At 37.5% G+C, this 144179-nt stretch overlaps 1 protein-coding gene across 1 annotated transcript; it reads left to right on the forward strand.

Annotated features, from left to right (window-relative positions):
• Nucleotides 1-5754: 5754 nt before the first annotated feature.
• On the forward strand, nt 5755-105254 carry WNT10A (Wnt family member 10A). Its single transcript, XM_053698150.1, has 4 exons — nt 5755-6215; nt 31748-32010; nt 66782-67155; nt 101495-105254. The coding sequence occupies exons 1-4, from the start codon at nt 6154-6156 to the stop codon at nt 101960-101962; spliced, it is 1167 nt and encodes a 388-aa protein (XP_053554125.1). The 5' UTR covers nt 5755-6153; the 3' UTR covers nt 101963-105254.
• The last annotated feature ends 38925 nt before the right edge of the window (nt 105255-144179 follow it).

Consider the following 144179-nt stretch of genomic DNA (forward strand, 5'->3'; position numbering starts at 1 on the left):
GAGTGGATCTTGCTATGGTAAGATAGACTTATAATAAACTATTTATTGAGTTTCCCATTTGTGTTACTTTGCACTATATATGATTGTGTGTCCGTGCTACAAGAAGCAAGATAAAAGCAAACAGAATTTTTTTTTTATTTTCTTATCCTGTGAAATATTCCAATGGCGATAAAAATATATTAACACTGATGGATTTAATATGTAACATGATGTGAGTTCATTTTAAACCATTTTCCACAAAGAAAAGCAAATTACGTCAATGAACGATTGTTAATTTTGTGATTACTTAATTATTTTTAAAAGCACTATTATTGGTTGCCATGAAGTTCAAACGTCAGCCAACCAGGAGCCAGAAACCCATATCATAAATAGTAATTATTCAGTCCCCTAATTTTGTACAGTTCCAGTGAGTAGTATCATGAGACCTCAAAACTGCTTTGTGTTTTCTATTATTTACGAAATTAGGATATTAAATTATAATTAACAAATTTGTATCTAAACCTCTGTAAACTATATGGACATTTTGCCATTTAATCAGACCAGTTTATTTTAACAACAAAAAACACTTGGACCTATGCTACTTATTTCAAGTTATTTGAGAGGATATTTTATAGTAGGACTTTTTCGTATTTCATTATATTTCTTTTTGTATAGGGTATACTTTAGATTTATTTCAAACTATAACATTTTAGTAGCTCTTATATGAACAGTTTCTTCTTATATGTTTCAGCAGTTATGTCCAGTACTACGCACATTATTTGAGATGAGGTCTCACTAGTGAGCTTGAAAGTGAGATAATCACGTGCTGCTAATTACCTCTTTCTATAGATCCAAACAGTCTTCTTGCCTTACCTGTTTTGCCACTGCACTACTCACCAAATGGCGGGTTATTTAAAATAATAATTTCTAATTCCCATTCCTATTTTATTACTGTCAGTAAAGTGCTACTGTGTCTATAATTAACAACTGTGTTTTTTCATCCTAAACACACTTTATGGTGATCGATTTTAGATCCCACTAATTTTGTCAATTCCTCTAGTTACTACTGATTTAATCTACCACTCCTGGAAAGTGAACTCGGTTACAAATGTTTCCAAAAAGACACATATTTCTTGCTGTTAACAACATTTTCTCTTTGAGTCAAGAATTTCAACTTTAAAGGGATAATCTAGTCAAAATTAAACTTTCATGATTCAGATAGTGCATGCAATTTTAAGCAACATTCTAATTTACTCCTACTATCAACTTTTCTTTGTTCTCTTGGTATCTTTATTTGAAAAAGTAAGAAAGTAAGCATAGGAGCTGGCCTATTTGTGGATCAGCATCTGGGTAGCACTTTCAGATTGGTGTCTAAATGTAGCCACCAATCAGCAAGCGCTATCCAGGTGCTGAACCAAAAATGGGCTGTCTCCTAAACTTACATTGAAATAAAGATACCAAGAAAACAAAGAAAAATTGATAACAGAAGTAAATTAGAAAGTTGCTTAAAATTGCCTGCTCTATCTGAATCATAAAAGTTTAATCTTGAATAGACTATTCCTTTAACTGCTCTAAGTTTGTTTGCTGTTTGTTAATGGGACACAAAACTCATTTTCATCTTTCATGATTCAGATAGAGCATACAATTTTAAACAACATTCTAATTTACTCCTATTATCAATTTTTCTTCGTTCTCTTGCTATCTTTATTTAAAAAGCAAGAATGTGATGCTTAAGAGCCGGCCCATTTTTGGTTGATAACCTGGGTTATGCTTGCTTATTGGTGGGTAAATGTAAGCTTCCAATAAGCAAGCCCTATTCATGGTGCTGAACCTTAAATAGGCTGGCTGCAAAGATTTACATTCCTGCTTTTAAAATAAAGATAGCAAGAGAACAAAGAAAATTTGATAATAGGAGTAAATTAGAAAGTTGCTTAAAATTGCTTGCTCTATCTGAATCATGAAAGAAAAAAATTGGGTTCAGTGTCCCTTTATTAGGCACTTCTATTTCTTTGTGCACAAAAAATACTGTAGTGTAATACAAAACAAAGATTCATACAAATAAATGCAAGATCATCTGGATGGGGTGTCTTCCAAACATTAAGAAGTTTTCAAGAAGAATGCACTGATACTCTTCCTGTTACTATTGTAAACCTCTGTGCACGTGGGCTTGCTATACAAATAAAGATATATACATGTATAGGTGAGAATGATGTTGTTATTAAAATAAAAAATGACTACATGTACCAGCATGCACTGGAATGTAGGATATAAAGCAGATGATGAAGAAGAGAGAGCAAGCAAAAGAAAGAGAAAGATAAAAGAAAAAAACCTGAAGTGAAAGGAGAACAAGCAATGGTATGAACAAGAGGACAGAGACAAGCAGGTCTCATATTGGATTCTACCACTTCTGCTAGCTTGTAAAAAATGATTTGGGGTTAACTATAACCACTGTCTTGATCTGACTTTAACTATGTGTTTATCTTCTTTGCAGGGGTTAAACATATAGTTATGTGAGATAAATAATACATTAAATACATTCTTAGACTTGCTTTATTAACAGTTTGACACTGTTAGTTGTTTATAGTTTCAGTGAGCCTTCATTGTATACACGCAAATAAACATTATGATATAAACCAATGCCTCTTGTTTCACCCATGTAGTTTGCTTGTTTTCTTTGATTAAAAAAACTATAAATCTATGTAACCTTGGATATGTGTGCACATGCAAAGATTATTTACAGCTTATATGCAAGTTGTTCACATTAATATAAAATAATAGTTTACTAACATATTGTGATTTTCATAACAATACTGTATACATATACTGACCATATATAATATATACTGTACATACACTGACCATATATAATATATACTGTACATATACTGTACATATACTGACCATATATAATATATACTGTACATACACTGACCATATATAATATATACTGTACATATACTGACCATATATAATATATACTGTACATATACTGACCATCTATAATATATATTGTCAGAACGATTCCTAGATTTAGATGCACAACTCTCAGCTTTGTTTTTTCACAATGCTGCAGACAGGTTAGGGGGAAATTACACTAAATTGGTCTTATGCACATGCTATGTTATTCTATAGCAAGACAACAAACGTGTATTTTAATTACAAGGGGGCATATTTATCAAGCTCTGTATGGACCTTAAAGCCCCGTGTTTCTGGCGAGCATACAGGCTCACCAGAAACACAAGTTAGGAAGCAGCGGTCTTCCATAACCTGTCTGCCTGCTCCGAGGCGGTGGACAGACATCGCCGAAAATCAACCCAATCCAATAGGATCGGGTTGATTGCCGCCCCCTACTAGCGCAAATCTGCAGGGGGCGGCATTGCACCAGCAGTTCACAAGAACTGCTGGTGCAATGATAAATGCAGACAGCGTATGCTGTCGGCATTTATCGATGTGCAGCGTACATGATCCGCAATATCGGATCATGTCCGCTCGCACATTAATAAATAGGCCCCAAGGTGTTTACTATGTCTTTAAAGTTGTCTTGCTATTGGATACTATGTCAAACAAATTTAAACATTTTTAAAATAAATTAACATCTTGTTTGCTGCAAATGTTTTTTGACAGCCAAACTCCACCTATCTGGACTTGAGTCTGCAGCTGACAAGGCTAGTAGTATAGAGATTACTATTTTTATTTTTTTATGTTAAAGCCATTTAGGAAAATATAAGTAGCAGGATTAGTCTTGAGAAGTTTGCAGAGTACCCTTTCCAGCTGAATTTTAAAAAAAATCACAATTTTCAGAGTTAGATGACATGAAAAGGGAGCTCTAACGACATCAAGGTTATGAAGAAGTCATTCTTCAGAGTTAGAAGGATCTGGACATAATGAAGGAACAACAATTTCCTGGTTGATATTTTCTGAAGAAACAACCTTTAGAAGAAAATCATACTTGGTACGAAGAAGGGCCTTATCTTTATAAAATCCCAGAAAAGGAGATTCACAAGATAAAGCAGACAATTTAGAAACCCTTCTAGCTGAGGAGATAGCTAAAAGTAAAAGTACCTTCTAGGACAAAAATGTGATATCTATACTGTGCATAGGCTCAAAAGGAGGACCTTGGAGAACCAAGATAAACTGAGTAGGGTTGGGAGGTGGGAGGGATTTAAAGCTCTTGGGTGGGTTCTTGGCCTCTTCCTAGTGGTGGGAATTATATCCCACATGTCAAGGTTTCCTTGTGGACTCTCATCATCTACAGTGCTTACAATTTGCATTTCAGTGCTTTCTGTGTTGTATTGCATTTTGCTTTCCACATCAAATAATGTAAAGAACGTTGCCTAACATGCTTATAGTGCTTTTAATGAAACATTTTGCTTTACGAATTCTCACTAGGGATCTTACAGTGCTGGTGGATAATACAGCTGCAGAATCAGCAAGCTTAAGTGAATATGGGCCACTGAGCCCTGGTTAATTTTTCATAAGATGTGTGTTTGCACGTTTATTATTATAGATACTAGTCTGACCTATTGTAAATTCCATACCATGGCACCATTCACATTAGACAGAGTCTTCAGCCTAGCTGAAGGTGTAGTGGGTTAAAATACATGTAATTGTATTAAAACACACTACACCATTAGCTAAACAAAATGCATACAGGATATGTGTAGTATGGGACATGCATTTTGCTTTACAAATAAAGCAATTAAATGTTAGATAATACCATATTGGACTTGAAAAAAAAAGGGCCCGGGAAGGGGGGGGGGGGGTTCGTAGTAGGCCAGGGATGGCGGGGGGGGGGAGCGCAGCGGCGGTCTGCTTCCTTGGTCCCGGGCGATGGCAAAGCCAGGTGATGCCATTTTAGACTTGAAGAAAAAAGGAGATAATAGATTGAATGTGCCTACTAGTTTTAGTAGCAATAATTCAGCAGATTTGAAGTTCAGTCTCTTTCTTAGTAAATACAAAGAAAAGGTAAGGTGCAAGTACAGCAACCACATCCAGACTCTCCAATGTGTGTGAATCTAAAACACTATTCCCTTAAAAGGGACACTGATGGAAAAATGGCATGCTTGAATTTGTTACAACATCATTTTTACATTACTAAACTTAGTTATTTGTTTACCCATGTGTTTAACCCATTTTTAATAGTTAAATTCCTGCTTGTATTGCAGCTCCTGATTAGAACATGGCTGTTGAGCCAATCAGGCAGTCACATATAGTTACCAATCACTGGCTGTGGTAAGTGGAATACATGATTGGCCTGGAATACAATTATACAGTATGTAACAGTCGGAAAGCATATTTAGGATACCTGTATGTTTAACAAACTAATGAAAGTGTTACATATGATCTTATACCATTATATTTAATGGATGCTGTCAATTAGGAGATAATCAGCTCCTGGTATTGTTTATCACATTACAGCTGCCCATGCTTGTCACAGACTTCCCATTACACTTAATGACAGAGTTGGATAATAAGTATTGCATGTAACAGTTACACACAGCAAGCAGACATATACTGCTGACCTTCAATTATCAGTACATCCAGCTACTCCACATGCACCAAGCTGTGTGCAAACATTTCCGACTAGTAACTCCCAAGAATACACGCGTGCTAACCCTGCACATAAGGCTACTGGCTTTGGTTTTGTACAGGTGATGTCAGAGAAGTGGAGGCTGGGTGTGTGTGACAGTGCAGAGAGGGTAATTTAAAGAGGAGGAGAGTAACTGGGGAAGTGAAGGAGGGAGGAACATGCAGTCTCAGAGCAGGAGAGGACAGGGTTGTGACAGCATATCCAGTAGTGAAGTCTCTTTGCCAAGTTATTGACAACAAGTTTTCAGGGTCCTGCTGCATTAGGCACACTGAAGGAAATGATGACAAGAACCACAGGGAAAGATGTGAGCAGAGGCTAAACTGCTGCACAGCCCAGAGGAATACAGTGAATGCTGCCCAGGACTTAGTCACCTTTTCTATATGCTTCTGTCACTATCCCTGGGACCTACAGAAAATAGACACACAGGAATTGTGGTTTTGGCTTCTCACCTGAAGAGGTTCCCCCATCTGTACCACATAAAGATGAGACACACTTATATAGAGTCATACATCAATGAAATCAGGCAGCAGGGGAGAGAAGGATAAAGGGTACAGGGAGAAACCCAGACTGACCTCAAGTGAAACATGGCAATGTGGCACCTAACCTGCGCCATCACCCTGGCTGGGCTCCTGCTATCCATCCAAAGGTAACATTCAATATAGTATAGTCCTATAGCTCCTTATTACTCTCACTCCTAACATTGCAAGTGGGCACTACTACTAGTATAGGGTGAAAGTACATAATAGTTATACATATATTATATGATCTGCTTCACTTTGTTAAATTAAATCTATTTGGAGTGGGTTTTCAAATAAAGCAAATTATGTTATACTATAAGGAGAGCAAAGCAAAGTGTCACAGGCATTTCTGACAGTCAAGTAGGTAATAGTTAATTTCCTCTTTAGTTTCCCACAATATTTGTTATATCACCTCACATAATTAAACTAAGGACCAACAGTACAAATGCATCTTAATTAGATCCCTGTATCTTGTGCTTAACAATCTATTTTCTCCATATGGCTGGTTAGTATTTGGAGCTCCCAATTAACCTGTACTTTGTATAAGAGAATTGTTTATTCTTCATACTTGTTAACAGTAACTAGAGAAGTGACATTTAGAATACATTGGCGCAGTATGCATGTGCAGCACCAATACACCCCAATACACAAATGCTATTATTACAGTTTAGAAAAAAATGTAACATAATGATTGATTTGTTTTAATTGTGTAAGATGCACAAGAATTCACAAATTAACTGAAATACCAACTAAAAACAGCACAATGTGAAAAATGTTTGGGGGAATTAAAAAAAAAATATATTTTTTTTTTTAATTAGATGTTTGAGATGCTGACCCATATGATTTCATAATTCTTTGTTTATATCTGGAAAAGTGGTACACAATGCAAATGCTACATAAAACCTAGCTGTAAACCCTAAGGGACACAAACGTGAGAAAATAAGAATGACATATTCTGACAGCTCATAGCAAAGTGATTTCTTGGAACATAAACATCAGAATAACTTTATTGTACAGTATTGTACAGTACAAATGTACTGTTGACTGTTAGTAGTAAGGTTTTCTTATATGATATATTAACAAGGTATGAAATATCCACTGGTCCTGGATGAGTTAGGAATTGAAGCAACTTTTAACCCTTACTAGTAAACTATAGTGATATTTTTGCACATGTCTTGTATGTTATACCATGTACAGTACCATAAACACATTCTACTTGTCAATGCCCTTCTAAAATCACATTTTGCAGAGCTGCATGCAATATACTAGAGTCTAATAAGTGATCTAGTATTATATCAATATTGTGTACTGTAGTTATGTCTAACCTGGCTACACAACTTTTATTATAAACATTATTTAATAACATAATTAAATGAAGCAATATGCATTAATACAAGGGCACAACAAACTAATGCCCTATCTAATTATTGATTTTTGTATAAATGTAAATACTCTCCTTGTATTTTTATCTGCCCAGCCCAAGATATTTATATGTACTGTACTTGTTGTACGCATTGCAAAACCAGGTAATGCAGAAGAGCTGGTCACACAGGGTACCGTGTCAATTGCACTGCGCTGTAAATCTGTCAACTCATAATGTAAACCACGTAGCTGGCAACAAAGAGAGAGGTCATAATTATATGAGTTCCTTCATCTTTGTCATACAATCTGTATTTATCTAAAGATTCCTTCTGTCATAATGCAGAGGTCCCAGATCTCAAGCATACACATGTACCCACTGGGTATGTATATAACTATAGCTTCTGCCAAGTATACAGAGCTATACAGGTCACAAATCAGCTAGGGAACTACATCATCATTCAATATAGGGAGAGAATACAGAAGAAGGCAGCAGTGACATGTGGCGACTCGCGAGCCTATCTTAGCTTAGCAGTGTGTAGAGAACCGAACAGAAACTGTCCTGTAATATCTATGTGATTTCTAATAGAACTATTGTAATGCTTAATGTACTTGGAAAACTCAGTTGTATAAATCTAATTTCAACCTGAAAACTGAAAAAAACAGGCTATAGCTAAAGAAAAGTATATAGTGAAAATTGTGACTAAAATTGCTCAAAATTAACATGCCTATAGTTTCACCAGGCGCACCCTTAAAGGGACATGACACTTAAACATTTTATTTCGTGATTCAGATAGAGAATGCTATTTTAAAAAAGTCTCCAATTTAATTATATTATCAATTTTGCTTCATTCTTTGTTATTCTTTGTTGAAGAGATATCTAGATAGGTTGCGTGCACATGTTTGGAGCACTACATGACAGGAAATAATGCAGCTATCTAGTGTTACTGCTAATGTATAACATTGTTGAAAAACTGCTGCCAAATGGTACTGCAGACACGTGCACACTCCTGAGCTTAGCTTCCTGCTTTCCAACCAAGGTTAAAAACAAAACACAGAAAAATTGATAATAGAAGTAAATTGAAAAGTTGTTTAACATTGTACGCCCTATCTGAATCATGAAAGAAAAATGTTGGGTTGTATGTCCCTTTAAAAGTTCCCACTAGCCCTGGTCTAGTAGGGTATTGTAGGGGATTAGTTTTTGTCTATATTTAAAGGGACAGTAAACACCTTCTAATTACAAGAGATTTCTGTTTTTTTTTTATATAAAATATCAGCCGAGTTAATAACCGAACTTGCCTTATTTAGAAGAGCCAATAGGGGCTTGACTCTACAAACAATGTTAGCCACAATTATTATGTTAGTATGTTAGCTACAAGCCTGCAGTGTGTATTTCAAGTTTAGAGAATTAGAAAATCCATACTTTTCAGAGCTAAATTACATAAAAAGGGGGCAAAATAAATGACACAAATATATTGCAAAATTGTTTAAAGGGACATGAAACCCAAACATTTTCATGATTCAGAGACAATATACATTTGTAAACAACTTTCCATTTTACTTCTATTATACATTTTGCTTCATTTTTTCTTGAAGGAGCAGCAATGCACTACTTGGAGCTAGCCAATCACAAGAGGCATAAATATGCAGCCACCAGCTAGCTATCAACTCCTGAGCCTACCTAGGTTTGCTTTTCAACAAAGGATACCATGACAAGGCAAACAAGTTAAAAGTAAATTGGAAAATGTTTAAAAATCGTATGTTCTATTTGAATGATGAAAGACATTTTTTTTTTCTTGTTTTACTCAAGGTGTTTACTTTCCCTTTAAAAGGGACACTCAAGTCAAAATTAAACTTTCATGATGCAATTTTAAACAACTTTTCCAATTTATTTCCATTAACAAAATGTGTGCAGTCTTTTTATATTTACACTATTTGAGTCGCCAGCTCCTACTGAGCATGTGCAAGAATTCACATAATATACATATATGCATTTGTGATTGGCTGATGGCTGTCACATGATACAGGAGGAGTGGGAATAGACAGAACTGACATTTGTCAGAAAAAAAATCTACTACTCATTTGAAGTTCAGACTAAGTGCTATTGCATTGTTGCATTGTCTAGTTATTGTGCATTTGTTGATTGTGCAAATCTACTGTATTTACTGGTCCTTTAACATTGAGTGGACTTTAAAGTGATATCCAAGCATCTCATTACCTAAATAATGATCTAACCCCTCCTGAACCACCATACAATCCCCTGAAATGACCTGTCCCTCAGACAGAAGCAGCAGCCATCAACAGCATCATAGCCCGAGATAGCCTCTGTATTGATAACAACACCTCACTCATCTCTTTCCCACTTTCCCCAAATACAGAACCAGCTGCTCCACCAATATACCTGACACTTTTTAAGAGTTTTATTATTATTATTATTATTGTACCAGAGCAATTCTACACAGATGTATGACATTCCTGATTTGGTATTAACCTTTTGCCATAATAAGGGAGAGTGTTAAAAAAACTTTACAGTCAAAATGGCACAAGAATTAGCGTGAGCATTAGAACAGTGTCTTTCAAAAAGCTGCCCTTAACCCAAATATACATGTTAGTATGGCAAATACTTGTAAACCCCTTCGCTGATGTAGAGCAATATATAATGCTTTGCTTTACAACGCACTGTAGCCCTATCTAGCAGCCATTGGGTGTTTCCCTAAACTTATACCCCTCAACTTGCAACATTTGGATCAGATGCATTTCAAGTCAGTGTCAACATTTTTTACTGTCACATACAGCCCATGGCTCCTAACATTGAAGATATTTCTACATCTAACTCCTTAAAAATCATTCCCTGAGTCCTCAGTATATAACATACATTTTTTATCCACTGTAATAGGACAACTTTTAACAACATAGAAAAGGTGACACTAAATGCTTTCTAAGTACTTGCTGTGCAGCAGTATAAAATAAAAGGGACATTAAATACCTTATAATTAGAAGATTTTTAAGTTGTGTGGCTAGAGAATAATAAGTCTAAATGTTTTTTAAAACAAATTAACATCCTTTTAACTGCAATAATTTTTCAATAGCCAAACTCCAGCCATCATGTCTTATTTAGAGGAGCCAATCAGGGCTTTAGTCTGCAGACAACAAGGCTAGCCATGATGATAAAGTTTGTATAAAGTATTATGTTTACAGCTGTGATCAGTTAAAACCAGTTAGTGAAAAGCATGTAGTAGGGTTAGCCTTGAAAAGTCAGCAAAGTGCTTTTAATGCTCTAAGTCAGTGCTTTCCAAACTGTGTGTCGGGACACACTAGTGTGTCGGCAGCAGTGTGTAGGTGTGTCCCTGCTTCAGCACAATTTTTTTTAAATTTATTTTTTTTTTTATTTATTTTTTTTGGTTTCTGACTTTCCGCCTGCCTGCTACGCATATCACATGGTTAACACATGATTGATACCTAGTGGGTCACAGATCATCTTAACCAATGGGCGCAGCTCAGTGGGAACTGAAACTATTCCCATTGGCGGCTTTGGCGGCACATTGGCTCCTGACTGCACGTGTAGTCTCCTTAATTGGCTTGTGACTGCATGTGTAGTCAGTGAGTGGGACAGCAGTGTGTTTGCAGCACGGGCAGTAGTCAGTAGGGCTCATAGAGCTCTGAGGGCGGCAGCTTAAATGCTGAGCTGAAGTCAGAGGGGTTTTTTGCCGCTAGCTCCCAGTAGAGCATTGCTGCGCCTGCTCTTGATATATGGATAGGAAGTGGAAGTTTAAAAATGCTTGATGATGAAATGCGAGTGTCTTTAGCTAATATTCCACCAAATATTCAGAAATTGTGTTCATCCCATCAACCTCATAAATCCCATTAAAATAGTAATAGTGTTATTAAACTTTTTTTAATTCTTGCACATACATACTGTTACTTGTAAATACATATTATTATTATATAATTTTTGTATGTGTCCGTATATTTTAAAACAAGTTAGTTTAACCTCCTTTTTGCTAGTACAACTGAATTAATTACAGTGTCGCGAAATGATGTAGGTCTAAAAAGTGTGTCACCAACATGAAAAGTTTGGAAAGCTCTGCTCTAAGTAGTAGAAATTGCCCGATTTCCAGAGCTAAATGACAAGTAAATGGGGCAAAATAAATAATGGAAATATATTGCAAAGTTATTTCATTATAACTAAACATTTTATTTAAAAATCTCAAGGTGTTAACTGTACTTTTAAAGGTTGCTGAATTTGACTGAAAGAAAAACAAGTTAGCTGTACTATTATAAGTATGTAGAATCAATATTCAAAATTGTGACAGCTCTATATGTCACTTAAAAAGCATCATTAGCTACTCCTCAGGACACCTTGTCTATTCTGATTAACAATACATTTGAATATCTAGGTTGCGTGCACTTAGTTTACCTCAAATGTTGTCAGTGTCCTGTGACATCACCAGTGACTCACTGAATATCTGCAGCCGACAAATGCACGTGCACACAGTATTTTATCTGCTGAGGGTCATAATCGTGTTATAGGTTATCCCTCTAGGAGTAACTTTAAACAGAAGCATTTTTTTGTTGTTGCATACTTGAAAAAGATTCTGTTGAGGACTTACAGCTAGAATATTCCTTCAGTCAGGAGGTAAGTTTTAAATGTAACTTTTCAAATGCAAATATCCATAAATTTGAATGGATTTGGGCAGTTTGGACATCACTAACAAGCCTTCAAGAAAATCTGTTCAGTAGTTCTTTTAATAAGTAGCAAATAAAAAAATAAAAAAGTAGATTTTTAAACGTCTCTGTGAGAGGTTTAATTTTTCAACAGTCAAAACAATTAAACATATTAATATAAAGTTCCTTATATATTTGTTCAATGCCTTGTACATCAGTACTCTAAATTTGCATAATGACATATCTTTTAAAATACGTGAAATTGAATTTTTAAAATGATTTGATTTTGTTTAAAGGGACACTAAACCCACATATATATTTTTTTTCTCCATGATTCAGATAGAGCATGCAATTTTAAGCTATTTTCAAATGTACTCCTATTATCAATTTTTCTTTGTTCTATTGCAATCTTTATTTAAAAAGCAGGAATGTGATGCATAGGAGCCGGCCCATTTTTGGTTGGGAACCTAAGTTATGCTTGCTTATTGGTGGGTAAATGTTAGCCTCCAATAAGCAAGCGCTATCCATGGTGCTGAACCTAAAATGGGCTGGCTGCTAAGATTTGCATACCTGCTTTTAAAATAAAGATAGCAAGAGAACGAAAAAAAATTGATAATAGGAGTAAATTAGAAAGTTGATTAAAATGTCATGCTCTATCTGAATCATGAAAGAAAACATTTGGGTTCAGTGTCCCTTTAAGTAATTTTACAGATTACCATAAATCATGCGCAAACAATTTAATAAATCGAAAGGGGACCTGTATGTTGCAACAAAATAGATCAAAAGTTTATTAGGCTTCAGTTTATATGAATAAAACGCCTTTAGAAATTCACTTTCAAATGTGTCCCCTTATGTAGTCCTGTAACGTTGTCAGATATTTCAGTGTGTACTAATATACAGAGAAGCCTATCACAATATTCAGTTTAAAGGGATATGAAAATCTTTCTTTCATGATTCAGATAGCGAATGTGATTTTAAACAACTTTCTAATTTCCTTCTATTATCAATTTTTCTTCATTCTCTTGGTATTTTTGTTGAAAAGAAGGGAGGTAATCTCAGGAGCGTGCACATATCGGGAGCACTATATTGCTGCAGTATTATTCGTTTGCAAGAGCACTAAATGGCAGCGCTATTTCCTGCTATGTAGTGCTCCAGACACCTAGGTATCTCTTCAACAAATAATACCATGTGAACAAAGCAAATTTTAAAGTAGAGGTAAATTGAAAACTAACATTGTATGTCTGAATCACAAGAACATTTGTGGGTTTCGTATCCCTTTAATAGCAAAATTGTCAGGTCATTTACTTACTTGATTCAGATAGAGCGCAAAATTGTAAACAACTTTCCCGTTCACTTCTAAACTATGCACTAGACACTAGAGGGCAGCACTATTTCCTGTCATGTAGTGCTCCAGGTGCATACCTAGGTATCTCTACAACACAGAATATATGGAAACTTTTTTTTAAATGATATGCTATGGGGTTAATTTATCAAGCTTGCCCTGAGGCTCGGCGAAAACAGAAGTTATGAAGCAGCGGTTTAAAGATGGCTGCTCCATAACCTGTCACACCTCCTGCTAGCGGCTGATTGGCCGCAAATCTGCAGGGGGCGGCATTGCACCAGCAGTTAACAAGAACTACTGGTGAAATGATAAATGCCGACAGCGGCATTTATCGATGTGCAGTGGACATGATACGCTACATTGTATCATGTCCGTCCGCACAATAATAAATAGACGCCTATGTCTGAATCATAAAATAATTGTTTGGGGTTTCTTATCCCTTTAAACACTTTACACCTTGCATTCAACCACAGAAGATGTATTAGTAAAAGGTTATACATAGGTATTTTATCTTTTTCTAAAACTTCTACATCTTAAGCTTAGAAGTTACTTTGAAGGTGCGTGCATTTCAAAGAATATTTTAATACATGGCCTGGCATAATATTTTCTATATGTATATATTACATTTTTTTATTAGTATTTAAAAGTAATAAATCCCAGACTGTTATTATACCACTAGTAGGTATTTTACAGGTGATGACAAAGTAGGATTTGACTCTAACAGTGTGAGATTACTTCTAGTGTGATCTGTAGAAGACACTTTATAAAACAGAGGGTCACATGGTCTCATAGTATAACATGACAGCTCTGCTCATTCCTGATATTATTCTGATGTAGTAACCCTGGGGGAGATTGCTTTACTTATGTGAGTCATAATAAGACATCACACAAAAGTTAAAGGGACATTGTGCAATAAAATTTATTTCCCCAAATTGTGTTTCCAGTCACTTGTTATACCAGTTGCAGAGCATTAAATGTTTGACAACTTGCTAAATTTACATGTATTTTTGTATTTGAAATAGCTGAATTTGCTCATTAAAACCACCACCCATATTTCTTAAAAACAAGACCGTTCACATGGGCTGAGCCTGCAGGAAGATCAGACCTCTTTAACGAATCGATCTTACACAATATACAAAGACCAATACCCAGTTGCTAAAAACAATACTATGGAGCCTATTTATCAATGTGTTCCCCAGAAACACAAGTTATGAAACACAAGTTATGAAGCAGCGGTCTAAAGACTGCTGCTCCATAACCTGCCTGCCTGCTCTGAGGCGGTGGACAGACATTGCCGGAATTCAACCCAATCCAATACGATTGGGTTGTTTGACACCCCCTGCTAGAGGCCAATTGGCCACAAGAACTGCTGGTGCAATGATAAATGCAGAGAGCGTATGCTGTCGGCATTTATCGATGTGCGGCGGACATGATTCGCAATATCGGATCATGTCCGCTTGCACATTAATAAATAGGCCCCTATGTAGCTAGTATATTCATTGGGAGCACAGTAGGGGGTGACAAATATTAGTATATTGTCACTTTAGACAAATTCCATCTTTTTGCAATTACACTTTATGGAAAAATCATGGCACCAGACTTTTATGTATAAAAAGTAAATTTAAACCTTGTTGTAGCACAAAAATACCAGAAAATAATAGATTGATAAAAAAAACATAATTTATGCTTACCTGATAAATTCCTTTCTTCTGTAGTGTGATCAGTCCACGGGTCATCATTACTTCTGGGATATTAACTGCTCCCCTACAGGAAGTGCAAGAGGATTCACCCAGCAGAGCTGCATATAGCTCCTCCCCTCTACGTCACTCCCAGTCATTCGACCAAGGACCAACGAGAAAGGAAAAGCCAAGGGTGAAGTGGTGACTGGAGTATAAATTAAAAAATATTTACCTGCCTTAAAAACAGGGCGGGCCGTGGACTGATCACACTACAGAAGAAAGGAATTTATCAGGTAAGCATAAATTATGTTTTCTTCTGTTAAGTGTGATCAGTCCACGGGTCATCATTACTTCTGGGATACCAATACCAAAGCAAAAGTACACGGATGACGGGAGGGATAGGCAGACTCTTTATACAGAAGGAACCACTGCCTGAAGAACCTTTCTCCCAAAAATAGCCTCCGATGAAGCAAAGGTGTCAAATTTGTAAAATTTGGAAAAAGTATGAAGCGAAGACCAAGTTGCAGCCTTGCAAATCTGTTCAACAGAGGCCTCATTCTTGAAGGCCCAAGTGGAAGCCACAGCTCTAGTAGAATGAGCTGTAATTCTTTCAGGGGGCTGCTGTCCATCAGTCTCATAAGCTAAACGAATTATGCTACGAAGCCAAAAAGAAAGAGAGGTAGCGGAAGCTTTTTGACCTCTCCTCTGCCCAGAGTAAATGACAAACAGAGAAGACGTTTGTCGGAATTCCTTAGTTGCCTGCAAGTAAAATTTTAGAGCCCGGACTACATCCAGGTTGTGCAGTAGACGTTCCTTCTTTGAAGAAGGATTTGGGCATAAAGAAGGAACAACAATCTCTTGATTGATATTCCTGTTAGTAACTACCTTAGGTAAGAACCCAGGTTTAGTACGCAGGACTACCTTATCCGAATGAAAAATCAAATAAGGAGAATCACAATGTAAGGCTGATAATTCAGAGACTCTTCGAGCCGAGGAAATAGCCATTAAAAATAGAACTTTCCAAGATAACAACTTTATATCAATGGAATGAAGGGGTTCAAACGAAACGCCCTGTAAAACATTAAGAACAAGGTTTAAACTCCATGGTGGAGCAACAGTTTTAAACACAGGCTTAATCCTGGCCAAAGCCTGACAAAAAGCCTGGACGTCAGGAACTTCTGACAGACGTTTGTGTAACAGAATGGACAGAGCTGAGATCTGTCCCTTTAATGAACTAGCAGATAAACCCTTTTCTAAACCTTCTTGTAGAAAAGACAATATCCTAGGAATCCTAACCTTACTCCAAGAGTAACCTTTGGATTCACACCAATGTAGGTATTTACGCCATATCTTATGGTAAATCTTTCTGGTAACAGGTTTCCTAGTCTGTATTAAGGTACTAATAACTGACTCAGAAAACCCACGTCTTGATAAAATTAAGCGTTCAATTTCCAAGCAGTCAGCTTCAGAGAAGTTAGATTTTGATGTTTGAAGGGACCCTGTATCAGAAGGTCCTGTTTCAGAGGTAGAGACCAAGGCGGACAGGATGACATGTCCACCAGGTCTGCATACCAAGTCCTGCGTGGCCACGCAGGTGCTATTAGAATCACTGATGCTCTCTCTTGTTTGATTCTGGCTATCAATCGAGGAAGCAACGGGAAGGGTGGAAACACGTAAGCCATCCTGAAGTCCCAAGGTGCTGTCAGAGCATCTATCAGGACTGCTCCTGGATCCCTGGATCTGGACCCGTAACGAGGAAGCTTGGCGTTCTGTCGAGACGCCATGAGATCTATCTCTGGTTTGCCCCAACGTCGAAGTATTTGGGCAAAGACCTCCGGATGAAGTTCCCACTCCCCCGGATGAAAAGTCTGACGACTTAAGAAATCCGCCTCCCAGTTCTCCACTCCCGGGATGTGGATTGCTGACAGGTGGCAAGAGTGAGACTCTGCCCAGCGAATTATCTTTGATACTTCCATCATAGCTAGGGAGCTTCTTGTCCCTCCCTGATGGTTGATGTAAGCTACAGTCGTGATGTTGTCCGACTGAAACCTGATGAACCCCCGAGTTGTCAACTGGGGCCAAGCCAGGAGGGCATTGAGAACTGCTCTCAATTCCAGAATGTTTATTGGCAGGAGACTCTCCTCCTGACTCCATAGTCCCTGAGCCTTCAGGGAATTCCAGACGGCACCCCAACCTAGAAGGCTGGCGTCTGTTGTTACAATTGTCCAGTCTGGTCTGCTGAATGGCATCCCCCTGGACAGGTGTGGCCGAGAAAGCCACCATAGAAGAGAATTTCTGGTCTCTTGATCCAGATTCAGAGAAGGGGATAAGTCTGAGTAATCCCCATTCCACTGACCTAACATGCACAGTTGCAGTGGTCTGAGGTGTAAGCGTGCAAAGGGTACTATGTCCATTGCCGCTACCATTAAGCCGATTACCTCCATACATTGAGCCACTGACGGGTGTTGAATGGAATGAAGAGTGCGGCAAGCACTTTGAAGTCTTGATAGCCTGTCCTCTGTCAGGTAAATCTTCATTTCTACAGAATCTATAAGAGTCCCCAGGAAGGGAACTCTTGTGAGTGGAACGAGTGAACTTTTCTTTTCGTTCACCTTCCATCCATGTGACCTTAGAAATGCCAGCACTAACTCTGTATGAGATTTGGCAGTTTGAAAGCTTGAAGCTTGTATCAGAATGTCGTCTAGGTATGGAGCTACCGAGATTCCCCGCGGTCTTAGTACCGCCAGAAGAGCACCCAGAACCTTTGTGAAGATTCTTGGCGCTGTAGCCAATCCGAATGGAAGAGCCACAAACTGGTAATGCCTGTCTAGGAAGGCAAACCTTAGGTACCGGTAATGATCTTTGTGAATCGGTATGTGCAGGTAAGCATCTTTTAAATCTACAGTGGTCATGTACTGACCCTCTTGGATCATAGGTAAAATTGTCCGAATAGTCTCCATCTTGAACGATGGAACTCTTAGGAATTTGTTTAGGATCTTTAAGTCCAGGATTGGTCTGAAAGTTCCCTCTTTTTTGGGAACCACAAACAGATTTGAGTAAAACCCCTGTCCCTGTTCCGATCGTGGAACTGGATGGATTACTCCCATTAACAAGAGCTCTTGTACGCAGCGTAGAAAAGCCTCTTTCTTTGTCTGGATTGTTGACAATCTTGACAGATGAAATCTCTCTCTTGGAGGAGAGTATTTGAAGTCCAGAAGGTATCCCTGAGATATTATCTCTAGCGCCCAGGGATCCTGAACATCTCTTGCCCAAGCCTGGGCGAAGAGAGAAAGTCTGCCCCCCACTAGATCCGATCCCGGATCGGGGGCCCTCAATTCATGCTGTTTTGGGGGCAGCAGCAGGTTTCCTAGTCTGCTTGCCCTTGTTCCAGGACTGGTTAGGTTTCCAGCCTTGTCTGTAGTGAGCAACAGCTCCTTCCTGTTTTGGTGCAGAGGAAGTTGATGCTGCTCCTGCTTTGAAATTACGAAAGGAACGAAAACTAGACTGTCTAGTCTTGGCTTTGGCTTTGTCCTGAGGCAGGGCATGGCCTTTACCTCCTGTAATGTCAGCGATAATCTCTTTCAACCCGGGCCCGAATAAGGTCTGCCCTTTGAAAGGTATATTAAGCAATTTAGACTTAGAAGTAACATCAGCTGACCAGGATTTTAGCCACAGCGCCCTGCGTGCCTGAATGGCGAATCCTGAATTCTTCGCCGTAAGTTTAGTAAGATGTACTACGGCCTCCGAAATGAATGAATTAGCTAGTTTAAGGACTCTAAGCCTGTCCGTAATGTCGTCCAGAGTAGCTGAACCAATGTTCTCTTCCAGAGACTCAATCCAGAATGCCGCTGCAGCCGTGATCGGCGCAATGCATGCAAGGGGTTGCAATATAAAACCTTGTTGAACAAACATTTTCTTAAGGTAACCCTCTAACTTTTTATCCATTGGATCTGAAAAAGCACAGCTATCCTCCACCGGGATAGTGGTACGCTTAGCTAAAGTAGAAACTGCTCCCTCCACCTTAGGGACCGTTTGCCATAAGTCCCTTGTGGTGGCGTCTATTGGAAACATTTTTCTAAATATCGGAGGGGGTGAGAACGGCACACCGGGTCTATCCCACTCCTTAGTAACAATTTCAGTAAGTCTCTTAGGTATAGGAAAAACCTCAGTACTCGTCGGTACCGCAAAATATTTATCCAACCTACACATTTTCTCTGGTATTGCAACTGTGTTACAATCATTCAGAGCCGCTAACACCTCCCCTAGTAATACACAGAGGTTTTCCAGTTTAAATTTAAAATTTGAAATATCTGAATCCAGTCTGTTTGGATCAGAACCGTCACCCACAGAATGAAGTTCTCCGTCCTCATGTTCTGCCACCTGTGACGCAGTGTCTGACATGGCCCTAATATTATCAGCGCACTCTGTTCTCACCCCAGAGTGATCACGCTTACCTTTTAGTTCTGGTAATTTAGCCAAAACTTCAGTCATAACAGTAGCCATATCCTGTAATGTGATTTGTAATGGCCGCCCAGCTGTACTCGGCGCTACAATATCACGCACCTCCCTCTGAGCGGGAGATGTAGGTACTGACACGTGAGGCGAGTTAGTCGGCATAACTCTCCCCTCGTTGTTTGGTGAAATTTGTTCAATTTGTACAGATTGATTTTTATTTAAAGTAGCATCAATACAGTTAGTACATAAATTTCTATTGGGCTCCACTTTGGCATTGCAACAAATGACACAGGTATCATCTTCTGAATCAGACATGTTTAACACACTAGCAAATAAACTTGCAACTTGGAAATACAATTCAAATAGAATAATATTAAAACGTACTGTGCCTTTAAGAAGCACAGAAGATCTATGACAGTTAAAAATTAATAAATTGAAACAGTTATAGCCTCAATCCTTGTAAACAACACAACTTTAGCAAAGGTTTAATCCCATTAGCAAAGATAACAATTTCTGAAAGCAGGAAACAAATTACAGAATAAAAGTTTTTATTTCAGTCAAACTATAATTCTCACAGCTCTGCTGAGAGAAATTACCTCCCTCAAAATAAGTTTTGAAGACCCCTGAGCTCTGTAGAGATGAACCAGATCATGCAGGGAATACAATGAGTTGCTGACTGAAATATTTGATGCATAGTAAAAGCGCCCCTCCCCCACACACACAGCAGTGAGGGAGAACAGAAACTGACAGAAAAAACAGATTTAAGCAACTGCCAAGTGGAAAAATGGTGCCCAAACATTTATTCACTCAGTACCTCAGCAAATGAAAACGATTTTACATTCCAGCAAAAACGTTAAACATAATCTCTAGTTATTAAACAGCTTTATGTCTTTCTTACAGTGTAATTCTAGTGAAGTACCATTCTCCCAGAATACTGAAGTGTAAAGTATACATACATGACATTATATCGGTATGGCAGGATTTTCTCATCAATTCCATTGTCAGAAAATAAAAACTGCTACATACCTCTATGCAGATTCATCTGCCCGCTGTCCCCTGATCTGAAGTTTACCTCACTCCTCAGATGGCCGAGAACAGCAATATGATCTTAACTACTCCGGCTAAAATCATAGCAAAACTCTGGTAGATTCTTCCTCAAACTCTGCCAGAGAGGTAATAACACACTCCGGTGCTATTTTAAAATAACAAACTTTTGATTGAAGATATAAAACTAAGTATAATCACCATAGTCCTCTCACACGACCTATCTAGTTGCTGGGTGCAAGAGAATGACTGGGAGTGACGTAGAAGGGAGGAGCTATATGCAGCTCTGCTGGGTGAATCCTCTTGCACTTCCTGTAGGGGAGCAGTTAATATCCCAGAAGTAATGATGACCCGTGGACTGATCACACTTAACAGAAGAAAAAAATATTTTTGATAACTGCAGTCTATTTTCATTAATTACACCCTATACTCAGGGGAGAGATACTCTGCTCAATTTGTAACATGCTGGACATTGTATGTGATGGCAGACATCCCAACCTGCAAAAACTCATTTCAGGGAGGTGGCTTCTCCCGCTACTGCGCCACCCCCCCTCCCCCCAGTTATATATTGGACACCTTGAAATCCTAAATAAGATAGAATTATCATTAAAGTAGCTTCCCACTAAAATCACATTAAAAAAAGTAGCTTTATTGCACAACCACATACAACAAACCTATTTCCCAGTGATCGTACGCTTGTTGAATGCTCAAATATTTTAGAATACAAAGTTTAATTACGTGCAGTAAATAAGGTAGTATTTGTGTTTTAGTTTATTAGAATCAGTGGGGGGTTTTGGTTACTGATTCATGCTTTGAGGGTTCAATAACGTCCCAGCAACTAAAGGCATTCCTTAAAGAAACACTTTTCCGGATTTTTGCCACATTGGATCATAGTACTTGGAGTTTCAGGGAGATTGCACTGCATTTGCTGGCATCAGGGAGCCGCTATTACAATCAGGGAGACTTGGGATGTCTGTGATGGGTTTGTAATGATATCAAGCATCATTTAAAGAGACATTAAAGTATTCTTTATAAATGCATAATATAAATACAATTAATAAACACTACTCTGAAAAGACCTGGATACTAAATAAATGTTTTAAAAATATTTAAAATTGTTATTTTGTTAACAGAATTTACATTTGTTTGTGGTCCAGGGACATACCCTTTTACTCCCTATGTAATGGACAATAGTGTTAAAATAAAATGCACTAATGAATTAGACAAATATGATGTTTGGGTGAATATGTTATATACAGGAGAAATAAATCCTGGTGAACCATGTAGAAAGGTCACTCTGATAGAAAAATACAAGCTCTATGTTAAGAGACATTCTTGTCTGTATAAAAAGTGTTTTAATTTGTGTGCATATGTGCCTTTGCATTTGTGCATGTGTTTGGGTCCCTTTAATTCACTCTAAACCACACACAAATTGCTACACTGCGAAGCATTCACATTTGATGAAAAGCATTGAAATACCCATTTCCCAGTTTTGCACAGCCAACATGGTTATATTACTATACTTTTAACCTCTGTGATTACTTTTTATCTAAGCCTCTTTTGATAGCCCCTTGATCATATGGCTATTTATTTATTATCTGCATTTTAGCCAATTAGTGCTGTGTCATGTACAACTCCACGTGCGTGAGCACAATGTTATCTATGTGGTACACATGAATTAGCAGTCTCGTGTTGTGAAAAACAAATAAAAAAGCATGCGATAAGAGGCTGTCTGTAGTGGCTTAAAAACAGGCAGAAATTTAGAGGTTTAAATGTTAAAAAGTATCTTACAATGTTGGTTGTGCAAAGCTGGAGAATGGGTAGTAAAGGCATTATCTATCTTTTTAAACAATAACAATTTTGGGGTTGACTGTCCCTTTAAGTGATAGCATTCTGATTCGGATAATATAATATATACCATGTACACAACATTTTTCATCAATCAGGTGGACAGGTTCGCAAGTAGTGAACCTGTCTGCCTGCAATCAGCACTTGTGAAGTTGCACCGCAGTAACATTGCACAAGAGCTTTCTTCTGCAATGCTGCCCCCTGCTCCTGTGCAAACCAATTACGCGAGAGCATGGCATGTCAGTCACCAAGAACAAACGAGTGTGATCTCACACCTTGCTTCCAGACAGGCAAAAGACCTTCTCCTTTAATGCAGGCTCTAGGATCCACCACAATAAGCCTCATATTAGCGCGGCCCGGGCTGCAGAAGAAGTGTCAGGATTAGCATGGCTCTCCAGAACGCTAGAGGTAAATAGTTTAACCCTTTAAGGCAATTTAAAGAAAACTAATAAATATGGACAACTTTTTCAGTATTTCTTCATTTCTTTAAATTTAGTTGGTGCATGCGTTCAAATACGAAACAAATATCTATTTTTTTGTTACAAATTTGCATTTGTAACAAAACGAATGCACATGTCTAATACATACTACCGTATTCTAAGGTATATTATATATAATATTTAGACAGGCAGAGTTTAGCGTAGAAGTGGATTATTCTTTTTTTAGGCAATGCTAGCAATATAGGGCTAGGTTACAAGTGGATCTCTAATTTATTGCGGGCCCATAAATGAGCAAATTCACTCATTTATGGGCGCGTAATACCCAGCCATTACAAGTTGCTGGTTATTGCTACCGCAAGCTCGCAGTAGCAATTAGAGCTCCGAAAATTAAACAGATCTCAGATCTCTATTTTCTAAATATCCCCCAATTGCCCCCAAATTTAAGTGTAGTTTTCTTTATTAAAAAATAAAAATAGTAGTATCTTATTTTTTAATAAAATAACTGCACAAAGCAGTGGTCTAAGGGGTACTGTGTGTTCTCTATAAATATATATGTATATGCTTATATACATATATATTTATGTGTTAATATGTGTATATACACATATAAACACATAAATATATATGTATATCAGTATATACATATATATTTAAATTTGCTGCCCATCGCTGCGTGACTTACCACCTTCGCTGCGCTAGGTTCTCATGCTATGTCTCACTGGAGGTTATGAAAGCGCACTCTCATGAGCGCAATTCTTCTGTGCAATATGAACGCAAGGTCGTGTTCGCATTGCCCCTAACTTGTACTACCAGAGCACAGTTGTATGCGCTGATATTACTGAGTGGAGCGCAAATATCACACTCGCATAAGCAATATTTTGCGCTACACTCGTAATCTGGCCCTTAGTGTGCATTTTTATTTTAGCAGAAGTTTGTTCTATATACAAATATATTTTTTATAGGTTCTCCTTGGCAAAGCCTATGTACATTTTTTTTGTTCAGAAAAACTATTTTGGTTATTTTACTTACATCTTAATTTATGTATTATCACAAACTATTAAGTCTTTAGAGTATTTTTTCTGAACTTTTTTTACATATGTAAGATGAAGCATTGCAGTTTAGCCCAGATTCACAGTTTATCTAGCCATGTTTTCTTAATAATAACAAGAGATGTCAACTGGTTTATCCAAGGTCACACTGAGAAAGTGTTGTATATGATCACATTGCCCACTTCAAAGGCAAGTCTCTGAACCACAAGCACTGCCCCCCTTTCATCATCCACACTTCATCTCCTCCACGTGCCACTGTTCACAATAGTAATTGACTTTGGAAATTTGAACTTGTGCCCCATCCTGAGAAGAAGGGGGAAACTAAACGTAAATAAAAGATGTCATAAATAAATTGTGGACAGGAAATGTATCAGAGTCTGGGCTTTGATCAGGAAACACAGGACGTAGAGGGATCACTGGCTATTTTTGGCTGTGTTCTTGTTTCATCTACAGGGATATGTTTTCCCTTTGATCTGTTGTCTATGGATAAAATAAAGCTAAATACAGTTCTTGGATGAAGGATCTCCCCACATATCCCTGTAAGGTGAGATCAAGGCTTATAATAATGTAGGATCTGCCCCATCTTCTCTACAGCCATAAAGTCATTATTTACTCTATAGTCTATAGTTTGTACCACACATTTACAGTGGGAAATGGCAAAATGTGATATTGAAGCAGAGGAGGTGAAAAGGATGCAAAGGTCAGTAAACAGGTGGAAATAGAGAGGGCTATAAACAGAAGAGAAGTGATAGCTGGTAATGGGAGGAAATATGATTTGACAAAAGATGGAAAAAGAAGAGAGATGTGGGGGGAGTAGACATGAAGGATTGAAGAGCTAGAAAGGATACTGTAAAGGTAGAGGGTGAGTAGGATAAAAGAAACACACAGGAACCAATTAAACAGAAGCTAAAGGATGAGGAGAGAGAACATAGAAGGAAGGAGGCACGTGAAAGGCACAGCAGGGATAAGTAACAGGGGAATGATGAGGGAAGAAAAAGAACAGAATGAAAAGTTGTAGAATTATTTTAGGAGGTAAATTCTATAGTAAAGAAAGAGAGGGGGAGGAGGTAAAACAAGGGTTTATTAAAGGGAAGAGAAAGATGCTATGGCAGAGGGGAAAGAGAGAAGGGAGATAAGAGGAGAGAGGAATCTTCTATTGAAATTTCCTCACAACAAAATAAAACAAATTTACACTTTTCAGACAAAAATGTATTTAACGACACCTAAGGCTGTGTATACCGAAGACAATAAATCAGCACAACATTAATAACATACAAGGTATTTACATGATACTAAAATCACCATAAGCTAGTTCAGCACAAGTTTCTCTAAGCGATGTACCTTTAGATTTGTAGCCATTGCCTTCCATGCATAAATGATCCATCTATACATTCTACACTTGGGCAATGCTTACCAGTGATGTGTTAGATGTTACATTAGTAAAACATAAAGTTTACAATGAAAACACAACAACATTGTATTGCTCATCATACATAGGGCATACCCAGAAAAATAAGGGGGGGGGGGGGTAAAATATAGGAAGAAGAAGAAATGAGATGATGAAACTGAGATGAAAGATAAAAAAGGGCAGAGATCATATGGTAAGAGTGGGAAGATAATAAATATATGAATAATTTTTCATTATTAAAACAGATTTTAAACAACTTTAAAATTTACTTATATTATCACATTTGATTAATTCTCTTTGTATCCTTTGTTAAAGTAATAGCAATGCACTAATGGGAGTTAGCTGAACACAAAGGCATTTATGTGCTGCTACCAATCGCAGCTATCTCTCAGTAATGCATTGCTGCTCCTGAGCTTAACTATGCATGCTTTCCAACAAGGGATACCAAGAGAATGACGCAAATAAGATAATAGAAGCAAACTCAAAACTCACTTTAAATTATGTCTGAATTCTCTCTGAATCATGAAATATTTTTTTAAGTATCATGTCTATTTAAATGGACATTAAACATAAAGTGTAAGCTACGTGATCATATATTTTAATATTTGAGATGAATAGTAATGAATAATGCAGCTTTGTTTTGTTTTGTGTGTTTTATTTTCACTTGTTCCCTGGCCCCACAAAAAAAAAGGACAATTGCTGACCAATCACAAACTAATAAACATATACGTGTTTTTAACATGAATTGTTGTTTGCACATGTGCAATAAAGAAGGAGATTGGGGTAGCACTGCCCTCTTCCTTTAAGGTAGTTTAGCACTGTTTTGGTTTAGTTAATTAATAATAATTTATTAAACAGGTATATATATATATATATATATATATATATATATATATATATATACAGTATATATTCCTTTCTAAACTACATGTAATAGTTATATTTATTTATTTATACACAATGATATTTGCACATAAACTACCTAGTATGCCCACTGCAAATAAAAAGTTATTTAATCTTCGTCACTGCCCCCTCCCAACTAGCTGTCTTCCTTACCTCTCCTATTTCTGTTTTCTCTCCCTAATTGCAAACAATTCTTTCCCTTTCATGACTGTTAATGCAAAATGTATAATCCACAAGCAAATTACTCAAAACACAAGGCGAGGGGAGGGAGACTCTAGTTCACGGAAAAGTAGATATTTGTATTAACAAAAGGCAGTAAAAATAAATACTGAATGCATATTGCAATAATCTTATGCTTTCAGTAATTAATTATTATTATTTTACATTACCACCTCAGCCAACTAGAGGTGGCACTGGGTAAACTTACAGCCTAACTGTAGTAAGTGATGATCCCTGGACACTGACTGGTTGATGAGGGGAACCTGACTGTGCTATATATAAAATACAAAAATATAAATCTAGCCCTGAATGGAAAATGCAGTACATAAAAGGACAATGGGAATGAGATCAATAACAGATGCCATTTACAACTGCCAATCCCACAGTAATCCACCTGACACCACATACAAAGCCACACATAATTGTTACATTTTATACACTAAAATCAACAGGTGTATTGTGTTACACACCAGGTGTAATCTCAAACAAGAAGATCCAAACTACACATTATCTATAAATCCTCTACCGCTAGAGCCATTTTTCAAAGAAAAAAAAAGACAAAATTAAATGGACAGTCTGCTCCAGAATTTTTATTGTTTAAAAAGATAGATAATCCCTTTATTACCCATTCCCCAGTTTTGCATAACCAGCACTGTTATAGTAATATATTTTTTTATCTCTGTGATTACCTAGTTTCTAAGCCTCTGCAGACTGCCCCTGTTCTGTAATAAGAGCAAATTCATCAGACTAGTGAATGGAAGTGACGTTCCATCAGCTATCCGATAACAAATCCATACCGCACATGCGCTCCTCACTGTAGTCGCATTCCAAAGTGACTAAGTCCCAACCTAAAGTTTGCTCTTCTGATAGAACACTGCGTGCACTAACAGCCATTGGACACTTGTTACTTCAGTTCATTTGACAGACATGCAGACAGATATCTAGATTTCAGCAAAGCATTTGACACCGTCCCACACAATAAACTAATTCACAAACTGTATCTCCTTGGTCTAGATTCAAAAATTGTGAACTGGGTGGAATGCTGGCTTAAGGACAGAAAACAAAGTGTCTTAGTAAATGGAGTTCATTCAGTAGAGGGGGCTGTTACTAGTGGTGTTCCTCAGGGGTCAGTTCTGGGGCCTGTTTTGTTTAACATATTTATCTGCGATATCAGCAAAGGGCTACAGGGGAAAGTATGTCTCTTTGCAGATGATACTAAAATTTGTAACAGAGTGGATGTTCCAGGGGGGGTAAACAAAATGAGAAGTGATATGCAACAATTGGAGGATTGGACAAACGACTGGGATCTAAAGTTTAACACAGCAAAGTGTAAAATAATGCATTTAGGGAAGAAAAATCCAAATGTTAATTACAGACTCAATGACACTTTACTGACTGTTACAGATGAGGAACAGGACTTGGGAATTATTATTTCAGATGATTTAAAACTTAGTAAACAATGTAGAAATGCAGCGAGTAAGGCTAGCAGAAATAGTAAGAAATAGTAAGGTTCTTATGCCACTTTATAGATCATTAGTTAGGCCTCATCTTGAGTATTGTGTGCAGTTCTGGAGGCCATATCTTCAGAAGGATATTAACAAACTTGAATCTGTGCAAAGGAGGGCTACCAAAATGGTACATGGTCTAAAAAATAAAACTTACCAGGATAGGCTCAATGACCTAAATATGTATAGCTTAGAGGAGAGAAGGGAACAAGGTGATATGATAGCAACTTTCAAGAACATTAAAGGGTTTAGTAAAACTGAGGCTGTGGGTATTTTACATAAAATGGAAAATTCAAGAACAAGGGGTCATGAGCTCAAGCTAAAGGGTAGTAGCTTCAGGAGTAATTTGAGGAAGCACTTCTTTACAGAAAGAGTGATTGATTTATGGAATAAACTTCCTCAAGAGGTAGTAGAAACAAACACTATGGGGACTTTAAAAATGCATGGGACAAGCATAAGGCTATCCTACGAACTAGATAAGTTTATACTGTTAGGTAAGGTTGGGCAGACTTGCTGGGCCTATGGCTCTTATCTGCCGTCAAAATCTATGTTTCTATGCATTTTAGCCAATAAGTGCTGACTCATAAATAACTCCACAGAAGTGAGCACAAATGTTATCTATATGAGGCACATGAACTAGCAGTGTCTAACTGTCAAAATGCACTGAGATAAGAGGGAGTTCAATGGCTTAGAAATTTGCATATGAGCCTACCTAGGTTTAGAATACCAAGCGAGCAAAGCAAATTTGATGATAAAAGTAAATTGGAAAGTTGTTTAAACTTGCCCCTGATCACATGACTTTTTATTTATTATCTATTGACTTGCATTTAGTACTGTGTTGTGCTAACTTTTAAATAACTCCTTGGGTGTTAACACAATGTTATCTATATGGCCCACATGAAATAGCAGTCTCCTCTTGTGAAAAGCTAATAAAAAAGCATGTGATTGAGAGGCTGTCTGTAGTGGCTTAGAAACAGGCAGAAATTTAGAGGTTTAAATGTTATACAGTATATTAATATAACAATGTTGGTTGTGCAAAGCTGGGGAATGGATAGTTAAGGTGTTGTCTATCTTTTTAAACAATAACAATTTTAGTGTAGACTGTCCCTTTAAAGTCTATAGGGATTTGTGTAGATAAATGATTTGATAAGCTTTTCTAAAGGATTGTGGTCAACGCCATCATTTGACCCCATTTCTTGCAAACCCAAAGAAGAAACAGTTCTGTTATGCCAGACAAATGAATGCTACAAAAGGTACTTGTCCACTTGATAAGCTTCCTAGAGATGACACCAATTGTGGCCAGTGACTATACCACAGCCGTCACTCCAGGCACCTGTGCAGTTCTACCTTGTGCCTCACAGAAAATCCTGCCAGGTCTAAAATAATCACAGAGACACATAATTATTTTAATGGTGTAGAAAATAGCTGTCGAGAGCTACGTACCTTGGGGCTCTTGTAAGATAAAAGCCAGAAATGTCTGCAAAATGTCAGGCAGTGGCAGGTAACACATTCCTGAATTCTAGCAGCATACAGGTAAAGCACAGGCCTCTGAAGTGGGAGACTTAAACATGTCTGCAGGACTTTGTTCATTTCTGCTGTTCTAACCACAGCTGCATTAAGCATTACCTATACCGTGCACTAATTCATAAATGTATAGTTTGTGTAGTTGTTATCCCATGAGCACTTGCGAGGAGAAAGCTAACGTTCTATGGGTCTGGGCTCTTTAGTTTGATGATTTCATTCCACTGTCAGTTACATTTTTAGTTCTGTTTAAAAGTTAATATTCTTTGTGAATCAACCGCATAAAACAATAAAATAAATGGTGAGTTTGTTTCACTATAGATTTTCATGAATTACTATTTAATCAAGGCTTCTGTTCTCGGATTTACATAGCAAATACTAATGTGAGTGTGGTGAAGCATGTCACCAAACACTGCACATATTCTTACAACCGCAGAAATATCTAATGGATAACATTATTTTAAAATGACTATTAAATACAGTAGAATTGCATAAAATATGCATAATAAAAAGACAATGCAAAAGCACTTTGTCATAAAAAATATACTACTCATTTAAAAGCCAGACTCATTTTAAAGTTAATTTTCCTTCCCCTGTATCACGTGACAGCCATCAGCCAATCACAAAATGCATATATGAATATACTATGAATTTTTGCACACGTTCAGTAGGTGCTAGTGCCTCAGAAAGCGTGCATATAAAAAGATTGTGCACATTTTGATAAAGAAAGTGAATGGGAAATGTGTTCACAATGTTGTGCTCTTCCTGAAGCAAGTAATTAAATTACCTGATCATTTTGCTATTAAACGGATATAAAACCCCAAAAATGTTCTTGTAATTCAGACAGAGCATACAATTTTAAAAAAAGTTTCCAATTTACTTATTATCACATTTGCTTTGTTCTCATGATATTCTGTGTTGAAGAATCGTGCTGCTTGTAATGCTCTTGCAAATGGATAATAATTTTGCAAAACTGCTGCCATATAGGGCTCCAGAAATGGCCAGGCTCCTAAGCTTATGTCCATGCTTTCCAACAAAAGATACCAAAAGAGCAAAGAAAATTTGATAATAGAAATAAATTGGGAAGTTGTTTAAAATTGCATGCTGTATCTGAATCATAAAAGAAAAGTTTGGGTTTCATATCCCATTAAGATTAACCCCTTTTTAAATTTCATGATTCAGATAGAGCATGCAATTTTAAGCAACTTTCTAACTTACTCCTATTATCAATTTTTCTTTGTTCTCTTGTTATCTTCATTTGAAAAAGCAGTAATGAAAGGTTAGGAGCCAGCCCATTTTTATTTCAGCACCTGGGTAGTGCTTGCTGATTGGTTTGCTACATTTAGCTACAAATCAGCAAGTGCTACCCAGGTGCTGAACAAAAAATGGGCTGGCTCTAAAGCTTACAGTACTGCTTTTTCAAATCAAGATAGCATGAGAACAAAGTAAAATTGATAACAGGAGTAAATTAGAAAGTTGTTTAAAATATCATGCTCTATCTGAATCATGAAAGAAAGAAAAAAATGGGTTTAGTATCCCTTTAAGATACTAGGGGAAGAATGCAGTTAAACATCCTGCAAGCAAGTGGCACCGCTGAAACTACTGGCTGAAAACCAATTAATGAAATGAGCCATTCAGGGTAACCAAACCTAATAATTTACATGTTTACATAAATTAGTTCCACCCATGATACTGTACTATAATGATTTGTAGTAGGGCAGAGGGAACATAGCACAACATAGAATTAAATTATATTGTTAGGCAGCAAGAGTTGTAAACTCAGGTAACGTCACTTCACAGTGTCACTAGGAAGGTATAACAAAGCCTGGGGTCATTCATAAAGAGCAACAACAATAAAACAAGGAGTAAATAACAATACTAAATGTTACTAAATGATCTAGTCTATTTCACACACACATATATATATATATGTGTATATATATATATATATATATATATATATTTATATATATCTTTAAAATAGCCTTATGCATATCCCAGAAACTCTTGAATCTTGAGTATATCTGCCAGCTATACTCAAGGTATATGTCAAATGTTCTGTAAACCTAGGACTTGCTCTATTTGCCACATCATACAGATTTAAGCTCTCTCTTCTTTTTATCCGATATACTCTCTTTGCCAGAAGACTTTTAAAATGTTAATTGTGTTATGTTGCAAATAAAGCTTCCCTTTTTTATTACTTATTCCACCTCTGTACTGTAGGACCCTGACTAATGAGATTCTAGGCTTGAAGATTCCACCGGAGCCTGTTCTTAACGCCAACACTGTTTGTCTGACGCTACCTGGACTAACCCGCCGTCAAATGGAAGTCTGCATGCGCCACCCAGACGTGGCAGCCTCAGCAATCCAGGGAATACAGATTGCCATCCACGAGTGTCTGTACCAGTTCCAAGATCATCGCTGGAATTGCTCCAGTCTTGAGACTCGGAATAAAATACCATATGAGAGTGCTGTTTTCAGCAGAGGTGAGTAGGATCAGAATAATTGTTTCACTCCAGTATCTCTAAAATAATAGATGTTTTTATAAAGTAATGGGTGCAACAGTAACTTTTATTGAATAATTTATATCTGACCATAATTGTCCTCAGCAGAAGAGAGAGATAAGGGGGAACTAGAAGGATCATTAAATACAGTAGGGTTGCATAACCAACAAATGCATAATAAAAAGACAATGCAAAAAAACGCTGAATTGAAGTCTGACTTGTTGGAAAGTCTGAATTTCAAATGAGTAGTAGGTTTCTTTCTGATCAATTTAAAAGTTAGTTACATTTTCTTTTCCCCTGAATAATCATGCATCATGCAGCCATCAGCTAATCACAAAATGCATATATGTATACACTGTGAACTCTTGCACGTGCTCAGTAGGAGCTTGCACCTCAGAAAGTGTGCATATAAAAATATTGGGCACACTTTGATAATAGAAGTGAATTGGAAAGTTGTTTAAAATTGTGTGCTCTATCTAAGTCATGAAAGTTTAATTTTGTCTTTAGTGTTCATTTAATACAAACACAAGGTCGTCCATTACTTTATAGAAACTAAAACTTTACACTTATATCGTCAATATTTAAACAACTAATAGAATAATATGTAGATTTATTTCATGTTTTTTATAATCATGATGCTAATCTTTGCTTTGTTTACATCAATTTAATTTTTAATATCCCGTTAATTCCTTTGCTTTCATAAACTGTTCACTCATTTTACTAAATCAGTTTAGTGAAAGGTCCTTAAAAGCTATTTTATTTATATCAAAGCATAAATTGTACATAAATCTCTATAAAAATAAAAATAGCCTAAATATAAATGTAACTTTTCTTAAAAAAACAACCAAACAAACAAACCAAATAAAAAAAAAACACATACATTTCCCTTCTTGTCACCTGACCTGCTGCATTCCTATCAAGTAGCCATAAAGATGGAATTTTGCTATTCACAAAGGCACACCCATTGTACAATAAATCGCCTCAGGATTTCAATTCTTCCCTGACATCACATCTGTAGCTGTACACCCCCTTTATCTTTCCATTCATGGTATTACTAGTTGTATACACCAGTGATTTTCAACCTTTTTTTTGCCGTGGCACACTTTTTTACATTAAAAAATCCTGCAGCACACCACCATCCCAAAATTTTACAAAATCACACATTGTAGCCTAATACAGTATATATATATATATATATATATATATATATATATATATATACACACACACACACATACTGTACTGTGCTGTCATGCCATGCCTCCTACAAACTATACGTGACATATTGACATTCATTCACAAACAATCATAATGATTGTCTGTGAATGAATGTCAATATGGAATGGCAGTAAATGATGCCTGCCTGTCTGCCTGATGAGCCTGTGACATCAAAACAAGCAAAATTTAAAAAATATGTCACAGTGTTGTCAGTCTGCCGCGGCACACCTGAGGATCTCTCACGGCACACTAGTGTGCCGCGGCACACTGGTTGAAAAACACTGGTATACACTATACAGCTACAGACTAGATTTTATAATTTAACACACTGTTAGGAAATAATACCTATAAATAGGATTCTGACCTGTTTAGCATCAATACAATGTTTTTAAGGAAATTTAAAGGGATACTAAACCCAATTTTTTTCTTTCAAGATTCAGATAGAGCATGCAATTGTAAGCATCTTTCTAATTTACTCCTATTATCAAATTTTCTTTGTTCTCTTGGTATCTTTATTTGAAAAAGCAAGAATGTAAGCACACAGCTCCCAGAGGCTGATTCTGCACAACCAAAAGAGTTCTTCACTTGCGTATGAATTTACACTTTGTTACTCCTGTGTTAAATGCCCGTTACTGATCAAGAAAACAAACGCTATTCAGTCTCTGAGCACTTACAAACCCTGTGCCCCAGTTCCACTTAGATCCAACACCTTTGCCTTATTTCGCTAAAACATGGCAAGTATCATTCTTGGCTCTTAAAACCTGTATGTTTTGCCAAAGTCAGCTGCTGCTTGTGGTTTTCATAGGCTAGTGCGAAGTGTCGCTGCGCCTGCGCCACCTCTAACACTTTCAAAACAACTGAACTAGATGCATTTTTGCAATATACGTCTAGCTGTACAATCCTTCTAGTAATTGTTAGCATAGCTTTAGTGCCAACTGTTCCTGTGCACATGACCTGGGTATTGTACAGCCATATGTTGCATGTACTACTTCCTGCTAATTCCCAGCATGCCTTACTTGATCATCCAAGCACACAACATATATTGCAAATAAACCAGGAGTCTAACAGTGCCTCTTCAGATGAGAACACTACCTATGAATGGAGCATATGGGAGTATGTGTGTTTGGAACACACAGAAGACTGAAGTATTTCAAACATATTTTAACATTTAACTGCTACAGTAAAGTATTAAACGTTCATGATTCAGATAGGACATGCAATTTTAAACACCTTTTTAATTTACTTTTATCATCAAATTTGGTTTGTTCTATTGGTACTCTTTGTTGAAGGCTAAACCTAGATAGGCTTATAGACTGATTTCTAAGCCCTTGAAGGTTGCCTCTTTTATTAGCTTTTCACAGCTAAACAGTGATAGTTCATGTGTGGCACATAGTTAACATTGTGCTTACTCCAGTGGAGTTATTTATGAGTCAGCACTAACTGACTGAAATTAAAGTTTGTAAAAAGCACTGTCTGTAGAGACTTATATACAAGGTAATTACACAGGTAAAAAGTGTATTAATATAATAGTGTTAGATATGAAAAACTGGGGAATGGGTATTAAAGGGATTATCTGTCTTTTTAAACAATACTTTTAACTATTCTTGTACTCTGTGACAGAGGTGGTGCACGTTCAAAAATCAGTGACATTGTTGTCTTCTTGACAAGCCGTATCATGCATTTCACTTTACTGTGCACAATACAGAGTGGGAACTGTACAATTATGCAGTGGCTGCATTTCTCTTTATTATTCATAGTTTTTTTTTTATATTTGTTATGTAACTTAAACTGTGAAAAGCAACAAAATTGTAACTCTTCTGGGGCGCGATCAAATATACAGCGCAGGTTTTGGCGCAAGCGTGGGAACCTGCGCCGTCTGTAATTTCACCTCGCACATCGGGGTATTGCATAAACCCCGCCGGCAGTTCATAAAGTGCCGTAAGTCTGATAAACTAGCGATGTCCAGAAATGAGCACAAATTTCTGGAGTCGCTAGTGACTTACGGCACTTTAGAAACTGCCGGCGGCTAAGAAAAGTAAATAAAATAACAAATCTACCGTAAAAGTCTAACACGCCTCATAAAAAATAAGTCCGACACGTAAAACCCCTATATCCGCAATCCCCCCTCTCATTACTAATATTAAATGTATTAACCCCTAGACTGCCAACCCCCACAACGCAATATGCCTATTTAAACTATTAACCCCTATATCTGCCATCAAACCCACACCGCAAGTAATAACTAAATTATTAACCCCTAAATTCGCCAACCCCAACATCGCAAACTACCTATTAAAAATATTAACCCCTAATCCGCCATTAACCCACAACGCAATAAACCTAATCAAGTATTAACCCCTAAACCGCCATAGCCCACAACGCAATAAACCTAACCCCTAACCTAACCCCCCTAACCTAACCCCCCCTAAATAAACTAAAATTAGCTAATTTACAAAATACTAAAGTTACCATTAAATATAAAAAAAATTACACTACTTCTAAAATACAAATAAACTAAGTATAAATTAAAGGGGCAGTCTAATCAAAATTCAGGAGTAGACTGTCCCTTTAAGCAAGAATTACAGAAAATAAAAAAACTAAGATTACAGAAAATAAAAAATAAAATTACAAAATTTTAAATAAATTACACCTAATCCCTATGAAAATAAAAAAGCCCCCCCCAAAATAAAAACACCCCCTAATCTAATCAACTACCAGTAGCCCTTAAAAGGACTTTTTGCAGGGTATTGCCCCAAGATAATCAGCTCTTTTACCTGTAAAAAAAAGTACAGTATTCCCCCCCAACATTACAACCCACCACCCACACACCCAACCCGACTCTAAAACCCACCCAATCCCCCCTTAAAAAAACCTAACACTACCCCCTTGAAGATCACCCTACCTTGAGCCGTCTTCACCCAGCCGGGCACAAGTGGACCTCCAGAGGGGCAGAAGTCTTCATCCGATCCGGCCAGAAGAGGACTTCCAGACCGGCAGAAGTCTTCATCCAGGCAGCATCTTCTATCTTCTTCCATCCGGAGAGGGTCCATCTTTAAGACATCCGACGCGGAGCATCCTCTTCCATCCGATGGCGACTGAAGAATGAAGGTTCCTTTAAGTGACGTCATCCAAGATGGCGTCCCTTCAATTCCGATTGGTTGATAGAATCCTATCAGCCAATCGGAATTAAGGTAGGAAAAATCCTATTGGCTGATCCAATCAGCCAATAGGATTGAGCTCGCATTCTATTGGCTGTTCCAATCAGCCAATAGAATGCAAGCTCAATTCTATTGGCTGATTGCATCAGCCAATAGGATTTTTCCTACCTTAATTCCGATTGGCTGATAGGATTCTATCAGCCAATCGGAATTGAAGGGACGCCATCTTGGATGACGTCACTTAAAGGAACCTTCATTCTTCAGTCGCCGTTGGATGGAATAGGATGCTTCGTGTTGGATGTCTTCAAGATGGACCCGCTCCGCTCTGGATGGAAGAAGATAGAAGATGCCGCCTGGATGAAGACTTCTGCCGGTCTGGAGGTCCTCTTCTGGCCGGATCGGATGAAGACTTCTGCCCCTCTGGAGGTCCACTTGTGCCCAGCTGGGTGAAGACGGCTCAAGGTAGGGTGATCTTCAAGGGGGTAGTGTTAGGTTTTTTTAAGGGGGGATTGGGTGGGTTTTAGAGTAGGGTTGGGTGTGTGGGTGGTGGGTTGTAATGTTGGGGGGGGAGTATTGTACTTTTTTTTACAGGTAAATGAGCTGATTTTGTTGGGGCAATACCCTGCAAAAAGTCCTTTTAAGGGCTACTGGTAGTTGATTAGATTAGGGGTTGTTTTTATTTTGGGGGGGCTTTTTATCTTCATAGGGATTAGGTGTAATTTATTTAAAATTTTGTAATTTTATTTTTTATTTTCTGTAATCTTAGTTTTTTTTATTTTCTGTAATTCTTGCTTAAAGGGACAGTCTACTCCTAAATTTTGATTAGACTGCCCCTTTAATTTATACTTAGTTTATTTGTATTTTAGAAGTAGAGTAAATTTTTTTATATTTAATGGTAACTTTAGTATTTTGTAAATTAGCTAATTTTAGTTTATTTAGGGGGGTTAGGTTAGGGGGAATTAGGTTAGGGGGGTTAGGTTAGGGCTTAGGTTTATTGCGTTGTGGGCTATGGTGGTTTAGGGGTTAATAGACTTTCTTAGTTATTGCGGTGGGGGATTGCGGTTGACAGGTAGATAGACATTGCGCATGCGTTAGGTGTTAGTTTATTTTTGCAGGCATTTTCGGGAGTTACGGTGCTCCCATACTCAGTGCAAGAGTAAGATTTCTCCATTTTCGCCATGTAAGGCCTTGCGCTGGATATTGGATATCGATTTACCATGGGGTCCCATGTTAGCTTATGGGAGTAATAATTGCGAGCGACGGGTGAAATATACGCGCATAACTTGTATGCTACGCCGTATATGTAATACCAAAATCGCATAAAATCTGGTGGCGGAGGATTTTGCGGGCGACGCTGCATATGTAATGGAGGCCCTGTTTTCTATTGGGCAAGTTAATCCAAAGTGCAAGGCACAGCTGTCAAAGAGACAACAACATCACTGGCCTGTGAACGTGCAATACTTCTACCCAGGATGCAACACAGAAAGATTAAAACTAGGTAGGCTCAGCAGCAATGTTATTTGTAGCTTTGTTTGCTGCTATAGATCACTAAAGATGCATGCACACTCCTGAGCTCTTATGAGCCTACCTAGTTTTACAATTCAATAAAAGGTACTAAGAGAACGAAGCAAATTTGATAATGGAAGTAAATTGGAAAGCTGTTTAAAACTGCAAGCTCTATCCAAATCATGAAAGTTTAATTTTGACTTTACTGTCCCTTTAACAGCTACATAAATAAAATATATACAAATGACAAACTAACAGTATTATACTGGAGATCTGTAGGACAGAGCTAGAAAACAGATTTACCAACCAAGCTGCACTGCTGCGTTACTAAAAGCCTGATGAGCAATGGCACTAATCGCAGCACCGAGGTGTGAAATAGGGCACCGTTTAGCTTTCACAGCCTCCCAACACTTAAGAGAAGACAGATATTTGTGTTTCTCTGCTAATGGCCTTTGATATCTCAGGGGAGAGTGATTCCCCTCACAACACTTTCATGCATCCTGCTGCATGCTGAGCGCAACAAATGTGTGCACAAGCGTCATCAGCTCTAATGTAAAGTGACAGGGCTTTCTCAAGATTTCATCCCTTTTTCCCACTTCTCGCCTTCTGCCCAGTCGTGCGTGTGTCTCTCTGTAAATTATTTGTAGCCCAGATATTTATATACACAGAAGAATGTAATTCCTTCACATTACATGTCTGAGATTGGTTTGTGATCACTGCTGGGGTGTTGGTAAGATGTAAGGACATGCTCCTCTATTGCCACATAATGGAAGTTTCCTTCGCTGAGGGATTCATGGGACTAAGGTTCTGCTCTCTGTGACCTTATAAAACCTCTCAAATTACATATTGATGGACCATAAGGCATAAATGATACATGCGCCTGACTACGTGCTCATCAGCAGGTGGGCAGAGGGATCCCCTTTGTAGCCCTCACAAAGAATCACACATTTACTGTCAGGCTTTGTAAACAATTTAATACACTGCAGAAGGTAACATTTATCATTGGGAACAAATTAAAGGGTATAAAAGATTACAGAACAGTGTCCCTTTAAGTAGGTTTATAACATCCCCTCTGTTATAGTTAAAGAGACATGAAAGTTGAAACCTAAACATTTTTTCATGATTCAGATATAGAATACATTTTTAAAACTTTCCAATATACTATTTTTATCAAATTTGCTTTGTTCTCATGTTATTTTTTTGTTGAAGAAATATCTAGATAGGTAGCGTCCACATGTCTGGAGCACTACATGACAAGAAATAGTGCTGCCATCTAGTGCTCTTGCTAATGTATAGCATTGTTGCCAAATTGCTGTCATATAGTGCTGGAGACAGGTGCATGCTCTTAAACTTACCTTCATGCTTTTTAACAAAGGATAACAAGAAAATAAAGGAAATAATGATAATAGAAATAAATTGGAAAGTTGTTTAAAATTGTGTCTTCGATCTAAATCATGAAAGGAAAATTTTAGGTTTTATGTCCATTTAAATGGACAGTGTACTGTAAAAGAATTATACCCTTTAATCTTTTCCCAATGACTCATTTTACCTTCTGTAGTGTATTAAATGGTTTACAAATAACTCCTTCACCTTTATTTTAGAATTTGAAATGGGTGTTTCAGCAGGTGGTATCCCTGCCTATACTGAAAATTCCAAAACACACACACACACACACATATATATATATGTCAGAAGTCATTGTGTAGTTCATTAACAAATCTAGACAGGCCCAGAGGCTTGTTTTCCCACAGAAAACCTCTGAATTACATTGTTTCCAATTCAGCAAAGGATTCTGGGAAAGATATGCAAATTAAGTACACAATGACACACCTTTTTACTTCAGTCTGCTTTTCAGCAGGTTCCCTTTATGCCAAAGTATCGCTGTTCACACAGCTTATAAACTTAGCTAGGGTTAGTGTAGTAATTCATAACCATCCCAGGACAGACTGTTTCGTGGTTATTGCCACTCATCAGCTGGGAGAAGGTTAGAATCACTGCTGGGTGAAGTTGATTCCAGGCAGAATACAACAACATTTTAAATTAGGGGGAGATAAAAGGCGAGTTTAAAATCCTCCACTACGCACAAAATATAGAAAAAATAACTCATTGTGTAGTTCATTAACAAATTTATATATATATATATATATATATATAAACAGAAGTCATGGTGCAGAATTTAAGATCACCGGCACAGGTTGCTTTATATTATTTATATAGATAAACAAATATATATATATATATATAAAAAAAACATGGAAGTCATGGTGCAGAGGTGATTGTAAAGTTTAATGAATTACTGGCCAGTATCTAAAAATAATCTTAAAAACAGGGTCACTTTAATTCATTAAACTTTACAACGGTTCTTTTTAAAAAGTATTTACAATTGCGCTATGGTAAACATACTGCTGATCCTCCGCCCACATCACCTACTGTATTAAGCATATCAATGATAAATCATGAGCCCGATGCCAAAGGGGACACGCAACGATTTGAGGAAGCCAAATTCGTCATCGATATGCTAAATACAGTAGGAGATGCGGGAAGATGATTGGCGGTCTGTTTACCATAACGCAATGGTAAATATTTTAAAATAAAAGCTTAATTTTAAAGTTTAATGAATTAAAGTGCCCCTGTTTTTAATATTAGTTTTAGATACTGGGCAGTAATTCATTAAAGGGACACTGAACCCAAATTTTTTCTTTCGTGATTCAGACAGAGCATGCCATTTTAAGCAACTTTTTAATTTATTCCTATTATGCATTTTTTCTCCGATCTCTTGCTATCTTTATTTGAAAAAGAAGGCATCTAAGCTTTTTTTTTTGGTTCAGACTCTAGACAGCACTTTTTTATTGGTGGATGAATTTATCCACCATACAGCAATAACAACCCAGGTTGTTGCATCTAAACTTACATTCTTGCATTTCAAATAAAGATACCAAGAGAATGAAGAAAATTTGATAATAGGAGTAAATTAGAAAGTTGCTTAAAATGTCATGCTCTATTTGAATCACAAAAGAAAACATTTGGGTTCTGTGTCCCTTTAAACTTTACAATCACTTTAACATCACTAGCACAGTGCACCCACCCACCCACCCACACACACACTAGCACTTCTGCAGAGGGTCTGACCATACTGATAAATATATAACAGGGAGGTGATAGTTCAAATCATTCTAAGATCATTATCTTTAAGGGACAGTCTACTACAGAATTTCTATCATTTAAAAAGATAGATAATCCCTTTATAACCTATTCCCTAGTTTTGCATAACCAACAGTTATATTAATATACTTTTTAACCTCTGTGATTACCTTGTATCTAAGTCTTTGCAGACTGCCTCCTTTTCTCGGTTCTTTTTAAAGACTTTTAACTAATCAGCGCTGACTCGTAAATAACTCCAAGGGAGTGAGCACAATGTTATCTATATGGCACATATAAACTAGTGCTTTCTAGCTATGAAAAACTGTCAAAAGATAAGAGGCGGCATTCAAGGGCTTAGGAATTAGCTTATGAGCCTACCTAGGTTTAGCTTTCAATAAAGAATACCAAGAGAACAATGCAAATTTGATGATAAAAGTAAATTGGAAAGTTTTTTTAAATTTCATGCCCTATCTGAATCATGAAAGTTTTATTTTGACTGTCCCTTTAGCATCACATATTTTTGTAATTGCCTTGAATTGATTTAAATGTGTGATAACTGCAAAATGTTTCTTAGGAACAAAAGCATAGTTTCTTACTTGTTTGCTTAAGCTTTACATTTTAATAGTGAGCAGATTATTATCCTTATTTTCCATTAATATTTTATTAATGTTATAAATTATATACATAATTTTTTATCAAATAGGTTATATATGAGTGTAACACTTTATTTTAATGTATTTATGTTGTCTTTGGTGCACTTTTTTTCTTCTTTTTTTTTTTTTAGCAATTACACTTTACGCTAGATCTTCACTCTTGCAAACCAGACGTGCGCTAAATTTGTTGCGCCCGAGTGAAAGCGTTTACTTTCAATTTGTAAAATTCAAGCAAGTTAGAGCGGGCACAATATTGCTTATCGTGACCCACACTAACAATAGCGCTCCACTTGTAATCTAGCCTTTGAAAAAGCTGTGGGCGAAATGCGCATCAGGCCTTTTTAACCACCCCCATGTGTCTCTCCACTGGGATTACTGTATATATGATGGTATATAGGTTAAACGCTATTATTATCAGTATTATCTCAGTCAGTGATATTGAATTTGAAGTGAGTGCTATTATTAGGTGCTTCTTTTTCTTTTCCCTCCAAATATTTATTTAATCTAGCCCATAGTTTTTCAGCATTGCTAGTGATAAAATTGCGAGCTCTAACAAATAAGAGTATGCCATTTTATCACAATAAAAGCCCTCTAAAAACACCTTTAATGTATCCTTTAATGCTTATTCCCTCCAGAGTAACTTCACTTCCTTGATTGGTAAACTATAGTGATGTTTTACCAAAATTCTAAAGAGAATTTCCAACAAGGAACTAGCATTATCCCCTAAAGTAACATAACATGAGTGTTTATTTTACAAGGGAGAGACTAATACCATTCTGTGCAAGGCATTCATGCTCCTCAGTACTATACTTGAGTACTTGTTTTAGAGAGCTATGATTACAATATATATAGCCTGCAGGAGAGACGGCAGAGGAGTGATAGGATTAAAATCTTCAAACAGATAACAATCACAAAGGAAGGGATCTATAGAAAATTAGGAATGCTAGAAGAAAAGGATATAAATTGAAGTTGAAAAGTAGAATTTTTAAATGTATACAAGTACTTTATAGAAATGGCAGTAAATACATTTAAAGGGACTTTCTAATGTACAGATTACTTGCACTAATGTGTTTCTTGTATTACTGATCCTGGCTAAATCTGGGCCAGATTACAAGTGCTATGTAGTATTAACATTGCAAGAGCATAATCCATACCAACTGAATTTTCCCCCTGGTATTACAAGTCCATAGTTAATATTTATCATGTGCGTGATAGTTTAGTGCAGAGCTTTCCAAACTCTGTGCCGTGACACAGTGTGTTGGCGGCAGTGGGCAGGTGTGTCCCTGCTTCAGCACAAATGTTTTTGAATTTAAAATTATTTTTACATTTTTTTTTGGTTTCCGACTTTCCGCCTGCCTGCTACGCATATCATGTGGTTGACACGTGATTGATACCTAGTGGGTCACAGATCATCTTAACCTATTGGCGCAGCTTAGCGGGAACTGAAACCATTGGCGGCACATTGGCTCCTGACTGCACATGTAGACTTCTCAATCAGCTCATGACTGCATGTGAAGTCAGTGAGTGGGACAGCAGTGTGTTTGCAGCACGGGCAGTAGTCAGTCAGACTCGCAGAGCTCTGAACGCAGCAGCTTAAACGCTGAGCTGAAGTCAGAAGTCAAAGTGTTGGGTTTTTTGCAGCTAGCTCCCAGTAGTGCATTCCTGCTCCTGCTCTTGATATACGGATAGGAAATTGAAGCTTAAAAATGCTTGATGATGAAATACGAGTGTCTTTATCTAATATTCCACTAAATATTCAGAAACTGTTCATCCCATCAACCTCATACATCCCATTAAAATAGTAAGTAGCTATTGGTGTTATTAAACTTTTTTTTTAATTCTTGCACATACTTATATACTGTTACTTGTAAATACATTTTGTTATTATATAATTTATGTATGTGTCCGTATCTCTTAAAACAAGTTAGTTTAATCTCCTGTTTGCTAGAACAACTGAATTACTGTGTCGCGAAATGATGTAGACCTAAAAAAGTGTGTCACCAACATGAAAAGTTTGGAAAGCTCTGGTTTAGTGAGTGATAGATTATACATGTCAGACAGCGCATGCGCTTCATTTCCTACAGATAATGAAATCTATGTTGGATAAGGCTCAAACGCAAAAAGCCAATGGAGTGCAAACATTTTGCTCAAGTAGTGGAGATTTTGGTTAAAGGGACATGAAACCCAAAGGGCTAGATTACAGCATGGGAGCACAAATCTCCCATGCTCTCGCATTGAGGCAAAAATGCGCCTTTTTGGGTACACCCAAAAACTACTTATATTACAAGTGAGTAGTAAATGCAGCCCCCAGGTCGTGAGCGCGTTGTGCATTGGTAAACACCGCAAACTCAGATCTCTGGTTAAATGAAAAAAAGTTGCACAAACCACCTCAAAATACTTTATAATGTACACTAACACTCATATTAAGAGTTTCGGAGAACATTTTTTATAACAAATTGCACAAAAAGATATAAGGGCGCAAAGTTAGGAGTTTTAAGGTGTTAAAAAAATGTGCTGAAAGTACTTTTACTTAGGGATTCTATGTGACATTAACAAAGAAATCATCTTAAACATTACATGTATATGAATATATACACATATTTATGTATTTATATGTCTATATATGTATAATCATACATATGAATATATACACATATTTATGTATTTATATGTCTATATATGTATAATCATAGATATGAATATATACATCAATATTTATGTATTTATATGTCTATATATGTATAATCATACATATGAATATATACATCTATATATGTATAACCATACATATGAATATATACACATATTTATGTATTTATATGTCTATATATGTATAATCATACATATGAATATATACACATATTTATGTATTTATATGTCTATATATGTATAATCATACATGTGAATATATACATCAATATTTATGTATTTATATGTCTATATATGTAAAATCATACATATGAATATATACATCTATATTTATGTATTTATATGTCTATATATGTATAATCATACATATGAATATATACACATGTTTATGTATTTATATGTCTATATATGTATAATCATACATATGAATATATACATCTATATTTATGTAATTTATATGTCTATATATGTATAATCATACATATGAATATATACATCTATATTTATGTAATTTATATGTCTATATATGTATAATCATACATATGAATATATACATCTATATTTATGTATTTATATGTCTATATATGTATAACCATACATATGAATATATACATCTATATTTATGTAATTTATATGTCTATATATGTATAATCATACATATGAATATATACATCTATATTTATGTAATTTATATGTCTATATATGTATAATCATACATATGAATATATACATCTATATTTATGTATTTATATGTCTATATATGTATAATCATACATATGAATATATACACATATTTATGTATTTATATGTCTATATATATATAATCATACATATGAATATATACATCTATATTTATGTAATTTTTGTCTATATATGTATAATCATACATATGAATATATACATCTATATTTATGTATTTATATGTCTATATATGTATAATCATACATATGAATATATACATCTATATTTATGTAATTTATATGTCTATATATGTATAATCATACATATGAATATATACATCTATATTTATGTATTTATATGTCTATATATGTATAACCATACATATGAATATATACATCTATATTTATGTAATTTATATGTCTATATATGTATAATCATACATATGAATATATACATCTATATTTATGTAATTTATGTCTATATATGTATAATCATACATATGAATATATACATCTATATTTATGTATTTATATGTCTATATATGTATAATCATACATATGAATATATACACATATTTATGTATTTATATGTCTATATATGTATAATCATACATATGAATATATACATCTATATTTATGTATTTATATGTCTATATATGTATAATCATACATATGGATATATACACATATTTATGTATTTATATGTCTATATATGTATAATCATACATATGAATATATACATCTATATTTATGTAATTTATATGTCTATATATGTATAATCATACATATGAATATATACATCTATATTTATGTAATTTATATGTCTATATATGTATAATCATACATATGAATATATACATCTATATTTATGTATTTATATGTCTATATATGTATAACCATACATATGAATATATACATCTATATTTATGTAATTTATATGTCTATATATGTATAATCATACATATGAATATATACATCTATATTTATGTAATTTATATGTCTATATATGTATAATCATACATATGAATATATACATCTATATTTATGTATTTATATGTCTATATATGTATAATCATACATATGAATATATACACATATTTATGTATTTATATGTCTATATATATATAATAATACATATGAATATATACATCTATATTTATGTAATTTGTGTCTATATATGTATAATCATGAATATGAATATATACATCTATATTTATGTATTTATATTTCTATATATGTATAATCATACATATGAATATATACATCAATATTTATGTAATTTATATGTCTATATATGTATAATCATACATATGAATATATACATCTATATTTATGTATTTATATGTCTATATATGTATAACCATACATATGAATATATACATCTATATTTATGTAATTTATATGTCTATATATGTATAATCATACATATGAATATATACATCTATATTTATGTAATTTATATGTCTATATATGTATAATCATACATATGAATATATACATCTATATTTATGTATTTATATGTCTATATATGTATAATCATACATATGAATATATACATCTATATTTATGTATTTATATGTCTATATATGTATAATCATACATATGAATATATACACATATTTATTTATTTAAATGTCTATATATATATAATCATACATATGAATATATACATCTATATTTATGTAATTTTTGTCTATATATGTATAATCATACATATGAATATATACATCTATATTTATGTATTTATATGTCTATATATGTATAATCATACATATGAATATATACATCTATATTTATGTATTTATATGTCTATATATGTATAATCATAAATATGAATATATACATCTATATTTATGTATTTATATGTCTATATATGCATAATTATACATATGAATATATACACATATGTATGTATTTATATGTCTATATATGTATAATCATACATATGAATATATACATCTATATTTATGTATTTATATGTCTATATATGTATAATCATACATATGAATATATACATCTTTATTTATGTATTTATATCTATGTATATATATGTATAATCATATATATGAATATATACACATATTTATGTATTTATATGTCTATATATGTATAATCATACATATGAATATATACATCTATATTTATGTATTTATATGTCTATATATGTATAATCATACATATGAATATATACATCTATATTTATGTATTTATATATCTACATATGTATAATCATACATATGAATATATACATCTATATTTATGTATTTATATGTCTATATATGTATAACCATACATATGAATATATACATCTATATTTATGTAATTTATATGTCTATATATGTATAATCATAAATATGAATATATACATCTATATTTATGTAATTTATATGTCTATATATGTATAATCATACACATGAATATATACATCTATATTTATGTATTTATATGTCTATATATGTATAATCATACATATGAATATATACATCTATATTTATGTATTTATATGTCTATATACGTATAATCATACATATGAATATATACACATATTTATGTATTTATATGTCTATATATATAATCATACATATGAATATATACATCTATATTTAAGTAATTTTTGTCTATATATGTATAATCATACATATGAATATATACATCTATATTTATGTATTTATATATCTATATATGTATAATCATACATATGAATATATACATCTATATTTATGTAATTTATATGTCTATATATGTATAATCATACATATGAATATATACATCTATATTTATGTATTTATATGTCTATATATGTATAACCATACATATGAATATATACATCTATATTTATGTAATTTATATGTCTATATATGTATAATCATACATATGAATATATACATCTATATTTATGTAATTTATATGTCTATATATGTATAATCATACATATGAATATATGCATCTATATTTATGTATTTATATGTCTATATATGTATAATCATACATATGAATATATACATCTTTATTTATGTATTTATATGTCTATATATGTATAATCATACATATGAATATATACACATATTTATGTATTTATGTCTATATATATATATAATCATACATATGAATATATACATCTATATTTATGTAATTTTTGTCTATATATGTATAATCATACATATGAATATACACATCTATATTTATGTATTTATATGTCTATATATGTATAATCATACATATGAATATATACATCTATATTTATGTATTTATATGTCTATATATGTATAATCATACATATGAATATATACATCTATATTTATGTATTTATATGTCTATATATGTATAATGATACATATGAATATATACACATATTTATGTATTTATATGTCTATATATGTATAATCATACATATGAATATATACACATATTTATGTATTTATATGTCTATATATGTATAATCATACATATGAATATATACATCTTTATTTATGTATTTATATCTATGTATATATATGTATAATCATACATATGAATATATACACATATTTATGTATTTATATTTCTTTATATGTATAATCATACATATGAATATATACATCTATATTTATGTATTTATATGTCTATATATGTATAATCATACATATGAATATATACATCTATATTTATGTATTTATATATCTACATATGCATAATCATACATATGAATATATACATCTATATTTATGTAATTTATATGTCTATATATGTATAATCATACATATGAATATATACATCTATATTTATGTATTTATATGTCTATATATGTATAATCATACATATGAATATATACATCTATATTTATGTATTTATTTGTCCATATATGTATAATCATACATATGATTATATATACATTTATATTTATGTATTTATATGTCTATATATGTATAATCATACATATGAATATATACACATATTTATGTATTTATATGTCTATATATGTATAATCATACATATGAATATATACATCTATATTTATGTATTTATATGTCTATATATGTATAATCATACATATGAATATATACATCTATATTTATGCGTTTATATGTCTATATATGTATAATCATACATATGTATATATACATCTATATTTATGCGTTTATATGTGTATATATGTATAATCATACATATGAATATATACATCTATATTTATGCGTTTATATGTGTATATATGTATAATCATACATATGAATATATACTGTACACATATTTATGTATTTATATGTCTGGTGCAACCCTACTATATATGTATAATCATACATATGAATATATACATCTATATTTATGCATTTATATGTGTATATATGTATAATCATACATATGAATATATACATCTATATTTATGCGTTTATATGTCTATATATGTATAATCATACATATGAATATATACATCTATATTTATGCGTTTATATGTGTATATATGTATAATCATACATATGAATATATACATCTATATTTATGCGTTTATATGTACAGGGAGTGCAGAATTATTAGGCAAGTTGTATTTTTGAGGATTAATTTTATTATTGAACAACAACCATGTTCTCAATGAACCCAAAAAACTCATTAATATCAAAGCTGAATATTTTTGGAAGTAGTTTTTAGTTTGTTTTTAGTTTTAGCTATTTTAGGGGGATATATGTGTGTGCAGGTGACTATTACTGTGCATAATTATTAGGCAACTTAACAAAAAACAAATATATACCCATTTCAATTATTTATTTTTACCAGTGAAACCAATATAACATCTCAACATTCACAAATATACATTTCTGACATTCAAAAACAAAACAAAAACAAATCAGTGACCAATATAGCCACCATTCTTTGCAAGGACACTCAAAAGCCTGCCATCCATGGTTTCTGTCAGTGTTTTGATCTGTTCACCATCAACATTGCGTGCAGCAACAACCACAGCCTCCCAGACACTGTTCAGAGAGGTGTACTGTTTTCCCTCCTTGTAAATCTCACATTTGATAATGGACCACAGGTTCTCAATGGGGTTCAGATCAGGTGAACAAGGAGGCCATGTCATTAGATTTTCTTCTTTTATACCCTTTCTTGCCAGCCACGCTGTGGAGTACTTGGACGCGTGTGATGGAGAATTGTCCTGCATGAAAATCATGTTTTTCTTGAAGGATGCAGACTTCTTCCTGTACCACTGCTTGAAGAAGGTGTCTTCCAGAAACTGGCAGTAGGACTGGGAGTTGAGCTTGACTCCATCCTCAACCCGGAAAGGCCCCACAAGCTCATCTTTGATGATACCAGCCCAAACCAGTACTCCACCTCCACCTTGCTGGCGTCTGAGTCGGACTGGAGCTCTCTACCCTTTACCAATCCAGCCACGGGCCCATCCATCTGGCCCATCAAGACTCACTCTCATTTCATCAGTCCATAAAACCTTAGAAAAATCAGTCTTGAGATATTTCTTGGCCCAGTCTTGATGTTTCAGCTTGTGTGTCTTGTTCAGTGGTGGTCGTCTTTCAGCCTTTCTTACCTTGGCCATGTCTCTGAGTATTGCACACCTTGTGCTTTTGGGCACTCCAGTGATGCTGAAATATGGCCAAACTGGTGGCAAGTGGCATCTTGGCAGCTGCACGCTTGACTTTTCTCAGTTCATGGGCAGTTATTTTGCGCCTTGGTTTTTCCACACGCTTCTTGCGACCCTGTTGACTATTTTGAATGAAACGCTTGATTGTTCGATGATCACGCTTCAGAAGCTTTGCAATTTTAAGAGTGCTGCATCCCTCTGCAAGATATCTCACTATTTTTGACTTTTCTGAGCCTGTCAAGTCCTTCTTTTGACCCATTTTTCCAAAGGAAAGGAAGTTGCCTAATAATTATGCACACCTGATATAGGGTGTTGATGTCATTAGACCACACCCCTTCTCATTACCGAGATGCACATCACCTAATATGCTTAATTGGTAGTAGGCTTTCGAGCCTATACAGCTTGGAGTAAGACAACATGCATAAAGAGGATGATGTGGTCAAAATACTCATTTGCCTAATAATTCTGCACTCCCTGTATATATATGTATAATCATACATATGAATATATACCTTACACATATTTATGTATTTATATGTCTGGTGCAACCCTACTATATATGTATAATCATACATATGAATATATACATCTATATTTATGCATTTATATGTGTATATATGTATAATCATACATATGAATATATACATCTATATTTATGCGTTTATATGTGTATATATGTATAATCATACTTATGAATATATACATCTATATTTAAGTGTTTGTATGTGTATATATACAGATATATTAATGTGTATCTGCTTTCCGGGTTGTGTGAGCTATGGCTGTTAGAGTGTCGGCATGAAAATGAGGCTCCATTGTTGTCTAGGGAAAATGCAATTCCGCGATCGCATTTCCCTTAGGGGTCTTAAATTACTGCTACAAGGTTGCAAAAATCCTACTTGCCATCCCTAATCTCACACTAATAAGCGCAAACAGAAACAACAAAACGGAGCAAAATATGTTGCTTGCGGAAGCACATATTTGTGTTTGAACTGTAATCTAGCCCTAAATGTTCCTTGCATTACTCAGAAAGAACAAACTATTTTGAACAACTTTTCAATCTACTTCTGTTAACACATTTGCTTTATTCCCTTGATATCCTTTGTTGAAGGAGCAACAAGGACTACTAGAAGCTAGCTGAACACATCTGGTGAGCCAATGACAAGAGGTATATATGTGCAGTTATCAGTCAGCAGCTAGCTCCCAGTAGTGCAAAGCTACTCATAAGCTTACCTAGATAGACGTTTCAACAAAGGATACTAAGAGAACAAAGCAAATTAGATGATAGAAGATAATTAGAAAGTTGATTAAAATTGCATGCTCTATCTGAATCATGAAGGTTTAATTTTGATTTTACTGTCCCTTAAAGTTCTTTGCTATACATCTTCCATATTTTTGAATGCACAACAGCAAAGCAATTACACTTAATACCTGTTTTTCCAAAGTTTTAAAAGAGAAAGTGGTATTTCATGTTGCATTCAAGTGAACAATGACGTAATATGAGTGCAATGAACATGCTACCACTGCTTCCTTTTAGAGTATAGGACGCACTATATAAGAATTGGATGAGTTAAAAATCTTTTGGTTAAACATTTTAAGCATTATTGTTTAGGCAAGGCCAAACGCAAAACAACTTGCCATGCATGATCAACAGCAAGCAGCTTGTAATCTAGCGCTATGTGTTTACCATTGCATTTAGTCTTTTATTGGGGTTAAAGTCATTCTCTTGTGATCATTGCATGTCCCAAGCACTACAGAACTAGTAATTGTCGGGTTGTGCCACAGCAACCCTTGATCGGTCATCAGCCTGGCTTCAAATAACATTAGAAATTCATAAATACCTGAGCCATGAAAAAGAATATCCTGGGAGGAACTATTACCTAAGGTTTTAGGTCAATAGATTAAAGGGACACTAAATCCAAATTTTTCTTTCATGATTCAGATAGAGCATGCAATTTTCAGCAACTTTCTAATTTACTCCTATTATCAAATTTCCTTCGTTCTTTTGGTATCTTTATTTAAAAAAGCAGTAATGAAAGCTTAGGAGCCAGCCCATTTTTGGTTCAGAACCCTGGATAGCACTTGTTGATTGGTGGTTACATTTAGCCACCAATCAGCAAGCGCTACCCAGGTGCTGAACCTAAAGCAGGAATGTTTTGCAAGTACTTTCTATAATGCAAATAAAACTATATATATATTTAAAAGGACCTTTATCTCAATTTGAATTGGCCAACATTTTTGCACTGCCCTTCCCCCCCGTTTTTTTTCTTTAGTAAAAAATCATCACACAAACATTAAAAAAAAAAAAAAAAAAAACATTAAAGGGACATTAAACACTTTGAGATGGTAATATAAAATGATAAATAGTATAAATAAAAACAACTCTACAATATACTCTCATTATTTATTTTGTACCCTTTTCCTGTAATTTAATTCTGAAATTTTGAGCTTTTTCAGTTCCTGCTAGAAATGTAAGTGCAGAACACTGTTATATTCCACACAGCCATTTGCTACAGACTCTAGTGACCTATTTATAACTGTCCCTAATTGGCCACAACAGAGAAGGTAACCCAAGTTACAACATGGCAGCTCCCATTGTTTTATAGACACTAAAACTTTACATTTATTTTGTCAATATTTAAACAGCTAATGAAACTTTATAAAATACACCTACATGTTATTCTCATAATAATCTTTTCTTTGAATGCATCATTCTATCTAGCATTTATTTAGTGTTTAATGTCCCTTTAATACAAAATTTGAAAACCCTCTTAAATGCGACAAAGGAAAATATATTTTAAAGCCCATTTACATAAAAATCAGATTTAAAAAACAAAAAAACACCTTTCTATATTTGTCAGATCACACACGGATATTTCTCTTCCTAGAGTAAGATCATGCTTTGGTGTTTAGATGACTAAAAACAAGTTGGGATACGTGAAAGTCTCTAGCCTGTGGCTGGTTTTCAGCCGAGGGCAGGTTCATCGTTAGTTTACTTATACAAATACAGAGGTGGAGCTGTAAGGAGGGAGACGACCGTGTAGGTGAAGGGAAGCAGAGAGAGGGATAAGGTAGACATGTTGGGGCCAGTTAGGTTGTGGAGCCATGAGGAAGGAAAACAGGGGAAGTCCTTGGCACAGTCTCCAGTCACTTTGCACAGGAAGGTTGGTAAACAGTGAGTTGATAAAGAGGATTAATGTAAAGAATGCATTCTAATGTGCAGCCAGGAAAAAAGAGGAAAACAAATTCTGACATAGCAAGCAGCTGCTCCCACCAGCAGACAGGCAGAAGCAATAGAGCAGCAGACAGGCAGAAGCAATAGAACAGCAGACCGGCAGAACCAATAGAGCAGCAGACAGGCAGAACCAATAGAGCAGCAGACAGGCAGAAGCAATAGAACAGCAGGCAGACAGAAGCAATAGAACAGCAGACAGGCAGAACCAATAGAGCAGCAGACAGGCAGAAGCAATAGAACAGCAGGCAGGCAGAAGCAAAGGAAAAGGAGCAGCAGACACATGGAGAAAAATAAAAATAAATTACCTTTTATCACAGGGGGAAAAAAAGTTGTTGAATAGAAATAAATAGACAAAGGGAGAAATACAAATATACACAGGGGATGAAATAAATGGGAACTATAAACCAAGGAGAGTATTAAAAATATAAAAATAAAATATTCTATATTTTTATCATTACAGCATTTTGTTTTTTTTAAATCCCCTTTTACCTATCTGGTTCTTCCCTGTATCAGTTCTTCTTGTGCCATTCCTCAACAGGACATGGCTGGTGATTTGCCGATATGTAGGTATGATGCTTCTCGTTAGCTCACTGGCCACATTCATCCTAGTAACAAAAATGCACCGCCCTTTATGTTAGAAAATTATCTTCAACTAAGTCAATGGAAATATTTATTGATGATTGCAGGCGGATGGGTTTGCATGTAAAAAGCCTGTTGCCTACAATGACCACTTGCAATGCTGCACTGCATGGCGAAATGTAACATTGCACAAGAGCTTTCATGTGCAGTGTTACCCCTGCTCTCGCACAACCAATTGCTTGAGAGCAGGGCATGTCAATCACTTTGTATGAGCAAGTGCCAGGGGGATTGATTTTCACCTCTGAATTGACTGAGAGTCAAAATAAAGAGCCTCTGTTTCTTATAATTGTGGCTGCAGCCTCAAAAGCAGCTTAATAAATGTATCCTAAAAATACCTGTTTTGAATAAACATCTTGTAAAATGTGGTAAAAAACATGGAAACATAAATAATTAAATTCTAATTAAAAATATTTTTAAGGAAAACCTTTTATTGCGCATTGAAGACAGGATGACGACTATTCACATACAATAGTATCACTGTGAACAAATTGGAAATAAATACTTTAATTGGATTCATTGCAGACATCCCAACCTGCCCCCCCCCCCCCCCCCGGTGATATACTATACACCTGGAAACCCTAAATAAGATAGAGACTTATCATTAAAGTAGCTTCCCACTAAACTCACATTAAAAAAAGCAGCTTTATTGCACAACCACATACAACAAACCTATTTTCCAGTAAATGTATGCTTGTCGAATGATCAAATATTTTGGAATACAAAGTTTAATTACATGCAGTAAATAAGGTAGTATTTGTGTTTTACTTTATTAAAATCAGTGGGGGCTTTTTGGTTACTGATGCATGCTTTAAGGGTTCCATAGCGTCTCAGCTTCTGAAGTACCCAGTATAGTTGTCCCTGTACGACTTTCGGATTTTGTGTCTGGGAGTGGGTGTGATTTTGAGAGGCTATTTGTAATTATGTTTTGTACTCACAGTAGAGTCAATTTGACAGCAGGGGTGTCTATCTCCTCCCTCACAGGGGCACGCTCTCTTAGCCCTCTTTCTCAGTTCTCACTTAGCCTATGCTGCAGCCAATGTTGCCTGCTGCTGATTCTCCTCCTCCCCCAAGAGCATAATCGCCGCCTCCAAATAACAGGAGGGAGGGTGGCAGACACACAATACGCTGAAATTAAAGACAGACTTGCTGTGACAACACCGGAACTAAAGGCATTCCTTCAAAAAACACTTTTTCCGGATTTGGGCCACGTTGGATCATGGTACTTGTAGTTTCAGGGAGCTTGCATTTCATTTGCAGGTGTCAGGGAGCCGCTATTACAATGAGGGAGAGTCTCTGAACTTCAGGGAGAGTTGGGGTGTCATTTATTTCTTTTTGTATGTTATCATTGGTATAAGGACGTCCAACATTGTGTCTATTACATAATCTGCAATTTAATTAAAGGGACAGTAAAGTTGAAATAATATTTTCAGGATTCATTGATAGGGCATATCATTTTTAACAACTTTCCAATTTGCTTTTTTTCTCTTTGTATTTTTTGTTAATGGCTTAACCTAGGTGGGCTTATAGGCTGATTTCTAAGACTCTGCAGCCCACCTCTTACCTCACAGTCTGGCTGTGAATAGCTAATAACATGTAATGTTTGCTCATGTGTGCCATATGAAATGCAAAAGATGCACGATAAGGAGGCACTCTACAGAAGCTTAGATGCAAGAAAGTCACAGAGGTAAAAAGTGTATTAAAGGGACATGAAACCCAAATTTTTTCTTTCGTGATTTAAAAAGAGCATGTCATTTTAAACAACTTTCTAATTTACTTCTATTATCTCATTTGCTTCATTCTCTTGATAGCACTTGCTGAAAAGCATATCTAGATATGCTCAGTAGCTGCTGATTGGTTGCTGCAAATAGAGGCCTTGTGTGATTGGCTTACACATGTGCATTGCTATTTCTTCAACAAAGGATATCTAAAGAATTGAGCAAATTAGATAATAGAAGTAAATTGGAAAGTTGTTTAACCCCTTGAGTGCTAATGACGGCTCTGAGCTGTCACAGAGTTTCCCACTCTGGTGCTAATGACGGCTCAGAGTCGTCACTAGCACTCTCCCAACTTGAGGGAGATCTAGGAGCTCCCACCCGCTCCTACCCCGGCGATCGGTGCTGCATAATGAAAGGCATCGCCGGGGGTTCCATTTTGCGTGGTGACGTCACGCGCAATAAACGTGATGACGTCACTGTGCAACTTTATTTAACATTAACAATGTTAAATATAGGAGCAGGGGGCATGCGGCTTAGAAGCCTGTATCTCAGGCATCTAAGCAGCTACAGACCCCCAAGACCCACGGTTGTAAAGGTAATCGCCTAACCTTTCCAACTGTGTAAGTCTTGGGGATCTGAAATAAATAAATACAAAGTTACAAAAAATATTTTTAAAAATATTAAATAAAAAACCTTTAAGAAAACCTTAGCAATAGCACCCAGGTGGGAAAGTGCTTAGCACTCAAAGGTTTAAAATTGCATGCCCTATCTGAATCATGAAAGTTTAATTTTGACTAAACTGCCCCTTTAATATAACAGTGTTGGCTATGCAAAACTGGGGAATGGTAAATAAAGGGATTATCTATCTTTTTAAACAATGACGTGTTTGGTGTTTACTGTCCCTTTAAGTTTTTTTCAAAGTTTTAAAATATAAGTAATAGTTAATAAATAAAGATTTTTTTCTCATGTATACTTACATAAATACAAAAAGTGGAAAATATTTTTTTTCTTTACAATTCTCTGTTCATTTTTAAATGGTAATCACCTTTGTTTTGCCTCCTATTATAGCCTTATCAATATTTATACAACTACACTTTTTAATGAAAAGAATTACAATTTACAAATACACTTTTTACAACTTATGCGATTGGAAATAAAATGTACAATGACAAATTGAAAATATTGCTTGGTTGTGTCATGCTCTGTCATGAACATTTAAAAAAAAAAAATTTCAGACATGCCACTAAGCAAACAAAATTAATGCATTTACAAGAGAGATTAAAACTGGGAGAAAGTTTGTAAACATTAGTAGGTTAGAGGAATCGTCCTAGCATGACAGGCGTTAATGTCAGTAGTGAAATTACTCTGCAATACATAGTTGCCAACGCTTTAAAAAACTAAAATTAAATAAATAAATATTATTAAATTCAAAATGCACTGTAAATTGCACAAAATATTTTTTTTTTTCATTATTCAGTCTAATTGGTAACCTGCAGAAGATTTAGAGATGCCATTTTATCAAATCATATATATTATTATGCTGTTCTAATGTAAAGTGCAGGAGACTGACATGGTACTATATGCAAACAAATATATATACATAAAACCATAAAGGAGCTGATGTCTGATTCCCACAGTCATGCCAAGCCCACACCTTAGGGCAGACTTTTACAATGCAGGACAGACTCTTGGGATAATTATACCCTAGGACAGTAGTCCAAAAACTAGGACTGTCTTGCAAATATCAAGCCAGTTGGAAAGTATGTGCATGTTAATCAAATGCAAACTAGAGGAAGACACAGTTTTGTCATGTTTTGTAATAGTCAAAACTGAAACAAGCATACCGTATTCATACCAGTTGCTAAACCAACAATTTCTAAATATGTTGCCTACATTAGTTTCACCATCTCTTGAGTATATGTAAAACTTCAAATAACTTATGTTTTAACTTTTATTGATAAAGTTTATTGCCCTTAAAGAGTAATTAAACACAGAGGGCGAGTTCACAAGTGGAGCGCTAAATATCACTTTCATGAAAGTAATATTTGCGCTTCCCTGTGTGAAACCAACACACGCTAATGTGTGCTAGTATAACAAGTTGTCAACACTTCCATAAACTCCAATAGGAGCCTTGTTCTGATGTCATCAGAGACGGCATTAAAACCTAAGCCCAGCGAAGGGGGTAAGTAGCACAGCTATGGCAGCAAATTTAAATATATGTGTATATGACTATATACTGTACATATATATTTATGTTTTAATATGTGTACATAGTTATTTTCTAACACCCCACTCCCGCCACTTTTAGCCCCAAAATACTGCCTAGTGCAGTTATTTAATTACAAAAATGTGCTGTTTGCGGCACGCTCCGCTTGTAAACTAGCTCAAAATACTTTGAGTTTCAAGGGACATTAACAAAAATAAAATGTGAAATTATGCTTAGTCAAAATCAAAACTTTGCAGTTTACTTTAATTAGTTGTTTAAAATAAAAAAGCAATAATAATGTAACCACCATTGTATACAAATGTATCCTCTGTCGGTTCAGCTATATATCCTCCTTATTGAAGTCACAATATACCTAAAACAAATACATATAGAAAGTTCCATAGCGTTACTCTGTTGAAAATGCTGTGTTTCTGTGCTGGTTGTAATGGCACTCACAGGGCTGGACTGGGACTGGCCTTGGAAATTTCTAAAGACCGGCCCAGTCCGAGCATTGGTCCCCCCACCCCAGCCCATTACCTTCAGGATTCCAGGAGCAGAGCGGCATTAAATAGATGGGCCAATCCAACACTGGGTACCCACATATGGTGGAGCTACATTAGCTCTATGGTAAGTACTCACAAATCAAACCCAGGTATAACAGGGTGTTACACTCAAGTTAAATGATTACAAAACACAAGCACTCTGGGGTCTAGTTAGTTGCGCTATAGGAAGTCCTGCTCAGACTTTAGTTCCACCAGCTATATTCCAGGACCAGCAGAGGATACACTTGTATACAATGGTTACATTATTATTTTATTTAACATTGTTAATTATCAGTTTTCATGGCAATATATTATTTTTTTAAAGGGATACTAACCCAAATGTTTTCTTTCATGATTCAGATAGAGCATGCAATTTTAAGCAACTTTCTAATTTATTCCGATTATCAATTTTTCTTTGTTCTCATGTTATCTTCATTTGAAAAAGCAGTAATGAAAGGTTAGGAGCCGGCCCATTTTTAGTTCAGCACCTGGGTAGCGATTGCTGATTGGTTTGGTACATTTAGCCAGAAATCAGCAAGTGCTACCCAGGTGCTAAAAAAAATGGTCCGGCTCTAAAGCTTACAGTACTGCTTTTTCAAATCAAGATAGCATGAGAACAAAGAAAAAATGATAATAGGAGTAAATTAGAAATGTGCTTAAAATCTCATGCTCTATCTGAATCATGAAAGAAAAAAAATGGGTTTAGTGTCTCTTTAAGTATTTATTTGCCTAATGTTCCTGTAATTTAACTCTGAAAATTCATGGGGCAAAGCACAATTTTTATTTAAAAGCAAAAGATGTTTAAAGCCATATCTTTGTAATTACAACATTTTTCTGCAGTCTTCCAATAGATCAACATATCAGCAGAGTCTGAACTTTATTAGATTAAATTAACACCATGTTTGCTAGAATTGATTTTCAGTGGTAAAACACTATCCACCACTTTCCTTATTTGAAGGAGCCAATCCAGACTTGCGTCTGAAGAAGACAGGGCTTTCCACATTCATTGGCCTCTATTTATCAAGCCGTCATCCGGAAAATACGCTGGAATTCCGCAGCGTAATTGTGGAGAGCTTGATTCGCCTTATTTATCAAAGGCTACAGATTGGCAAAAGTAGAATTTTGTGACGTAACATACGATCCGCCGGTCTCAGTCCGACACAGATCAATGCTTACGTCACTACAAATGTTCCGAATGCAAATTTGGCACTATCTGACTACTTTTGCCATTTATCAAATAACTACCAGGTACGCTAGGCACTATTCCGGCCCAGCGTACCTGCATTTCAATCCGCCGTCCTGGAGGCGGCGGATGCCATAGGAATCAATGGGAGTCTGAAAGTAGCGAAAGCTCATGTTCGCTGCTGCCCGATATCCCATTGAATCTCCTATGGGAGAATAAAAGTTACGTTTACACCTAACACCCTAACATGTACCCCGAGTCTAAACACCCCTAATCTGCCGCCCCCTACACCGCCGCCACCTACATAATGATATTAACCCCTATCCCGCCGCTCCCGGACCCCACCGCAACTAAATAAACTTATTAACCCCTATCCTGCAGCTCCCGGAGCCCACCGCAACTGAATAAATGTATTAACCCCTAAACTGCCAGCCCCCACATCGCCATAAGCTAAATTAACCTATTAATCCCTAAACCTAACAACCCGTTAACTTTAAATTAAATATTAACTCATGCCTATCTTATAATAAATTTAAACTTAGCTTTAAAATTAAATTAAACTATATTAAACTAATAATTAACCTTTTCTAACTATTATAATAAAATTAAATTAAACTATATTAAACTATTAATTAACCTACCCTAACTATTATAATAAAATTACATTAAACTATATTAAACTATTAATTAACCTACCCTAACTATTATAATAAAATTACATTAAACTATATTAAATTAATAATTAACCTACCCTAACTATTGTAATAAAATTACATTAAACTATATTAAATTAATAATTAACCTACCCTAACTATTATAATAAAATTACATTAAACTATATTAAACTATTAATTAACCTACCCTAACTATTATAATAAAATTACATTAAACTATATTAAACTATTAATTAACCTACCCTAACTATTATAATAAAATGACATTAAACTATATTAAATTAATAATTAACCTACCCTAACTATTATAATAAAATTACATTAAACTATATTAAATTAATAATTAATCTACCCTAACTTTTATACAAAAATTACATTAAACTACAAATTAAATTAACTATATTATATATTTAAACACCTAACCCTACTCAAATAATTTAAATCTACACTAAAAAATTACTGTTACAAATAACTAACTAAGTTACAAAAAATAACAAACACTAAGTTACACAAAAAATAAACACTAAGTTACAAAAATAAAAAAGAAATTATCAAAACTTTAAACTAATTACACCTAATCTAAGGGCCCTATGAAAATAAAAAGCCCCCCCCCCCCCAAAATAAAAAACCCTAACCTACAATAAACTACAAATAGCCCTTAAAAGGGCCTTTTGGGGGGCATTGCCCCAAAGAAATCAGCTCTTTTACCTGTAAAAAAAAATACAACCAACCCCCCCAATAGTAAAACCCACCACCCACACAACCAACCCCCCAAATAAAAATCTAACTAAAAAAACCTAAGCTCCCCATTGCCCTTTTGCAGGCCCAAGTCCTAATCTAAAACTAAAACCCACCCAATACACCCTTAAAAAATCCTAACACTAACCCCATGAAGATTCACTTACCGGGAGACGTCTTCATCCAAGTCGGGCGAAGTGGTCCTCCAGACGGGCAGAAGTCTTCATCCAAGCGGGGCAGAAGTGGACCTCCAGACGGGCAGAAGTCTTCATCCAGACGGCATCTTCTATCTTCATCCTTCCAGCGGAGCGGGTCCATCTTCAAGACATCCGACGCGGAGCATCCTCTTCCAACGAGGTCTTCTTGCTGAATGAATATCACTTTAAGTGACGTCATCCAAGATGGCGACCCTTCGATTCTGATCAGCCAATCGGAATTAAGGTAGAAAAAACTTCAATCCTATTGGCTGATCCAATCAGCCAGTAGGATTGAGCTTGCATTCTATTGGCTGATTGGAACAGCCAATAGAATGCCAGCTCAATCCTATTGGCTGATGCAATCAGCCAATAGGATTTTTTCTACCTTAAAGGGACAGTGCACAATAGAATTTTTATTGTTTTAAAAGATAAATAATCCCTTTATTACCCATTCCCCAGTTTTGCATAACCAACACAGTTATATTAATATAGTTTTTACCTCTGTGATTACCTTGTATCTAAGAACCTTCTTCCAGCCCCCTGATCACGTGACTGTGACTGTGTTTATTATGTATTGTCTTGCATTTAGCATTGTGTTGTGCTAAATCTTAAATAACTTACTGTGCCTGAACACAGTGTTTTCTATATGGCCCATGTGTACTTTCTGTCTCTTTGTGTTGAAAAGAGATTTAAATTAGCATATGAGCCTACCTAGGTTTAGTTTAAACTAAGAATACCAAGAGAAAAAAGCAAACTTGATGATAAAAGTAAATTGGAAAGTTGGTTAAAATTACATGTCCTATCTGAATAATGAAAGTTTAATTTTGACTAGACTGTCCCTTTAATTCCCATTGGCTGATAGAATTCTATCAGCCAATCGGAATCGAGGGGACACCATCTTGGATGACGTCACTTAAAGTGATATTCATTCAGCAAGAAGACGTCGTTGGAAGAGGATTCTCCACGTCGGATGTCTTGAAGATGGACCCGCTCTGCGCCGGAAGGATGAAGATAGAAGGTGCCGTCTGAATGAAGACTTCTGCCCGTCTGAAGGACCACTTCTGCCCGTCTGGAGAACCACTTCTGCCGGCTTCGTTGAGGACATGTTGCCGCTTGGATGAAGACGTCTCCCGGTAAGTGAATCTTCATGGGGTTAGTGTTAGGTTTTTTTAAGGGTGTATTGGGTGGGTTTATTTTTAAGCTTAGGGCTTTGGGCCTGCAAAAGTGCTAACTGTCCATTTAAGGGCAATGCCCATCCAAATGCCCTTTTCAGGGCAATGGGGAGCTTAGGTTTTTTTAGTTAGTAATTTATTTGGGGGGTTGGTTGTGTGGGTGGTGGGTTTTACTGTTGGGGGGGTTGTTTGTATTTTTTTTCTAGGTAAAAGAGCTGATTTCTTTGGGGCAATGCCCCGCAAAAGGCCCTTTTAAGGGCTATTGATAGTTTAGTTTAGGCAAGGTTTTTTTTTTATTTTGAGGGGGCTTTTTTATTTTGATAGGGCTATTAGATTAGGTGTAATTAGTTTAAATATCTGTAATTTGTTTTTTATTTTCTGTAATTTACTGTTTTTTTTTTTGTACTTTAGCCAATTTAATTTATTTAATTGTTAATTTATTTAATTGTAGTGTAGTGTTAGGTGTTATTGTAACTTAAGTTAGGTTTTATTTTACAGGTAAGTTTGTATTTATTTTAGCTAGGTAGTTATTAAATAGTTAATAACTATTTAATAACTATTGTACCTAGTTAAAATAAATACAAACTTGCCTGTAAAATAAAACTAAACCCTAAGCTAGCTGCAATGTAACTATTAGTTATATTGTAGCTAGCTTAGGGTTTATTTTACAGGTAAGTATTTAGTTTTATATAGGAATAATTTAGGTAATGATAGTAATTTTATTTAGATTTATTTAAATTATATTTAAGTTAGGGGGTGTTAGGGTTAGGGTGAGACTTAGGTTTAGGGGTTAATAAATGTAGTTATAGTGGCGGCGGCGGCGGTGTAGTGGGCTGCCAAGATCTGGAAGTCGCAGTCCATTGCAACATTCTAACAGTCAACAGCTTTTTTGGGGGCGGCAGATTAGGGGTTAATAAATGTAATGTAGGTTGCGGTGGTGTAGTGGGCGGCAGATTAGGGGTTAATACCATAATGTAGGTGGCGGTGGGCTCCGGGAGTGGCAGTTTAGGGGTTAATAAGTTTATTTTGTTGTGGCGGGGTCCGGAAGCGGCGGTTTAGGGGTTAATAAGTTTATTTCATTGCGGCGGGGTCCTGGAGTGGCGATTTAGGGGTAAAAAAGTATAGTATAGTGGCGGTGTTTAGTGACAGTATACCAGTAAAGCTGGGAAAAAGTCGAAGAGCAGCGAGATCGATGACTGTTACTTAACAACAGTCCGCTGCTCATCGCCCCGTACTTGGTGCGCTGCTTTTTGACAGCTTTTTTGGTAACTTTGGAGAGCGTATTCAGGTCAGCGGCAGCGATGTTAGGCGATCTTAGGCGAGCATATTGGTGCCGTCGAATGCAAGTAAGTTGATGGCTTGATAAATAGTCCCCATTGTGTTAACAAAATATCCATTGTTTGGCTTCAGCAGATTTGATAAAACAACAAACTGCAAATTAGGGACCTATTTGTGTCAGGGTTAGGCTTGTGAAGCATGCCATGTGCTCTTTCAGTTACAGGACTAAAAAAATCCATAATTTTCAGCCTTAAATTACAGGAAAATAGTACAAATAATAATGAGTGAAAAGTATATTACAAAGTTGTTTTACTATGCATAATTTAAGTATTTTATGTTGCAATCTCAAAGTGCTTACTACCCTATAAGTGCATCATGCAGACTTTTGACTCTGTTGACATTAGTTGCTTGATCAGTGCAGGAGCTCATGTATATCTTTCCCTGAGCCTGAGATTACTTTGATTCATTGAGTCACATCAGTTGGCTACACTTACTAGCTACATTTGTCAGTACAACAGGTTTACTGTGGTATAAGAGGTTTTGTAATGAGTAAACAGCATCAGTGCTAATTTTGACAACTTCTGGTAAACACAGCTGATTTCTTATCAGGTCCTCCAGCAATCCCAGACATGAAAGGCTAACCATCCTAATGGCATTTGTCCTAAGAATCTGCACTTCCCCACAGTGTAAATAAAGCACAGGGACAACCCCTGCTCCACTTGTTGAACTTGACTGCTTCACTGTTAGAATGTTGCAATGGACTGTGGCTTCCAGATCTTGGCTATTCATGCATTATATTACTATATCAATATACTTAGCCTTCACTACCATATTATATAACAGCCAGATGATAAGTTGGCTTCACAAATAACTGTAAGAAAAAATAACATTAACCGTAAAGAAATAATATAATATGTAAAGGGTGTGTATAATTTAGGAGTGAATGTTTTTATTTTGTATAAGTATATAAATAAATATAAATAATGGAAAATAAAACTCAGTGAATCTGATATAAGCAAATAATTCACATTAAACATATAATGCTACTGTTATTAACATTTGTTACACAAACTGCTAACAAATGGGGTCAGATTACAAGTGGATCGGTATTTAATGCTCCCGCTTGCACCAGCTCCACTAGAACTAAGCTTTTTGCGCGCATCTGGTAGCGCTCGTATTACAAGTTGAAAGTAAAAAGGTTTGCTTGTGCGCTAACCCGATGCACGTAAAAAGCTGGTTAGAATATTGCCATTGCATTAACGTATTCCCCCATAGACGTCAATTGAGCAAAAGAAGTGGGGGGGAAAACAACCTACTCACACACAAACCCGAGCACATATTTTAAGTGCACTAACATTCCAAAGTTCTTCACATAGCAGAATATGTTCTATTTATTCCTATATATATATACCTTCTGTGTCCATTCCATATCCTTTAGATTGTAAGCTTGAGAGCCTTTCTACCTGCAGGCCACTTTGTGTTTAAAGTGAACTACTACTGATTGTGCTCAAGGGCAGGGCATTTCTCTCCTTTTGTATATCTGAATTATCGCACCTACAACTGTTATTTACCCCTACTGTACTTGTTTGTGTATTACTGTATCCCTGTAATGTTTTTTATTCTTTGTATAGTGCTGCGTAATCTGCTGGCGCTTTATAAATAAATGATAATAATAATAATAATATATATATATATGGTATTTTGGTACAATATATATCTATACCTCTCTCTCTCTCTCTCTCTCTCTCTCTCTCTCTCTCTCTCTCTCTCTATATATATATATATATATATATATATATATAGGTATAGATATGTACAGCTATAAATAAGAATATCTATTTATAAATACATAGAACATATTCTGCTATGTGCAGAACATTGGAATGTGAAATATTTACAGTAAATACAGTATAACACTTTATTAAAAATTAATATAGCATAAATATGATTTTACATGCTTTTCTCTACTTAACCGCGAAGGGCTCCAATGCACTTCTATATATGTCTATATATGTATATATATGTATTTATATGTGCAAATATGTCTATAAATACACATATACACAAATAAATACAATGTGCACACATATAAGCTCTAAGGAAGCGCTATCCCGACGCGAGTTACCTTCAACTGCACTCAAGCGAATGCATTAAATTTTAACTTGTAATACAAGCGCTACATCCAAACAGCCGCAATAAACCCCTTTATGCTCACACGTTACTGTTAGCACGCCACTCGGAATCTTGCCCAAAGTGTTTTAGAAGAGATGTGTATTCTCCTGATCATATCTAGGTATGCTTTTACAGAAAGGAGGTACATTTCAATAGAAGATACCAAGTTATGATATGATAATAGAAATAAACTGGGAAGTTTTTTTTTTTTTAATGGTACACATGTCTGAATCAAGAATCTTTAAGATAATTTTGCTCTGCATTTTTAGTAGCCATACCTTGTAGGGTTCCTAATGTATATCCTGTAGAAATAAATACTCACTGCACACAATAATAAAAGTTTGACTTGTGTGAAATAAATATATACACTTTCTTTTTGAAAAATATATATCTGGCAACCCCACTGATTTTCCTTTTCTTTACCTAAGGATTCCGAGAAAGTGCCTATGCCTACGCCATCGCTGCAGCAGGTGTGGTCCATGCGGTATCCAATGCCTGCTCCATGGGTAAATTGAAGCCATGTGGCTGTGATGAGAAGCGCCGGGGAGACGAGGAGGCCTTCCGCGCTAAACTGCATAGGCTTCAGCTAGAAGCAATGAATCGTGGCAAGGGCATGGTGCATGGTGTGATGGAACACCTTCCTGCAGATGCCCCTGGCCCTCAGGACTCATGGGAATGGGGAGGCTGTAGTCCAGATGTGGAATATGGAGAACGTTTCTCTAAAGAATTCTTGGACTCAAGGGAGTTGTATAGGGATATACATGCTCGAATGAGGCTGCACAACAACAGAGTTGGCCGTCAGGTGAGTTTGTTGTTCTAGTTATACTCAATAATTTACTCATGTCATTCTGGGAATCTCACCTTTCCAAATTGTTATTAGTACATCATGGATTCTTTATATTTACTTTGACTTTGTTTTAGTAATGCTCTGGGTTTTTGCACTTCCACATGTAGACATGTTATACTCTGCAGCTGGTATAACAAATCATTGCTAACAACAAATTCACAATTACATTTTCACGATTCAGATGGAACATGGGATTTAAAGGGAATTTACAATTTACTTCCATTATCAAATTGTGCGCAGTGTTTTACGTGCACATTTTCTAAGGCAGCAGCTACTACTGAGCATGAACAAAGTTCAGTATCGCATGATACAGGCCTATTGCATTGTATTTTTATTATACACTTTTTGGTTATGTAATTATACTGTATTTATTGTCCCTTTAAGGGAAAACAAAGTTTATAGTAGAATGTCCCTTTAATATCATTTGTTCAAAATAATAGATAACAAATTCATAACAACAAAGGGTTATCTAAATACATCCTCAACGTCTACCAACAGTCCTAGTTTTAGAATAATCCTTGCCAAGCATACTTTGTTCTATTTTTTTTTTTTTTTAACGGGAACAATCTCAAAATCAGGGCCATTGGTAACTATGAGTACTGTAATTGGGCATCTCTGGCATAAAGAAAAGCAAAACACTAAAGAAAATGAATGTCAGAATTGCAAAACTTGGGTCCATCTATGTACAAATATACACGTTATCTCATGTGTGTGTGATCTCCCTGTACCTGCACTTTGTGCTATGTGTGCAACGTCTCTGCAAGGTCAGCTAATTTCTAGGATGTCTAATCACCTTCTTGTGATCTGTACCCAAGGCTAACAGTAACTTCTAAATGGCATATTATACCAAATATGCACATCCCAAGCATGTTACAAACCAAATATGCACATCCCAAGCATGTTACAAACCAAATATGCACATCCCAAGCATGTTACAAACCAAATATGCACATCCCAAGCATGTTACAAACCAAATATTCACATCCCAAGCATGTCACAAACCAAATATGCACATCCCAAACATGTTACAAACCAAATATGCACATCCCAAGCATGTTACAAACCAAATATGCACATCCCAAGCATGTTACAAACCAAATATGCACATCCCAAACATGTTACAAACCAAATATGCACATCCCAAGCATGTTACAAACCAAATATGCACATCCCAAGCATGTTACAAACCAAATATGCACATCCCAAGCATGTTACAAACCAAATATGCACATCCCAAGCATGTTACAAACCAAAGGATTTGCATATATGAATGGAGGACACAAAATGAGCAAAAACACTGACTTACATACAATGACAAATTTACAAAATGTTTAAAGGAACATAGAACACAAAATTATTTTTTTATTATCCAGATGAAGGTGCAGATTTGGCACTGTGATTTTTCTCTGAATAAAGCATACATCTGCTTTAAACACTATATTGTAGTATTGTTTGCAACTATGTTTGTAGCAATTTTATACATATATTGCTCAAGAGTCTGTGCACACCCTGAGCATACCTAAATATGTTCTCATGGAAAGCGTCTATGTATCAACAAACCATGCCCTTTAAAGGGAGAGTCTACTCCAGAATTATTATTGTTTAAAAAGGTAGATAATACCTTTATTACCCATTCCCCAGTTTTGCATAACTAACGCGGTTATATTAATATAATTTTTACCTCTGTGATGACCTTATATCTAAGCCTCTGAGACTGCCCGCTTATTTCAGTTCTTTTGGCAGACTTGCATTTTAGACAATCGCTGTTTACTCATAAATAATTCCAGGGTTGTGAGCATAATGTAACCTATATGGAACACATGAACTAGCACTGTATATATATATGTATTTAGACTCATATGCTAATTTCTTTAGACCGCTGCTTCATAACTGCTGTTTCTGGCGAGTCTGAAGACTCGCCAGAAACATGGGCCCACAAGCTCCGTACAGAGCTTGATAAATGGGCCTCTATGAGACAAGGAAATAAAACATTGCACTGACGATATTTCTGCTGTTTTGCAATACATTTACTTACTAGTTAGGATTGACACCTCAGGCATGTTTTCCTGGACACTTATGAGTTATACATGCTGCAAGGTGTGCAGGTCGGAACATGAATTTCAACCCTGGACAGAACACAAATAGTGACACTGAACAGCACTATTCATGTTCCTCTCTGCACACCCTGCAGCATGTATAACTTATAAGTGTCCAGGAAAACATGGCTGAGGTGGCAACCCTATTACTAGGTGAGTGTGATTTTGAATGTATTTACCTCCATTGTTTAGAAGAGAATTCAGACTTGCTACTGAAGTAGACAAGACTAACCACTGTCATTTAGCTCAACTATCAATGTTTTACAGTTTCTTATCTGATTTCCCCTGATCTGGTCAACTTGCCCTCTTCCCTTCACAGGACTGTAACATGATTTCCACAGTAGCGGTTCATTGCTAACATGTTTGTCACTGTCAGCAGCCAATCTGGAGGGGGCAAGCTCTGTACCCAGACAGGCTTATTTGTGTATATGAATTAGCTGTTTTTTTATTTTAAACCACAGCCTATTACAATGGGTTGCAGACAATATCAGATCTCATTTTGTTATCACTTGCTTCCTTATCTTATATCTGTTTGTAAATCAAAGCTCAATACTTCAAGAGAACAATGGAAAATTTACTTTTTATTACTTAACTAGTTCCTGCCGTTAGGACGTTCCATGCCGTCCTAACTGCACTGAACTTTAGCGCCGTTAGGATAGAATTAAATGTCATAGCCGTTTGGCTGTTCTGAAGCCATATCAGCTTGATAAATGGGAAAATAGGCACTCCCCCTTACCTGATCCCATCATTGAAATCACGCGATCGTGATGTAGACACATTACGCAATGTAGACAAGTTAGTCCCGGCGAGAAAGGGTTAACTATCCTGCACCGCACTTCTTCTGCTGGCTATGTTTACTTAGGCTTGTCAAAAGCATAGACTCCAATATAGAAACTTTCAGTGTAGGTTGGGATTCCACTGGCTAAATCAGCTATTTCAAATATCAAAATAAGAGTAAACGAGCTACTTGTAAACTATTTAATACACTCAAGCAGGTAAAATGGATAATTGAGAATAATTTAAAGGGGAGAACATTTCTGGATAAACTTTCCCTTTAAATAAGGATATTTGTAAAACATGAATATAATTCACACCATGCTTTGAAAACAGCAGCCCCTGCCCCCATTACTGTTATTTAATAGGCTTCAGTTCTCTGTTGCAGCCAAAGGGTTAAAAACTAAGTGGCTGTGGTCACCCATAACACGCACAAAGAGAGTATAAAGCAGATGAAACAGCAGGTGCTCATCCCCTTAAAAAGGGTGTTATGCAGCATAAGCTGTTATTATGAGGGCCAGTGTTTGATTAAGTGATTTGCCTCCACCTGTTCGTGTGAACATCTTCAGCTTTGTGGAATCAAATGCGTAAAAGACTTGTTGTGTCTGTGAGTCGATGCACTTGGTTTTTATCTGATCCTGACCCTTCTAAAGCTCAGCCGGTGTTAGAGGGTGGATTATTGTCACCTTCACATCTTCTGAGCAGTCAGCGCTCGCCCTGTCCTGTTGGGACAGTGAATGGGGAGGGGGCTGACTGAAGCCTCTGATCTTATTGTGTCAGAACTACAGGAGCAGCTCTCGCACATTAGATCTCCAGTGCTGTGTTTGATGTTAATGATTCTCATCTGTAATTATCTGAACCACCTGTACAAGCTACTGTTATAAATCACTGAATGGCCTCTCCTTCACAGCTGCAGGGCCTAGCACGCATTGTAATGCATAATGTTACAGCTCCGCTCCCTGAGCTATGGGGTTAAGTGAATAGCTGCAAAATTGTAGAGAGGTAACAGGTTACGGGAAACTGTATATGAACCTTACTGGAAATCGCCTCTCTGTACTGTAACACTTCTCAGACATCATTATTATCATTTATTTGTAGGGGCTCATAATAACACTGGTTTGTGGTAAACCCCCCAGAGATGCATAATATAGGGTCCTGCTGCAGACATCTTACAATCTAAAGGTATTATTTGTATATACATTTCTCTCACAGACTAGTTACTGAACTAACCATCCTGTGCTTGTTATCCAAAACGTATCTTCCTAAATACGTGTCCGTGTAAAATGTGTTCTCCGGCTCTTCCAAGGACACAAATGTTTAATATTGGATCCATTTTAAGAAGGTTATTTTAGATGCTGTATATCATAACATAGGTAGCATGAGCTATTGTATATCTAATTTGCATATCTTACCCAGAATCCTCTTCTTCGCTTTGGTAACAATGTATATGGAGTACTTCTGGGGCAAGGCAAGCAAGGATACTTGCCTTGATGTGCTAATTGCCTATACAATAATTCTCAATAATTCTAGGGCTCATAACATAGGTAGCAAAGGGATTTTTGTCAGACCAAATAAAAAAGGTTTTATGAATTATTTCTAGGAATGTTAAAGGAACATGTACACCAAAGTAACATTTTCATAGTTCAGACAAAATGACCTCTTTATGGACACAATATAGTATAAACTGGCTGTATAACAATGTAACAGTTTTTGTAAAGAAATATATATTCTTGGTAGAAATTGGAAAGTCTACTGTCAATTGCAATGACTAGCATTTTTTAAGTTATTTTAACCCCTTGCGTCATTCGGACGTAGATGTAGTACAAAGCCCATCGTACCGCATAATGTAGCTCTACGTCCAGCATGCTGGAAGCCCCAGTAGTTTTAGTTGTCAAGTGCCAACCAAGACATGCTGATTGTGGGCTTTCAACACCTGCCTTCATATGGTAAGGGAGCACGATGGGCGATGGTGATGGGTGATGGTGAGGAATGTGAGTGGGGGGCGGGGCAAGCTCTTTGGGAAGGATCAGGGAGGTGGGAGGGTAGTCCCTTCATAGCAATACCATTACCGTTACCAACTAACTAATTAACCCCTTCACTACCGGGAGTGTGGTACGGAGCTGCAATTAGCAACCTTCGAATTACCAAAAACCAATGGCAAAGCCATGCATGTCTGCTATTGCTGCACAAAGGGGATCCAAGAGAAGCTTTTACAATAATTTGTGTCATGATTCTGCAAGCAGTATCTAAATAATTTCAGTGGAAAACCCAAAGTTTGTGAAGAAGATACCATTTTTTTTTAATATGATCGCATCTGGCGGTGAAATGGTGGCATGAAATATAACAAAATGGGCCTTGATCAATATCTTGGGTTGTCTATATAAAATATATATATATATATATACATATATAGTTTTAACAAGTAAATAAAAAAAACAAGGCTCTATTTCTGTTTAAACGGAGTGATAGCAAAAATGCTAAAAATTCTTCAGTATTTTTGGCAAGTTTTTCTTTGAAATTCCTGATAGTGAAAGGGTTAAGAACTCAAAAAGACCTCAGACCTGCCCTCTTCCCTCTAAGCCAGATCTTCACAGGACTGTAACATGATTACTACAGCAGGGGTTTTAGTGCTAACATGTTTGTCACTGTCAGCAGCTGATCTGGAGGTGACAAGCTCTATACCCAGACTGCACAATTTGCTGCTATATTAAAAGATAAAAGGGACATAAAATTGCAAAATTAAAATGTTCTTATGTGCTCACTGTTGCTTGCATATAACTGGGTTTAAGTCCTGCAAATATGTTAAACACATAGATAAAGTTAGCCACAGATTAGCAATGCACTATTGGTACTTAGATGGAACACATCTGGTAAGTGGCATATATTTCTAGTCACCAATCATCAGCTAGCTTCTAATAGTGCGCTATTCCTAAGTCTATCTAGGGGCTAGATTTACTTTCCCTGCAGGTGGACAGGTTTGCAAGTAGTGAACCCATCTGCCTGCAATCGGCGATGTTGCATTGCACAGTGAAATGTAACATTGAACAAGAGGATTCTTGTGCAAAGCTGCTGCCTGCAGTGTTAATTTTGACGGCAAATTTCAATTTAGTCTTAGTTTTAGTCTTTTGACTAAAATGCCATTTTAGTTTTAGTCGTATTTTAGTCATCTGAATTAATTTAGTTTTAGTCCAGTTTTAGTCGATTAAATCTCCAGTAGATTTTAGTCAACTAAAATCTAAGGGGTTTAGTTAAAGTGTAAGCATTTCTCTATAATTTGCAAACTGATTATATACTCCAGGAGTAAACATAACACCTGTTAATATTTATGGTATTAAGGTTTAAACATGCAATACAGACACAGATTTAACTGTTGTGATATGTAACATCTTTATTAAAATTAAAATTAAATAAAACCAAGTTTCATAAACAAACAGAAGTGCAACTTTAAAATATATTAAAAAAAAAACTGTAAACTGTATTGGCTGTATTGAACAAATTACCCATAATAAAAACTTTAACAGTTCTCTGTTACTAATTAAAACAAGTATCAAGTAACTCAACACAACAAAAAGTTTCTGCGGCTAGCACAGGCACAGCATAACTTAAACCCATATTTGTGGGTTATGCTTATTTCTATAGGAAGAATCAATTCATTGTTCACAGATTCGAAGAAGGTTCGGCAACGATATTAGCACTGCTCAAAAACTTCAAAACTAACTATATACTCCTGGAGTAAAGGTTTATTAACCTGTTTTTATTTATGGTATTAAGGTTTGAACATGCAATACAGATTTAACAGATTTAACTGTTGTGGTATATAACATGTCTATTTATCTTAAAATTTAATAAAATTAAGTTTCGTAAATTTTACAACTTGCATAAAATGTTTTTGTCAGCAAATTTTGATTTAGTTTTAGTCATAGTCTTTTGACTAAAATGTCATTTTAGTTTTAGTTGTATTTTACTCATCAGAATTTCTTTAGTTTTATAGTCATTTTAGTCTAGTTTTAGTCGACGAAATTTACACTTTACAATTGCGCTAGAGCTGGGAATGTCAATCATGAGGAATATGCATGTCCGCTGCACATCGATAAATGCTGCCAGCATACTCTGTCGGCATTTATCATTGCGCCAGCAGTTCTTGTGAACTGCTGGTGCAATACCGCCCCCTGCAGATTCGCGGCCAATAGGCCACTAGCAGGGGGTGTCAATCAACCAGAGCAGACGGACAGGTTATGGAGAAGCAGTTTTGATAAATTGACATTATGTTCATTTATAAAAAGTTTTTTTTCACTTTCATGTCCCTTTAATTTTGATTTTAATGTCGCTTTGAAACTTGAACAGTTTTGGTTTTACAAATTTAAATGGAGATAATGTAATCTGCATAGGACTGATAGCACAGAGATGTCTAGAAATGCTGGACTTGTGATAATCTTATTTTCAAATGGGTTTAGAAAAATCAAAAAATCAAAACTAAGAAATAGACTTTTTTCATAATATTCCCAGGGGTTTTCACACCACCATGGAAGCAAAATGTATGCAGTTAATGCAAGGTGGCTGATTAAAGAGTTAAAGTTTCATACGTTAAATTTGTGTATTTGAGCAATATTTCTAACTTTATTCAACCAAGAAACCATCATGTTTAATAACGTGATCCAAGCATGTACAGCAATTTACATTTTGACAGCTGAAATATACTGTTCAAAACAGGCAAAATATGTCAGTCTATGGGGCCTATTTAACAAAGGTCTGTTGGAACTGATCTGACATTGCGGATCAGGTCCGACAGACCTCGCTGAATACGGAGAGCAATACGCTCTCCGCATTCAGCATTGCACCAGCAGCTCTTGTGAACTGCTTGTGCAAAGCCGCCCCCTGCAGATTCGCGGCGGCTAGCAGGGGGTGTCAATCAACACGATCGTATTCGATCGGGTTGAATTGCGGCGATCTCTGTCCGCCTCCTCAGAGCAGGCAGACAGGTTATGGAGCAGTGATCTTTAGACCGCTGCTTCATAACTGGTGTTTTTGGCGAATCTGCAGGCTCGCCAGAAACACGGGCCCTCAAGCTCCATCCAGAGCTTGATAAATGGGCCCCTATAAATGCTGTTGAAATGGGTACATCCCAAACACTGAAACACTAATGCAAAATATTGAAGTTTACATTGTTTTACATTACCCAGAATAAAGACGGGAAAAAATACAGAATAGCACTCACGTCATAGGTGAGCACATATATTAATGGTTGTGAAACCCAAAATATTTATTTCATGATTCAGATAGAGCAGGCATTTTTAAAACAACTTTCTAATTTACTTCTTTTATCAATTGTTTTTAATTCTCTTGGTTTCTTTTGTTGGAAAGCATGGACTTAAGCTTAGGAGCCTGCACTATATGTCAGCAGTTTTGCAAGAATGTTATCCATTTGCAAGAGCACTAGATGACAGCACTATTTCCTGCCATGTAGTCCTCCAGATGCCTACCTAGGTATCTCTTCAACTCAGGATATTATGGTAACAAAGTAAATTTGATAATAGAAGTAAATTGGAAACTTTTTAAAATGGTTTGCTCTGCCTGAATCACAAAAAAAGAACATTTTGGGGTTTCATATCCATTTAAGACAATTGTGTTGCAACATTATTTATAGCAATGTTGTACATAGTTACAATTTGAAACACTATACTGCCATAGACTACTATAGACATGTGCACTCTCCTTAGCAACTATGAGCCTACCTAGGTATAGGGGGCGATTTATTAAGCTGAGGCGGACAGGGGCGCACATACGCCTCTGGCGGGCTGAATTCCCCTGGTGGAATTCAGCATTGTACACAAGCACTATTTTGCGCTTGCTTGCAATCCCGCCCCCTGCCCGCGCACAGCCAATCACACGCAAGCAGGAGCTGTCAATCTCCCCGGTCGGACTATACCGGGGAGATTGAAATTTGCCACTTTAGAGGTGGCGAAAGGTTAGGAAAGCAGTGGTCCGATGCTTGTTAAATACGGACTGCAGGTTCTCTTGTGAGAACCCGCAGTCGTATGGGGTCGAAAGGCTTGCGAAGCCTTTGATAAATCGACCCCTTAGTCTACAACAAAGAATACCAATTGAACAAAGCAAATTTGATACAAGTAAATTGGAAAGTTTAAAATTGCATGCTCTATCTGTATCATGAAGGTTTAATTTTGACATTTCTGTCCCGGTAATACTTCCAACAGTTAATAGTTACCCTATATTATGCATATTTTGTAAGACATAATACAGTGTATCAGCTGTAATCTTGTGTGCAAATAATTAAAGGAATAGAAAAGTCAAAAGTGAAATGTACACATATTGCAAAATGCTTCTATTTAAAATGAAATGTGTCTATTTCCACTAGCCAAAATGTTTATAGTAAAAGTTATCACAGTTTTTCAGTGGCATATGCACATATGCTGTGAGGGCCCGTGCACCAATATTTAAACACCACACCATCTCCGAGGGTCAGTGGTAGCTTGTATGACACAAATTAGGTCTTTATGAGCACAGTACACACCAACACCCACTGACTGATCTTGAATACTGGTGTACTGGTCCTCACAGCAGATGTGCATATCCTGCTAAAAAACTGATAACTTTTACTAGAAAACATTTTGGCTAATGGAAATATATTGCAAAAGTGCTTCCATTTAAAATTGAAATGCACCATGCATAGTTCAATTTTGACCTTTCTACAATATATTCACAGATTTAGTGATGCAATAATGCAATAGCCTAGGTGCTGTTGCACTTATATGTCTCACTATCTGGAGGTAACAAAAGTCATTTGCATTAAAGGAATTCACATTAAAGTGAAGGATCTAATTTGTTTCTCTTTCTAATTGTCCATAACAATGGAGATAATTGAGGGTATATAGTATTCAAATATATATATATAATCCAGGAATAAATACCTCGCACTTGGTTTTTCAAAGTCATGACTTTTTTATCATCACATCGTGGTGTACATCCAACGTTTCGGTCCTCCCAGGTGGAGGTCCGAAACGTTGGATGTACACCACGATGTGATGATAATAAAGTTGTGACTTTGAAAAACCGGGTACAAGGTATTTATTCCTGGATTGTATTTGAGATACTCAGCACCGGTAATTCTAAAAATTCTTCAGTATTTTTGGCAAGTTTTTCTTTGAAATTCCTGATAGTGAAAGGGTTAAGAACTCAAAAAGACCTCAGACCTGCCCTCTTCCCTCTAAGCCAGATCTTCACAGGACTGTAACATGATTACTACAGCAGGGGTTTTAGTGCTAACATGTTTGTCACTGTCAGCAGCTGATCTGGAGGTGACAAGCTCTATACCCAGACTGCACAATTTGCTGCTATATTAAAAGATAAAAGGGACATAAAATTGCAAAATTAAAATGTTCTTATGTGCTCACTGTTGCTTGCATATAACTGGGTTTAAGTCCTGCAAATATGTTAAACACATAGATAAAGTTAGCCACAGATTAGCAATGCACTATTGGTACTTAGATGGAACACATCTGGTAAGTGGCATATATTTCTAGTCACCAATCATCAGCTAGCTTCTAATAGTGCGCTATTCCTAAGTCTATCTAGGGGCTAGATTTACTTTCCCTGCAGGTGGACAGGTTTGCAAGTAGTGAACCCATCTGCCTGCAATCGGCGATGTTGCATTGCACAGTGAAATGTAACATTGAACAAGAGGATTCTTGTGCAAAGCTGCTGCCTGCAGTGTTAATTTTGACGGCAAATTTCAATTTAGTCTTAGTTTTAGTCTTTTGACTAAAATGCCATTTTAGTTTTAGTCGTATTTTAGTCATCTGAATTAATTTAGTTTTAGTCCAGTTTTAGTCGATTAAATCTCCAGTAGATTTTAGTCAACTAAAATCTAAGGGGTTTAGTTAAAGTGTAAGCATTTCTCTATAATTTGCAAACTGATTATATACTCCAGGAGTAAACATAACACCTGTTAATATTTATGGTATTAAGGTTTAAACATGCAATACAGACACAGATTTAACTGTTGTGATATGTAACATCTTTATTAAAATTAAAATTAAATAAAACCAAGTTTCATAAACAAACAGAAGTGCAGCTTTAAAATATATTAAAAAAAAAACTGTAAACTGTATTGGCTGTATTGAACAAATTACCCATAATAAAAACTTTAACAGTTCTCTGTTACTAATTAAAACAAGTATCAAGTAACTCAACACAACAAAAAGTTTCTGCGGCTAGCACAGGCACAGCATAACTTAAACCCATATTTGTGGGTTATGCTTATTTCTATAGGAAGAATCAATTCATTGTTCACAGATTCGAAGAAGGTTCGGCAACGATATTAGCACTGCTCAAAAACTTCAAAACTAACTATATACTCCTGGAGTAAAGGTTTATTAACCTGTTTTTATTTATGGTATTAAGGTTTGAACATGCAATACAGATTTAACAGATTTAACTGTTGTGGTATATAACATGTCTATTTATCTTAAAATTTAATAAAATTAAGTTTCGTAAATTTTACAACTTGCATAAAATGTTTTTGTCAGCAAATTTTGATTTAGTTTTAGTCATAGTCTTTTGACTAAAATGTCATTTTAGTTTTAGTTGTATTTTACTCATCAGAATTTCTTTAGTTTTATAGTCATTTTAGTCTAGTTTTAGTCGACGAAATTTACACTTTACAATTGCGCTAGAGCTGGGAATGTCAATCATGAGGAATATGCATGTCCGCTGCACATCGATAAATGCTGCCAGCATACTCTGTCGGCATTTATCATTGCGCCAGCAGTTCTTGTGAACTGCTGGTGCAATACCGCCCCCTGCAGATTCGCGGCCAATAGGCCACTAGCAGGGGGTGTCAATCAACCAGAGCAGACGGACAGGTTATGGAGAAGCAGTTTTGATAAATTGACATTATGTTCATTTATAAAAAGTTTTTTTTCACTTTCATGTCCCTTTAATTTTGATTTTAATGTCGCTTTGAAACTTGAACAGTTTTGGTTTTACAAATTTAAATGGAGATAATGTAATCTGCATAGGACTGATAGCACAGAGATGTCTAGAAATGCTGGACTTGTGATAATCTTATTTTCAAATGGGTTTAGAAAAATCAAAAAATCAAAACTAAGAAATAGACTTTTTTCATAATATTCCCAGGGGTTTTCACACCACCATGGAAGCAAAATGTATGCAGTTAATGCAAGGTGGCTGATTAAAGAGTTAAAGTTTCATACGTTAAATTTGTGTATTTGAGCAATATTTCTAACTTTATTCAACCAAGAAACCATCATGTTTAATAACGTGATCCAAGCATGTACAGCAATTTACATTTTGACAGCTGAAATATACTGTTCAAAACAGGCAAAATATGTCAGTCTATGGGGCCTATTTAACAAAGGTCTGTTGGAACTGATCTGACATTGCGGATCAGGTCCGACAGACCTCGCTGAATACGGAGAGCAATACGCTCTCCGCATTCAGCATTGCACCAGCAGCTCTTGTGAACTGCTTGTGCAAAGCCGCCCCCTGCAGATTCGCGGCGGCTAGCAGGGGGTGTCAATCAACACGATCGTATTCGATCGGGTTGAATTGCGGCGATCTCTGTCCGCCTCCTCAGAGCAGGCAGACAGGTTATGGAGCAGTGATCTTTAGACCGCTGCTTCATAACTGGTGTTTTTGGCGAATCTGCAGGCTCGCCAGAAACACGGGCCCTCAAGCTCCATCCAGAGCTTGATAAATGGGCCCCTATAAATGCTGTTGAAATGGGTACATCCCAAACACTGAAACACTAATGCAAAATATTGAAGTTTACATTGTTTTACATTACCCAGAATAAAGACGGGAAAAAATACAGAATAGCACTCACGTCATAGGTGAGCACATATATTAATGGTTGTGAAACCCAAAATATTTATTTCATGATTCAGATAGAGCAGGCATTTTTAAAACAACTTTCTAATTTACTTCTTTTATCAATTGTTTTTAATTCTCTTGGTTTCTTTTGTTGGAAAGCATGGACTTAAGCTTAGGAGCCTGCACTATATGTCAGCAGTTTTGCAAGAATGTTATCCATTTGCAAGAGCACTAGATGGCAGCACTATTTCCTGCCATGTAGTCCTCCAGATGCCTACCTAGGTATCTCTTCAACTCAGGATATTATGGTAACAAAGTAAATTTGATAATAGAAGTAAATTGGAAACTTTTTAAAATGGTTTGCTCTGCCTGAATCACAAAAAAAGAACATTTTGGGGTTTCATATCCATTTAAGACAATTGTGTTGCAACATTATTTATAGCAATGTTATACATAGTTACAATTTGAAACACTATACTGCCATAGACTACTATAGACATGTGCACTCTCCTTAGCAACTATGAGCCTACCTAGGTATAGGGGGCGATTTATTAAGCTGAGGCGGACAGGGGCGCACATACGCCTCTGGCGGGCTGAATTCCCCTGGTGGAATTCAGCATTGTACACAAGCACTATTTTGCGCTTGCTTGCAATCCCGCCCCCTGCCCGCGCACAGCCAATCACACGCAAGCAGGAGCTGTCAATCTCCCCGGTCGGACTATACCGGGGAGATTGAAATTTGCCACTTTAGAGGTGGCGAAAGGTTAGGAAAGCAGTGGTCCGATGCTTGTTAAATACGGACTGCAGGTTCTCTTGTGAGAACCCGCAGTCGTATGGGGTCGAAAGGCTTGCGAAGCCTTTGATAAATCGACCCCTTAGTCTACAACAAAGAATACCAATTGAACAAAGCAAATTTGATACAAGTAAATTGGAAAGTTTAAAATTGCATGCTCTATCTGTATCATGAAGGTTTAATTTTGACATTTCTGTCCCGGTAATACTTCCAACAGTTAATAGTTACCCTATATTATGCATATTTTGTAAGACATAATACAGTGTATCAGCTGTAATCTTGTGTGCAAATAATTAAAGGAATAGAAAAGTCAAAAGTGAAATGTACACATATTGCAAAATGCTTCTATTTAAAATGAAATGTGTCTATTTCCACTAGCCAAAATGTTTATAGTAAAAGTTATCACAGTTTTTCAGTGGCATATGCACATATGCTGTGAGGGCCCGTGCACCAATATTTAAACACCACACCATCTCCGAGGGTCAGTGGTAGCTTGTATGACACAAATTAGGTCTTTATGAGCACAGTACACACCAACACCCACTGACTGAGCTTGAATACTGGTGTACTGGTCCTCACAGCAGATGTGCATATCCTGCTAAAAAACTGATAACTTTTACTAGAAAACATTTTGGCTAATGGAAATATATTGCAAAAGTGCTTCCATTTAAAATTGAAATGCACCATGCATAGTTCAATTTTGACCTTTCTACAATATATTCACAGATTTAGTGATGCAATAATGCAATAGCCTAGGTGCTGTTGCACTTATATGTCTCACTATCTGGAGGTAACAAAAGTCATTTGCATTAAAGGAATTCACATTAAAGTGAAGGATCTAATTTGTTTCTCTTTCTAATTGTCCATAACAATGGAGATAATTGAGGGTATATAGTATTCAAATATATATATATAATCCAGGAATAAATACCTCGCACTTGGTTTTTCAAAGTCATGACTTTTTTATCATCACATCGTGGTGTACATCCAACGTTTCGGACCTCCACCTGGGAGGACCGAAACGTTGGATGTACACCACGATGTGATGATAATAAAGTTGTGACTTTGAAAAACCGGGTACAAGGTATTTATTCCTGGATTGTATTTGAGATACTCAGCACCGGTAATTCTAAAAATTCTTCAGTATTTTTGGCAAGTTTTTCTTTGAAATTCCTGATAGTGAAAGGGTTAAGAACTCAAAAAGACCTCAGACCTGCCCTCTTCCCTCTAAGCCAGATCTTCACAGGACTGTAACATGATTACTACAGCAGGGGTTTTAGTGCTAACATGTTTGTCACTGTCAGCAGCTGATCTGGAGGTGACAAGCTCTATACCCAGACTGCACAATTTGCTGCTATATTAAAAGATAAAAGGGACATAAAATTGCAAAATTAAAATGTTCTTATGTGCTCACTGTTGCTTGCATATAACTGGGTTTAAGTCCTGCAAATATGTTAAACACATAGATAAAGTTAGCCACAGATTAGCAATGCACTATTGGTACTTAGATGGAACACATCTGGTAAGTGGCATATATTTCTAGTCACCAATCATCAGCTAGCTTCTAATAGTGCGCTATTCCTAAGTCTATCTAGGGGCTAGATTTACTTTCCCTGCAGGTGGACAGGTTTGCAAGTAGTGAACCCATCTGCCTGCAATCGGCGATGTTGCATTGCACAGTGAAATGTAACATTGAACAAGAGGATTCTTGTGCAAAGCTGCTGCCTGCAGTGTTAATTTTGACGGCAAATTTCAATTTAGTCTTAGTTTTAGTCTTTTGACTAAAATGCCATTTTAGTTTTAGTCGTATTTTAGTCATCTGAATTAATTTAGTTTTAGTCCAGTTTTAGTCGATTAAATCTCCAGTAGATTTTAGTCAACTAAAATCTAAGGGGTTTAGTTAAAGTGTAAGCATTTCTCTATAATTTGCAAACTGATTATATACTCCAGGAGTAAACATAACACCTGTTAATATTTATGGTATTAAGGTTTAAACATGCAATACAGACACAGATTTAACTGTTGTGATATGTAACATCTTTATTAAAATTAAAATTAAATAAAACCAAGTTTCATAAACAAACAGAAGTGCAACTTTAAAATATATTTAAAAAAAAACTGTAAACTGTATTGGCTGTATTGAACAAATTACCCATAATAAAAACTTTAACAGTTCTCTGTTACTAATTAAAACAAGTATCAAGTAACTCAACACAACAAAAAGTTTCTGCGGCTAGCACAGGCACAGCATAACTTAAACCCATATTTGTGGGTTATGCTTATTTCTATAGGAAGAATCAATTCATTGTTCACAGATTCGAAGAAGGTTCGGCAACGATATTAGCACTGCTCAAAAACTTCAAAACTAACTATATACTCCTGGAGTAAAGGTTTATTAACCTGTTTTTATTTATGGTATTAAGGTTTGAACATGCAATACAGATTTAACAGATTTAACTGTTGTGGTATATAACATGTCTATTTATCTTAAAATTTAATAAAATTAAGTTTCGTAAATTTTACAACTTGCATAAAATGTTTTTGTCAGCAAATTTTGATTTAGTTTTAGTCATAGTCTTTTGACTAAAATGTCATTTTAGTTTTAGTTGTATTTTACTCATCAGAATTTCTTTAGTTTTATAGTCATTTTAGTCTAGTTTTAGTCGACGAAATTTACACTTTACAATTGCGCTAGAGCTGGGAATGTCAATCATGAGGAATATGCATGTCCGCTGCACATCGATAAATGCTGCCAGCATACTCTGTCGGCATTTATCATTGCGCCAGCAGTTCTTGTGAACTGCTGGTGCAATACCGCCCCCTGCAGATTCGCGGCCAATAGGCCACTAGCAGGGGGTGTCAATCAACCAGAGCAGACGGACAGGTTATGGAGAAGCAGTTTTGATAAATTGACATTATGTTCATTTATAAAAAGTTTTTTTTCACTTTCATGTCCCTTTAATTTTGATTTTAATGTCGCTTTGAAACTTGAACAGTTTTGGTTTTACAAATTTAAATGGAGATAATGTAATCTGCATAGGACTGATAGCACAGAGATGTCTAGAAATGCTGGACTTGTGATAATCTTATTTTCAAATGGGTTTAGAAAAATCAAAAAATCAAAACTAAGAAATAGACTTTTTTCATAATATTCCCAGGGGTTTTCACACCACCATGGAAGCAAAATGTATGCAGTTAATGCAAGGTGGCTGATTAAAGAGTTAAAGTTTCATACGTTAAATTTGTGTATTTGAGCAATATTTCTAACTTTATTCAACCAAGAAACCATCATGTTTAATAACGTGATCCAAGCATGTACAGCAATTTACATTTTGACAGCTGAAATATACTGTTCAAAACAGGCAAAATATGTCAGTCTATGGGGCCTATTTAACAAAGGTCTGTTGGAACTGATCTGACATTGCGGATCAGGTCCGACAGACCTCGCTGAATACGGAGAGCAATACGCTCTCCGCATTCAGCATTGCACCAGCAGCTCTTGTGAACTGCTTGTGCAAAGCCGCCCCCTGCAGATTCGCGGCGGCTAGCAGGGGGTGTCAATCAACACGATCGTATTCGATCGGGTTGAATTGCGGCGATCTCTGTCCGCCTCCTCAGAGCAGGCAGACAGGTTATGGAGCAGTGATCTTTAGACCGCTGCTTCATAACTGGTGTTTTTGGCGAATCTGCAGGCTCGCCAGAAACACGGGCCCTCAAGCTCCATCCAGAGCTTGATAAATGGGCCCCTATAAATGCTGTTGAAATGGGTACATCCCAAACACTGAAACACTAATGCAAAATATTGAAGTTTACATTGTTTTACATTACCCAGAATAAAGACGGGAAAAAATACAGAATAGCACTCACGTCATAGGTGAGCACATATATTAATGGTTGTGAAACCCAAAATATTTATTTCATGATTCAGATAGAGCAGGCATTTTTAAAACAACTTTCTAATTTACTTCTTTTATCAATTGTTTTTAATTCTCTTGGTTTCTTTTGTTGGAAAGCATGGACTTAAGCTTAGGAGCCTGCACTATATGTCAGCAGTTTTGCAAGAATGTTATCCATTTGCAAGAGCACTAGATGGCAGCACTATTTCCTGCCATGTAGTCCTCCAGATGCCTACCTAGGTATCTCTTCAACTCAGGATATTATGGTAACAAAGTAAATTTGATAATAGAAGTAAATTGGAAACTTTTTAAAATGGTTTGCTCTGCCTGAATCACAAAAAAAGAACATTTTGGGGTTTCATATCCATTTAAGACAATTGTGTTGCAACATTATTTATAGCAATGTTGTACATAGTTACAATTTGAAACACTATACTGCCATAGACTACTATAGACATGTGCACTCTCCTTAGCAACTATGAGCCTACCTAGGTATAGGGGGGCGATTTATTAAGCTGAGGCGGACAGGGGTGCACATACGCCTCTGGCGGGCTGAATTCCCCTGGTGGAATTCAGCATTGTACACAAGCACTATTTTGCGCTTGCTTGCAATCCCGCCCCCTGCCCGCGCACAGCCAATCACACGCAAGCAGGAGCTGTCAATCTCCCCGGTCGGACTATACCGGGGAGATTGAAATTTGCCACTTTAGAGGTGGCGAAAGGTTAGGAAAGCAGTGGTCCGATGCTTGTTAAATACGGACTGCAGGTTCTCTTGTGAGAACCCGCAGTCGTATGGGGTCGAAAGGCTTGCGAAGCCTTTGATAAATCGACCCCTTAGTCTACAACAAAGAATACCAATTGAACAAAGCAAATTTGATACAAGTAAATTGGAAAGTTTAAAATTGCATGCTCTATCTGTATCATGAAGGTTTAATTTTGACATTTCTGTCCCGGTAATACTTCCAACAGTTAATAGTTACCCTATATTATGCATATTTTGTAAGACATAATACAGTGTATCAGCTGTAATCTTGTGTGCAAATAATTAAAGGAATAGAAAAGTCAAAAGTGAAATGTACACATATTGCAAAATGCTTCTATTTAAAATGAAATGTGTCTATTTCCACTAGCCAAAATGTTTATAGTAAAAGTTATCACAGTTTTTCAGTGGCATATGCACATATGCTGTGAGGGCCCGTGCACCAATATTTAAACACCACACCATCTCCGAGGGTCAGTGGTAGCTTGTATGACACAAATTAGGTCTTTATGAGCACAGTACACACCAACACCCACTGACTGAGCTTGAATACTGGTGTACTGGTCCTCACAGCAGATGTGCATATCCTGCTAAAAAACTGATAACTTTTACTAGAAAACATTTTGGCTAATGGAAATATATTGCAAAAGTGCTTCCATTTAAAATTGAAATGCACCATGCATAGTTCAATTTTGACCTTTCTACAATATATTCACAGATTTAGTGATGCAATAATGCAATAGCCTAGGTGCTGTTGCACTTATATGTCTCACTATCTGGAGGTAACAAAAGTCATTTGCATTAAAGGAATTCACATTAAAGTGAAGGATCTAATTTGTTTCTCTTTCTAATTGTCCATAACAATGGAGATAATTGAGGGTATATAGTATTCAAATATATATATATAATCCAGGAATAAATACCTCGCACTTGGTTTTTCAAAGTCATGACTTTTTTATCATCACATCGTGGTGTACATCCAACGTTTCGGTCCTCCCAGGTGGAGGTCCGAAACGTTGGATGTACACCACGATGTGATGATAATAAAGTTGTGACTTTGAAAAACCGGGTACAAGGTATTTATTCCTGGATTGTATTTGAGATACTCAGCACCGGTAATATTTATTTGTACAGGGAGTGTAGAGGTTGTGTGTTGTATGTATGTATGTGTGTATATATATATACACTGTAAACCCAGATGTCGTAAGATGCTGGTAAATAGAAGATATAAAATAGCTCCTGGAGGACAAAAACAGTGGTGAAGGCATAACTTTTTCCAATATATATATATATATATATATATATATATATATATACAGGATATAACTAATATTGACTCTTAGAATGGCACCATTTACACACTCTAGATTTATCAAAGCAATTTGCTTGTAATTGCGGGCCATATTTATGAAAGCAATCTGCGCCTATAATTGCTCAAATATGAAAGTAATCCATTCACACTTCGCCTGCATTCGCCTAGGCGCACGGGCATGCTCCCGACAACGCTAATACATATTGGTTACAGACGTAATTATAGAGGCAGACATAGAAATACGACATGTTTTGTATTCATCATTGCTTTGCACCAATAGTGAACTCTAGTTTCTCCTACAATTACGTTTTCTCTATTTCGCCTTATATACATAGGCGAATCTCAGTAGAACCAACATTTTCACACATCTGAAGATGGAGTACTTTAATATTACTTTAATATTTTGCGCATTGATATATGTCAAATTTGCAACTAATGAGGTCATATACATGAGCACTATAATATTCTATTTTATAACTACAATTGATGTATAGTGAGTTTCAGAAAGTGAAATGAGTAATAAATATAAGCGCACATGTGCGCCCTTGCAGAGGCGACATGAGGTGCAGTAATAGGCGCACGTAATAGACACTACGATTTGCCTTTGATAAATCTACCCCTAAGTGCTGATCCCGCTGCATATAAAGTGACTGATTGGATGCTGGCAAGCACAAGCACAGTGCATATAGACCAATCAGAGGCTTCCTGTGCTCAGAAATCAGGAGAATGTTAAAGGGACAGTAAACACAATGTAATTAAAAGACATTTCTGTTGTGTTTCCATAGAATAATATATCAGCCAATTTTATCATATTAAAAACAAATAAACATCTTTTTTACTAAAATTGTTTATCAATGGCCATTCCATCCACCATTTGCCTTATATTTGTTTACTGTTATGTTGTTTTTAAGTTGGATTTTGAAGGAACCCATATACAGATAACATACTACAATCACCTTATCTAGCAGTTAACAAATCATATGTAAATTTTCATTTTATACTTAGCAGAAGATACAAAATAATGGCAAGGAGCTTTAAACAGTACTTCCAAAATATCAACACATGACAACATGCTCTAATTTTATCCTAACGTAATGGTCTCTGGAAAACTTAAAACATTGTTCTTTGATCTTGTAAACACTGGAATATATTAAATAATATGACGACTTATCCGCTGTTCTGTAAACACAGAAAACAACAATGAGAGCAAGCAATTCTGACTTGAGTCTGTACACAGGATGTCGGTGGGACTATATACTCAAATACAAAGATAGCTACAAAGCTGAGATGTCTTTGTTTGACACTGCTGGGAGGGTGTGAGCAGGACACAAGTAACAGCCATACTTTTTTGAAGTACATAACTTTATTAGAAGAAAACTATAAGCACGTCAGCAGGGTAGCAGAGCAGTATGCTCTTTTGTGAAACAATCAACTAAACTTTAATCTGGGTTGGGTTTAGACTATAGTAGACAGAGAAATGTAGGCAACATAATTTTACTATTGGATTCAGGCAGCACAATGTCTTGAGCAGGCCCTGAAGAATGTATATTTGCTGTATATCTGTGGTACTGCACTTGTACACTATAAAGGCAGTGGCACATGCAATGCACACCACACACTGAGCTCAGGAAATACCACAAACATTGCTGGCATTGCCATTTATGATTAGCACTGTCTCCAAGATAATGCCTGGCTGAACTCTACCTGCTTCTGCTACCCCCTATAACCTGTACCTCCTACCTCTTTTTCCTCTGTTGGTCATATACCTTCTATACTTAACCCCTTAATGACCACAGCACTTTTCCATTTTCTGTCCGTTTGGGACCAAGGCTATTTTTACATTTTTGCGGTGTTTGTGTTTAGCTGTAATTTCCCTCTTACTCATTTACTGTACCCACACATATTATATACCGTTTTTCTCGCCATTAAATTAACTTTCTAAAAATACCATTATTTTCATCATATCTTATAATTTACTATAAAAAAAATTATAAAATATGAGGAAAAAATGGAAAAAAAACACACTTTTTTTAACTTTGACCCCCAAAATCTGTTACACATCTACAACCACCAAAAAAAACCATGCTAAATAGTTTCTAAATTTTGTCCTGAGTTTAGAAATACCTAATATTTACATGTTCTTTGCTTTTTTTGAAAGCTATAGGGCCATAAATACAAGTAGCATTTTGCTATTTCCAAACTACTTTTTTTCAAAATTAGCGCTAGTTACATTGGAACACTAATATCTTTCAGGAATCCCTGAATATCCATTGACATGTATATATTTTTTTTTAGAAGACATCCCAAAGTATTGATCTAGGCCAATTTTGGTATATTTCATGCCACCATTTCACCGCCAAATGCGATCAAATACAAAAAATCATTCACTTTTTCACAAATTTTTTCACAAACTTTCGGTTTCTCACTGAAATTATTTACAAACAGCTTGTGCAATTATGGCACAAATGGTTGTAAATGCTTCTCTGGGATCCCCTTTGTTCAGAAATAGCAGACATATATGGCTTTGGCATTGCTTTTTGGTAATTAGAAGGCCGCTAAATGCCGCTGTGCACCACATGTGTATTATGCCCAGCAGTGCAGGGGTTAATTAGGGAGCTTGTAGGGAGCTTGTATGGTTAATTTTAGCTTTAGTGTAGTGTAGTAGACAACCCAAAGTATTGATCTAGGCCCATTTTGGTATATTTCATGCCACCATTTCACCGCCAAATGCGATCAAATAAAAAAAAAACGTTAAATTTTTCACAATTTTAGGTTTCTCACTGAAATTATTTACAAACAGCTTGTGCAATAATGGCACAAATGGTTGTAAATGCTTCTCTGGGATCCACTTTGTTCAGAAATAGCAGATATATATGACTTTGGCGTTGCTTTCTGGTAATTAGAAGGCCGCAAAATGCTGCTGCGCATCACACGTGTATTATGGCTAGCAGTGAAGGGGTTAATTAGGAAGTTTGTAGGGAGCTTGCAGGGTTAATTTTAGCTTTAGTGTAGAGATCAGCCTCCCACCTGACACATCAGACCCCCTGATCCCTCCCAAACAGCTCCCTTCCCTCCCCCACCCCACAATTGTCCCCGCCATCTTAAGTACTGGCAGAAAGTCTGCCAGTACTAAAATAAAAGCTTTTTGGGGGGTTTAGGTTTTTAAAAAAAAAAAATTCTTCTGCTGTGTAGGACCCCCCTTAGCCTCCAACCTCCCTGATCCCCCCCAAAACAGCTCTGTAACCTTCCCCATCTGCCTTATTGGGGGCCATCTTGGGTACTGGCAGCTGTCTGCCAGTACCCAGCTTGCACAAAAAAAGGGCTTTTTTTTCTTTTTTTTTTCTTTTCTGTAGTGTAGCTTCCCCAACCCCCCCCCCCCAAACCCCCACCACCTCATTGATCGTTTGTTTTTTTAACTATTTAAACTGATTATAACTTGTTAATTTAACACCATTTTCTGTAGTGTAGCGGTTCCCACCCGCTCCCTCCCCGTGCACGCGCCCGCCCCCGCCCTCCCGTGCACGCGCGCACGTCCGTGCGTGCCCCCCGGGCATCCCCGCCCACGATCCCGCCCCCCTCCACATCTCCAGGGCCATCGATGGCCGCCACCCGCCTCCCGGTACTGCTCCCACCCACCAACGAAGGAAGCCACCGATCTCCGGTGCAGAGAGGGCCACAGAGTGGCTCTCTCTGCATTGGATGGCTTCAAAAGGTTATTGCAGGATGCCTCCATATCGAGGCATCACTGCAATAACCGGAAAGCAGCTGGAAGCAAACAGGATCGCTTCCAGCTGCTTTCCACACCGAGGACGTGCAGGGTACGTCCTCAGGCATTAACTGCCTTTTTTTTGAGGACGTACCCTGCACGTCCTCGGTCATTAAGGGGTTAAATCAGAGTTCTGTAGAGCCACTACTGGATAGCAGGAGTACACTTGTAATGGCTGATTAGTTAACTCGTGCCTGCAAATGGGCAAATTTGCCCATTTGCAGGTGCGTGATAAATTAGCGCTCCACTTGTAATCTAGCCCTATATTTTGTATTTAAAGTAATTTTGTTATTTTAAAAAAAAAACATGTTTTTAACTTTTGGTATGTTTTTTTAACTGTTACTACACAGAAACCATTTTTTAGTGAATGCACATTCTATGTTGTGTACAGATGCTTTGAATACATGCGGGTGAATTTTTGAACAGGCAGCAGTCCCTATTTTTTCCTCTGGATGGCACTTTGTCACTTATCAGTACAGAGAAGGTCAGCCCACTGATTTACTGGCGAGACAAAAAAAACTAAATTTATGCTTACCTGATAAATGTATTTCTTTTTTGACACAATGAGTCCACGGATCATCATTAATTACTGTTGGGAATATCACTCCTGCCCAGCAGGAGGCGGAAAAGAGCATCACAGCAAAGCTGTTAAATATCACCTCCCTTCCCTCCCACCCCAGTCATTCGACCGAAGTAAAGAAGAGAAAGGAAGCAACAAGGTGCAGAGGTGTCTGAAGTTTATAACGTACTAACAACCTCTCTAAATAACAGGGCGGGCCGTGGACTCATCGTGTCAAGAAATAAATACATTTATCAGGTAAGCATAAATGTTGTTTTCTTTCTAATGACACGATGAGTCCACGGATCATCATTAATTACTGTTGGGAATCAATACCCAAGCTAGAGTACACAGATGATAAGGGAGGGACAAGACAGGAAACCTAAACGGAAGGCACCACTGCTTGAAGAACCTTTCTCCCAAAAGCGGTCTCAGCCGAGGCAAAAGAGTCAAATATATAGAAGCTTGAAAAAGTGTGAAGAGAGGACCAGGTTGCAGCCTTGGAAATCTTTTCCATAGAGGCTTCATCTTTGAATGACCAGGAAGAGGAAACAACCCTCGTAGAATGAGCTGTTACTCCCTCAGGAGGTTGCTGTCCAGCAGTTTCATAGGCAAAGCAAATGATACTATTCAGCCACAAAGATAGAAAAACATCCATAGCTTTCTGTCCCTTATGTTAAACAGAAGACTGACGAAAATCCTTAGTCGCCTGTAAATAGAATTTTAGTTCACGTACCATGTCCAGATTGTGTAGAGCCGTTCCTCCTGAGAAGAAGGATTAGGACACAAGGAAGGAACAACAATCTCCTGATTAATGTTCCGGTCTGAAACTACTTTAGGGAGAAACCCTAATTTAGTACATAAAGCCACCTTATCTGAACAAAAAATAACGTAAGGGGACTCATACTGTAATGCAGAGAGCTCTGACACTCTACGAGCAGAAGAATAGTAACAAGAAACAAAACTTCCCAAGATAACAACTTAATATCTAAGGAACGCATAGGCTCCAACGGAGCCCCTTGAAGAACCTTAAGAACTAAATTAAGACTCCAGGAAGGAGTAACTGGTTTGAACAAAGGTCTGAGCCTGACCAAGGCCTGACAAAATGATTGTACGTCTGGGACATCCCCAGACGCTTATGTAACAAAATAGAGAATGCAGATATTTGACCCTCTAGGGAACTTGCCAATAAACCCTTCTCCAAACCTTCTTGGAGAAAAAACTGAATTTTAGGAATCCTAACTCTACTCCAAGAATAGCCTTTGGATTCACACCGATATAGATATCTTATGGTAAATCTTTCTAGTCACAGGTTTACGAGCCTGAATCATGGTCTCAATGACCGAATCCGAAAATCCACGCTTGGATCAAATTAAGCATTCAAACTCCAAGCAGTCAGATTCTGAGAAACTAGACTTGTATGAAGGAAGGCCCCTTGAAATAGAAGGTCCTTCCCCAACTGAAGTCTCCAAGGTGGAAGAGATGACATGTCCATACCAAATCCTGCAAGGCCACGCTGGTGCAATGAGGATCACCGATGCTCTCTCCTGCTTGATTCGAGCAATGAGCCAAGGAAAAAAAGCGAACTGAGAAAATAGGTATGCAAGACTGAAATTCCAAGGTACCACCTGAGGGTTCCTTGACCTCGACCTGTACCTCGGGAGCTTGGCATTCTGCCGAGATGCCATGAGATCCAATTCCGGCTTAACCCATCTGTGAATCAGGCCAGAAGACACTTCCGGATGGAGCTACCACTCCCCCGAGTGAAGGGTCTGCCTCTCAGGAAGACCGCCACCCAGTTGTCCACTCCTGGAATGTTGATCACCGACAGACAGCAATTGTGGGTCCCTGCCCACATCTTGGCTACCTCTATCATAGCCAAGGAACTCCAAGTTCCTCCCTGATGATTGATGTAAGCCACTGATCCGACTGGAACCTGAAGAACCGGGCCGAAGTCAACTGAGACCAGGCCAGGAGAGCATTGAAGATTGCTCTCAGTTCCAGAATGTTTATGGGAAGAACAGACTCTGACCGAGTCCCTTTTCTCTGAGCCTTTAGAGAGCCTCTCAGATGGCTGGCATCTATTGTCACAATCACCCAAGAGGTTCTGTGAAAGCAGGTTCCCTGGGAGAGATGATCCAGAGACAACCACCAAAATAGAGAATCCCTTGCCTCCTGCTCCAGCTGTAATCACGGAGATAGATCCGCAGAATCTCCATTACACTGCCTGTGCATGCTTAACTGCAGAGGTCTGAGATGAAAACGGATGACCGGGATGATGTCAGTTGCCGCTACCATCAACCCAATTTCCTCTATGCCCTGAGCCACTGATGGCTGAGGAGAGGACTGAAGTGCTAGGCAAGAATTGAAATCTTTGATTTCCTGACTTCTGTCAGAAAAATCTTAATTGATAAGGAATCTATTATGGTTCCCAAGAAAAAACACCTTTGTATTTGGAACTAAGGAACTCTCTTCCAAATTCACCTTCCATCCGTGAGACCACAGAAAAGATAACATTTCCGTGTCAGATCTTGCTTGTTGAAAGGAAGAACGCCTGAACTAGAATGTCGTTCAGATAAGGTGCCACTGCAATTCCCCGCAATCGGAGCACCACTAGCAGGGATCCCAGGACCTTTGAGGAATTCTGGTAACTGTGGTAAGACCGAATGGAAGAGCCACAAACTGAAAGTGTTTGACTAGAAAAGCAAACCTTAGAAACTTGTGATGGTCCCTGTGTAGGGCAACATGCAGGTACACGTCCTTTAATCCACCATTGTCATAAATTGACCCTCCTGGACCAAAGGAAGAAAGGAACGAATAGTTTCCATCTTGAAGGACGGCACTCTGAGGAATTTGTTTAGACTCTTGAGATCTAAAATCAGTCTGAAAGTTCCCTCTTTGGGAACCACAAACAGATTGGAATAGAACCCCAGACCTCGTTCCTGCATTGTAACAGGAACTATCATTCCCAGGTCAGAGAGGTCCCAAACACAGTGTAAGAACACCTCTCTCTGTGTCTGGTCTACAGATAATCTTGAAAACTGCCACTGGGAGGAAATGTCTTGACTCTAGTTTGTATCCCTGGGACATGATGTCCACCGCCCAGGGATCCTGAACATCTCATACCCAAGCGTGAACGAAGAATGAAAGTCTGCCCCCCACAAGATCCGGTCCCGGTTTGGGGGCAGAGCCCTCATGCTGCTTTTGATGCAATAGCAGGCTTCTTGGATTGTTTCCCCATGTTCCAAGACTGATTGGGTATCCAGGAAGGCTTGGACTGCTCCTGCTTGGAGGAGGAAGTGGAAGGATTTCCCTTGAAATTTCGTAAAGGAACGAAATTTACTCTTACATCCCTTTGATTATTTCTCTTATCCTGAGGGAGGAAAAGTCCCTTTCCTCCCGTGATGTCAGCAATTATTTCCATCAACCCCGGGCCAAGCAAAGTCTTTCCTTTGTAAGAAATCGCCAAAAGTTTAGACTTAGATGACACATCCGCAGACCAAGATCTTAACCATAAAGCTCTGCGGAGCAGTATGGCAAAAAAACAAAATCTTAGCTCCCAGCTTAATAACCTGAAGGGAAGCATACATAGTAAGGAGTTGGCCAACTTAAGGGCCTTTATCCTATCCTGGATTTCTTTAAGGGAAGTGTTTGTTTTTAATAGATACAGACAATGCATCAATCAGTATGCTACCGCACTAGTGACAGTAGCAATACAAACGGCGGGTTGTCATTGTAAACCCTGGTGTACATATCCTCTACCTTCTTATCCATAGGATTCTTAACAGAGTAACTATCCTCTATAGGAAGAGTAGATCTCTTGGCCAGCGTGGAAATTGCCCCTTCCACTTTGGGTACCGTCTGCCAAGATTCCTTGATAGAATCTGCTATAGAAAACATCTTTTTAAATACAGGGGATGGAGAAAAAGGGATACCCAGTCTCTCCCATTCCTTAGCAATAATCTCAGTAGCTCGAACTGGTACAGGAAAAACTTCCACCATGGAAGGTACATCAAAAAACTTATGTAGCTTACTGGACCTTTTAGGATTGACAACGACAATGGTGTCGCTGTCAACCAGTGTAGCTAAAACCTCCTTGAGTAACAGACGTTCTAGCTGAAACCTGATGGATACAACTTCAGTATCAGTAGGAAGAATTACACTGTCTGCGTCTGAGATTTCACCTTCAGATGCTACCAAAGTATCCTCCTCCTCAGGCTTCTGGGAGGGGGCATTCAAAATAGCAACAACAGCATCAGCAACCTCACTTACTGAATGTTTACTTTTCCTTTTGCGCTTTCCCTGCAGCATGGGAAAAGCAGACAACGCATCAGAGACTGCAGATGGCATGAGGGAAGCGATGTCTTGCAACGTGACTCCAGGTGGAGTTACAGAGGAAGAGCAGGGCACTGTATGAGTGGGCAACAACAGCGTCTGCAATATAGTGAACAGCTGTCCGGTCCTAAAAGCGCAGCTTTAAAACTTATTATGCTCTTTCCAGGGAGATTGATATCCGGTCACAGTGAATGCAGGGGAAAATGGTGCGCAACAGTAAACCGCCGCCTCAGTTAGCCCCGCCCATCGTGATCGTCTAAAAAATTAACCTCCTGGCCGGCATATTACAAAGTCAAGCCATCGGGAGAAGTGAACCACATAACATGAGCCTTATTTCTAACATTCCTCAGCCCCAGTGCCTGCCATAACTATACTGCCATTATATGTTCCCCATAACATATAGGAGAAAAACTGAGTGTCCCTTAGTTTGAATAAAGTGCCCACTTTTTCCTGTTGTACCCAGAAAAATAAAGTCAGCACTTACCTCATAAATCTGCCAGGCAGCATGGCAGCTCACTAGGTTTGAGAGGTCCTCTCCCTCACATGGACCTGTGGAAAAAAGAGATAAAGACTGAGTAATCTTACTCAGGCTTTCAGTATTAGGGCAGCATTAACTATATGGGAGGCGCAGTGAGAATTATGTCTCACAAGTTCCCATTGCTTGAAAGCCACCACTGCTCTACTGAAGAGACTGATATGGACTACGGCTACACCCTAGAACAAAGCAGCACAATCTTGCACTACTTAAAAAATAATAAAATATTGCTTGAAGAATCTTTTCTAACACCTAACTTTACCACTTCCTTGCTCTAACGTAGGCAAAGAGAATGACTGGGGTGGGAGGGAAGGGAGGTGATATTTAACAGCTTTGCTGTGGTGCTCTTTTGCCTCCTCCTGCTGGGCAGGAGTGATATTCCCAACAGTAATTAATGATTATCTGTGAACTCATTGTGTCATTAGAAAGAAACACCATTTCTCTTGGGTCTGACAATCCTGTTATCATTGGGGCCACAGTGTTTAATGTCCTTTACACTCACTGCGGATACTGTTATATGTTGCATGCACCTTCATTTGTTAACTGTATATACTCTGAATGCTGTGTGATGTCAGCGACCAACTGAAGTGGACAAAAGTGGATGCATATAACAACATACATATTATCAGTAGTGAGTTATGTGCACATAATCCTACTGATAGTGATAATTTTTAATAGGACATATTAACCAGTAGTACAACTGTGGATCTTTGTGGTAACACAGACATTTATTGGCAACAATATACCCTACAGCCCCAGCAATTTATTGGTATGGTACCAATATACCCCACAGCCCCAGGCACTTACTGGTAACAATATACCCCATAGCATACTATTGACTTCCATGTCACTTGAATTCTTGATATCTGAAATATACTATAAATTCGCCATAACTGTGCGTGCAAAATAGTACATACTAGGGCTCATGTTCAGAAGTTGTCAGGTATGCTATTTCTTCCTGCATGCACAAGTTTATTATTGAGTGTCATGGGCAGTTCTGTACATTATCTGGTCTAGGGGAAATAAATGCACTCTGCACAGAAATCTTTCTTGGCAGGCCTCTCATTGGCTATCCATACAATACAACACGCATTGTATATGGTATAGTGCTGGTATTTCATTACTTGTGTACTTTAAGAAAAATGTATGTGCATAACACTAATAAACCATGCTTTATTTAAAGGGATAGTAAAGTCCAAATTAAATGTTCATGATTCAGGATAGGGCATGTCATTTTAAATAACGTTCTAATTTACTTTTATCATCAAATTTGCTTTGTTCTCTTGGTATTCTTAGCTGAAAGCTAAACCTAGGTAGGCTCATATGCTAATTTCTAAGCCCTTGAAGGCCACCTCTTATCTGAATGCATTTGACAGTTGTTCACAGCTAGAGGGTGTTAGTTAATGTGTTTCATATAGATAACATTGTGCTCATGCACGTAGAGCTATTTAAGAGTCAGCACTAATTGCCTGAAATGCAAGTCTGTCAAAAGATGCAGAAGCTTAGATACAAGGTAATTACAGAGGTAAAAAGTATATTGATATAACAGGGTTGGTTATGCAAAACTGGGGAATGGTAAAGAAAGTGATTATCTATATTTTTAAACAATAAAATTTTTGGTGTTTACTATCCCTTTAATAATATATTACTATGTTATGTTGTCTGTGCATTTGTGAATTTAATCCAGGAAATACTTCTTGCCATTTCTTTGATAGACTCTTATACTTACGTACTATCGACTAGATTACGAGTTTTGCGGTATGAGGTGTGCGGTGCTAACTTGTACGTTATTGTCACCGCTCACTTTCCTACAGTGCTGGTATTACAGGTTTTCATAAACCCAGCGTTAACAGGCAAGAAGTGAGCGTAGAGCAAAATTGAGCTCCATACCGCACTCCAATACCAGCGCTGCTGAAAGCTGCGGTGAGCTGGTTTTACGTGCTCTTGCACGATTTCCCCATAGACATCAATGGGGAGAGCCGGCTGAAAAAAGCCCAACACCTGCCAAAAAGCAGCGTAAAGCTCCATAACGCAGCCCCATGGATTCCTATGGGGAAACAAATTTTATGTTTACACCTAACACCCTAATGAACCCCGAGTCTAAACACCCCTAATCGTACACTTATTAATCCCTAATCTGCCACCCGACATCGCCGACACCTATATTATACTTATTAACCCCTAATCTGCCGCTCTGGATATCGCCGCCACAATAATAAATATATTAACCCCTAAACCGCCACACTCCGCCTCGCAAACACTGGCTAAATATTATTACCCCTAATCTCCCGCCCCTAACTTCACCGCCATCTACCTATATTTATTAACCCCTAATCTGCCGCCCCCAACGTCGCCGCCACTATACTAAATTTATTAACCCCTAAACCTAACACACCCTAACAAATATAATTAAAATAAATCTAAATAAAACCTACTATCATTACCTAAATAATTCCTATTTAAAACAAAATACTTACCTATAAAATAAACCCTAAACTAGCTGCAATATAACTAATAGTTACATTTTAGCTATCTTAGGGTTTATTTTTATTTTACAGGCAAGTTTTGTGGTATGGGTGAAAAAGCAGCGTTAAGGCTCTTTTTCTTGCAGGTATTTCTGTACCGCACACTTTTTTGGCCGTAAAGCAGCGTAACTACCGCAGCTTTCAAAAAGTCCTTTTTCAATGGAACTTCCATAGCGCCGGTATTATGAGTCTGCCTGGGAGGCCAAAAAATGAGCGATACAGCCTATACCGTCAAGATCTGTACCGTAAACTGAAAGTCAGTAGTTATGGGTTTTGAGCTACAAAGCAGTAGCATAAAACTCATAACTAAAGTGTTACAAAGTACACTAACACCCATAAACTACCTATTAACCCCTAAACCGAGGCCCTCCCGCATCGCAAAAACTAAACCAAAATTATTAACCCCTAATCTGCCGCTCCCGACATTGTCGCCACTAGGATTGAGCTTGCATTCTATTGGCTGTTCCAATCAGCCAATAGAATGCAAGCTCAATCTTATTGGCTGATTGGATCAGCCAATAGGATTTTTTCACCTTTAATTCCGATTGGCTGATAGAATTCTATCAGCCAATCGAAATTCAAGGGATGCCATCTTGGATGACGTCACTTAAAGGAACATTCATTTGGGAAGAAGACTTCGTTTGAAGAGGATGCTCCGCGCCAGATGTCTTGAAGATGGATCCACTCCGCGCCGGATGGATGAAGATAGAAGATGCTGTCTGGATGAAGACTTTTGCCCGTCTAGAGGACCACTTCTGCCGGCTTGGATGAAGACTTCTCCCAGCTTCGTTGAGGACTTCTTGCCGCTTCGCTGAGGACTTCTCCCGGCTTCATTGAGGATGGATGTCCGGTCTTTAAAACTGTAAGTGGATCTTCGGGGGTTAGTGTTAGGTTTTTTTAAAGGGTTTATTGGGTGGGTTTTAGTTTTAGATTAGGGTTTGGGCAAAATAAAAAGATCTAAATGCCCTTTTAAGGGCAATGCCCATCCAAATGCCCTTTTCAGGGCAATGGGGAGCTTAGGTATTTTTAGTTAGGATTTTATTTGGGGGGTTGGTTGTGTGGGTGGTGGGTTTTACTGTTGGGGGGGTGTTTGTATTTATTTTACAGGTAAAAGAGCTGATTTCTTTGGGGCAATGCCCTGCAAAAGGTCCTTTTAAGGGCCATTGGTAGTTTATTGTAGGCTAGGGTTTTTTTTTATTTTGGGGGGGCTTTTTTATTTTGATAGGGCTATTAGATTAGGTGTTAATAACTGTAATGTAGGTTGCGGCGGTGTTAGGGACAGCAGATTAGGGGTTAATAATATTTAACTAGTGTTTGCGATGCGGGAGTGTGGCGGTTTAAGGGTTAACATGTTTATTATAGTGGCGGCGATGTCGGGAGCAGCAGATTAGGGTTTAATAAATTTATTTTATTGTTTGCAATGCGGGAGGGCCTCGGTTTAGGGGTTAATAAGTAGTTTATGGGTGTTAGTGTACTTTTTAGCACTTTAGTTATGAATTTTATGTTACAGCTTTGTAGCGTAAAACTCATAACTACTGACTTTAGAATGCGTTACGAATCTTGCGGGGCACTTTTTGGACTCCCAGAAAAAGCTTGTAATACCAGCGCTATGGAAGTCCCATTGAAGTCCCATTGAAAACAAACTTTACACAAATTGCGTAAGTTAATTTGCGTTAAGGCCAAAAAAGTCTGCGGTGCCCCTAAACCTGCAAGACTCGTAATAGCAGCGGTAGTGAAAAAGCAGCGTTATGAGCCTTAACGCTGCTTTTTCACTCATACCGCAAAACTCGTAATCTATCCATATGTTTGTTAGAAAGGTATAACCCAAGAACTTTAGTCTGAAAACATGCAGTAAAAATAATGAGACAGAAACAATATTATCAGTACTAGGGTCTATAGATCTGTGCACAGTAATTAGAGATTTAAAGTAATTTGACAAATGGGAGGCATAACCAAAATATAACTGAATGCCTAATATTTGCATTTATCATTTCATTTCAGTACATTTTAAACAGGGAGAAATGTTGCTAAACAGATACCATGGTATATGTTCTTTATTCTTCTTTTATAAACATATTGTTTCTGTTCTGCTACTGGATGTAAAATATTTTTATGATCAATAAATAATAAGAAAAAAGATCTTGGCAGCCCTTGATTAAACCAGCCCCAAAGCTACCCTGCTTAGCGCATAGCTAAACTTTGGCTTTTAACCTTTCTCTTACTTGACCTACCTATGACCTCTACCTTCACCTGCAGGGCATATACATTTTGTTGGTGAACAACTTGTCAGAGAAACTTTGGCTTTCACACAAATTTGCTTTAGGCTTCTTTCCATAAATTGTCTTTCCATCATTCACTGGGCCAGAAAGCTGTAACTCCATAAAACCTTACTTGTCACAGATCATTGGTTAGTCCAAAGAGGGAAGCAATTCATTAAATATGGTTAGATGGGCCCATGTCATAGTAAAAAAGAAAGGATTTATTACAATTGACAGGAACATACCTTATCCCACAGCTTCGACTATACTGTAATATTACAACACAATTTCATGTTCTTTTATATCATGTCATTTACAAAAGATCTACTTTGTACCATAATATAGTGATGAAATGAGAAGAATAGTACTTTACAATTGCATACAAGTTTACATTGTGTTTTTACTAATCCTATCCTCTCACTGTTATTTATTTATTTACACGGCTTGGCTCTGAGCAGCCATTCGCAGGCTTTGTACACAAGGTACAGCGTCTGATTGGATACAAAGACCAGTGCTGTTTTAAGACACAAACAAAGTCTGAGTCTGAGTAAGGATTCAAAATTAAGAGAGGACACTGGTGGGAATCTGCTTTTGAAGCAGAAAGAAAAACCTTTAAAATGTTTTATATTTTGCTTAAAAAAGTATTTTATTTTTGTTTTAGCAATGATAGTTTTGCAACGAACATAAAAAACACAAAAATAAAATACTCTACTTATGCAGAGGAGTAAACCCATAGTTAAAGTCAAATCCAGGGCAGTAAATATAAGGCGGCTTTAAAATATCTACAAAAACAATTGCATGGGTTAACTATTTGTCTTCCGTATTTTCTGTTTTAGGTTGTAACAGACAACATGAGGAGAAAGTGTAAATGTCACGGCACATCAGGCAGCTGCCAACTTAAGACTTGCTGGCAGGTCACCCCTGATTTCAGGTTGGTTGGCTCTGTACTGAAGGACAGGTTTTATGGGGCCACTCTGATAAAGCCTCACAACAGAAATACAGGGCAGCTGGAGCAGACACAGGCTCCGTACAGAAGGAGAGCCAGCATCACTGATTTGGTTTATTTTGAGAAGTCACCAGATTTCTGTGAACAGGAGTTACATTTGGACTCAGCAGGGACGCAAGGTCGAATATGCAATAAAACAAGCCCTGGACTGGACAATTGTGAGAGTCTCTGCTGTGGCCGGGGACACAACATCCTGCGACAGACACGCAGTGAAAGGTGCAACTGTAAATTTCACTGGTGTTGTTATGTGGTTTGTGAGGAGTGTCGTATCACTGAGTGGGTAAGCGTCTGTAAATAGCCAGTACCAACCAGATGGACACAAATATGTACATAATCTGTATTAAATACTGGATGTTTCTGCTGCAAGGAAGAAAGTACACCAAAAATAAACACAAACTAAATGCTGGCCACATTTCTCAAACTTACTATTTGACAATACAGACTATCCCAGATAAAACAAGTGTTCCGTGGACTAATGGGTCAAGTGTTTTACAGCTGGGTTTAATACCCTGCAAGATCAAAGATGCTTCAAGGCAACCTAACCCAATTTACAATATATGATCATCTTTACCAACAGTGGAACAGAAATGTGTTTGTATCATTATCCCTATCGAAAAACAAAAGTTGTTCATTTCAGTTTACCACATGAAATACATATATATATATATATTCTTGGAAAAAACAAAGTCAGCAACGTGTACTGTTTTGAAAACAAATGAATATAGAATGAAGTTTAAAAACATGTATTAGGAACTTGTGCAATTGATAATGCTTGGGCCAAACAGACTCATTTTTCATTAGGATGAATGTTCCTTCGGTATGTTTTTACCAAAAAAAAAACCAGGTTATTTCATGCATTTACCACTCTCAGTAAATTATTATTATTCAAATTCTACAATTTTCTATTTCCCTGATAAATTTCTATAATGAATGAAGGCAGGTAAGTTTCAGCCAAATACATTCAAACATTAGGTAAGGATTTTGCGTCACTTTCCTATATTATAAAGATATCATGTTTCAGATTTAATATTAAAGGGACAATGAACCCAAATTTTTTCTTTCGTGATTCAGATAGAGCATGCAATTTTAAGCAACTTTCTAATTTATTATCAAATTTTCTTCATTCTTTTGCTATCTTTTTTTGAAAAAGAAGGAATCTAATCTAAGGAGCTAGCCAATTTTTGGTTCAGACCGCTGGATAGCACTTGTTTATTGGTGGGTGAATTTTTCCACCAATCAGCAAGAACAACCCAGGTTGCTAACCAAAAATGGGCCGGCATCTAAACTTACATTCTTGCTTTTCAAATAAAGATACTAAGAGTATGACTAAAATTCAATAATAGGAGTAAATTAGAAAGTTGCTTAAAACTGCATGCTCTATCTGAATCAGAAAAGAAAAAAAATTGGGTTCAGTGTCCCTTTAAGTTCTCCTAAAAATGTATGTTTGTATCATTAGGTGATAGATTAAACATACATTAATATAGCTCTTACTGTTAAGATAAGGACTGGAATTTATTACTCATATGGATAAAATTAACTAGTCAGGAGATCAAAATTAGTACTGCGCTCTATATTAAATATAGGAAAAAGCCCAATCAAAGTTATATGAAATCCCCCAAAAAACATTTTGTGATTCAGACAGAGAATACAATTTGAAAAATAGTTTCCAATTGACTTCTATTTTCTAATTTTCTTCATTCCCATGGTATTATTTGTTTTAGAGACACCTAGCAAGGCATCGAGAGCAGTATGTGGCAGAAAATAGTGCTGCTCTCTAGTGCTCTTGCAAATTGGATAACATTCTTGCAAAACTGCTGCCATGAAGTGCTCCAGAAATGGGCCGGCTCCTAAGCTTATGTCCCTGCTTTTCAACAAAAGATACCAAGACAACAAAGAAAAAATGATAATGGAAGTAAATTAGAAAGTTGTTTAAAACTGAATGCTCTATTTGAATTATGAAAGAAAAATGTTGGGCTTCATATCCCTTTAATTGCTCGTCAGCGTAGATTACAGGAAACTTTCAGCCCTGTTCAAAACAATTTATTGATCTATCAATATTAAAATGCTGCTCAGTGATATTTACCAAAAAAAGATTATTTTGAATGTTTTGTAAAATAAAATAGTTTATTATGCTGAAGGTAGGATTTTGAGTAATGCTTATTTGTGCAATAAATGGGACCTGCTTTTTGTTCATCTTTACCATTCAAAATGATGGACTTCAAATGAACATTGTATTGTATTTTTTTTGTGTTACCAATGATCAATTTTACCTGCTGGAGTATATAAAATTGTTTACAATTTTTTACCTGCAATATTATTTATAGAAAAGCTATGTAAACAAGACGTGACATCAGAAACCAACCTCTGATCAGTAGGCTATTCTCGTTGCTTGTAATAACACAAACTCTTATCGGCTACTTACCTAAATTCATTGTCATTTCACAATGACTTATACTAGTTGCATACAATGAAATGTATTGGAAATGTCACTTTTAAAGGGACAGTAAACACCTTGTAATTACAAGACATTTGCTATTGGATAACATATCAGCCACATCCCTTTTACTGCATTTTTTTTTTCAACAGCTAAACTCCACCCTTCATTTGCCATACTTTGATGAGTCAGTCTCAGATTTTTGCAGTTGTTATCAGGCACGTGCAATAGGATGATTCATGATGATTCCAATAAGGAAGAAGGAGGGCCCTCACAGCATTTGGCTTTTTTCTGAGCTGGACTCCTCCTTGTAAATGTGCAACACACTAGGATCTGTGCAAATCCAGATCTAAGCGTGTTGCACTTTCACAGAAGAAATCCACCCCCGAAAAAAACCGAATGCTGTAAGCGGCCAACTTCTTCCGCATTTGGATCATCACGAATGATCTGAATGCATATGCCTAGTTAAAGCCAATTCAGGAAAAATATGTAGCAGGTTAGCCTTGATAGGTCAGCAGTGTTCATGGCAAGTTCTGAAAATTAAAAAAATCACAATTTTCAGAGTTAATTACATGAAAAGGGACACAATAAATAATGAAACTATATAGCAAAGTCATTTCATTAAGGCATTTACTGTGTCCTTTATCTTTATTCTAGTAATTGAAAATGTCAGTACGTAAGTATTGGCCTTTGTGTATATACAGAGTGAGATAAGAAAGCATTTGTGCCTATAAACAAATAATATAAGGAGGTGTGCTCTTCCTGCAGACTTGCTATACATTTACTATTCTGCAGCTGGTATTAGAAGTCATTGAAAACACATTAAAGGGAAAACAATTTTACAGACAGTGTCCTTTTAACTTTTTGTATTCTGATAGTGGATAATGAAGCAACAATATTATGTCTCCCATACAAAATATATGCTATGTTCATATATGCTACAAAAAATATATGAAACAAATAAATAAATTATAAATGGTTGCTTATTTTTTGTTTCCTACAGATCTTCTTGAGAAAACAGTAAATAGAAATAACATATATTGTAAAAATGTAATAACAGAGTTTGCGATTTGTATATGGAATTATTGTGTGCGTTATTATATTTTATGGTAAGTTATTTTCTTGTTGTAAATTCCCAATAAAATGTTAAAAAGAATGGTTTCAGTGTGTCATTTTTATGGTTATTCAAATGCTTCATTTAATCTCAAGACCAGATATATTATTCTTCAACAAATAAAACCGAAAAACAATAATAAAGGGCTAGGTTACAAGTGGGGCCCAATCAATAGTGCAGGGTGGGACCTCACGCAAAAAAATAACGCACAATTTGGTATTACAAGTGGATGGTTAATAACTTTAACCACAGTATCTTAACATTTTTTTTAGCACTCCCTATTTTTTTAATGGATAGCACAGGAAGCATATTATAAGAGGTGAGTTAAGTTTTGCACTCAAGCGCAATCAAATATAGTGCTGATAGTGTAGTGTTTTGTAAGATCCGAAGTAAACAATTACTATTAACAGCATAGCACAGAACTACATGAAGAACGCCACTAAATTAGGGCTAGATTTACGAGTGTGCGCAAGTTATAAGGGCTTTATCGCAGCTCTTTGCGTACATTGGAAGTAGTGTGCGTATCACAAGGTGAAAGTAAATGCGTTAGATTGAGCGCAATTGAATTTAGCGCGCATCTGGATACCGCAGCTTCAGAGATCTAGTTAACTGTTACGTGAGGCAAAAATGTTGCACAAAACACATCAAAAATACATTGAAAGTAAAGTTACACTCATAAAACTGCTAAAAAAGTATTAAAAAAAAATTGCATAAAAAGTTGTAATGGCTCAAAGATTTTTGAGTCTTAGGTGTAAAAAAAAGGCTGCAAAGAGATTTAACGTCGAGATACATACATGTCTAAACATGTATATGTATGTATTTATGTGTGTGTATGTATATATATATATATATATATATATATATATACTGTATATACTGTATATATATATATATATATACATTTTTATATGTGTGTACATATGTATTTATATGTGCATATATGTACTTACAGACATATATACACATATAAACACATGAAAGCATATGTATACATATAAAGAAATATATATAAGTACATTGGCGCCCTTTGCAGTCAGGTAGCTGAAAACATCAAAAATCATATTATTGCAATATTCAAGTGTTAAACTGTGTATTTACTGTAAATATTTCACATTCCAATGTTCTTCACATAGGGGAATAGAACATATTCTGTTATGTGAAGAATATTAGAATGTGAAGTGAAATATTAATATTTCATGTCGGGTTATCACACTTGAGAAAACACGATTAGATGTTTTCTCTTTTCTCGCTCCGTTGAAGTCTAAGGGGGAATACGTTAAATCAGTTGCGGTATTTAAAGTTGGGCTTTTTGCGCACGTCAGGTTAGCGCTTGTGCGAAAACTTTTTACTTTCAACCTATAATATGCATGCTACCCAATGCGTGCAAAAACGTACTTTTAGCTAATTTAATGCGCGAGCAGGAGTGATAAATAGCGCTCCACTCGTTATCTAGACCTTAATAAGTATTGACTTCTAATATGAGTACAAAAAGGAAGCTATTAAGTATTGTTAATGCACAATAGAGCTAATATGTTTGCTCTCCACATGTAATCTAGGTCAAAATGTTTAATTATGCACTTTTAGCTTTTATTTTGCCTTCCTTTTCCTATAATTTATCTCTGCAAATTGTGGATTTTCCAAATGCCATACAAATTGGAAGTGCAGACTACAGACTTCAGAAATGTAATCCAGCTACATTCTACACTGTGTAATATCTCATTTGTACCTGACCCTAATTGACCACAGCAGAAGTGTTAAATAAGAGGATTTTAAATGAATATAAAACCGTTCTCCTTTAGTAAATATATGTTATACCAAAGTAAACATAAAAAGAAACAGATAGTGTTAAAAATCAGCAATCTCCTTTTTTCTTGCTAAATGAGCTCTTAGAAATAAGACAACTACCATTACAGAACTTTAAGGGCCATTAAATACAGCAGGATAGCATAACCAACAGATACATGATACAAAGACAATGCAAAGCTCTAACGCTCTCTATAAGAATGCTCGCCAGCCCTTCTATTTCCGTGGTGGAATTATATAAAGCCATTTTACAATGAAAACAGGATGTCTCGGAAGGCGATGCATACATTACAATAAAAATTGTAATTTAAAAATCATACAAAATGAATAATTAAATAATTCACATAAAAATAAGCAGGAAAAATGTGTATTGTTAAGGTGCATCACAAATTGTAACAAAATTCTTCAACAAAAAACGTATTTTATCAAAAATTTTAAATTTGTATGTAAATTACCCAGGAATAAATCGTATTAAATATGCACAGTGTAAATCATAATTTAAGTACTCTGGATGTGCAAATAAAACATAGAAATTCGGACTTATAATTACAAAATACAAAGTGTAATTGCTTTTTATGCAAAAAAATGTGCGAAACATGGGAGTTCGAGGGCCGTATTTGAAATTGTCTCTCAAATCCCAGCATAACTGTGTAAAGTTTGTCGCAATACAGATCGCACAGTTATTTCTCAACAGTTAGAAGGTGGTAAACTTTTCTTAAAACACTCAAAATACTAATACTCTAATAGAAAAACACATGCATACGGAAATAGAAGTGATATGCAGAAAGCAGCGTAATGTGATTTATATTGGCTGCTGGATTTCATTTTCAAAGGGCCCTCCCTGATAACTTCACTCTATGGAGTGAAGTGCCCCTTTCCAGCGACCTCCATTACTTTATATAGGAGCCATCTCACCACTCGCAGGGACTGCCCGTGCTCTAATTGATCCATGAAAGTTCAATTTTAACTTTAGTGTTAAAATTCTACTGTCACATTATTTTTGCAGCAAGCATCCTTTATTAAGCATGGACAATAAACTTACTGCAACTATTATAGGTGTCTCCTAGCAAAACTTCAAAGGAAAAGCTGCTCCTTTGCCTTCCTGTAGCAACCACAGCCCCCTTGTAATGGACCCTTCACAAATTAGGTTTAAAAAAGATAAAATAAAAGGTTGAATTCTTTTAAAATTAGTAATACATATTGCTATAATTTAAATTTTCTTTCAGGATTCAGACAGAGCATACAATTTAAATAAACTTTGCAATTTACTTCTATTATCTTATTTTCCTTTATTCTCTTGGTATCCTTTGTTGAAAGAGCAGCAATGCACTACTGGGTGCTAGCTGATTACATCAGGTGAGCCAAAGACAAGAGGCATATACAGGGGGTGCAGAATTATTAGGCAAGTTGTATTTTTGAGGATTAATTTTATTATTGAACAACAACCATGTTCTCAATGAACCCAAAAAACTCATTAATATCAAAGCTGAATAGTTTTGGAAGTAGTTTTTAGTTTGTTTTTAGTTATAGCTATTTTAGGGGGATATCTGTGTGTGCAGGTGACTATTACTGTGCATAATTATTAGGCAACTTAACAAAAAAACAAATATATACCCATTTCAATTATTTATTTTTACCAGTGAAACCAATATAACATCTCAACATTCACAAATATACATTTCTGACATTCAAAAACAAAACAAAAACAAATCAGTGACCAGTCACCTTTCTTTGCAAGGACACTCAAAAGCCTGCCATCCATGGATTCTGTCAGTGTTTTGATCTGTTCACCATCAACATTGCGTGCAGCAGCAACCACAGCCTCCCAGACACTGTTCAGAGAGGTGTACTGTTTTCCCTCCTTGTAAATCTCACATTTGATGATGGACCACAGGTTCTCAATGGGGTTCAGATCGGGTGAACAAGGAGGCCATGTCATTAGATTTTCTTCTTTTATACCCTTTCTTGCCAGCCACGCTGTGGAGTACTTGGACGCGTGTGATGGAGCATTGTCCTGCATGAAAATCATGTTTTTCTTGAAGGATGCAGACTTCTTCCTGTACCACTGCTTGAAGTAGGTGTCTTCCAGAAACTGGCAGTAGGACTGGGAGTTGAGCTTGACTCCATCCTCAACCCGAAAAGGCCCACAAGCTCATCTTTGATGATACCAGCCCAAACCAGTACTCCACCTCCACCTTGCTGGCGTCTGAGTCGGACTGGAGCTCTCTGCCCTTTACCAATCCAGCCACGAGCCCATCCATCTGGCCCATCAAGACTCACTCTCATTTCATCAGTCCATAAAACCTTAGAAAAATCAGTCTTGAGATATTTCTTGGCCCAGTCTTGACGTTTCAGCTTGTGTGTCTTGTTCAGTGGTGGTCGTCTTTCAGCCTTTCTTACCTTGGCCATGTCTCTGAGTATTGCACACCTTGTGCTTTTGGGCACTCCAGTGATGTTGCAGCTCTGAAATATGGCCAAACTGGTGGCAAGTGGCATCTTGGCAGCTGCAAGCTTGACTTTTCTCAGTTCATGGGCAGTTATTTTGCGCCTTGGTTTTTCCACACGCTTCTTGCGACCCTGTTTACTATTTTGAATGAAACGCTTGATTGTTCGATGATCACGCTTCAGAAGCTTTGCAATTTTAAGAGTGCTGCATCCCTCTGCAAGATATCTCGCTATTTTTGACTTTTCTGAGCCTGTCAAGTCCTTCTTTTGACCCATTTTGCCAAAGGAAAGGAAGTTGCCTAATAATTATACACACCTGATATAGGGTGTTGATGTCATTAGACCACACCCCTTCTCATTACAGAGATGCCCATCACCTAATATGCTTAATTGGTAGTAGGCTTTCGAGCCTATACAGCTTGGAGTAAGACAACATGCATAAAGAGGATGATGTGGTCAAAATACTCATTTGCCTAATAATTCTGCACTCCCTGTATATGCAGCCACCAATCAGCAGCTAGCTCCCAGTAGTGCACTGCAACTCCTGGGCATACCTAGGTATGCTTTTAATCAAGGTATACCAGTCAGCAGCTAGCTCCCATTAGTGCATTACATTGCAGCTCCTGAGCTACCAAGGTATGTTTTTCAACAAAGGACTCCAAGAGAACAGAGCAAATTAGATAACAAAAGTAAATTGGAAAGTTTAATTTTCACTTTACTGTCCTTTGAAAACAAATGAACTGCTTTGCTACAAAACTTTTTCAATATCCAAACTACACTCACCACTTGCCTTATTTGGGGGAGCCAATCTGGGCTTGAGTCTGCAGCTGACAAAGCTAGCCACAGTCATATTATTAGTATACAGTGTGTTTTGCAGTATACTACTTAAATGTTAATTATGAAGATACTGTTTGTAGCAGAGTTAGTCTTGATAGACAATAGAAAAGTTCCCAAAAAAGTTTTCAGTTGTTAATTACATGTTATCAGGAATAAAACCTGTGCATTTGGCAGGATTTTTTCTTGTGAAAGTGTAGCACATTAAGATCTGTGCAAATCTAGATCTTAGTGTGTTGCAATTTCACTAGAAGAAATCCGGCTCCAAAACTAGAGGAATGCCGCTGGTGGCTGTCTTCTTCTGCATTTGAAATGAAGCTACCGAATGCACAGGTATAATCAAAACTGACATATACACGGGCCCTTTTGCTCCTCTTAAGGTTACATTACAGTTCTTTTAGCCCTTTGTACAATGTGTAAGCAGTAGCGGACCTACTCAACAGAGGATCCTGGTGCAAAATTACACAGTAGTAAGCAATAGTACTAATATACATGCTGCTCGGTATATTGATTAGTGCATGCTGCACTAACAAAAACTAGCATGCATGAGGAGTGTACACATTCTGCACATACCTATGTATAGACTGGCTGCTATGGGTCCCCCCTGCAGAAGTGGTAGTCCCGCCCCTGTGTGTAAAGGAAATACTCATCTACATGTGTGAGAGTAACCTATCGCAATCCAAATCAATCTTGATAACTTGCAAACCATATGAATGTCATTTGTATATAAGCATGATTTGCTAAATGATTAATACTGATACTTTCAATATTTTTTTCCCAATTATTGATTGAGAAAGCACAGTTTTCTGTTTTGGGGAGATATACATCTGAAATCAAGAAGAACACTACAGGTTTTGTCAGGTACCTTCCCTGCTGGGACGGTGGGTGTCTGTTTGTGGTAGTTAGGGCCGTGCAGATATGCCGGATCATTTTCTCGTGTTCATGTGCTTCACCCACGTAGACGTGTTTCCAGGTCTTTCAATCTGGCAGGCATTATTTCATAGTAGAACACAAGGAGAAGTGGAGCACAGGGCTAAAATCCAACAGTTTATTAAGTGAATGAGAGATAAAAACAAAAAGAGAGACAGAAAACACGGTCTTACGCGTTTCAGCGTTCTCCGGCCATACTTATATACCAATATATTCTGTTACCATCACACATATAAAGGTGCAAACACAATCCTATTGGTGAACAGATAACTACATCCTTAGAGGGACAAACCCAAATAAATTCATATGCATAAATATGTGCAGTAATTCATCAGTATTTACAAACGGATAACAGTATGGCAAAGGTATGAGCATATTCAAAGGCCTATAATAAGCAGAAAAGGAGAAAATAAACTAATATAAACCGAACATGTATAATTATACATATAAAAGAAATGCAAAGTTTTGTTATTATATCAAAAAGAATAATATTCATTTGATCTCCTTTATATTAGCATCAAACACGGGTTATACATTAACATCATTTAGGGAAATAAATCATTATTAGGTTTTCCCACATAGCGAACATATACACAGCTGAACGCAAGGAAACACAAGCTTAGAGCCAGTGGTTAATGATATTGGTTTCTATGTTTAGACCTAAGGGGATCCTAGTTCTAAGTGAGAGGATCCAAAATGCTTCTCATTTTGCAAGTAGTGCTTGTAGGTCACCACCCCTTTTGGGTCTTGAAATCTTCTCAATAACACACCATTTTAGATTTGTAGTTAGCCTTGATGCTCCAGAAAAAAATGGGATGCCAGAGCACAACAGTGATACAGATTATCTATATCATTGAGGTGCTCACATATCCTTTCCCTGACCTCTCTAGACGTACGGCCAACATATTGAAATTTACATATTTGGCACCAGAATAGGTATATCACATACGTAGACCTACAATTAGTTAATTTATCTAGAGTATATATTTTTTGAGTAGTATTACATTGAAAGGTTTTACAGATCAGGGTATGTGCACATGCCTTACATGATCTGCCCCCCCATGTATAGTTTAGTTGTCAGCCATGATGAGGCTCTTGTAGAGTCTTGGTTAAATCACGTCATACTGGAAGCCAATAAATTACCTAGAGTTTTACTCCATTTACTCACAAACTGACAACCCTTGTTAACAGACTCAGCCAAATCATCATCTCCTAACAAAATGTGGAGATGTTTCTTAATGATATTACACACTTGGTGATACTAAGCTGAGTATGTAGTAACACATGTTGAAAATGTTCTTGTCTTGCTAGACTCTTTGGATGATCCTGCAATAATGTTTGTCTGTCAATATATTTTACCTCATTAAATGCTTTATCAATTATGGACTTAGGATAGCCTCTCTGAAACAACCTTCTTTTTTAGGTCCTCACTCTCTTCAATAAATGTAGACCCATTGGTACAGTTTCTTTTTCTACAAAGAAATTGGCCTTTCGCTATTTCATATTGGCAGTGGTTAGGATGGGAGCTTCTAGCATGCAGTAAGGTGTTTGGATGAAATTGGTTTTCTATAGAGGCCGGCAGTAATAGGGCCTGTATCCTTTTCTCCCTTGAGTATTAAGTCAAGGTATGCAACCTAACATTTATCAAAGGTAGAGGTAAACTGAAGCCCACAATTGTTGTGGTTCAAAGAAAAGGAGAGCTTGTGCTTCTGTATCAGGCCAAAAAAATATGAGATAATGTATATATCTCTTGTACATTATAATAGAGTCTATATAAGGGTTATCATCTGCAAAGACATGGGACAGCTCCCACCAACCCATGAACAGGTTGGAGTAAGCAGGGGCGAATTTCACCCCCATCGCTGTCCCATGCCTCTGCAGATAAAACTCACTATTAAACGCAAAGAAATTATGTTGCAACAAAAACCGCAAAGTATGTACAATAAATTGTTTGAGGTCAAGAGAATGATTTGAATACCGATCCATATTCGATCCCCATATTTGAAGTCCAAGTGCATGCTCTTCTCGCCTTCCTAGTGATCGTTGTCATAGAATACTTTGCTTATACACTTATACAGGTAACCGCACACGTTGCTCACCTGTTGCTAGTCACGCCCCTTGGTAAATAGCATCAGTCCGTCTTTGCATTGCTTCTTTGTTTCCAGCAACCTAGCGCTTATTCCTGTTCTCAGTCTGGCCTGCCCTGACCTCAGATTGTTTAGCGACTTTGCCTTGCCAGTCGCTGTTGTTTCCGAGTATACTTTTGTCACTTTTCCTCCCTTTTAAGGAATGCCTCAATCTGATGCTGACCAGTGGTCAGGAAGAGGGAGGGTGAATTTAAACATGGTAGTGTCAGTGGCGTAAACTGTGAAACCGCTCTATTGCAATAATGTAGCTTTCAAATGGTATTGCTCTTTATGACTGGACCTGCAAAAACTGGAAACTGCACTGTCATGAATGGATTTTGTCTTTGTAGTCACTAAGGTGCAATCCTATTTGAAAGCGCGGTCATGAAGGTGCAATCCCATTTGAAAGCGCGGTCATGAAGGTGCAATCCCATTTGAAAGCATGGTCATGAAGGTGCAATCCCATTTGAAAGTGCGGTCATGAAGGTACAATCCCATTTGAAAGTGTGGTGATGAAGGTGCAATCCCATTTGAAAGTACGGTCAAAAAAGTGCAATTCCATTTCAAAGCGCGGTCATGAAGGAGCAATCCCATTTGAAAGCCATTTAAGAAGACGCCTGTACTGAAACTGAAAGAATGTGATTGCTACATGCAATATCAAGATTTGGGTCCTGTCCACTGCAGATGGACTATAGTATAGCAATTAATAAAGTTCTAATGAATCTAGACTTGTATACAAATACGTAATAACCTTAAATAAAAAGGGAAATAGGATCTATTACAGCCCCATAAACAAAATTATTTACCAGAAAGAATTATTTACCAGAAAAGATTCTAGTAGTGCAGATAGGGTCTAATAACCCTTATGTACTATTATTGGGTGATGGGGTGCACACTGTCCTGATCAGAGATTAGTTAAACAAGGAGAAAAAGATGGAAATTCTTAGAGCACTCAAAAAAAGAAGAGATACCATTACAACAGTATAAGGCAGGAGGGACCGCCAAGGAAGGTTGACAAATTAAAACTTAACGTTTATTAAATACTATAATAATAAAAAAAAAAACAGTGTGGGTGTATGTGAAACTTAGATTCAAAATACAACACAAAAGAGATGAGTACCCGCAAACCCAGGTATTACCAATTAAAGGTTAATCCTAATAATAGCAGAGGTTAATACTAAACTAGGTATGTACTGAAAACAGGCTGCACAAAAAATTGTTATTATGTGCAAGTAAGAGTGAAAACCACACATCAATTAGGATAGAACCAAGTGTAGTACTCAAAAAGTCTGAGGAAAACTATTAAGCTATTAAAGGGACCTTAAACACTGAACTTTTAGTCACTAAAATTTTAATGCTTTTAGTGTAGGTTATAATATTTTAAACCAAACCCCATTGCTATTTTTTTCATATGTAAGCCTATCTTCTAATAATTAATTTGAAACTCCCCCGTTTCCCCATTTTTTTTTATCAGCCGTGCAGATGCTGCTAATGGTCTGGGCACTATTCCGCATGTGGCTTGTGGCTTACTGTGAGTGCGCACGCATGCAAACGTCGCACTATCCAGCATACACACAGCAGTAGCAGCGATCGTAAGCATGTTTCAGGCAAAAGAGAGCTGACAGCTAACTGCTCGATAGCGAGCTTCATAGTGATTGAATGTGATCTATGTCAGATGAGCGGATGTAGTAAAATATATATATACACATTACTACATCCGCTCATCTGACATAGATCACATTCAATCACTATGAAGCTCGCTATCGAGCAGTTAGCTGTCAGCTCTCTTTTGCCTGAGACATGCTTACGATCGCTGCTACTGCTGTGTGTATGCTGGATAGTGCGACGTTTGCATGCGTGCGCACTCACAGTAAGCCACAAGCCACATCCGGAATAGTGCCCAGACCATTAGCAGCATCTGAGTTTCATGGATGCAGTCATAAAAGCACGCATGGTTATTAGACACCTCGGGCACACGCATCACGTGATCGCCAATATGAGGAGAGAACGTACGTTACAACATGGCGGCCACCACCGCATTCAGTAGGTGTAAAATTGAAAAATAAAAATATTTGCAAAGAACTTAGATAGCAAAGTAAAAAAAACAAATACAATTCAAATCTATAAACAGTTTGTAAAAATACATCATAATTACATGTAAACAGAAAGTGTTTAGGGTCCCTTTAATGAATGGCAAGGTAAAAAAACCTCAGGCCAGTACATACCAAAAATGCACAAGGAACTTATCTAAGAAAAGAGGATTAACCTCACAACGATAATACTAACTAGATGCAATACTGGAAAAAGTCCTGTCTTCTTTCCTTGAAGTTTCTACCTATCTACCATAGAGTGCACCCAGGCAATATACACTTACAGTGAGTGCTTGGACCCCAGATCTAAATACATATATTCATATACAGTTAACAACTATAAATGTCTAAGGAGAAGATAATCTTGAAATGGCACAGACACACACAAATACACACGCACATATACACATACACACACACACACACTTATACACATACATATAAACACATACATATACACACAAACACACACACACATATATATATATATATATACACATATACACATATAAACACATATATACACACACACAAACACTTATATACACACACATATACACACACATATAAACACATACATACAAACACACATACACACACAAACACATATACACACACAAACACATATATATACACACACATATACACACACACATATAAACACATACATATATACACACACATATACACACACAAACACATATACACACACAAACACATATACACACACACACACACATATATACACACATATAAACACATACATACAAACACACAAACACATATACACACACAAACACATATATACACACACACACATATACACATACACACACATATAAACACATACATATATACACACACACAAACACATATACACACACACACATATATACACATACACGCACATATAAACACATGCATACACACACATATAAACACATACATACAAACACACAAACACATATACACACACAAACACATATATATATACACACACACACATATACACATACACACACATATAAACACATACATATACAAATACACACATATAAACACATACATATATACACACACAAACACATATACACACACACACATAAATACACATACACACACATATAAACATATAAAAACACACACATACACATATAAACACACACATACACAAACACCTACATACACACACAACCAACAAGAAGCTGTTTTGATTAGTTAGAATTTTTAAAAGTAAAGTACGATGCCTTACTTTATGATTTCCATGTTTGTTTGTAACTTTCAGAATCACAGAAAGTTATGCATTTCTAACCACTGCACTTTTGTTCCTTACATTTCACTGTTACAACAGGGAAGCACAGGTCTGAAATACATTTGACAGTTGGCTGTATTATTTTTCACAAGCCACCTTAGAAGCTTTAGATGTTATATTTTTATTTCATATTGAATTATTACCAATTTCTTCGTTTTCTTGGTACTTTTTGTTGAAAAGCAGGGATGTATGCTTAAGAGCCTGCCAATTTCTGGAGCACTATATGACAGCAGTTTTGCTAAAATGAATGTTATCTATTTGTAGGATCACTAGATGGCAGGGGCAGCACTATTTCCTGCCACATAGTGGTCCATATGCCTACCTAGGTATCTCTTTAACACAGAATATCATGGGAACAAAGCAAATTTGATAATAGAAAAAAATTGGAAACTTTTTTTAAAATGGTTTGCTCACAAAATAATTTTTTTGGGTTTCATATCCATTTTATGAGACAGTAAACACCTTGGCCTAGATTTAGAGTTTGGCGGTAGCCGTCAAAACCAGCGTTAGAGGCTCCTAACGCTGGTTTTTTACCGCCCTCTGGTATTTGGAGCCAGTCATTAAAGGGTCTAACGCTCACTTTCCAGCCGCGACTTTTCCATACCGCAGATCCCCTTACGTCAATTGCGTATCCTATCTTTTCAATGGGATCTTTCTAACGCCGGTATTTAGAGTCGTGGCTGAAGTGAGAGTTAGAAATCTAACGACAAAACTCCAGCCGCAGAAAAAAGTCAGTAGTTAAGAGCTTTCTGGGCTAACGCCGGTTTATAAAGCTCTTAACTACTGTGCTCTAAAGTACACTAACACCCATAAACTACCTATGTACCCCTAAACCGAGGTCCCCCCACATCGCCGCCACTCTATTAAAATTTTTTAACCCCTAATCTGCCGACCGCACGCCGATGCCACCTACGTTATCCCTATGAACCCTTAATCTGCTGCCCCTAACACCGCCGACCCCTATATTATATTTATTAACCCCTAATCTGCCCCCCTCACCGTCGCCTCCACCTGCCTACACTTATTAACCCCTAATCTGCCGAGCGGACCGCACCGCTACTATAATAAAGTTATTAACCCCTAATCCACCTCACTCCCGCCTCAATAACCCTATAATAAATAGTATTAACCCCTAATCTGCCCTCCCTAACATCGCCGACACCTAACTTCAAGTATTAACCCCTAATCTGACGATCGGAGCTCACCTCTACTCTAATAAATTTTTTAACCCCTAAAGCTAATTCTAACCCTAACACCCCCCTAAATTAAATATAATTTTATTCTAACGAAATAAATTAACTCTTATTAAATAAATTATTCCTATTTAAAGCTAAATACTTACCTGTAAAATAAACCCTAATGTAGCTACAATATAAATTATAATTATATTGTAGCTATTTTAGGATTAATATTTATTTTACAGGCAACTTTGTATTTATTTTAACCAGGTACAATAGCTATTAAATAGTTAATAACTATTTAATAGTTACCTAGTTAAAATAATTACAAAATTACCTGTAAAATAAATCCTAACCTAAGTTACAATTAAACCTAACACTACACTATCAATAAATTAATTAAATAAAATACCTACAAATAAATACAATTAAATAAACTAACTAAAGTACAAAAAATAAAAAAGTACTAAGTTACAAAAAATAAAAAAATATTTACAAACATTAGAAAAATATTACAACAATTTTAAACTAATTACACCTACTCTAAGCCCCCTAATAAAATAACAAAGCCCCCCAAAATAAAAAAATGCCCTACCCTATTCTAAAATTAAAAAAGAAAAGCTCTTTTACCTTACCAGCCCTGAAAAGGGCCCTTTGCGGGGCATGCCCCAAAGAATTCAGCTCTTTTGCCTGTAAAAAAAAAAACACATACAATACCCCCCCCCAACATTTACAACCCACCACCCACAAACCCCTAATCTAACCCAAACCCCCCTTAAATAAACCTAACACTAAGCCCCTGAAGATCTCCCTACCTTGTCTTCACCTCACCGGGTTCACCGATCGGTCCAGAAGAGGGTCCGAAGTCTTGATCCAAGCGGCGGCTGAAGAACTCCATCATCATGAAGTCGGAAGTCCATCATCGGGATGAAGTCTTCTATCAAGCCGCATCTTCAATCTTCTTTGTTCCGGAGCGGAGCGGAGCCATCTTCTTCCAAGCCGACGCGGAACATCCTCTTCAACCGACGCCTACTCGCCGAATGACGGTTCCTTTAAATGACGTCATCCAAGATGGCGTCCCTCGAATTCCGATTGGCTGATAGGATTCTATCAGCCAATCGGAATTAAGGTAGGAATATTCTGATTGGCTGATGGAATCAGCCAATCAGATTCAAGTTCAATCCGATTGGCTGATTGGATCAGCCAATCAGATTGAGCTTGCATTCTATTGGCTGCTCCTATCAGCCAATAGAATGCGAGCTCAATCTGATTGGCTGATTGGATCAGCCAATCAGATTGAACTTGAATCTGATTGGCTGATTCCATCAGCCAATCAGAATATTCCTACCTTAATTCCGATTGGCTGATAGAATCCTATCAGCCAATCGGAATTCGAGGGATGCCATCTTGGATGACGTCATTTAAAGGAACCGTCATTCGGCGAGTAGGCGTCGGTTGAAGAGGATGTTCCGCGTCGGCTTGGAAGAAGATGGCTCCGCTCCGGAAGAAAGAAGATTGAAGATGATGCTTGATAGAAGACTTCCTCCCGATGATGGACTTCCGACTTCAGCCCGATGATGGATTTCTTCAGCCGCCGCTTGGATCCAGACTTCAGCCCGAGGATGGACGTCACTCTTCAGCCCCCCGCTTGGGCTTGGATCAAGACTTCGGACCCTCTTCTGGACAGATCGGGACCCGGTGAGGTGAAGACAAGGTAGGGAGATCTTCAGGGGCTTAGTGTTAGGTTTATTTAAGGGGGGTTTGGGTTAGATTAGGGGTATGTGGGTGGTGGGTTGTAATGTTGGGGGGGGGTATTGTATGTGTTTTTTTTCCATGCAAAAGAGCTGAATTCTTTGGGGCATGCCCCGCAAAGGGCCCTTTTCAGGGCTGGTAAGGTAAAAGAGCTTTGAACTTTTTTAATTTAGAATAGGGTAGGGCATTTTTTTATTTTGGGGGTCTTTGTTATTTTATTAGGGGGCTTAGAGTAGGTGTAATTAGTTTAAAATTGTTGTAATATTTTTCTAATGTTTGTAAATATTTTTTTATTTTTTTTAACTTAGTTCTTTTTTATTTTTTGTACTTTAGTTAGTTTATTTAATTGTATTTATTTGTAGGTATTTTATTTAATTAATTTATTGATAGTGTAGTGTTAGGTTTAATTGTAGATAATTGTAGGTATTTTATTTAATTAATTTATTGATAGTGTAGTGTTAGGTTTAATTGTATATAATTGTAGGAATTGTATTTAATTAATTTATTGATAGTGTAGTGTTAGGTTTAATTGTAACTTAGGTTAGGATTTATTTTACAGGTAATTTTGTAATTATTTTAACTATTTTAGCTATTAAATAGTTATTAACTATTTAATAGCTATTGTACCTGGTTAAAATATATACAAAGTTGCCTGTAAAATAAATATTAATCCTAAAATAGCTATAATATAATTATAATTTATATTGTAGCTATATTAGGGTTTATTTTACAGGTAAGTATTTAGCTTTAAATAGGAATAATTTATTTAATAAGAGTTAATTTATTTAGTTAGATAAAAATTATATTTAACTTAGGGGGGTGTTAGTGTTAGACTTAGCTTTAGGGGTTAATACATTTATTACAGTAGCGGCGAGATTCGGTCGGCAGATTAGGGGTTAATAATTGAAGTTAGGTGTCGGCGATGTTAGGGAGGGCAGATTAGGGGTTAATACTATTTATTATAGGGTTATTGAGGCGGGAGTGAGGTGGATTAGGGGTTAATAACTTTATTATAGTAGCGGTGTGGTCCGCTCGGCAGATTAGGGGTTAATAAGTGTAGGCAGGTGGAGGCGACGTTGTGGGGGGCAGATTAGGGGTTAATAAATATAATATAGGGGTCGGTGGTGTTAGGGGCAGCAGATTAGGGGTACACAGGGATAATGTAGGTAGCGGCGGTTTACGTAGCGGCAGATTAGGGGTTAATAATAATATGCAGGTGTCAGCGATAGCGGGGGTGGCAGATTAGGGGTTAATAAGTGTAAGGTTAGGGGTGTTTAGACTCGGGGTACATGTTAGAGTGTTAGGTGCAGACGTAGGAAGTGTTTCCCCATAGGAAACAATGGGGCTGCGTTAGGAGCTGAACGCGGCTTTTTTGTTAGGTTTTTTTTTTCAGCTCAAACAGCCCCATTGTTTTCTATGGGGGAATCGTGCACGAGCACGTTTTTGAAGCTGGCCGCGTCCGTAAGCACCGCTGGTATCGAGAGTTGCAGTGGCGTTAAATTATGCTCTACGCTCCCTTTTTGGAGCCTAACGCACTGAAAACCCAGCCATTCTGTGAACTCTAAATACCAGCGGTATTTAAAAGGTGCGGGGGAAAAAAAGCACGGGTAGCTAACGCACCCCTTTGGCCGCCAAACTTTAAATATAGCCGCTTGTAATTAGTCAAAACTCCAGCCACAACTTGTAAATCTGGGCTTAATTCTGCAGATAACATGGCTTCCCATATTGTTAGTATAGATAGAGTGCATTAGTTTGCAGTTCTTATCGCTGAAAGCCAATTAGGCAAATATATGTAGCAGAGTTAGCCTTGAGAAGTTTGCAATGTATTTTTTCAGTTCTGAGAATTAGAACAATTATTAAACTTTCAAGGTGTTTACTGTCCCTTTAAAAATACATGATTTATTCTAAATGCATAAAATTTTTCAAGAAATTTGCTGTTCCAGTGGTGAAACAAAATCTTACTTCTCTTTTCATGCATTTGAAAGTGTGAGCTTGTTAGGCAGTACAGATGTGGTAGTAGTCCCAAAAGCAGTAAGCACAATTCCTGTTTGTGTGCCCGATTACGAGTGGCACACGTAGGTACATACATATACACATGTTAAATATGTATGTATATATACATGTTTATATGTGTGTACATATTTAAGTAATTATATGTGTATATATGTATTAACAGACATATACAAACACATATCTATAAATATATAGACACATATTTAAGTGCATTGGAGCCCTTTGCAGTCAAGTAGATGAATACATGTAAAAACATATTTATGCAATATTTATTTTTAATAAAGTGTAATACTGTGTATTTACTCTAAATATTTCACATTCCAATGTTCTGCACATAGCAGAATATGTTCTATGTATTTTTAAATAGCTATTCCTATATATATCTGTATATATCTATACCTATATATAATCATGTGTATATGTATATATATATATATATTTATATATATATGTGATCATGTTTGTGTGCAAGTAGTGTGTTAGTTTTTTTACACTTTTATTGTTTTATTATCTTCTAATGGGGAAATCTTTAATGCAATTGCGATATTCTATCTTAAGCTTTTTACGCGCATTCTGTATCGGTTATAATTTAAACACATTTTACTTTACTTTTTTTTTTTTAGTACAAAAACTAGTTTTAACATATCTGACTGATGCATGTCATGTGTATGTTTCCTGTTTCCTCCTTAGAAATACTAGAACTAATATTTTATTTGTTTTATTTATATTATTAAATATAACAGAATCCACTCTCTACTTGAGATACAGTCATGATGCGCACAGATGATGTAACTGTCTTATTAAGGTTAATATTTAACAATGTATAGTCAAAGGCAATGAAGCTTTACAATGAGAAGGATGTATGTTCTTTGGAAATTCCCATGTGAAAAGCATTTCCCAATTGTGCTTAGCACCACTATGACTCACCTGCAGGGCTCATCTGTATCTCACGCCCCCTCTGTTCCCAAGTTCCACCACCCATCTCATGCCAAACAAAATGTGCACACTGATTTGTTGGATAAGCATCTTCAATTTAACTTAATGGCTGAGGGGGCAGAATAATTTATACTTGTAATCACTGTTATGTGTAAATACTGACATTGTGAACTTCAAGAGACTTTAAAATATTTTAAGATGTGCACAATATATGCTGGGATCTGTACACAAAATAAACAATTTAAGAGCATTTCACATACTAATTTTGATAGCACAATTTATGAAGCATTGCAATTCAATTGCAGTTCAGGGAAACTTGGAAACTCAGGTGGAATTGATGTTTCTGGTCTGATAGCTGCCCCGAACTGGCACAGGAAAACTGAATAAGGGGTTACATTTTTTAGCTAAATTCATTCAACATAATACCAACCATAAACAATACCAAACTCACAAATATGTAATAAAGACACGACACTCAGGGTTGGGAGAAAAAAACCACCTCCCCAACGGAGAGAGGGGTTGCTTTATTAAATAAGTAAATAAATAACTTTAATACTGAATAGCTACCCAGCTGGCAAGATGCTCTTGTCCTAATTTACCCTCTAAGGGGTGTCGCCACCCTGGGAATGAGGACGCCCTCATTCTGCCTACGTCTCCGCCCAAGGAAGATCGACCAGCGAGCCGACCTATCCCTACACCTCGCCGACTAGGGTCCTAAACGCCCACTGTACTTTCCTTCTATGATGTTACCGGCCAATTTGAATTTTATGCCACACCCCTTTCCACCACCAAAAAGAGGACAAGGTACTCTTGCCCCACTAAACATAGCTAGAAGCCAGGACCTGCCTAATATTTCCCAGGAACAAATCAGTACCTCTATCAGACAAATGCACCTGATCCTTCCTAAATAGTCCAGCATAATCAATACGAAGAACCTCCTTACTGACATCCCTATTTAGTTTCCTCTTCAACTGGAAACCCGCCTTCCTAGTAGACATATGCCTCAATATGTTTCTGGATATAATGTTTTACCATGTTTTAGCCACCTAATATCAGAGACCATGACGTCAGCCAAGTCCCCCATTGGCATGGTCCCCACGTTGTTCCCCCCTAAGTGAAGGAGAATAATATGAGGCCTGTCCCATCTCCTTCTGGCTTCAGCAACCTGCTCAGGTAGATGTGACCACAACATACCTCTCCTACCCAACCACCTAATTTAAACTTTGTCAGCCGGCAATCCTAACTGTTGACCTCCTGCCTGGGATGCCACACGAATGGCCGCCCAATGTATATATGACCGGCCAACCATCCAAATTCTTCTGCATCCCATGTCCTGACCTGAAAAAACATCAACAAACAATAAGGTCCTGGCTTCCTAAAATTAAACCACACAGCCACTAACAATAGAACAAAACAAGTAGCGCGCTCTCTACAACTGCTTCAGGGCCCTGATATATTTCTTATACTGCCCCAAAGACTAAAGCACCATAGCCTTGATCTCCCCCTCAGAACATCCCAACATGGCCGCATCGGTGGCAGACCCGATGCGAAAAGAATGAGGAGTAACAACCGATGGATCCCATCCCAATCTACAAACTACCCTTTGCAACACAGATCTAAATTGAAACTGAGATAAAAAGGACCCATCCTCATGCACCAAAAACAGCCCCTCTACCCCAGGTCTGACTTTTTTAAATTTCTCGCAAAGCAAAACTGGACATATTGATGGCTCTACCTGCGATAGCAAATTGAGCCATCTACCCTTCCCTACCTGATCTGTTTTTGATCTAGCCACAAACACTAGAACCGCCTGGTCAACCAATCTAACGTGTTCCCGGAGAAGTTTTAGAATGCGCTACCAATTCACTAATCCTAAGGGCTGCAAAGTACGCCAGTGAAAATGCCAGTGAAAACAACAATACTTCAAAACTGGAGTCACATACCAACCCTAGCTGTCCTATCAACTGCGCTAGTCGAAGCCTAGTATTTGGCTTCCTCGCATCTTTCCTGTTACCCCCTAACCTACGCACTCCCTTTAAAGTTGCCCTGGCCAAAAAACTCCTAGTGACATCCTCTATCCCATACAATTTAGAGAAAAATGCCACTGCCTCTGCCTTACCTCTTATAGTGCCAGGGGATAAACCTGCCATTTCTAAGGAGCCCAACCAAGTAATGAACAACTGTACAGAAGGTGTACTCCATGTGGTATCAAAAAACTTTAAACATTTACCTCACTCACGCCAAGCCACACTGTATGCCTGCCAAGTCCTATGTGCTAGCGAACCCTTCAACAGCCTTAGCGCAGCTCCCCAGAACTCACCACCTGCCAGAGATATGTTGGACACCCTTACCCTGAACCTCTGCCTTCGGTGCTAGTCCCGTAAACTTAGCCCACTTAAACCAAGATAGAGCATCAGCGATCTCATTCTGTACCCCTGGGACATGTCTAGCGCTAAACACGATGTTGTGCCTCAAACATCTAAGCACTAACTGCCTTAAAACATTCACCACAGGTGGAGAACTAGTGGAAAGCCTGTTAATGGCGTAAACCACGCTTTGATTGTCGCACCAAAAAACCACCGCTCTATTCTGTAACTTCTCCCACCATAGCTTAACAGCAGCCAAGATAGGGAATAACTCCAAGAGGGTCAAATTCCTAACTAAACCTACGCTGCTCCAGCCCTGCGGCCAAGGTGAATTACACCACCTTCCATCAAAATACGCCCCAAAACTTGCACTACCCGCTGCGTCCGTGTACAGGTGTAACTCCCTACTGGAATCCGGAGAAGCCCTCCAGATCCTAACCCCGTTAAAGTCTTTCAGAAAGCACAACCATACCCGCAAATCAGCAATGATCGCCTTAGATAACAGAATATGCGCACCGGGGTTGGTTAAACCCCTCGTAGAGGCCTCCATCCTACGGTTAAATATCTTACTCTCTTAAGGTAGCATGACCCGTCTCCAAGAAAACCAAGATGGACGCAGTGGCAGACCGAATTCCAGACTTCCAGCGGAAGTCTACACTCCTTAGCCACTGTTTCCACTTCGATCCCCAGGAAAACCAGACATGTAGCTGGACCCTCAGTATTTTCACTAGCTAAAGGAACCCCAAACTCTGCCATCAGAGATTGCTTCGTCCCCAAGAGGTATGCGCATTCGCCAGACCTGGCAGCCCCTAAGAATAGAAAGTCATCTAGATAATGTGCCACCTGACCGAGGTCAGACCTGTGCACCACTGCCCAATGGAGATATGAACTAAAACGTTTGAAATATGCACAAGAAATGGCACATCCCATTGGCAGGCAGCGGCCCTATTAGTACCGACCCCCAGCCCTGCAACCCATCAAATGAAAACTATCTGGGTGTATTGGTAAAAGAGGGAATGCCGATTCGATGTCTACCTTAGCCATCTCTGTCTCCACCCCTAAACTCTGTACAATAGCCAATGCTGACTCAAATGATTGATAGGCCACTGACTCATCAAGCGCATCGTTCCCCGAACTCCCTTACGAGTGTGACAGATGCTGAATGAGTCTGAACTTCCCCAGTTCCTACTTGGGCCCAATGCCCAATGGGGACACCACTAAATTCTTAAGCGGAGGGGACAAAAATGGACCCGCCATTCTACCTAATCTATCTTCTCTTGCAAGGCATCAGGAAATTGGTACGCCGATTTTAAATTACAAACCGCAAATGGGGGACAAACTTACTTTCTAACTGGGATTTTAAAAACATAAGCTAAATCTGCCTGCAAAAATTCCGCCATCTCCCTATCCGGGTAATCCCTAAGTCCTCTGAAGATTGCCCCGAGCTTCATTGACGTGTGAGCCCTTTCCCGCAGGACCCTGCCTGAACTGTTGCTTGAATGTTTAACTGTCTCTCTTCCTGTTACAGTCATTCCCAGAATGGGTACCACTGCAGTAAATGCACACATGCCTAAAGAGGCATTGTGTTCCCCTGTCGCATAGCTTCTCCTGGAATCGCCAGCATTCCCTGCCCCCTTTCTTACGAAGAAGCCAGAACTCTAAAGCACCGCGCCCACTCCTGATAGGTCTCTGGCCTTTTCACCTTCTTATCCCCTGTACCATCCTCTGCCATCTCCCTAACCTGATACGCAGCCCTGGATAACTCAAAAATCTTAACGTAGCACCCTTCCCTGATTTTTCTCGCAATCCTAGGTTTTAAATGTGAATGCAGAAAACGCACTATGCAAGGATAAGTACTAGCTACGCCACCTTTTTTCCCTTTCCTACCACCACCTAGGACTGCAACTGCCCCAGGATTCTCTACCTCTTTGCCGCCAGCCGTTACACTATGTACCCCCACATTCCTAGTTTTCCTATCAACCAACCTCCTGATTTTCCTAAACAATTTGTGATGCCCCTCATCCTTCAGCTCTGTGGAGCTATCTGAGTCCCCTAAAGTAGATGAGTCATCCACCCCCGTGTGTAGTGTAATTGCAAGCTCACCACTTCCAGATGCCGCTACAGCTCCAACTGCTGCCGCCCCAGTCTGCTTGGATCCAGAGGAACGTCTACCACCTTCTCTCCTGCCGCCGATCTGCCTTCTGCCGCAGGTCCGCCCTGTAACGCACTGCCAGCAGGCACTCCACCATCCTGTGCTTTATCCATATTAACGGCAACCTGTGGAACAAAAGGAAAAGTGGGAGCAACAAAGGGAGAAATAAGCTGCCCTGGGGGCCCCTCAGTCGCACCCCAAAACCCCATAGACCCTGCAGAATGCCCCCCTGACAAATGCCTCAATATCAGTCTTTTCCTCAAACTTGCCATTAGATCCATATGTCCCACTTTTCTAAATGATCCCCCATGCACCGGAGTACCTACCAGTCCTAATGGCCCTTTACCTGCAACCTGAACCCTTCCAGCACTCTTTTTAGGCTTATTTCCACCTTTATTCACAGTCCCCTTCCTTGAAGCCTTTTTCCCCCGAGTGACAGGCCCCCCAGACCTCCCGCTCCCCCCTGTGGCTCCACCTACCTGTATGGAGCTGACCGCAGGGACCCATTCATTGCACAACCAACATTGTTATATTAATATATTTATAACATTTAAACCTAGACTGTTTACATGAGGCTGCTGTCGGCTCATCTGATAACTGCACTTGCGCAGTGTGCATCGCTAATTCAGAGCCCTCAAAGCAGCGGCACGGGAGCGTGCTGAAGATCAAATACATAGGGCGTATGGTGCATCTGCTATTGGATGCGCCATATGTCAATCAAATTTCACAATCAGTATTTTTTCACGGAGGCGGCCAGGGACAGGCAATCCTGCAAATAAAAAAAGTAATTTACTCTGTCTTAAGCATTGATTAGTAAAGAAATAAGAGTATACAAGGTATATGTGTAATAAAAGCTTTAGGAAATAACATTGTCATTATAGTGAGTTTACCATCACTTTAATATAGTTACTATAGTATTTATATTAACTATATTAACTCTATCTAACCCTAACACCCCTAACTAAATTCTTATTAAATAAATCTAATTCATATTATAAACTAAAATATTCCTATTTAAATCTAAATACTTACCTATAAAATAAACCCTAAGATAGCTACAATATAATTAATAATTACATTGTAGCTATGTTAGGGTTTATATTTATTTTACAGGTAAATTGTTAATTATTTTAACTAGGTATAATAGCTATTAAATAGTTATGAACTGTTTAATAGCTACCTAGTTAAAATAATTACCCAATTACCTGTAAAATAAATCCTAACCTAAGTTACAAATACACCTACACTATCAATAAATTAAATAAACTACAAATATCTATCTAAAAATACAATTAAATAAACTAAACTAAATTACAAAAAACAAACAAACACTAAATTACAAAAAATAAAAAAAAGATTACAAGATTTTTAAGCTAATTACACCTATTCTAAGCCCCCTAATAAAATAATAAAGTCCCCCAAAATAAAAAAAATTCCCTACCCTATTCTAAATTAAAAAAAGTTCAAAGCTCTTTTACCTTACCAGCCCTTAAAAGGGCCTTTTGTGGGGCATGCCCCAAAGAATTCAGCTCTTTTGCATGAAAAAAAAACACATACAATAACCCCCCCCAACATTACAACCCACCACCCACATACCCCTAATCTAACCCAAACCCCCCTTAAATAAACCTAACACTACCCCCCTGAAGATCTCCCTACCTTGTCTTCACCACCGGGCCGAACTCCTCATCCGATCCGGGCGATGTCTATCCAGGCGGTAAAGAAGAGGTCTTCATCCCAGCGATGTCTTTATCCAAGCAGCAGCAAAGTCTTCTTCCATCGGGCAGAATCTTCCATCAAGCGGCATCTTGAATCTTCTCTCCACCGATGCGGAGCATCCATCCCGGCCGACGACTGAACTACGAATGAGGTACCTTTAAATGACGTCATCCAAGATGGCGTCCGTCGAATTCCGATTGGCTGATAGGATTCTATCAGCCAATCGGAATTAAGGTAGAAAAATCTGATTGGCTGCTTGAATCAGCCAATCAGATTCAAGTTCAATCCGATTGGCTGAACCAATCAGCCAATCAGATTGAGCTCGCGTTCTATTGGCTGTTCCGATCAGCCAATAAAATGCAAGCTCAATCTGATTAGCTTAAAAATCTTGTAATCTTTTTTTATTTTTTGTAATTTTTGTGTTTTTTTTTTTTGTAATTTAGTTTAGTTTATTTAATTGTATTTTTAGATTTAAATAGGAATATTTTAATTAATAATATTAATATTAGATTTATTTTAATAAGAGTTTAGTTAGGGATGTTAGAGTTAGATAGGGTTATTATACTTTATATATATATATAATATAATAACGATATTAACTATATTAACCCTAATATAATTAGGGTTAATATAGTTAATATATATAATATAATAACTATATTAACTATATTAACCCTAATATAATTAGGGTTAATATAGTTAATATAGCTGGCGGCGGTGTAGGGGGATTAGATTAGGGGTTAATACATTTATTATAGGTGGCCGCGGTGTAGGGGGATGTAGATTGTAGGCAAAGGAGCAGTTTACTTGGTGACAAAGCCCCGCCAAAAGCCCTTTTAAGGGCTGGCAAAAGAGCTGAATTCTTTGGGGCATGCCCCGCAAAAAGCCCTTTTAAGGGCTGGCAAAAGAGCTGTTAGTTTGGGGCAATGCCATGCAAAAAGCCCTTTTCAGGGCTATTTGTAGGGTTAGACTTAGGTTTAGTGGTAGGGATAGTTTAGTATTTTAGGGGTTAAATAATTTAATATAGATGGCGGCGGGGTAGGGGGATTAGATTAGGGGTTAATAATTTTAAAATAGATAGCGGCGGGGTAGGGGCTCACTTTAGGGGGTAGGTAAGGTAGATGTCGGCGGGGTAGGGGCTCACTTTAGGGGGTAGGTAAGGTAGATGGCGGTGGTGTTAGGGGCTCACTTTAGGGGGTTATAGATTTAATATAGCTGGCGGCGGTTTAGGGGTTAATAACTTTATTAGGTAGCGGCGGTTTAGGGGTTAATACATTGCTATTGTTAGGATAGTGAGGGGGGATAGCGGATAGAGGGTTAGACGTGTCGGGCTATGTTAGGGAGGCGTGTTAGACTTGTCGGGCTATGTTAGAGAGGTGTGTTAGACAGTGCGGGTGATTTAGACTTTAGTCAGGTTTTGTAGGCGCCGGCAGTTTCTAACGTGCCGCAAGTCATTGGCGACGCCAGAAATTTGTACTTGCGCAGATTTCTGGACATCGCTGGTTTATCCGATTTACGGCACGTTAGCATCTGACGGCGCCGTATATGGGATAGCTCGAGTTGCGAGCTGAAACTGCAGGCGACGCGGGTTCCCTCGCTTGCGCCGCAAACTACGATCTATATCGGATCGCGCCCAGTGTGTATGTGTCAGCAAGCACAACCTGTACAAGGTGAAAATAGTGTGTACGTGTAGTAAATGAGATTAAATGAATACAAAAATCCATTAGGTATAACCTTTACAGATTCCTTTGATCCCTAATTAAAAAAAAAAAACAACTACTGTGGACTCACAGTAATACATTTAAAAATGCCTACACATTTAGAATCTAACTGATCATAACCTTGGATACTGTTTTTAGTAAAAAATATATCTAAGCTCTAAAACTATCTACTGTGTTGGCAGTTATTACTAGGGATGGGAGAATGTGTTTATATTCGAATATGAATGTTGTAATGAATATGATTGTAAAAAGTCGATTTACATAATCAAATGTTGATATCTTTTGAATGTTCATAATTAGATCGAATATCCACATTTGATTTAAAGTGAATGTAAATTTTGATGATAAAGTGCCCGGTTTTTAAAAATTTGATTAAAAACAGGGGCACTTTCATTCATCAAAGTTTACATTTCACTTGAGTTGTGAAAATACTTACCTTTTAATCTTGACAGCCACTCCTGCTTCCCCCGGTCATCGCAAGCCTCTTCCTACATCAGAAGCCTCCATACACTGGGCCACTGACGGCCGAGGAATGGAATGAAGAGCTCGGCAGATGGATAAAATCTTTGATTTCCTGACCTCCGTCAGAAAAATTTTCATGTCCACTGAATCTATCAGAGTTCCCAGGAATGGAACTCTTGTGAGAGGGATAAGTTAACTCTTTTTTGCATTCACCTTCCACCCATGAGATCTTAGAAAAACCAACATGATGTCCGTGTGAGACTTGGCTAGTTGGTAAATTGACGCCTGGATTAAGATATCGTCCAGATAAGGCACCACTGCTATGCCCTGCAGCCTTAGAACCGCCAGAAGGGACCCTAGCACCTTTGTGAAAATTCTGGGAGCCGTGGCCAACACGAAGGGAAGAGCCACAAACTGGTAATGCTTGTCCAGAAAGGCGAACCTGAGGAACTGGTGATGATCTTTGTGAATAGGAATGTGTAGATATGCATCCTTTAAGTCTACGGTGGTCATATATTGACCCTCCTGGATCATTGGCAAAATAGTCCGAATGGTCTCCATTTTGAAGGATGGACTCTTAGGATTTTTTTTAGGATCTTGAGATCCAAAATTGGTATGAAAGTTCCCTCTTTTTTGGGAACCACAGATTGGAGTAGAACCCTTGCCCCTGTCCTGAATGTCTCTTGCCCATGCCTGAGCGAAGAGAGAAAGTCTGCCCCCTACTAGATCCGGTCCCGGATCGGGGGCTACCCCTTAATGCTGTCTTGGTGGCAGCAGCAGGCTTCTTGGCCTGTTTACCCTTGTTCCAAGTCTGGTTAGGTCTCCAGACTGACTTGGATTGAGCAAGATTCCCCTCCTGCTTTGCGGCAGGGGAAGAGGAAGAGGGACCACCTTTGAAGTTTCGAAAGGAACGAAAATTATTTTGTTTGGTCCTCATCTTATTCGTCTTATCCTGAGGAATGGCATGGCCTTTCCCTCCAGTGATGTCTGAAATGATCTCTTTCAGTTAAGGCCCGAATAGGGTCTTACCCTTGAAAGGGATGGCTAAAAGCTTAGCTTTTGATGACACATCAGCAGACCAGGACTTAAGCCATAACGCTCTGCACGCTAAAATGGCAAAAACAGAATTTATGCTTACCTGATAAATTACTTTCTCCAACGGTGTGTCCGGTCCACGGCGTCATCCTTACTTGTGGGATATTCTCTTCCCCAACAGGAAATGGCAAAGAGTCCCAGCAAAGCTGGCCATATAGTCCCTCCTAGGCTCCGCCCACCCCAGTCATTCGACCGACGGACAGGAGGAAATATATATAGGAGAAACCATATGGTACCATGGTGACTGTAGTTAGAGAAAAAAATTCATCAGACCTGATTAAAAAACCAGGGCGGGCCGTGGACCGGACACACCGTTGGAGAAAGTAATTTATCAGGTAAGCATAAATTCTGTTTTCTCCAACATTGGTGTGTCCGGTCCACGGCGTCATCCTTACTTGTGGGAACCAATACCAAAGCTTTAGGACACGGATGAAGGGAGGGAGCAAATCAGGTTACCTAAACGGAAGGCACCACAGCTTGCAAAACCTTTCTCCCAAAAATAGCCTCCGAAGAAGCAAAAGTATCAAATTTGTAAAATTTGGCAAAAGTGTGCAGTGAAGACCAAGTCGCTGCCTTACATATCTGGTCAACAGAAGCCTCGTTCTTGAAGGCCCATGTGGAAGCCACAGCCCTAGTGGAGTGAGCTGTGATTCTTTCAGGAGGCTGCCGTCCGGCAGTCTCATAAGCCAATCGGATGATGCTTTTAAGCCAAAAGGAAAGAAAGGTAGAAGTCGCTTTTTGACCTCTCCTTTTACCAGAATAAACAACAAACAAGGAAGATGTTTGTCTGAAATCTTTTGTAGCCTCTAAATAGAATTTTAGAGCATGGACTACGTCCAAATTGTGTAACAAACGTTCCTTCTTTGAAACTGGATTCAGACACAAAGAAGGTACAACTATCTCCTGGTTAATATTTTTGTTAGAAACAATCTTAGGAAGAAAACCAGGCTTAGTACGCAAAACCACCTTATCTGCATGGAACACCAGATAGGGCGGAGAACACTGCAGAGCAGATAACTCTGAAACTCTTCTAGCAGAAGAAATTGCAACCAAAAACAAAACTTTCCAAGATAGTAACTTAATATCTATGGAAAACGGAACCCCTTGAAGAACTGAAAGAACTAGATTTAGACTCCAGGGAGGAGTCAAAGGTCTGTAAACAGGCTTGATCCTAACCAGAGCCTGAACAAATGCTTGAACATCTGGCACAGCTGCCAGTCTTTTGTGTAGTAAGACAGATAAAGCAGAGATCTGTCCCTTTAGAGAACTTGCAGATAATCCTTTCTCCAAACCTTCTTGTAGAAAGGAGAGAATCTTAGGAATTTTTATCTTATTCCATGGGAATCCTTTGGATTCACACCAACAGATATATTTTTTCCATATTTTATGGTAAATTTTTCTAGTTACCGGTTTTCTGGCCTGAACCAGAGTATCTATCACAGAATCTGAAAACCCACGCTTTGATAGAATCAAGCGTTCAATCTCCAAGCCGTCAGCTGGAGGGAGACCAGATTTGGATGTTCGAATGGACCCTGAGCAAGAAGGTCCTGTCTCAAAGGTAGCTTCCATGGTGGAGCCGGTGACATATTCACCAGGTCTGCATACCAAGTCCTGCGTGGCCACGCAGGAGCTATCAAGATCACCGAGGCCCTCTCCTGATTGATCCTGGCTACCAGCCTGGGAATGAGAGGAAACGGTGGAAATACATAAGCTAGGTTGAAGGTCCAAGGTGCTACTAGTGCATCTACTAGAGTCGCCTTGGGATCCCTGGATCTGGACCCGTAGCAAGGAACCTTGAAGTTCTGACGAGATGCCATCAGATCCATGTCTGGAATGCCCCATAATTGAGTTATTTGGGCAAAGATCTCCGGATGGAGTTCCCACTCCCCCGGATGGAATGTCTGACGACTCAGAAAATCCGCCTCCCAGTTTTCCACTCCTGGGATGTGGATCGCAGACAAGTGGCAGGAGTGATCCTCCGCCCATTGAATTATTTTGGTCACTTCTTTCATCGCCAGGGAACTCCTTGTTCCCCCCTGATGATTGATATATGCAACGGTCGTCATGTTGTCTGATTGGAACCTTATGAATTTGGCCTTTGCTAGTTGAGGCCAAGCTCTGAGAGCATTGAATATCGCTCTCAGTTCCAGAATGTTTATCGGGAGAAGAGACTCTTCCCGAGACCATAGACCCTGAGCTTTCAGGGATTCCCAGACCGCGCCCCAGCCCACTAGGCTGGCGTCGGTCGTGACAATGACCCACTCTGGTCTGCGGAAGCTCATTCCCTGGGACAGATGGTCCAGGGTCAGCCACCAACGGAGTGAATCTCTGGTCTTTTGATCTACTTGAATCATTGGAGACAAGTTTGTATAATCCCCATTCCACTGTTTGAGCATGCACAGTTGTAATGGTCTTAGATGAATTTGTGCAAAAGGAACTATGTCCATTGTTGCAACCATCAACCCTACTACTTCCATGCACTGCGCTATGGAAGGACGAGGAACAGAATGAAGCACTTGACAAGAGCTTAGAAGTTTTGATTTTCTGGCCTCTGTCAGAAAAATCCTCATTTCTAAGGAATCTATTATTGTTCCCAAGAAGGGAACTCTTGTCGACGGAGACAGAGAACTTTTTTCTATGTTCACCTTCCATCCGTGTGATCTGAGAAAGGCTAGAACGATGTCCGTATGAGCCTTTGCTTTTGACAGGGACGACGCTTGTATTAGAATGTCGTCCAAGTAAGGTACTACTGCAATGCCCCTCGGTCTTAGAACCGCTAGAAGGGACCCTAGCACCTTTGTGAAAATCCTTGGAGCAGTGGCTAACCCGAATGGGAGGGCCACAAACTGGTAATGCTTGTCCAGAAAAGCGAACCTTAGGAACTGATGATGTTCTTTGTGGATAGGAATATGTAGGTACGCATCCTTTTGATCCACGGTAGTCATAAATTGACTTTCCTGGATAGTGGGTAGAATCGTTCGAATGGTTTCCATCTTGAACGATGGTATCCTGAGAAATTTGTTTAGGATCTTCAAATCCAAAATTGGTCTGAAAGTTCCCTCTTTTTTGGGAACTACGAACAGATTGGAATAAAATCCCATTCCTTGTTCCTTTATTGGAACTGGGTGTATCACTCCCATCTTTAACAGGTCTTCTACACAATGTAAGAATGCCTGTCTCTTTATTTGGTTTGAGGATAAGTGAGACATGTGGAACCTTCCCCTTGGGGGTAGTTCCTTGAAATCCAGGAGATAACCTTGAGAAACTATTTCTAGCGCCCAGGGATCCTGAACATCTCTTGCCCAAGCCTGAGCAAAGAGAGAGAGTCTGCCCCCCACTAGATCCGGTCCCGGATCGGGGGCTACTCCTTCATGCTGTTTTGTTAGCAGTGGCAGGCTTCTTTGCCTGCTTACCCTTGTTCCAGCCTTGCATCGGTTTCCAGGCTGGTTTGGGTTGTGAGGCATTACCCTCTTGCTTAGAGGATGCAGAATTAGAGGCCGGTCCGTTCCTGAAATTGCGAAAGGGACGAAAATTAGACTTATTTTTAGCCTTAAAAGACCTATCTTGTGGAAGGGCGTGGCCCTTTCCCCCAGTGATGTCTGAAATAATCTCTTTCAATTCTGGTCCAAACAGAGTTTTACCTTTGAAAGGGATGTTAAGCAATTTTGTCTTGGATGACACATCCGCTGACCAAGACTTTAGCCAAAGCGCTCTGCGCGCCACGATAGCAAACCCTGAATTTTTCGCCGCTAATCTAGCTAATTGCAAAACGGCATCTAAAATAAAAGAGTTAGCCAATTTAAGTGCGTGAACTCTGTCCATAACCTCCTCATATGGAGTCTCTCTACTGAGCGACTTTTCTAGTTCCTCGAACCAGAACCACGCTGCTGTAGTGACAGGAACAATGCACGAAATTGGTTGTAGAAGGTAACCTTGCTGTACAAAAATCTTTTTAAGCAAACCTTCCAATTTTTTATCCATAGGATCTTTGAAAGCACAACTATCTTCGATAGGAATAGTAGTGCGTTTGTTTAGAGTAGAAACTGCCCCCTCGACCTTAGGGACTGTCTGCCATAAGTCCTTTCTGGGGTCGATCATAGGAAATAATTTCTTAAATATAGGGGGGGGAACAAAAGTTATGCTGGGCTTTTCCCACTCTTTATTTACTATGTCCGCCACCCGCTTGGGTATAGGAAAAGCGTTGGGGTGCACCGGAACCTCTAGGAACTTGTCCATCTTGCATAATTTTTCTGGAATGACCAAGTTGTCACAATCATCCAGAGTAGATAACACCTCCTTAAGCAGTGCGCGGAGATGTTCTAATTTAAATTTAAATGTCACAACATCAGGTTCAGCTTGATGAGAAATTTTTTCTGAATCTGAGATTTCTCCATCTGACAAAACCTCCCTCATGGCCCCTTCAGATTGGTGTGAGGGTATGACAGAACAATTATCATCAGCGCCCTCTTGCTCTTCAGTGTTTAAAACAGAGCAATCACGCTTTCTCTGATAAGTAGGCATTTTGGATAAAATATTTGCTATGGAGTTATCCATTACAGCCGTTAATTGTTGCATGGTAATAAGCATTGGCGCACTAGATGTACTAGGGGCCTCCTGCGTGGGCAAAACTGGTGTAGACACAGTAGGAGATGATGTAGTATCATGTTTACTCCCCTCATCTGAGGAATCATCTTGGGCAATTTCATTATCTGTGGCAGTACTGTCCTTACATTGTTTGGACGCTATGGCACAATTATCACATAAATTTAAATGGGGAGACACATTGGCTTTCATACATATAGAACATAGCTTATCTGAAGGTACAGACATGTTAAACAGGCTTAAACTTGTCAACAAAGCACAAAAAAAAACGTTTTAAAACAAAACCGTTACTGTCTCTTTAAATTTTAAACAGAAAACACTTTATTACTGAATATGTGAAAAAGTATGAAGAAATTGTTCAAAAATTACCAAAATTTCACCACAGTGTCTTAAAGCATTAATAGTATTGCACACCAAATTTCAGAGCTTTAACCCTTAAAATAACGGAACCGGAGCCGTTTATAAATTTAACCCCTATACAGTCCCAGCTATAGTCTTTGCTGAGACCCAACCAAGCCCAGAGGGGAATACGATACCAATTGACGCCTTCTAGAAGCTTTTCCAGCAATTTTTAGATCCTCACACATGCATCTGCATGCCCTGCTCTCAAAAAATAACTGCGCAGTAATGGCGCGAAATGAGGCTCAGTCTATAACTAGGAAGGCCCCCTGACTGGAAAAGGTGTCTAACACAGTGCCTGCCGTTTAATAAACGTTTCCCAAGTTTATAAATGCAAATTGTCAGCCTAAATCTGAATAAAATGCCCAAATAAAGCAATCGATTTAGCCCATAAAAATGTCTACCAGTTTTTTAGCCCATAATAAGCCCTTTATTCTGTTTGTTTGACTAAGAAAATGGCTTACCGGTCCCCATGAGGGGAAATGACAGCCTTCCAGCATTACATGGTCTTGTTAGAAATATGGCTAGTCATACCTTAAGCAGAAAAGTCTGCTAACTGTTTCCCCCAACTGAAGTTACTTCATCTCAACTGTCCTATGTGGAAACAGCAATCGATTTTAGTTACTGTCTGCTAAAATCATCTTCCTCTCACAAACAGAAATCTTCATCCTTTTCTGTTTCAGAGTAAATAGTACATACCAGTACTATTTTAAAATAACAAACACTTGATAGAAGAATAAAAACTACATTTAAACACCAAAAAACGCTTAACCATCTCCGTGGAGATGTTGCCTGTGCAACTGCAAAGAGAATGACTGAGGTGGGCGGAGCCTAGGAGGGACTATATGGCCAGCTTTGCTGGGACTCTTTGCCATTTCCTGTTGGGGAAGAGAATATCCCACAAGTAAGGATGACGCCGTGGACCGGACACACCAATGTTGGAGAAACCTGAATTATTCGCCGCTAATTTAGCCAATTGAAAAGCGGCATCTGTAATGAAAGAATTAGCTAGCTTGAGAGCCCTAATTCTATCCAGAATATCCTCTAATGGAGTCTCAACCTGAATAGCCTCTTCCAGAGCCTCGAACCAAAAGGACGCTGCAGTAGTTACAGGAACAATGCACGCTATAAGTTGGAGAAGAAAACCTTGATGAACAAATATTTTCTTCAGGAGACCCTCTAATTTTTTATCCATAGGATCTTTGAAAGCACAACTGACCTCAATAGGTATAGTTGTGCGCTTAGCCAGAGTAGAAATAGCTCCCTCCACCTTAGGGACCGTCTGCCACGAGTCCCGCACTGATATGGGAAACATTTTCTTAAAAGTAGGAGGGGGAGCGAACGGAATACCTGGTCTATCCCACTCCTTAGTAACAATTTCCTAAATCCGCTTAGGGACCGGAAAAACATCAGTGTAGGCAGGAACCTCTAGGAATTTGTCCATTTTACACAATTTCTCTGGAACTACAATAGGGTCACAATCATCCAGAGTCGCTAAAACCTCCCTGAGCAATAAGCGGAGGTGTTCTAGTTTAAATTTAAAAGCCGTCATATCTGAATCTGTCTGAGGGAACATATTTTCAGAAATCTCTCCCTCAGCCAGCAAATCCCTCACTTCAGAACATTGTGAGGGTACATCAGATATAGCTAATAAAGCATCAGAGGGCTCAGCGTTTGTTCTCACACCAGACCTACTGTGCTTCCCCTGCAACCCCGGCAGCTTAGATAAAACCTCAGTGAGGGCAGTATTCATAACTGCGGCCATATCTTGCAGGGTGAAAGATTTAGACGCACTAGAAGTACTTGGCGTTGTTTGTGTGGGCATTAACGGTTGTGACACTTGGGTAGAATTAGATGGCATAACCTGATTCTCTTCTGACTGAGAATCATCCTGCGACATACTTTTAGTAGCTAAAATATGTTCTTTACAATTTATTGACCTTTCAGTGCATGGGGGACACATTCTAAGTGGAGGTTCCACAATGGCTTCTAAACATATTGAACATTGACTTTCCTCAATGTCAGACATGTTGAACAGGCTAGTAATGACTACAAACAAGCATGAAAACACTTCATTTAGTGAAAAAAATAACAATCTTAAAAAACGGAACTGCGCCTTTAAGAGAAAAAAAGCATACACGTTCTGCAAAACAGTCTAAACATGCACCAAATGTTTCAAAATTTTGTATGTAGACCCACTATAGGTAGTTAAGATGGCACCAGAAACATTTTTAACAATTAACCCCTTAATGTCCAAACCGGATCGAAAATAGGCCCAGATCCGGAAAAAGACCCCTCAGCACCTTGCCACAGTCCTGCTGTGGCCCTACCTGCCCTCAGGGATCGAAAATGTGTGGGGTAAAAGCTTTGATTTGGCCCAAAACATACACCAGGGCCCTCAGGAGTTAGAGCTTGCTGCTTGCTGACAAACTAACTGCGCATCTGAGGCGCGAAAATAGGCCCCGCCCATCTCACTCAATGTTTCCTGAGCCTCAAAGAACCGCACCAGAGCGGTTATAACTAGCCATGTGGGTTCCAAGACCCAAAAGTTAAGCCATGTGTGCCCTAATAAAGTTGCCCAAAACGTTTATTGCCCACAAAAACGTTAAAGCACTCCCATCCAAAAAACGTTTGCTCACAAACATTTTACATTCAGTGTCAACCATATATGTAATTGGCCCCATAAGCAAGCTAAGTAATGCCCCTCTTTTAGCTCTAGGATTACTGCTTACCCTTACCCTCCTGGGTATAATGTCAGTCTTTCTGAAATACACAGTCTCTCCAGAAAAAATATGACTGAACATACCTCATTGCTGCATAGCATTAAACCGTTCCTCACACTGAAGTTTCCTGAACTCCTCAGCTTCTGTGGGAACAGCAAATGGACCTTAGTTACAAATGCTAAGATCATCATCCTCCAGGCAGCAGTCTTCATCCATCTGCTGCCTGAGAGTAAATAGTACATACCGGTACCATTTAAAAATAACAAACTCTTGATTGAAGAAATTAAACACTAATATTTTATCACCTCTTTCACTTTACCCTTCCTAGTACTTAGAGTAGGCAAAGAGAATGACTGGGGGTGGAGCTAAGGGAGGAGCTATATAGACAGCTCTGCTGTGGTGCTCTTTGCCACTACCTGTAGGGAAGGATAATATCCCACAAATAAAGGATGATTCCGTAGACTCGTCTTACCTTTATAGAAGAAAGATAAGTATTTTCACAACACGAGTGAAATTTAAATTTTGATGAATTAAAGTGCCCCTGTTTTTAATCAAATTTTTAAAAACCGGGCACTTAATCAACAAAATTTACATTTACTTTAACAAATACTATTCATAAGTTCGATAGTTCATGTGGTAGGGAATTTAGTAAATTGATACATAATAGATACAAATATATAAATTTGAATGTTTCTATTTTGAATATTGCATAATTCGAATATTACATTTAAAGAAAGCATTAGAAATACTGTACTATTACAAATATGTAAATTCGACATTTTAGTTAATTGCGCTAAGCACAAAGTGAAACCACAAGCTTGCGGTTGCATTAACCATCCACTTGTAATGGCCTGTTATCGTGCGCCCTTAAAAGCTCCACTTGTAACCAACCCAAAATTGTTAAAAATTACCATTTTCTCCACCAGTATATAAAATGCAAATTCTAGTCTACATTTATTTAGTTGAAATACTTTTTATTGATTATCATACAACCAAAGTACAGACCATGCCATTCAAATAAGAATGAATTAAAGTGCACTTGTTTATCAAATAGACTGATACATATAGCTTTCTGCACTTACAACAAATGATCGTTATATAAAAGTACACAGTCCATAAGATTATAACTTCCATATTTGTTAACTTAACATATAGTAGATTAAACTGAACATTATAAGTCAATGAACATAATCCCCTACCCCTCCCCCCCCCTCCCCCTTTACCAGGTGTTTCCATTAACTCCATATGGCTTCTAATAGGTCAAGTGGTCATCTATCAGCATAATTCTAAAAATATCTGTCATACTCAGGTATATAGGTATCCAATGTTAGGGTACTCCGTCCATTCTTCTCATCCCTACCCTGCCAAGTCGCCTCCCCCCTCTCCTCTCCTTCTTGGATAGTACTAGGTCAAGAGCCCCCCCCCCAGAATCCAATAAAACCATACTTTCTGAAAATGGTCAGTAGTCCCTTGCGACCATGCTGCTAGTTCTGACATTGTATAGGTATCTTTTATCTTGTCCATTACTTCTAACCAGCTCGGGGCACCCACCTTCCAATGCCTAGCTATACAGATACATAAGCATGTACACAGAGTTTTAATAAAGGTGTTGGTCACTGAATTCAACCTTCTTACCCTTTCATTCAAAAGTCCCTGAGTTATAGTTAATTCAATGTTCTCATCACAAAGTAACTTCGAGAGTCTCGTCCATAGTGGGCATACTTTTGGGCAATCCCACCACATGTGTCTATATGACCCCCTTGCCCCGCAGCCTCTATAACAAGATGTAGTGCTTAGGGGAGGAATATGGGCTGTCCACTCTGGCGTCAGATACCACCTAAAGGCCACCTTCAAACAGTTTTCCCTCATATCTGCACTAATCATTCCCTTACTAGTTTCAAATAGAATTGTCTCCCAAGCTTCTCTTTCCCTTGTCTCCCCTGCATCTTTCTCCCATCTTTCCATAAGGGAAGATTTGAGGGTAGTTTTCCTTTCTTGGAGCAATAAGTATATCTGTGAGATCATGTTTCCCTCTGGTCTGTGTGTTGCATATTCGTTCTAGAGAGGACTCTTATCCAAAATCCACAACATGTTGTCCCTAAGTGCAGTTACCAACATCTCTTACTTGTTATGGCAATACCTATATCGTATGAACATGGTATAAACGAGAATAGAAAAATAAGCAGAGCGAACAATAATAGCAATAATAACAATATCATCGATAACAATAACAACAAGAGGCCTCCTCTGGCCTATTTCTATAAGTAAAACTCTCAGGTCATTTGAACATTACAAACAATAACAACCCTTGTATTAAAGTGTCTCTGGATGCAACCTGTGAGGGGGAAAAGAGAGAACAAACCATCTCCACAAGTCTTACTTCCTGACTTTTGTTACCAATCCCCCTATGCCAAGTCTCCTAAAAGTATCCGACCCCCTTTTCTAGGTCAGAATGTTCTTAGAAAAGTATAAAGATAGAGAAAAAGAAGGGGGGGGGGGGGGGAGAGAGAGAACAATACACATAAAATCATTGTAACAGGGTTTACTTATCTGCCCTTTGATAAATAGTTCTGTGGGCTCGAAATGATAGAACATAAGTTCACTGCATTACACAGCTTATGTCCAAGGAAACATTCAACCTTTCCAATTGTAGAAACCCTCTGCAGTTTCAAGTAAGATCAGGTTTTCCGTTTCTTCTCCGGTATCTTGGACCATTGCTGTTGGCGTTGTTTTCCCCCTTGTAGACTTTGATCCGGGATTGCCTCCTGTTGCATTAGGGCCGGAGGGTCCATCCTCAGCCTACGGCATGCCTCCGGGATCTCTTGGGGCTCTTTAATGAAGAATGATCTATTTTCCCACGTTATATGTAGAGCAAAGGGAAAGCCCCACCGGTATGGGACTTGGTTTTTCCTCAGTAAAGAGGTGAGAGGCCGGAGAGAACTTCTTCTTTGTAGGGTCCGTAGACAAAGATCTTGAAAAAACTGAATGATGTTCCCTTGATATTTAAATGTGGGGTTTTTCCTCGCTGTAGCGAGAATTTCTTCCTTTTCTTGGAAGTGAAGCATCTTTATAATAACGTCCCTGGGAGGGTCTTTCCCCTTGGGTTTAGGACGCAATGCCCTATGTGCTCTCTCCATCTGGAATTTATCCTCTCCTACCGAGGCAGTAATACTTTGAAAAAGACTGAGTAGGTATGGGTTTAACTCTTTGGGGCCTATTGATTCTGGAACTCCTTTTAACCGTAGATTGGATCTTCGACTGCGGTTCTCTAGGTCCTCTAGCTTATCGTATATGTCTTCAATTTCCTTTTGCTGAGAAGTGACCGTATCCGTTACTGCATTCAAACCCTCCACCATAGAATCTCCACTTTCTTCTAGGGAATTTACTTGTGAACCCAAATCAACTACTTCCTGTTTCAATTCTGCTAAGCTGTTAGTGACAGAATTTTGGAGGCTCTCCATTTTTTCTAGTAGCTTTTAAAAAATTTCGTTAATGTCCTTCTTAGAGACCAAATGAACCAGATCTGCTTTAGTGACAGGTCTTGAATCATTCATTTTTTCTTTGAGTCCCTCATCCACTTCCCCTTCCTCCTCTGAGTGTTGTGACTGTGTGTCAGAGAGTTTATCTCCCCACTGGGGCTTAAAGAAGAGGTGAGGTGTGGATTGTTTATTTAGTGAAGTCAATTTGGTATTCTTCCTGACCGCCATTTTAGCTTCCCCTTGTCTTATCTTCTAAAGGGGCGCACAGTATTTTAGGTCTCAGAGATTCAAAATAGGAGTAGGTATATAAAAGAATTCAAAACCCAATTCACAACCAGGTTGCACGCAGTTGTCTGTCCTTTAGCTTTCAATCTGCCTAGGGAGGTTAACACTTCACAGGGAATCTTGCAAAAATATAAGGAATATCCCCAGATCAAAGAATCAGGTTTAGTATAGAAGGGATAAGTTATAGCTCACATGATGTGTAGGCCCTTAAAGAATCTTTATAAAATCACAGGGTACATGGTGACTGTGGGAGCTCATTAATTTTATACTGCTTCCCTCGGTTCCATTTCTACTGCAGCACTTATGACTGTTTCATTGCTATCAGCTGCATATACTTTTCATGTCTCCCTCTGTGTATCTTTAGGGTTTTATCCTTAGCCCAGTAATGTGAGTCCCTGTGCCATCCTAATAGACCTGTGGCATAATGATTGCTGTATTCAGTCTCTGTACAGTAATTAACTATAGTCTCTCTCTTAGTGCACTGCAATTGTGTTCATCTTGTGGGCCTTCCAGAGAAAAAAGAAAACTTGCGCCTTTAAATTGTA

The sequence above is a fragment of the Bombina bombina genome, chromosome 1 (genome assembly GCF_027579735.1).
Source record: "Bombina bombina isolate aBomBom1 chromosome 1, aBomBom1.pri, whole genome shotgun sequence".
Classification (NCBI taxonomy): domain Eukaryota; kingdom Metazoa; phylum Chordata; class Amphibia; order Anura; family Bombinatoridae; genus Bombina; species Bombina bombina.

What these genes read in the sequence shown, in the direction of transcription:
- WNT10A (XM_053698150.1), top strand. Translation starts at nt 6,154, where the DNA reads ATGGCAATGTGGCACCTAACCTGCGCCATCACCCTGGCTGGGCTCCTG. An exon ending in CTCCTGCTATCCATCCAAAG is followed by an intron (nt 6,216 to 31,747) that starts GTAACATTCAAT and finishes TCTGTACTGTAG; the next exon opens with GACCCTGACTAATGAGATTC. An exon ending in ACAACAGAGTTGGCCGTCAG is followed by an intron (nt 67,156 to 101,494) that starts GTGAGTTTGTTG and finishes TTTCTGTTTTAG; the next exon opens with GTTGTAACAGACAACATGAG.